Raw genomic sequence first — 109,293 nt, forward strand, 5'->3', positions numbered from 1 at the left:
TGCATGCCCATCATTTGGGAAAGGCTGAATAAATTATGGTCATTGAAAGTAATGTAATCTATTTTTCTATTAAAAATGATGAACAGGCTAATTTTAGAAAGACCTGGAAAGATTTTCATGAACTGATGCTGAGCAAAATAAGCAGAACCAGGAAAACATTGTACACAGCAAGAGCAAGATTGTGTATTGATCAGCTATGACAGACTTGTTTTTTTTTTTCCTCAGTGGTTCAGTAATTCAAGGTAATCCTAATGAACTTTGGATGGAGAATATCATCCATATCCAGAGAGAGAATTGTAGAGACTGAATATAAATCAGCACATACTAATGTGCCGTTTTTTTTTTCTTTTTCTTCTGTTTTTTTTTTCACTCGTGATTTTTTTCCCTTTTGTTCTGATTTTTCTCTCCCAACATGATTCATAAAGAAATATGTTAAAAATGAATGTACACAGGGCAGCTAGGTGGCACAGTGGATAGAGCACCAGCTTTGAAGTTAGAAGGACCTGAGTTCAAATCTGACCTCAGACTCTTAACACTTCCTAGCTTTGTGACCCTGGGCAAGTCACTTAACCCCAAAGGCCTCAGCAAAAAAATTTTAAAAAATGAATGTACATATCCAAACAAATATATGTTTTTTCATAAGTAACTGGGAGAAATAATTTTAAAAAATAAAATATACAAATTTTTAAAAAATTAATTTTCAACAAGATAGATAATACCTCCACACAATATAAAACCCTCTTAAGTAACTAAAGAAAATAAGGTATATGAAAGAACCAGTCAATGAAATCCATCCCAGTTTATACTTCGGTAAAGAAGATATACATTTCAAATTTCAGTTGCAGTGATTTTGATTCTGCATTTTTGAGGCTATGACTCAGCCTCACCTTCACTCAAAACCTCTTAACCAGGAAATACATTGAATTTGTACAGTTTTATGAGGGAAATGAAAAGATCTAGAGATGGGGAGAAATGAGAAACTCTAAAGGATAAAGTTATCTAGAGAGTATGGGACTTCCATACTAAGTTCTCCATACCTGAGCTATCATTGAGGTTACTTAACTCAGATGGTTAAGGAAAAACTAATGGTAGTGAAATCATTATATGATCATATTGAGATAAAGGGAACTCAAAAGTTATATATTTCATACCCAAGGGAAATATGAAGTTCAGGTCCTAAAAGTAGGGAAGAGCAACAAAATTTTTTTGTGAAATACCTAACTTCCTAAAAGGTAAACTTGCAAAGACACTCATGACAAAAGAAGTAAACTTCAGGAGAAAAACTAGCAAAACACCAGATGTAAAGGAAAATATAATTCAGGCACAAAAGGCAATCTCAAAACACGGATGATACAGTAATAATAAAGCAATGCCTTATAGAACTAGACAAATACTGTAACAACAAAATTCATTTTGAACAACACAGTAAAAAACTCACAAAGGAAAAAAAAACCTAAAAAATAAATGTGACAGGTAAATATCAGGTTTTAAATTAGATTACAAAGCAACAGTCATCAACAATTATTTAGCACTGAACAAAACAGAAACACAATAAACAGACAAGATCTTCAAGTAAACAAACACAGTAGGGTCCAGTGAATTCAAGAACACAAACTATATCTGCTTCAAAGAAATCTTGCTCAGAAATCTAGAAAGTGATTCAATAGAAAGCAGCTTTGGAGAAGTATCTGAAATCATTTACAGCAATAGTGTCAAATGACAAGCATTTACAACTTCAAATGGATATATAAAATGTAAATAAAATAGTTAAAAGAATTCAAAATAATATGTTGGAAATGGAATGAAGAAGAAAGTCACAATGTTTGAAAGGATAAAAAAAAATCAGGTGACAATCCTAGATGCCACATTTTAAGAGAATTTAGATGATCAACCTCTTTGTAGTTAATTAGGGAGTCTAAAAACAGTAGGACAGATTGAAAATATTTTCCACATTATATGGTCTTTTTTTACCCTCACCTTTGTCCATCCCTTCTCCAACAGAGGAATGAAACTGAATTTCTTATCTATTGGGAACAATGCCTCTTCAACTTTAATAGTTTCATGACCACAGATAGTTTTTACTTCTCCTGGAGCTAATTTAATTACTTCATGTGGCCTGCAACTAAGTGATTAGAGGGCTGACTCAGGAAGAGAAAACCTAGGGGAAATAATTGGATAAATTTTAATGGAATAAATTTCTTCATTAAAACAAATTATCTTTATAGTTAGGGCTTCTTAATCCTTTTGAGAGGCTGGAATACATGGACCAATTGGGATGCTAAAAAGATAAGATGAATCTAAAGGTCCTGAGACCATCCCAGTTCATTTTATGTGAAAACTGGGGAAAATCAAAACAAATCAACAACAACAACAAAAACCAATGTCTGATTATTGTTTAATAATATTTATTGGCTGATCAAGCTCACAAGCATTCTATACTAGGTGCCCCATTATCTGAAAGAAATAGATTCTGACAGTAAAAGTGTCTCATGCTGCTTTTGAAGTCCCAGTTCCTCTAAGTGGCGTGTCCCCCCTGGCATTCCCCAACTATTTAGAGGGTCTTCAGTACTACCAAGAACTATTAACTATTACTGTCCTCTTTACAGCCACTGTCCTGAAGACAGGGATGGGAAGGAGAAGATCTTGAAATTCAGGGACCATTTGAAAGGTGAAGGACAAGGAATTAGAAAAGTTGCTGCCCACAGGAGGGCGGGGCTCTATTAGAAAGGCTGAGCAGCCTGCATCAGCTGTTGTTTCATACTCAGCAGAGAAGAGCTGACTTCTTTTGATTACCAGCTGGATGGCTGCATCTCTCAGTCCCCAGACCCAAGCTCCTGTCAAGCGACCACAGCAGAGAGAAAGAAAGAGAGGGAACAGTGGGGAAAGAGACCCAGAAGGAGAAAAAATCTAAACCAGTGTCTTCCCAAGCTAGATTTATTCATTTGGAAGTGGCTAACTATTATCCAGAATATTATAGCAAGTAAGTGCTTTATCTCTTACTCTTTCAGTTCTGAATGGGAAGAATTTTCAGGATTGAATGTGGGTAAAAATGAATAAGATGAAATCTTGAGAGGCACAAATATTAGCATTTTTTGTAGAAAGGATTTAGCAAATTTAGCTGATTACAAGTCTAATGTAAGTAAATAGTTTGATGGGGCAGGAAAAAACACTAATTCAATAGAATAGAACAGAATAATATAAAAAACACAATAATTCAATATTAGACTACATCAAGAGAAGCAGAATTTGAATTCATTTGGAGTTTTGTCTTCAGTTCTGGCATCACTATATTTTAAGATGTCATTGATAAATTGAATCCATGTAATGAAAGAAACCTCTTCCGATTTTAGTGGAATTTTGCTCTATTATTTGTACCCATTAAAGATAATGCAATACAGTTATGTTATGAAATAGTATTCTAGGGGAAACATGCTTCCTTTATGGGATGGAAACACAAATCATAGTAATGATATTATGGGCAAAATTCCAATTGAGAGAGCCATCATCATCCAGAGAGAGAACTTATGGGGACTATATATGGATCACAATGCAGTATTTTCCCTTTTTATTGTTGTTGTTTGCTTGGGTTTTTTTTTTTTTCTTTCTCATTTTTTCACTTTTAATCTGATTTTTATTTTTCAGAATTATAAATAGGGAAATATGTTTAGAAGAATTGTACATGTTTAACTTATGTTGAATTACTTGGTGTCTAGGGGAGTGGGGGGGAGAAAGGAAGGAGAAAAATTTGGAACACAAGTTTTTGCAAGAGGGAATGATGTGGGGCAGCTAGACAATGCAGTGGATAGAGCACCAGTCCTGAGGTCAGGAGAACCTGAGTTCAAATCTGGACTCTAATACTTAACACTTACTAGCTGTGCAACCCTGGCCACATCACTTAACCCCAATTGCCTCAGCAACAACAACAAAAAAATAAATAAATAAATAAAGTTTAATGATGAAAATTATCTTTGCATGTATTTTGAAAAATAAAAAAACTATTATAAAAAAGAGACTATGAGCAAACAGAAGAACCCAAACATAGAAAAAGATGAAATGCTGACTTAACAGGTTTGGAGAAAGTATTGGGATCATTCTAAATTTTTTTATGTTCCATGTACCCACAGAACTAATGATTTCTAGAAAGAACTATATAGATATCCTATATCTCATCAATAGCAGCTTCATTTGGACTGAATGTGAAATAATTTTTGTATACAGTCCTTTAAAGATAATTTTCTGAAGTGAGCTAGGAAACACAGTCTGATTCCTTGGTAAAAATTTCCAGGGGGGAACAGAACACTGAAGCTAGAAAAAAAAATTGGCCCCAAAACAACATGAGTGGGAGTCTCAGCCACAGCGGCATTGTAAAGTAATCATTAAGTTTCAAATAGATGAGTCCTAGATAAGGCATAGGTGTAAGCCAGAAATAGAAAAAATGAAGGAATAATGATCCAGAAAGAGTTCCAAGCTACTGGTCCAGAAATAGAAATGGGTCAAAAATTAGAGGAAAGTTTCTAGAGTGAGAAAGCTTAGAAAAAATTCTCTGGTGAAAATCCCCATGCCTTTTTAAACTTCACTGGTTTTGAAGAATCCTAAACTTAGAATTAAATGAGACTGTAAATTTCAATCCCTTCATTTTACAGATGTGGAAAATTGAAACTCAGGGAAGATAAGTGACTAACCCAAATGGGTTATTAGATATAAGTGGGAAACTTATATGGTATGTACTATACCATATACACTGGTATAAGTGGGAAATGGTATAAGTGGGAAACATCAGAAGCGGAATCTTTTGATGACAAGAGTCAGAACCCTTTCCACTGTATCACTTACCTCCTTTATCCTATTAATCAATCAACAAACATTTATTATGTGTTTAGTAATGAAATAGACAATGTGCTAGTTGATGAAAAGACAAAAACAAAGGATGAAAAAAATACTCTCATTTGTTTTAATGTTAAAACTTTCTCCCTGGTCGTTTGTAGTTTTCCTAGTTGTTTGTTGTTGTTATTGTTGTTGTTAAGTAATCTGGGAGTGTGTGTGCGTGTGTGTGTGTGTGTGTGTGTGTGTGAATCGTGTCTAGAGCAGTAGTTTTCTAGGAGATTTCTGGCGGGAGATTAAAAGTAAAAATATCCCTTAGGGTTAGAATGTGAAAGTTCATTGGTAGAAGCTGTTTTCAGTTCCCTAGAATGTGTCTAGAAAAGCTAGGTGGGTGCTGGACAGTGTGCTGAGCCTGGAGTCAGGAAAACTCATCTCCCCGAGTTCAAATATGACTTAAGTCAATTCTTTCAGATTCTTTCATCTGTTTTTATCTCTAGCTCACAGTTGTGCCTGACTTAGGGCTTATTCATTTGGAACTTAATGACTAGCTTACATTGAAGCTATGAATGACCCTTCCACTCATGTTGTTCTTGGACTGATTTTTTTTCTGGTTTCAGTGTTCTGATCTTTTTGGGGTAGGTGTGGGGGGGGGGAACTCTCAACAAGGAATCATACTGAAAGTGTTTCCTAGCTCACTTTGGTAAATTCTCTTTAAAGAATTGTACCCCCCAAAAAGAATTGTACAAAAACAGCTTCAAATTCAGTCTAAGTGAAGGTGTTATTGATGATTGTCCAGGTAGTCCTCTATCATTTACTAACTGTGTGACCCTGGATTGGTTACTTAATTTGTTTGCCTCAATTCCATATCTGAAATGTGAACTGAAGAAAGAAGTGGCAAATCACTCAGTATCTTTAGCAATAAAAAGATCATGAAGAGTCAGATATAACTGTAAAATAAGAAAAGGATAATCATACTGGGAAAACTTTATATAGATTCATATGAGAATTTGATGAAGTCATTGTCTATGTTTAATGGAGAGAAATTAATATTTGGAAGTAGCCAGTTAACTATCTTAAAATATTTGAGGGTATATAGTCAGACATAAATATGAGCTTAAATAAGTGTCTTTCTAAAGGACAGAACTATGTTAGTGAAAATCATCTGGAGCTAATTGTTAACTTGGGAGAAAAATACCATGATGTTGTTTTTCAATCATGTTGGATTCTTCATGAACCTTTTTGTGCTTTTGGTTTGCTATTTCCTTCTCTACTTCACTTTACAGATGAGGAAACTGAGGCAAAAAGTATTAAATGACTTTTCCAGGATCACACAATTAATATGATCTGAGGTCATATTTGATCTCATGAAGATGAGCCTTCCTGACTTCACACCTGCCACACTATCCATAGACAATTGTCCCATAGTGTGGTGGTTAAAAAAAATTTGGATTGTGAGTCAGAAAGACCTGGTTTCAAGTTCTGATCCATCTCTCCTCACTATGTGACATATAAATTATTTACCCTCTTAATTCCCTAGGCTATTCTCTAAATTTTCTGGTTTTATGTGAAATCCTAAGCACCCACCACTCTTGTCCAGAAGAAAAGATCCAATAAAAAAGAACAATCTATAGAATTCTCTCAAAAGGGAATGTATTGTCTTTTAAGATGTGAATCCCTTATCAGTGGAGGTGGTCAAACAGATATTGTTGAATCACCCATTCAGATTTCTGTGAGTAGTTGGAGTAAATGGCTTCAAAGAGCCCTTCCAAACAAAGAGCTAACATTTGCTAGATGGTCTGCAAATTTCTTTTTGATATTATCATTTCTAAATGGTAAGAACAAAAGACCTAAGTTAGAAGGAGTCTTAAAGATCACCTAGTTCAGTGGCATCATTTTGTAATTGAGGAAAGCGCAGAAGATTTGATGACCTGTTATAGGTTACACATGCAATACGTTAGAGATTAGAATTTTAACCAATGCTCCAGTGCCTCCAGTTCCAATTTTGCTTTGTTACAATATGAAGAACTAGAAAGATCTTATTTCAGCCTGAAAATGTTTTCCATATTTCCATATTCTGATTGATGGAAAATTGTTGGCCAACAATTGATTTTTTACTTTGATAAGTACTTTGGAGTTCACCCACAGTGATATGGATGATATGAATGATGAACTACCAAAGAGTACTTAAAAGGATTAGTAAGACAGGTATCAGGATAACCAAGAGAAAGTAGTACCAGATAACAGAGAATATAGAATAAAACTGAAGATTGAGAAAAAAATCAATGGCTTTGGACATTTAGGATCTCTTACTTTAGAAGAGAGCAGATTTAAATAGAATGATGAAGTCCAAACTCAGAGTGCAAAGGCTTGAAGATAAAACAAGGGGAAGACATGAGAAGAGAAAAGGAGAGTCAGATTTTTCTAATTGTTTGGCTTAAAAAAATGAGGAAAGATATGGAAAATAGCTTGTGGCAATCACAGCATCAATTGAGGTTTTTGTTTTTGTTTGTTTTAAGAGTGGGAAAGAACTGATATGCTTATGTAGACAGAAGCAAATAAGTTAGTAGTCAGGGAGAGATTATGGTTAGAAAGAGAAAAGGGATATTTAGAAAGATTTGCCAAATGAAATGGGGGAGAACAAGACTTAGGATATAATTATAGAGTTTAGCTTTTGCAAGACAGGTCAATAAAAGACTTGAGTAAAAGAGGAGAGAAAAGGGATGACATTAAAAATTTTTGAGATGAAAAGTTCAAGAGAAGAAGTAGCTCATAGTAAATACTTTCTCAGTATTTTGACTAAGAATATGGGAAAATCTTGGGGTATGATATATGAGAGGAACTATTGAACAGCTTTTATATGGGGTCCTAAGGAACAATGATTAAGGAGAAGTAAAATGATTGTCTTGAAGCAATGAAGATCCTTTTGAAATTTTGAGAGTCAGTGTGGTACAGCAGAACTAGAAAGGATATTCAAGGAAAAATAAGTTACATAATAAACACTATTTTAAAACACCATTTTACTTCCACTACCAATTAATATCTTTCTGGAAGGAACTTAAAAGTTTTAAATGAACTTTATATTTGACTATTTCCTCAAACAGTCTAAAAGTTAAAATAGTTAAAATAGTTTTTCCATTGTTCTTCTGAATTTAGAAAAGTTCCTTTTCCCTTTTTTTTCTATCTCATAGAACTTCTATGAGATTTTGCTAGAACTTCTAACAAATGTGATTTTATAATATTTTCACCAATTTCATCAATCATTATTGACATTATATTGCCCAATCCTGATTTTTCTTATTACATGTTCTCCCTGAATTACAATTTATGGGCCTTATCATATGTCTTACAAATGAATTATCACTTGGGTACTACCCATAAAACTTTCCCTCCCCTTTAGACTTCCCAAGGCATTAACATTCTTTGTGAATTTAGAGATATCCTCCTCAATGATAGTTACTTCATCTATGAAATAAATGAATTGAATGAGATAATCTCTAAGTTCTCATTTAGTTCTAGAATGCTTATAAGTCTATTTCAATACATCCGCGATGTCATCAATGTGGGTGAATAGCACTCACACTTTATCTCCAATGATGAAAATTTTCATCCCTCATCATCTTCTTCAACTCTTGGCCTCTTACAAATTCTCCATAAACTTTCCATTCAATGTAGGTTTTCTTCTACACGTTGAATCAATGTCAATCCAACACATTGGCTATTCACTGATCTTTACTTATTTTCCATCCTATATTATGCTTCTCTTGAACATAAAATTGTTAAATCAAATTTATAGTATGATTTAATCAGTACTTTTGATATTTTTGACGATCCACCATGTAAGAGGAAGTGTAATAGTTACAAGGTCAGCCTTCAGACCCAGGTTCAAGTCTTATCTCAGACATATACTGCTTATGGTGCCTTGGACAAGGCATTCTCAGTGTTGTAGTTAGTTCTCTAAGCCTATAAGGTACAAGGAAGGTATCTACCTTCATAGCTAATGGTAGTTTTCTTTTCTAGGAGTTCCTTAAAAACAGATAAATCAAAGATGCAAAATAACACACACACACACACACACACACACACACTTACCACATCCATATCAAGAGAAACATACAGGCAATGTATGTGTATGTGTGTGTGTGTGTATATATATATATATATGTGTGTGTGTGTGTGTGTGTGTGTGTGTGTATGCATACATACATGATACTAACTGTATCCTATATTTTGATATCTGAATTACAGCTGTCTCTGTTACTATCATATCTTCTACTAGACATTAAACTAGATGAGAACATTAACTGATTTCCACATAATCTCTGTACCTCTCCAACACTTGTCATAGTTTTCTAATAAGTGAATGCTCAATGATGTAGATTTATACATATATAACATATGTATATGCATATACATATTCAGATTTGTTGGTGTAATGGTTAACAGTATTAAACTCTATCAAAAGAAATGGTTCTCTGGAAATGGGGAAGTATGTATTGGGAAATGTAGTTGATGTAAAAGCAATATTCTCAGTAATTTATTTTAAGTAGCAGGTGACTTATGTAAAAAGTTTCATAGAATCATATCTTTATAGGTGTAATGAATTCTAAAGGTCAGTACAACCCCTTTAGTTTGTGGATGAGTCAGTTATTCAAAGTGACATGGATTAAAAGTGTCTGATAGATTTTTGTCAGTTCCTCCAACTCCTCATCTGGGGCTCTTTTTTGGTAGTATCTACTCTTTGATGACATTGGATAATCGCTATCCCATAATCTTTTTGTTTCTCTTCCAAGCACCCCAGGAAGACTTTGTTTTTGTTTTTATTTCAGTCATTTTTCAGTGTGTGTGACCTCATTTGAAGTTTTCCTGATAGGGATACTGAAATGGTTTGCCATTTCTCTCTCCAGTTCATTTTACCAATGAGGAAAGTAAGGCAAACATGTTTAAGTAACTTCCCAGGGTTTGAATAAGTATCTGAGATCAGATTTCAATTCAGGAAAATGAATCTTTCTGACTCCACTTAAGACATTCTAACCATTGTGCCACCTAATAGCCCTAATAAACTAGCTTGGAATAAACTGGTTGATTTTCTATGCATTGTCACCTCCTATTGACTCAAATCAGAGTTTTTATCTTCTTTGGCCCACTATGAAACTGAAAAATGTATTTATTTTTTCAGTCTCTCAGATCCATGAAGAAGTGTTATGTAGTGTTCTCTTCTTTTGTATAATATGATCGTTCTTTGGGAGCAGGTTTCTTGGGGAGGTTTCTGGAGGCAGCCTTAGTGTCAGTTTAGATCAATAATCACCTCAAAGACAGCCAGGAGTTAAAATCCAATCTTTTATTGTCTCTTCCAAAATAGCCTGGTAAGCTTTCCTTGGTTCTGAGAGCTCTTGTTGCTAGTCCTTTGCCTCTGCCTCTGCCAACTTCAGCCTCTCCTCTTCCAAATCCTTCATTTTGCCCAACTGCAGTCTCTGGCTTTTCAATCTCCCCACTGACTCTCCCTGAGCCTGAGAGCTTCTTATATATGATCTCTTAAAGGTGTGAACCCAAAGGTTGACTCCTTTTCTGAGAGAATGGAATTGTGGGAGATGTAAACTTGAATATCTCCCAACTTGTGAACTCCAATGTGTGAGCCAGTGTATAAACTCTCTTAAAGGTGTAAACATTGTTTCTATCAATTCTAGTGACTTAACACCTTGTAAAGATTAACTCTAATGTGTAAACCAATAAGCATTGTTTCTATCAATTCCATTGAGTTAACACTAGGATTCTAACAGTGTTATCTTTAGGAAAAGCAATAATGAGAGATAACCAAAGAGTTAAAAATCTATTACAATGCTTCCTCTCATAATAACTTTCTCTCTCTCTTGCTTTTTTTCATTTTACTTCCCCCTCCCCCAATTACATAGTTTCATGAAGTTGTCCATAGATGCTGAATGTGGCCCTTGGAAAAGATTTATCTATATTTCTAAGAAAAAAATCAATCTCAGAACATGTGGTGAAATCTGCAGCCCACTCCCCTTAACTTCCATAGGATGTGGTAGGGATTCTGGAAGAAAAATTAGAGATTGGAGGAGGGGATACCAGACTAGGGTCATTACCAGAAGAGAACAAGTCTGTGTCTGAAAGGAAGGGGAACTATAAGAAGTAGCCCTGGGGATTTGCCCCAACCTCCCCCACTCTGAGATACTAGTTCAGATATACCTTACAGAACCCCAGATGGAGTACAGTGAGAAGGGAATAAAGGAGTGTTAGACAATTCAAGGCAGCAGTTAAGGAATAGAAAGAGAGGGAAATTCCAAGCTGATGGGGTCTCAAGAGAGCTCTTTTGGTCCCTGGCTGTGTGACAGTTGTTTTGTAAGAAGCAAAAGGAACATTCTTTTCTCTCTTTCTTCATTCCCAGCCTGTCTGTTTCTAGAATCTGTCTGCTTGACCTGCTTTGAATGCCATTCTACTGAGGCCATTTATTCTGCAGCTGGTGTTTACATGCATTGATATGGTTTGATCAGAGCCTGCTAGTATCCAACATGTAAGCAATCAGAAGTATGTTTAATACTGCATTTTAATGTCTGAATTATAATTTCTGTTGCTATCATAAATCCTATTAAACCTTAAGTTAGATAAGAGTAGGGAATGACTGCCATACATATTCTATACCTTCCAAACATTCAGACAACTCTCCTCTGAGGGAATTGAAGAGATTATAGAAGAGAGTGGTACTAGGATTTGGTTGAACCATAAGGATTCCATCTTGTGACTCAATTCTGGAGTTAGTTCCTCTTTCTATTCAATTATGGCTCTAGTACAATATCTGTTTTGTAAGAAAACTATTCAATTATGGGAATTGTGAGAAAACTTTATTGTATTCTTTGACCAATACCTGCATGTCTGGAAATCTGGATCTCCTCTATTTCTTGCTTAGACACCTTTAACTAAAGACCTGCAATATGCTGGTCAAAAATCCAGTCACATCTGAAAATTAATGAAAAGAGTTTTCTCACAATCAAACATCATCACAAACAAGTCACAAGTATCATTTGAAGACCAGCTCCAAGTGGCCCAATCACATGTTGTTCCCAATGCTCCTTTGTTAACAGATGCCTGGGGGTAGTGGGACACCTCTTATTCTGATTCTAGGGAATTGTACCTGTTAGTGCTTCTCCTCCCCACTTGGAAAGTCCTTAATCTTTCCTCCAATTAGAAATAAGATTGCCTAAAATTGTATATTGGTTAATCATTTGCTTTAATTAATTGGTCTTATTTGAAAAGTGGTTTTGATGCATAAAAGTATCACCCCCAGTATTCTGTGTCCAACATGAAAACTGTCCCAGTATTCTGTGCCCAATGTCAAAGCTGAGAAAATTTACTGGTCCCCATTTGTTAGACAATTGGCATGCATTGGTTAATAAATTAATGTGCTTGAAGTTCAAATTTTTCTTTCCTCATGTAATGCCAGAGAAACTGAGGCAAGATAGAGATTAGAGAGTTTTTAATATTTTATTAATTGTAGAGTATAATTGACTGGACAGAACTCTTGTCTCAAAGTAGCCAATGGTGAATGTAAGTTCTCAATGACATATATACCCACATGGCTCAGCTACAGGGGTAGACCAAGGTAGGGGCAGAGTCAAAACACTGAGAGTAGCAAGTTTCAGGACCCTAAATTTGGTTCTAGCAGGATGGGGGAAAACTGGAAGCCAGAGTCAGGTAGTGCCATAAATTCTTGAGGGCAGAAGGAGTTAGGAGCCAGGAAGTCTGATCTCCCCTTCATCTTGAGTCTCACATTGACAATTTATAACCTTAGAGCAAATGGTCCTCATTAAAAAAGGGCAAAGGGCAAAGATGTTTATAGCAGCCCTTTTTGTAGTGGCAAGGAACTGGAAAACTGAGTGGATGCCCATAGTTGGTAAGTGGCTAAATAAGTTATGGTATATGAATGTTATGGAACATTATTGTTCTATAAGAAATGATCAGCATGATGATTTTAGAGAAGCTAGGAGAGACTTATATGAACTGATGCTGAGTAAAGTGAGTAGAACCTGAAGAACATTGTACACAGAAGCAGCAAGATTATATGCTGATCAATTCTGACAGATGTGGCTCTTTTAACAGTGAGGTGATTCAGGCCAGTTCCAATGGTCTTTTGATGAAAAGAGCCACCTGTACCCAGGGAGAGGACTGTGAGAATTGAGTATGGATCACAGCATAGTATTTTCACTTTTTTTATTGTACTTTGCTTGCAATTTGTTTTCTTTCTCATTTTTTTTCTCTTTTTGATGTGATTTTTCTTGAGCAGCATGATATGTTTAACATTTATGGGATTGCTTGCCATTTAGAGGAGGAGGGTAAGAGAGGGAGGGAAAAAAATTGAAACACAAGGATTTGCAAGGGTGAATGTTGAAAATTATTTATGAATATGTTTTGAAAATAAAAAGCTTTTAAAAAGGAAAAAAAATAATATATTGTATTAGGGCTTGGGAGTTTATTTTGTGATACTGGAGGAGTGAATGTTCTTTGTCTCTCCCCAGCTTATTAAATTTGCCAGAAACAGAACATATAAATAATCACATGTAAAATCTTAATGGGATTCATTGGAAAAATGAATTTTAAAAATTATCTTATCTATATCTAATTACGGCTCCAAAGCACAGACATGTAAGTTTCTTCAATTTTTCCTAGTGCTTCTGCAATGCTATCATAGATCTATAAATAAGGTCTCATCCCTCATAGGTGTGCTAAATAAGTGATCTCCATACCATCTATCCAAATTATCTATTTCTATCAAAAGTATTTTGCCAGCTAGGTGGCATTGAAACTAGAGTGTTCAGCCTGTAATGAAGAAAACAAAAATTCCTGAGATTAAATCATTCTTCAGATTAGTAATAATTATGTGACTCTGGGCAAGTTACTTAACCTTATTGGTCCTAGTTTCCTCATCTGTAAAATGATCTGGAGAAGGAAATGGTAAACCACTTCAATATTTTTGCCAAGAAAACCCCAAATGGAATCACAAAGAGGTGGATGTGACTGAAAAAATGAATAAACAACAATTTCTACCAGAAAAAAGTTTGAACTTTTCCCTTCAATATCAATATGCTTACTTATAAATTACATATAGTACAATATTAATATTTTTCCTCATTACAAAATGAATGCAAATAGATTTATAAATAATATATTTTTTTGTTTTTTCTAAACAGATTTTTTTGGAGTTATTGTTATTGAGTAGGCCTCATTATTTTTGCAACACTTGCATCGACACTTTGTAACTCAATAATTCAAAAGATTGGTCCCAGATTCATTGCTGATAAACCAGATGTCTGATGGGAATGGACTTATAGTCAGCCAAATTTGCCCATGAGGGGGATAAAATCACTCTGTCAGCATGTTGATGACAATTCCATCCTACTGAGATCCAGGTGTTTCTGATATTACTTGGGATTGGCAAAAAATAGTGAAATAAATATATAAACAGATATCTGGAGAAATATATACTTTATTAAAATTATATATACTTATACATATATGGTATGTGTGTATCTTTGTGTATACACATATACTCTTTTATTCTTGATACAGCTGAGATAATAGAGGAAGATCTTAGGTCGATGCTCTGCTGACTATGCTCAGCCAACTTCACTGTGAGGGCTGAATCATTCTGTCACTGCTATTTACATATTTCTGAACTTGTCCACTCACACACATCCTCTTGATGGGTTCTAGTGGCAGTCAGAAAGTTGTGGAAATCCCCTTTTGAACAGAGGTACAGATTTTTTTGTGAAAGAATTCATAAACCTGAAGAGTTTTAGGTGGCAAAAATGGAAGTTTATTTTTTGGATGAGAAGTCAGCTTTGCTAGAAAAACTGACCCTGATTTCTCAGATCAAAAAGGGACACAATTTCAGAGTGATAATTTTACAGATTAAAGGAAACACAATTTCACCACCACCACCACCCCCGGTCACTCTCACTCACTTGCCTTATTATTACTATTACTTTTAAATTCTTTTATTCTGCCTTATTGGCTCAGGGACTGAAATAGCCATCTTTGGGGATTTATTCATTCCTAGTATTTTCTGAAACACACTGCCCAAAGAAGGAATTGTGACTTTAGGCAATTCATTTCAAACAGCATTTGCATTCAATTGAATTGAATTGAAATGATTTCCTGTAACCATCCCTTCATTCCTAGCCCTTAGGTCTGAGACCAGAATAGAGCTTTGTTTTTTTTCTCTAGGTTTTTGTTGTTGTTGTTGTTGGTTTTGTATTTTGTTTTGTTTTGTTTTGTTTTTGTTTGTTTTTTTATGGCTCCTGCTTCCAGGCAAAAACAGTAGAGCCTTTGATAAGTGGATTGTAGCTTCCTTTAAAGTTTTTGCCCACTGGTATAGTTTGTATTTGAAGACAGAGATTTCAGAAACCATAGATGTTGGAAGAGAAAGCTGTACAAATTGAAATAGTGTACAAACATCCTAAAGTTGGGGACATGGCTATATTTATTTATCTGTTTGTTTGTTTTGTTTATTTTCATATATACTTATATATATTTTCTAATAGCAACATGTTAATATTTTCACATTCAAAAAGGATACATAGCATTTTCATATATAAAAATACTAACTAGCAAACACATCTTTACATGCAGTAGGTCCCAAAAGTCTTAGTTCAGTTTTATGCTCAGAGATTAAAGTTGTCCTGAAAGTTATAAGAAACATTCTACATGAAGGAATATGTTGTGGGAACCAGAAATCAATATTAAGTGTTAAGTTGTGCAAACTAAATGGTAAAAACATTCTACTGTAATAGTAGTAGTAGTGATGTGGGAAAGATTCCTTTCTAGATTCCCACCCCCTCCTAGTTAATGTAATTACCCTTTAACTCACAAATCTTGCTTCCTTTTTATTCCAATAGAAGATCCGGACCTGTCCAAGCCCCACTTGGATCTGAGCCAACTTTGGGGTTACACCCAAAAGCCCCTCTAGCTAAATCTCCTATTATAACAGGGACACGCTGGGAACCCCCTCTTTGCAGAGATTCCAAACATGCTAGCCATGTGAGGACCCTCTGTCCACTGGACCCTCTGTCTGGTGCACTCCTTAACTCTACCTTCACCTATCTCCTTACTTCCAAACCCAATAATAAATCTCTTTTATCAATCTAGCTCTCGGGCCAATAAATGCCTTTATTGGGGACTTGCACCGCTATTAGACCTCATTTACCTCCGTATCCTTGTGCCAAACCCAGGGGAATTGCAGGGGAGTTCCATTTGACTCCCTGTACCCAGAACCTGCCACTAGACCTTAACTAAATCCTAATTTCATTTAGGTACCCCAAATCTAGACCTCAACAGTAGTAGCTGTTGTTGTTGTTGTAGCAGTAACAGCAGCAACAGCAGCAGCAATAGCAGCAGTTGGAGTAAGAGTTGATATAGTAGCAGTAGAAGTAGTAGCAGCATTTTTACTAGGAGTGGTGGTACTATGAATTCCCTATGTGGAAATTCTCTCCACTAATGATGAGTTGATTATCAATTCTTCTGTGACATAGCCTTAGTGGGTTAACTGAGGACAGTTTAATAAGTTGCCATTCCCCTGATTTAACTAATGTGTTTAGGATTTGAGAAGAGGCAGGACTTGAACCCACATTCTTCCAAATTCCTAGGACATATGTGCTACTGGTCAATTATTATTCACATGTGTGAATAGAATTAATGGTCACTTAAAAAGGGAAGGATTAACTGATAAAAGATATTCTTCAGCTCCATTGTTTTCTGTACTATATCAAGCAAACAGGAAGAAGTCCCAATGGCCTTAGTGTTGCTTCTTTATTGTAAATTTACATGAACACATCAAAAGGAGAGCTGGGGAAAATACAGTGATACTCAACACCAGAGGCACCTAATCTGATTATAACATCATTGTTTTAGAACTGGAAAGACCTTTAGAAGGCATTAAATTTAGCTCATTTCATTTTACAAAATGAGTTGAGACACAGAACGTCTAGGATGCATTTTAGCAAATTTCTGAAATAGGTTTCAAATCTAAGTCTTCAAAGCTCTAGTTCTAATGTTTTCTCTACTACCCCATACTATTCCATATTCTACAAAGTATCAAGCTTTTCAATATTGGATCTTGTTATCTTTTACATATTGATTCTTTTTGACCAGGCATTGTTTGGAGGACAGAATATGCTAACTTTCATTGTAAAGCCAGAGAAACTGAGGCAAGATAGAGATTAGAGAGTATTTAATAATTTATTTAAAAGGGAGAGATTTACTGGGACTAAATGGATCCATGGTTTGGTCCCAGGGCTGAATGAGACTATAGTCTCCAAGAATCCAGCAAACAATGTGAGTTCTCAATGGCTTATATACAAGTGGCTCAGCCTCAGGGGATAGACTGAGGCAGGGATGGAGTCAGGGTGTTGAGAGCAGGAAAGGGACTCTGACAGGATGGGGTAAGCCACCGGAGAGGGGGGATGACATAATAGGGCGAGGCATCCCAGAGATGGGGAGCGACATCTTGACAAGACGGTATCTGACATTCCGGTAGGTTGGGATGGGGAGAGACATTCTGATATTCTAAAATATAAGATCTTTTATCCTTATCAAATATTCTGATGAAGAGGGAGGAGTGGTTTTGCAGGATTGAGCAGAACAATTATAAACTGAGGCAGAACAATTAGGGAAACAGGATAATTAGGGAAACTGAAATCAGGACAATAAAAGAGAACTGTGGCATAACATCATAAGCTTTTTGGTAACCCTATTCCTAAATTTATTAATTGAGAAGGGAGTAAAGGATAATGAATCTAATAGATATACTTGAACTATAAATCTAAAAAATGTGATCCCTATCTCTGAGCTCCAAATTGCATAAAAAATCTCTGATCAGAAATATGATTTGATCTCAAGTTTATCTGTTTATTAAGGATAGCTGCTGTATCATTGACTCCATAATTGGAGTTTGTTGCTATTTATTATTTTGTCTGTATCATTGTATTGTTTATGTGACCAAAGTATAAGGTTTGTGCTTGAAAAACTTTAGCTCCATAGATACTAAGGAGTCCACTGAATTTCCAAAATTCTATTTCTTCAAGTCATATTATGTAAATCAAATTTAATTTCCATGAGTTACAACTGGTAAAAATGACTTAAAATTTTAACTCACACATCTTCAGACATATTTCTTACTTTGAGATATAAAGATCTAATGTTGATTTAAGACCATTTAGAGTTTTTTAATGTCTTCAAAAATAGGTAGCTTCACAATGTTTTCAAATGATCATATAAATACATGTATTATGTTTTAAATGGATTAAATAAGCTAAGAACACCATATAATAAAATTATATTTTTGCTTTTGTGACTAGGAAGTCACCAAGCAAGATTTGTGATTTGTGTGATACCTGAATAATAATAACAAATTTATATAGTGCTTACTATGTACCAGATGCTCTACTAAGTGCTTTATAAATATAATATTTTATCTTCAAAATAAATCATGGAGGGAAATTTTATTATTATCTCCATTTTATAGTTAAGAAACAGATGAACAATATTAAGTGATTTGTCAAAGATCACCCAGCTAGTAAATATTTCAAGCTAGATTTGAACTTAGATGTTCCTACAGCCAAATCAGTGCTCTATTGGCTAACCTATCTAGCTGCCTTAGGTTTAAAATAATTATTCAAACAAATGTTTCTGTGTTCCATGTATGTCTAAAAATATGCATTAATACACTTGAAACAGCTCTCGTCCAACAGGCTCTTTTTTTATGGGATGTGTATTATCTAAAGGAATTTCAAAATATTTTCACACATCTTGTACAATAATTTAATTCATCATATAGTGTTCTATATAGAGTTCTGCTTTGATGGCTATTACTATATAAGCTGCAAAGGCTTTAAATACATGACTCACAACATACAAGCCTATTTTCAGCTTAGTCAAATTTAAAGATAAGAATCATCATCATCACCAATTATATTGGCTGTGATGTGACAAATTTTCTTAGTCATAGGAAGTCATAAATACTCATGCCTGCATTGCTGGAAAAGCATAAATTGAACCAAAACATTTATGAAGCCCTGAAGAAAAGAGGAAATTAACAAAGACAGGTTTGTTTGGGTTTTTTTATTTTTTTGTTTATTTGTTTTCTAAATCTTGCTAAGAGTAGCCTATTTACCTAAGTAATAGATGTTTCCCAAAGAGTTACTTTTAAAATATAGAGTTGGAAAAAGAGTTCTTAAACTTTGTGTCATGGAGCTAGTTAGCAGTCAGGCAAAACTGATGGATCCTTTCTCGGAATAATGTTTTTAAAAGCCAAAAGTAAAATGTGTATCATTTCAACAGAACTCAGTGATTAATGAAATTAAATATGTATAATTTTTCCTTGTGCAAGTTCATAGACCCCTTAAAATGTTATCCATCAGCTCCAGGTTAAGAACCACTACATTAGATATTGGAAGCAGAGTAAAATAAATCACAGTGAGAAGATCTGTGTTTAAATGCTACTTTTTGATGCTTACTACCTATATAACCTTAGACAAAATACTTTATATCCTAATTTTCCTATCTATGCATTAAGTTGGAGAAGATCAGGGATTGTTAATAAACTTATTTTAAAATAATTGGATTCCTATATAATTTATTTTACATATTTTAAAAATTGATTTTGAGAAGAGGTCAATAGAGTTCACTAGGTTGCCTAAGGACATTAAAAAAAAAAATTGGTTATGAACAATTGGCCAAGATAAACTTTTAGGTCTCTTCAGCTTTACTCTGGAAATTTTTGTCCTAAAATTTGTATGATATCACCATCTTGTGGTGAATATGGATAACAGACCTTTCCAATCCAACTAATCAAAAAGAAAGCCCCCCCCCCAAAAAAAAAAAAATAATAATACTTACTACTTTTCTCTCATAACTGAAATTGTGCTGTTCAGGGAATCCTCAATTTGATTTTTGGAAGTTCAAACTTCTCAGACCCTGTAAGTAAATTATAAAAAATCAGGTTGCATGCAGATAAGCATACCAAAATACGTAAAAAGTTATTTTAGAAAACTTAAACTTGTATGCAATATATTTAAACCAAGTTCTCACTCCTACAGTGATTAAAAATCAAATGTTTTTGTCACTGGATTTAAACTGCAAAGGAGTAATTAAAGGGATTAAGATATGCTGTAGTTTTGTTGTCAATGATACATGATTTGAAGTGAAATATGATTTATTTGAGGTCAAAGAAGTTAAGAAGAGTGTCATGGTATTGTGTTATAATGGAAATAATAGGGCTCCATATAGATCCAGTGAGACTTTGATTGAATACTGCTGTAGATTTTTACTAACAGTGTGATCATAGTGTAAAATGTTGGGTTCTATGCCCTTGATGGATCGTTCCAGTCTAAATCTCTGACTCTTAGAAAAACAGCTCCGGCATATTACCATTTATAAGACTTTGGAGAAAAAAAAAATTTTGCCTTCTTAATTGAAAAATAATGGTGTTACTCTAAGTGATCATTAAAGATTGCTCCAATTCCAAATCTTTAAGATGGTTTAAAAAATTGGTGATAAAAGGAAAATGGTGAAGAGAATAACAATAATAACAGTGAAGAGATATAAAAAGGCATGCAAAGAAAATAACCTCCAGAGTTGGGACTGAAAAGAGAATTTTGCATTTAATTTTTTAAAGGAGGAAATATGGTAAAAATCAAGGCCTCTTATCTTTCAAGTTAATATAGTTGTTTAAAGGTGAGAATAAGGACCTTCTTAAAAAACACAAAAAGACTTCACCTGATTAATACCCAGCTGCCTGGGTGACCTAACAGCAGTACCCTTTGTTACTTTTAGGCATTCAGTAGAGGAAAGGAAAAGTTTGAGCTACTTAGTGTTTTGGGATATTTGCTTCCAAAAGCATTTTATTGCTTTGAACTTTGAATATCTCCTTCCTCTTTGCTCTGGGGAGTTTTGCTAACATTTTGAACAGCACTTTGTTTCCTCAATAAAAATGTTTCCTTCAAATTAAAACATTTCTCAATGTTTCCAGATGACTGCTTTTTCCAGATGACTGCTTGATAAAAGAGTTGGTTCACGTTGATACATTTCTGACCATCATGAAATAAGTTACTTTTTTTATTAATACAAGATGCTATAAATTAGGTCCAAGATAAGCATATCACCCTCCTACCTTTTGAAGTTAGAATGAGATGAGTGAAGAAAAAAGCATGAACATCGGTATATCAGAATGCACAAAATTGGTTAGCAAGCATTTATTTGAATGGTTATATGTTTGCCAGGCTTACTTTATGAACTTAAAAAGAAGAAGAAAGAAAAAAAAAATAAAATTTGTTCCCTGATTTAAGTCTGTAATCTGGTCAAAATTTCACCCTCGCCATGAACATGACATTGTTTTCTTCCTAAAGTAAGTAAATGCAATTTTCTCTCCCCAATTTATAACAGCCTTATTACTTTCTTTGCCCTTAGAAAAGTTTACCTTGTGCCAGGCATCCACCACAATGTTCAACTAACATTCCTAAAACTTAGGTTTAAACTTGGTAATGCTCTCCTTAAAAAGCTCCCTGTTAAGGATAAAATTGACACTCTTCTATTTGACTTTTCAAGCCTTTGGTATTCTGGTCCCAACCTATCTTTCCAGGTTCTATGTTTTAATCAAATTATATGTGTTGGTGTTCCTCTAAAATAACTTACCATCTCCCACATCCATACCTTTGCATGGGCCCACATCTACCATGCCATTATTATGAAGCATTGTCTTTTTTCCTCTGCCTCATGAAATCCTAAGTAGAGCTTATTTTACTTCCTACATTAAACCTTATCTAAGCATTCAATTAATAGTAGTAATACGATAGTATTATTAGTAATAGTAGTAATTCAGCAATTCAGCTCAGTTACCTCGCATTTGCTATGTATACCTATTTTTTCTATTTCATAAAATAAACCATTTGAAGGTAGAAACAGTATTGGTTTGATTTTTGATGCCTAGTGACTAGCACATAATAAATATTTTAAAATGCCTACTAATAGATTTTTAAAAATATTATAGAGATTATTTGAAGATTATGCAACATAAAAAACATTTATGTTGTTAATATTCCACCATAAAAAAATTTTAGATTACTTCTATGGATTTCACTTTCATAGCCTAACCTTCTCTGGTGCTGATCATAACCTACACATGTTAACTCTATGTTTTTCTTTAGTCTTTTTTGTTTATTTCTCTTTTAAATATTTTCTTTATCTTCTCTTCAGTCCTTCACAGAGTATTCAGGGAAGGTTCTGGAACTTTTCCTCAGGTTATATTATTAGAATATTCATGCAACATTTGAATTTTTTATCTGTTACGTCTTTTGCTTACTATATCATTACCTTCTCTTTTTAAATGATTATCTTTATTCTTGATACTTACGTTTAAATTTTTATTTAAAATAGGTGTTTGATAGTACTATCTAGTTTAAATATAAATAACATTTTTGAGAGAGAATAATTAGTTTAGGTAACTTGTTTAAGGTTACTTACATTCACATAGTTTTCTTTCGACTCCTTCTATGGTCTTTTGTGCTTTCCTTAAAATCATTAAAATTTCAAAACAAATTGAATTTTTTTTCCTAATTATAATAAACATAGTAATCCAAAGATCTCTATAATCTTAGGAAAATCTTCTAACATCTCTGTAATCCTGGAGAAATCTTTTTGAATTTTCTTAGTTTTCATTAATATAACAAAGTCGCTAGATTACAATTTCTTTCTTTATTTGATTTATCTCCTTCTAAGCCATTATTTGGCTCATGTCCTATTTCTACAACTTGGGAGTGGTATATTATCAGAATCTTTGTTTTTTCTTTCATTCTTCTTATGAGGAAATTAAAATATCTCTCCTATGGACAATGGTTTATTTTTAAGATCCCAACTAATCTCTGAGAGTAGTTTATAAGCTGGAAAATTAATCAATCTTTCAACATATGATATGGAGAAATTTTCAATCAATTTGCAAATTTGTGCCTTTTTCTGAATACCAACTTCTCCCAGCAAACTAGCATTTGCTTGACAGTGAATTTGGGTATTACCTCATTGTTTCTATTAGAGATCTTCTCAGCTGAACCTATCATTAGTTGAAAGGATTTCTTGAGGTCTGAGCTGAATGATTTAAAAGTTATGAGTATATGTATTTTCTCCATTCTGAGACTCCAACACATAAGTTGTCAATAAATTTGGCTCTGATTCAAAAATCAGTAACAGTATTGTATTACTTAAGGATCATTTCTGGTGGATTGTCAGCTAAATTCTGATATATATGTTGATATATGATATGTCAAAATATGTTATGATTTTTTAATGTGTGTTGAGGTATCAGTTCTTAACATGTTCTTTAGTGTGCAATTAACATGCTTGAGTTGTGAGTTTCTTTGGGGATAGAAATATGTCAATCATAATTCTTTTATATTCTTATATTTCCCTAAGTAACTTATTGTCAACATTTCTACCTTTATCAGAGTAATTTCTATTATGGAATTTATACACTGAGAATTACTTCTACCACTGTACTTAGCAATAATGGTTGATTTTTGGTTGGATATGCTTGCACATACTTAGTAAAATGATAAATTGCTACTAAGATATAATTGATATTTTTCTGATCTTCTTCAGTTATTAAAAGTCAATCAATGTAGATAAATTCCATAGTTTTGCTAGATTTTATATTCTGTAAATAAGTATGATGAGATAATATCACCTTTCCATGAACACTTCATAAACAAGTTGTATATGCAAGAATTACATATGGTATCATATTAGGCTCATTATCAGCTCCAGTACACTCTTTCCATATATCTGTATCCTTTCTTTCATCTTCCAGCCTGTATGTCTGGAAATCATGAATCCAAATGAACCTCACTATAGGTCTTCCAAAACCTCAATTCTCTAATTCTAAAATGATGCTCCATGATCTCCATAATCCATAAAGATCTTCCTAATCCTTCTTGGGACTCACCAACCTAGGACACCTTGTTATATAGATCTTATAAATAAATACTGGTTTAAACCTTTTGGAACTTGAGTTTCTAAAATGAAGCTGAAATATTACATTTTTTTGCTACTATACTTTTGGGAAGACATTAAAAGAGACATATACAGAGGAAAACTCATATATTTGCTTATGATACATTTGGTAATTTCACATAAGGATATCAATTTCATTATTTTTATCTATTGCTATATTTAACTTTTGAGGAATAAGAATAATCAATGAAGAAAATTTAGCAGAAGCCATATCATGGTGCAATGAACAGCATATTGGATTATTAGGATCAGGATTTAGTTCCTAAATTTCACATTCTTTATCTGGGTGATCCTGGTTGACAACAACTTGGGTCTCAATTTACTCTTTAGTCTAATGAGGCAATGGTACTAGATAATTTCTAAGGTCCCTTCTAGCAATATGTGTGGATATGTGTTTGTAATCCTGTGACATATTGATTAGTTTATCAGTGTTGAGGGAATTTATGTGCATATTTTCCTATGCATCCAGATATGTGCCACTTTGTTTTTCTATGTATCCAGATGTTACCGTTTACTTTGTTACTAAGCAAATTATTCAACTTTTGTAGAGAATTGTTACCAAGTTACATCACGATAGCTTTCATTTGTCTTTGTTTTGCTGTGTGACAATATGTTAATCTCACATGATACAGCATAAGATCTCTACAAAAGATACTTTGACCTTCTGTGACATAACATTTCCTACATGAATGTTTCCCACTTTACCCCATCAAATAGCAAAGGCTATTTAATAATGTTACTCATTGATGGCTAATCTTTTAATTGTGGGAAGAAAACTGTGCTAATAATATTGGAATGTTGTTTTGACTCATTCAAAAAGAATGAAAGAAAGAAAGAAAGAGGGAAAAGCAGCTATTCAGAAATGTGAAAAGAACCAGATGGGAAAAACAGCAAAAAAATCAAATTGACATTTTCGCTTGCCTTGACAGAAGGAGCTTAGTTGTAAATGAGGCAGATAGTAGTAGAAGAGAATATCAGAAGAAAAATTCTGAATGCATGTGAATCACAAATGCATTTTTTAAATTATTATTATTAAAGTTACAAAGCATATGCATGAGTAATTTTTCCAACATTGACTCTTACATTACCTTTTATTCCAAATTTTCCCCTCCTTCCCTTCACCCTCTCTCCTAGCCAGCAGGTAGTCCAATACATGTTAAATATATTGTAATACATGATAGATCCAATATATGTTTATATATATATAGTTATCTTGTTGCACAAGAAAGATCAGATCAAGAAGGAAGAAAAAGAAAAACTGAGAATAAAAACAAAATGCAAGCAAATAACAAGAGAGAGAGGGAGACTGCTATGTTGTATTCCACACTCTGTTCCCATGGTTCTTTCTCTGGGTGTAGATGGCTCTCTTCATCACTGCACAAGTAGAACTGGTCTGAATCATATCAATATTGAAAAGAGCCACTTATATCAGAATTGATTATCTTATAATCTTGTTATTGCCATGTACAATGATTTCCGGGTCTAGTCATTTCACTTAGCATCAGTTCATGTAGTCTATGATTTACTATTTTACCCATTCATTTTTTAGGATGAGATTATTTACTTTCCAATTTCTTTTTGGCCTATTTCCCCTGGGCTCTTTATTGAATGTAATTTTTATTGCATTGGGATCTGGAAAAAAAATGCATTTTCTATTTCTGTCTTTCTGCATTTGATTTTGAAGTCTGTATGTCCTAATATATGATCAATTTTTATATAGGTTCCATGAACTGCCAAAAAGAAAGTGTACTCCTTTCTGTCTTCATTCAATTTTCTCCAAAGATCTATCATATCTAGCTTTTCTAGTACTCTATTTATCTCTTTAGCATCTTTCTTATTTATTTTGTGGTTTGATTTATCTAGTTCTGAGAGAGCAAAGTTGTGATCTCTCACTATTGTAGTTTTGCTGTATATTTCTTCTTGCAATTCTCTTAACTTCTTGTTTAAGAATTTAGATGCTACAGCACTTGGAGCTTATATGTTTAATATTGATATTGCTTCTTTGTATATGGTACCCTTTAGCAAGGTATAGTTTCCTTCCTTATCTCTTTTAATTAGTTCAATTTTTGCTTTTGCTTGAACTGAGATCAGGATGACTACCCCTGTTGTTTTTTTGTTTGTTTGTTTTACTTCACCTGAAGCATATTAGATTCTGCTCCAGCCTTTTACCTTTACTTTGGGTGTATTGCTCTTCTTTAAATGTGTTTCTTATTAAAAAAAAAAAAAAAAAAACATATTGTAGGATTCTGGCTTTTAATCAAGTCTGCTACCCACTTATGTTTTATGAGAGAGTTCACCCCATTCACATTTACAGTTAAAACTACTAAATCTGCCATCTTATTAACCCCAAATTATACTTTTCCCTTTTGTTTTCCCCTTTCTCCCCTCCCCAGTATTTTACTTATGAGCACAATTGCCTCAAGCAGCCTTTCCCCTTGAGAGACCCTACCCCTTTCTTATAGTTTTCCCCCACTATTTCTCTTCTCCCTTCTATTTAGCCTATCCTTTATCTTTTCCCCTTTCCCCTCCTACTTTTCTATAAGATGAGGGGCCAAATCTGATGAGAGTAAGATAAACCCAATATTCATCACTCTTCTTTCTTTCCCTCAATTATATTTTCTTTGCCTCTTCCTGAGATGCAGTTTCCCTCATTTTATCTCCACTTTCCCTTTTTTTCTGTTACAATTCCCTTTATAGCTCTAGTTTCTTTTTTATATTATAACAGTAAAATCAGATTATATATGTACTCTCAATGTATACCCATAACAGAAATATAGTTCTCAATAGTTTTTTTTTTTTCTTTTTACCTTTTTATGCTTCTCTTGAGTTCTATATTTGGAGATCAAATTTTTTGTTTAGCTCTGGTCTTTTGATCAAAAATAAATGGAATTCATCAGTTTCATTGAATGTCCATCTTCTTCCCCAATAGAAAATGCTCAGTTTAGCAGGGTAAGTTATTCTTGGCTGCATTCCAAGTTCATTTGCCTTTCAGAATATTAGGTTCAAAATATCAGATTGCCCTTCAGTTCTTTAAAGTGAATCTGCAAGATCCTGAATAATCCTTTTTGTGGCTCCTCAGTATTTGAATTGTTTCTTTCTGACTGTTTGTAATAGTTTTCCTTAGTTCAATAGTTCTGAAATTTAGCCAGGGTATGCCTTGGGGGTTTAATTTTGGGGTCTCTTTCAGATGTTCAGGCAATTCTCTCAATGGTCATTTTACCTTCTGATTCTATGTAATCCAGGCAGTTCTGTTTAATGATTTCCTGAAAGATAGTGTCTAGGCTCTTTTTTTCATATGTATTTTAGGAAGTCCAATAATCCTTAGAATGTCTCTCCTAGATCTATTTTCCAGGTTGGTTATTTTTCCAATTAGGTATTTTACATTTTTTCCTATTTTTTTCCCATTTTTTTGGTTTTGTTTGACTGATTCTTTTGTCTCATTGAGTCATTCATTTCCATTTGTTCAGTTGTGAATTTTAGTGAATTGTTTTCTTCATTTGCTTTTTTAACTTCTTTTTGTATTTGTATAATTGAATTTTTAAATAAGTTGTTCTGTGGATTTTTTTATCCATTTCACAAGTTCTGATTTTTAAAGAGTTATTTTCTTTTTCTGTTTCACAAATCTGTTTTTCTGGGAGTTGTTTTCTTTTTTCCATTTTGTCAAATCTATCTTTTAATGAGTTATATAGTTTTTTCCATTTCACTAAGTCTATTTTATGGTGAATTTTCTTCAGATAGTTTCTTTTTTTTTAATTTAATAGCCTTTTATTTACAGGTTATATGCATGGATAACTTTACAGCGTTAACAATTGCCAAACCTCTTGTTCCAATTTTTCACCTCTTACCCCCCACCCCCTCCCCTAGATGGCAGGATGACCAGTAGATGTTAAATACATTAAAATATAAATTAGAAACACAATAAGTATACATGACCAAAACATTATTTTGCTGTATAAAAAGAATCAGACTCCTTCAGATAGTTTGTATGTTGTGTTTTTCAAACCCTTTTATAGATTTTTCATTTCCTTTCCCCAATTTTCTTCTAGCTCTCTTTTAAGATCCTTTTAATTTCTTCTAGAAGAGCCTTGAGTGGCGGGGACCAGGTTATATCACCTTGGGGGCCTTATCTGGATACCATCTGCCTTTAGTCTCCTCAGAGTTTGAAATCTGAAAAACCTTTTGCCATAAAAGCTATCTATTTTCAGAATCTGCTTTACTTTTTTACTTATTTAAAAAAAAAATTTTTGGGGGGGGGGCGCAGAGGAGAGTTTCCAAGTAGGCACAGCTGTGCTGGGTCAGTGCTGATTCACTCCTGGTGCTGGGTGGGCGTGGCCAGATCCCATGAGATTCTAGCATTTCAGGGTTCACTATTGATCTTTTGTGTTTTTGTTGGATATTTTATAACTTCTCTGTTGATCTACTGTCTTTCAACCAGGGCAGAGTGGCCAATACTGCTGTAGATTCCTGTAGATTATTCCCTGTAGATTCTCTGCCATGTGAAGTCTGCTCCCCGGGGGAGTCAACAAAATGTGGACTCAGCAATGCCCCTGGACTCTGTGCTGTCTGCACTAGGGTTTGTACTTAGCCATTTGTGCTTAGCTGCCTCCCTCCCATTTTTGCTTGAAACAGACCTTTTCTGGTCTGAGACCTTTTCTGGTCTGTTCCTCCCCCATAGATTCTCCACCACATGGAGTCTGCACTGACTGTGGAGACTGCACCACTTCAGAACTCTGTGCTGTTTGTGCTGGTGTTTGTACTAAGCTGTGTGCTGGCTGCTTCCTTCCCATTTCCAATTGAGATGGCATTTTCTGGCAATCTTCAAAATTATCTTCAGCTGATAATTTGTTGCATTCCCAATATTTGTGGGTTCTACTAGTCCAGAGCTAATTCAGAGGATGGATTTTGTAATTGGTATGAGGGATGTACAAAAGGTCAGAGAAACATGTGTTGTCTCCACCATCTTGGCTCCAGCCCTAAAGTCCATCACAAATGCATTTGATTAAATGATGAAAGTGCTTTTCAACTAATAGAAGGGAGAAGATACAATCTGTATCCATTGGCTTAACTGAGCACAGTGCTTACTTAAAAAATGCAATGAGGAAATTCTAAATTATAGTAGCAGACTATTTTTCAATTATTTTGATTATATACATATACAGAAAACAGTTTATGGCCCTTTTATAAGCTTTTGGTTGGCAGGAAGGTAAAAGGAAAAGGAGTTTCCAAACAGGTTAACTAGAGATAGAGAATGAAAGAAAATGGGACCATTTTACAAATATAACACATTGATTAAGAAAAAACTTTAGGAGAGAGTCTTTTTTCCCATTAGGATTTAAAGTCTTTGAAGGTAGGTTTGTTTATATGTATGTATATAGTATTAGAAAAGGCTAGATTTTCAGATAAATTATTAGTATTATTTTTGAAAATATTTTATTTTTGTGCAAGAAAGATTTGAAATCTGTTGAATCTAGAGTATCCTACTCTGAAATTAGAGTAAGGATAGAAATGTTGGTATTTTGAATGTCTATAAATTAAAGGACCTGAAATTTTGCAATCTTAATCTTATTCTAAAAATTAACATGAGACACTGAAAATAATGGGACCTTTGTAGTTAGTGAGTTTATAGTATTATAGTAATCAGAGTTTCATAAGTTTCTCTTATAAATGGAAAGATCTTCCAAGTGCTCTTGTTTTACTTATTTATATTATTTATTTTTAAAATTTATTTATTTATTTGTTCATTTCAAGTCCAAGAACGTTACAGGGCCTACTCAATGAACTCCATCACTCAAAAGACTGCCATATCTATCTGATAATCACAGCCACATAGAGCAAACATGTCTATTTTCTTGTTTGCTAAGCAGTTGAGTAGCCAACCTATAGAGCTCATTAATTTTTATACATATCTTGCACAGAAAATGCAGATCAACAGTATTTTAGGGCCAAAAATTGAACAGGATAACTAGAAGACTATGAATTTAGAAGAACTAAATTGTCTTTGGAGAATTACACAATGACCTCAAATGTTTTCCTGAAACAAAGCTCCATTTTTAACACTATTATACTTCCAGTAATGATATTTGGCTGTGAGGCATGGCATACTTCAGTCCCAAAATAGTCAAAGATTGAGAGTCACCCAAAGGGCAATGAGGAGATGTGCACATTTCAGGCACAAACACACCACAGCATATCAAAAACATAAAATTGCATGGAAAAAACATTGCATTGAACCAATTTTAAATAATAAATGAAAAAATTTAAACACTTTTCTTGCTTACTTCTTGCAGAAGTAAATTAGAATACATTCATCTCCCTGGAAGTTGATACATTTTTGTCAACAATGACAACATAAGGAGGAGCCTTATGAAGCCCATGTAGCAGATGGGCCTATTAGCTAATTGTTTTGTTTAATATCTTATTAATACCTTTTGAGTTTTTTTAATCTATGAAATAAAACAAACATTTCCATAACATAGTATAATGAAAACATGATTTCACCTGAAACTACATATCTATATCTTGCTAATTCTTTTAAACATACAACAAAATAATTATATAAATTTCTTTTTTCCCATTTTTCTTTCTGATGCTCCCCCACCATATGCCTAAGAGATGATCAGCATTAGACACATATATAAATGTGTGTGTGAAATTATTCAAAAATACTTCTATTTATCAGTTCTTTCTTTGGTTTCAGATGGCAACTTTCTTCATATGTCCTTAGATTTAATATGGGTATTTATAATAGTCAAAATAACTTTTTCATTCAAAGTCCTCCTTAAAACAATATTGACATTATTGTGTACAATTCTTGGTTTTGCTCATTTTACTCTTCATTATTCTGTGAAAGTTTTTCCATGTTTTTCTAAGACCATTGAACTCATTATTTCTTATAATACAGTAGTATTCCATCACAATCATATACTACAACTTGTTCAGCCATTCCCTAATTGATGAACATCCCTAAAATTTGTAGTTCATTATCACTAAGAAAAGAGGTGTTGTAAAGACTATTGAAAACTTAGGTTATTTTCCTTTTCCCCTAATTATCTTTCAAAGTAAATCTAGTAGTCTTATTCCTGGGTCAAAGAGTATAGACAATTTAATAACTGTCTTTTGGTGTAATTTCCATTGTTCTCCAAAATGGTTGGATCCGTTCACAGTTAACCCAGAAATGTTTTTATACAAATATATAACAAATCCTTTTATACAAATAATTTCAGATTTAAATAATTGGATAAATATTAATTGTCCATGCATAGGCAGGGCCAATATAATTTTAAAAATCACAACTTTGCCCAAACTAATTTGTGTATTCATTGTCATCCCAATTAAATTATTAAAAAAAAAAATACTGAATTCCAAAAACTAATAATAGAATTAATTGGAAAAACAAAAAGTAAAAAAATATCAAAGCAAATAATGGGGGGAAATGTAAAAGAAAATAATTTACTAATACCAGATATTAAATTATATTATAAGGTAATGTCAAAACTACCTATTATTGGCTGAGAAATGTAAAGGCATATCAATGGAATAGACTATACATATAATTTATGGCAGAAAATAAGAACAATAATATTGTATTTAATAAATATAAAGATTTGAGGAAAAGAATTTTTATTTGGGAAAAAATTGTTGGGAAAACTGGAAAGGAATATGGCAAAACTTGGTACAGACCAATATGCTATGCCATTTACCTGGATAAGGTCAAAATAAATATTACAAGAAAATTAGAAGATAAAAAAATGTTACTTATCAGATTTATGAATAATTTATAAACAAGAGATAGAGATTTAAGTTAGATGTAAAATGAATAGCTTTTATTACATCAAATTAAAAAGGTTTTGTATACCCTCCCTCAAAATAATAACACAAATATAATCAACATTAGAAGGAAAATACAAAATTGAATGGAGGAAGATTTTATAGACAGTTTCTCGGAAAAATGTCTCATTTGAAATATATAAAGAACTTTGGGGAATCTACTAAATTATAAATGGTCAAAGGATATGAACAGACAGTTTTACAATAAAAAAATTATAATCATATAAAAAAATGCTCTAAATTATTTATTGGAGAAATGCTAATTAATAATTTTGTTTTATATATTATAGTCATACCCTGAAATAATAATCTTCCTTCACTGAACTTGTCTTAGTAACAAAGAAAATCAGTGTAAAAGTGACCCATCAAATCTCAATTTCTGATAATTTGTGCAGTAATCTATATGTCATGATCCCCTTTCTTTCTACAAAAAAGGGAAATGCATTGCATTGCCTATTCTCTGATAACAAAACTGATCAATGGGCCATTTATTCTTTAAGAAGTATTTAAATATTGCTAAGTTATATGAACAGAATCAGTAGATTATTGTACAAGGCAACAAGATTATACAACAATCCCCTCCCCTTCTGTCCCTTCCCCTCCCCTCCCCTGATGAATATGGCTCTCTTCAACAATGACATGATTCAGACCGGTTCCAATGAACTTGTGATAAAGAGAGCCATCTACAACCAGAGAGAGGAGTGTAGGAATTGAGTGTAGTTCGCAACATAGCATTTTCACTCTTTTTGTTGTTGTTTGCTTGCATTTTATTTTCTTTCTCATTTTTTTTCCTGTTTGATCTGATTTTTCTTGTACAGCAAGATAGTTGTGTAAATGTGTATGCACATTTTTGATTTAGTATATACTTCTACTATGTGTAACATATATTGGATTATTTGTCATCAAGAGGAAAGGGGGGAAGGTAAGAGAAAACAGTAATACAAAGTTTGCAAGGGTTAATGTTGAAAAATTATCCATGCACATGTTTCGAAAATAAAAGGATTTAATTTTTAAAAAGCCTTAATAAAAATTATTTAATAAAATAATAAATTTAATAAAAATAATAATAATAAAAATTTTATTTAAAAAAATTTTAAAGTATTTAAGTCTCAATTATAACAGAGCTAAAATGTTGCATTTAGGAAGAACACTCCCTAAATGATAAAACTTAAGTATTTAAAATTAGCAAAAATTTAAGCTCAGATTTTAAGTAATCTTTCGTCAGCATGTTAGCGAGAGGTTTTGTTCAAACAAGAAACTAGATGGTCACTAAGGTACCTTCTTAACCCTATAGAAGACTGTGATTTGAGAGTATATTTTAGAACTAACTTATCTAGGTGATTTCATAAAGATACACTTCTGCTTGTAATGAGATGTTCTAAGTAAAATAATATATATAAAGTTTCTGGTCCTAATAAATGCTTATTCACATCCCCCACGGGGAGCATTTTAAGCATTCTTTTATAAACAAAGTGATTAGTTAATATTATCTGTCCCGATTTTTCTTTTCAAGATGAGTTCCCTCTTATTTTCTGTAATAAAGAGACTTGACATTGCAAGACAATATTGTACAAGAATTTGATGGGAATCCTAGAATATATTTGAAGAATTTTTTTGTAAACTATTATGGGATGCAGCAGATAAGAATACTGATTTCATCTCAAATATCTATTAGCTTTATAACTTTGGAAAATTCACTTAACCTCTCTATGTCTCATTTTTCCTCATTTTAAAAATGGATATAATAACAGCATCTACTTCACAGAATTGTTGTGAAGATCAAATAAGGTAACATATCAAGTAACTTGCAAAACATAAAGATCTAATAAAAGGCAGTGAGGATGATAATGACAACTGGGAGATGTCTTTGTCTTGCCTTGTTACGTGTGTTGGTAGTGAAATTGATTGATTCTATCTGGCAGACACTATTTAGCTTATTACAGAATTACCATTTTGGTACCCCCACATTTGAGAATTCCAAAAGAAAATAGTGTTGTTTTTTCAATCAACAACATAGAATATTGTACCATGAATCTGCTTAATTCTGGAAGTTGTTTTAAATCCCTTTTGTGCATATATGGTATATATATTTAAAATAAAACCTTTTATTTTGTTTATATTAATTATTGCTATTATATATAGGTAAAAGTCTCCATTCTCTGTTTCTAATGGAGTCAATATTTAGGAAATTATGTATCTCTTGCTACTTTGGATCTAGAATAATGAATTTAGGGCTACTCAGTGATTCAAATGCTTAGAATTCTATCTTATTCATATCTTTGTTATGGATTAATCATTTTATTTTTTTAATCCTGTTTTTGTTGAACAATAAGAGACAATGTAAATAATTGATAGGAAAAAAAACAACTTTTGAACCTTGATGACCTGGGGTCAAGTCCCTCCTTTCTCACATCCTGGTTTTATGGCCATGCACAAATCATTTAACTTCATAGTGCCTTAAGCAATTTTCTACTGTTATACCTTTCAAAGACAATGTGCCTTGCACTGGTTGAAGGAGTTTCCTCCTCAGGGAATTCCCTACACCACTCAAATCACAGGTTCAGTACCTAGTTGTATTTTAGAATAGGTTTTCCACCCCTACCCTCTCCTTTCTCCCTAAATACCCCCCACCAACCACAAACACTCTTTATAAGTCCTAATATGATTTTGTAAAGTATGCATTCAATTTAATCTGGACTGGCATAAAGAAAGTAATATTGAATGGCATCTTACCATCCATGTTTTCAAGTATTCTTTTTTTTAATATAATAATTTTTATTGACAGAACCCATGCCAGGGTAATTTTTTGTACAACATTATCCCTTGCACTCACTTCTGTTCCAATTTTTCCCTCCCCCCCCCCCCCAGATGGCAAGCATTCTATTTGGAATATGTCATAGTATATCCTAGATACAATATTTGCAGAACCAAACAGTTTTCTTTTTTCAGGGGAGAATTGGATTCAGAAGGTAAAAATTTGGGAAGAAAAAAAAAATGCAACAGTTTACATTATTCCCAGTGTTTTCTTTGGGTTTCTTCTTCCATCATTGATCAACTGAAATAATTAGGTCTCTTTTTCAAAGAAATTCACTTCCGTCGAATACATCTTCATACAGTATGTTGTTGATGTATATAATGATCTCTTTGGTTCTCTCATTCATAGCATCATTTCATTAATTCTTTCAACCCTTTCTGTATTCATCCTGCTGGTCATTTTTGAACAAAAATTTCCATAACATTCATATACCACAATTTAAACCTTCTAATTGGGCATCCATTCATTTTCAGTTTCAGCCACTACAAACGGGCTGAAAAACATTTGGCACATACAGGTCCCCTTTCCTTCTTTAATATCCCTTGGGGTATAAGCCCAAATGCCTCTGGGTCAAAGGGGTATGCACAGTTTGATAACTTTTGGGCATAATTCGTTGCTCTTCAGAAGGTTGGTTTTTAAACTCCCCAACAATGTATCAGTGTCCCAGTTTTCCCCATCCCTTAACAAACTATTATTTTTTCCTGTCATCTTAGCCAACCTGAGGGTTGTGATGGTATCTCGGTTGTCTTAATTTGCATTTCTCTAATTAATAGTGATTTGGGCCTCTTTCTTGGTAATGTTTTTTCTCATCTGAAAATTTCTGTTCTATCCACCATTTTCAATTAGAATAACTTGGTTTCTTAAATTAGAGTCAGTTCTCTATATTTTTTAAAAATGAGGGCTTTATCAGAACCTTTAACTTAAAAGTTTTTTCCCCATTTTCTTCCCTTCAATCTTGTTTGCATTAGTTTTGTTTGACCTTTTTTAATTTGATGTAATCTATTTTTGATCAATAATGGTCTCTAGTTCGTCGGTCAAATTTCTTTCCTCCACAAGTCAGGATAAACTATCCTATGTTCCTCCAATTTATTTATAATCGTTTCTTTATGTCTATATCATGGACTCATTTTGATCTTATCTTGGTATAACTTGGTATACTTGGTATATACTTGGTATACTAAGTATACTTAAGTATACTTAACTTGGTGTTAAGTGTGGATCCATGCCTAATTTCTGCCATACTAATTTCCAGTTATCCCAGCAGTTTTTGTCAAATAATGAGTTCTTATCCCAAAGTTGGATCTTTGGTTTTCAAAACTAGATTGCTAAGTTGCTATTCTTCTTGTAACCTAACCTGTTCCACTGATCAACTAATCTATTTCTTAAATCAAATGGTTTTGGTGACTCTTTTATAATATAGTTTTAGGGTCAGGTACACTAGGCCACCCATTTTTTTTTTTTTCATTAATCTTTTGATTCTTGACCTTTTATTTTTTTTTGTTATTTTTATTTTTTTTCTAGATGTTAAAATTTTTCTTGAATCGTTGGCATAGCATTAAATAAATAGATTGTTTGGGAATATTGTCATCTTTATTATATTAAACAAACCTATCAGGAGCATTAATATTTTCAATTTTTTAAGTCAAATTTATTTTGGAAAGTTTTTTGTAATTTTCTCATATAATTCCACTTTCCTTTGGTAGATAGATTCCCAAATTTTTATGCTGTCGACAGTTATTCTAATGGAATTTCTTTTGTATCTCTTGCTGTTGGTTTTTTGGTATATATAAAATGTTGAGGTTTATGGGTATATATTTATAACCTCAACTTTGATAAAGTTATGGATTATTTCTAATAGCTTTTAGTAGTCTCTGGGGTTCTTAAAAGTATACCATCATATCATCTGCAAAGGTGATAGTTTGGTTTCCTCATTTCTATTCGTTCCTTTTAATCTCTTTCTCAACTCCTATTTTGGGCCCTTTTTCTTAAATATTGAATAATAATGGTGACAGTGGGCAACCTTGCTTCACCAGATCTTACTGGGGAAAGGTTCAAATTTTCCCCATAGCTATGATCACTGATGGTTTTAAATATTCCCACTATTTTTAAAGAAAAATCCTTTTTCTATCTCTCAAGTTTTTTATTGGAATGGATGTTGGATTTTATCAAATGCTTTTCTGCATCTATTGGATGATCATATGGTTTTTGTTGTTTGCTTTTGTATGATCAATTATTTAATAGTTTTCCTAATATTGAACCAGCCCCATTCCTAGTATAAACACTTGGTCATGATTATCCTGGGAATGATTTTTTTAATCTTTTGCTAATATTTTATTTAAGATTTTGCTCCAAAGTATTATTAATCAGGAAATAAATTAGACAACTCTAAAATACCCTACATCTTCAGATTGGCTAAGATGACAGGAAAAATAATGATGATTGTTGGAGGGGATGTTGGGGAAAACTGGGACAATGATGCATTTTGGTGGAGTTTGAACGATAAATTCGGATAGTTTGGAACTATGCTCAAAAGTTATCAAACTGCATACCCCTTTGATAATTTACTACGGGTTTATATCCCAAAGGATTATAAAAGGGAAAGGGACCTGTATGTGAATTTTGGCAGCCCTGTTTGTATTAAAAGAAAATAAGGATGAATAATTGGAGAAGGTTGGGAAATTGTGGTATATGATTTTGGAATATTTTGTTCTTAAAAACCAACAGAGATTTCAGAAAACCTTAAAGACTTAGGCGTGCTGGGTAAACGACGGACCAGGAATCATTATAGCTTCAACAAACTATATGATGGCCCAGTTCTGATGGGCTGGCCATCCTCAACGAATCAATAAATCATTTCCAATGGAGCAGTAATGAACTGAACCAGCCAGAGAAAAACTCTGGGGTACTAAAAATATTACATTAATTAATCTTAATTTTTTACCTCATTTTGATTTCCTTACAACTAATTGACAATTTTCAAGTCTGATTCTTTTTGTACAGCAAAATAACGTTTAGTCATGTATATTGTGTATCTAATTTATATTTTAATATATTTAACATCTACTGTTCCCCATTGGGGATAAATTTATAGGTAAAAATGGAACAAGAGGTTTGGTAATTTTAATCTGTAAAATTACCCATGCATATAACCTTAAATAAAAGGCTATTAAATAAAAAAAAAAAAAAAAAAAAAAAAAAAAAGGTCTTGAAACATTAATAAAGACTCTACAAAATAAAAAAAAAAAGATTTTAGCATCGATATTCATTAGGGAGATTGGTCTATAATTTTCTTTCTGTTTTTAGCCTACCTGGTTTTGGTATCAGTACCATGTCTGTGTCTTAAAAGGAGTTTGGTAGGACTCCTTCAATCCCATTTTTTTCAAATGTTTATATAACATTGGGGTTAATTTTCTTTAAATTTTGGTAAATTCCATTAAATCCATCTGGTCCTGGGGATTTTTCTTAGGGAGTTAGTTAATAGCTTTTTTCTATTTCTTTTCTAAGATGGGACTGTTTTGGATATTTTTCCTTCCTCTGTTAATCTGGGCAAGCTATATTTTTGAAGGTATTCTTCCATTTCATTTAAGTTTTAATTTATTTTCATAAAAGTTGGGCAAAGTAATTCCTAATTTTTTAATTTCCTTTTATGGGAGTTCTCCCTTTTCATTTTAAGACTAACAATTTGATTTTCCTCTTTCCTTTTTAATCAGATTTACTATGGTTTGTCTATTTTTTTGGTTTTCATAGAACCAACTCTTAATTTATTAATTAATTCAATGTTTTTTTTTTTTCAATTTTATTGATCTCTCCTTTTATTTTAAATTTCAAGTTTATGTTTAACTGGGTTTTTTTGTCTAGCATTTTTAGTTCAAGAATTAGTTATTCTCTTTCTCTATTTTCAAGTAGGCCTCTGAATATAAATTTCCCCTTAACCGCTTTGGTGTCCCCATTTTGGTATGATGTCTCATTATTGTCATTTTTCTTGGGTGGTTATTAATTATGTCTATGATTTCTTTTCCCCAAATCATTCTTTTTAGTTATTTAGTTTCCAATTATTTTTGGTCTACTTTCCCCTCTTTTTGTTGGTGTAATTTTTTGCATCGTGGTCTGAAAAGGATCATTTCTTTTCTCCTTACTGCATTTGGTTTGGGGTTTTTTTGTCCTAATATATTCTTTTTGTAAAAGGTTCCATGAACTTGAAAAAGAAAGTGTCTCCTTTCTGTCTCCATTTCATTTTTTCAGTGTTCTATTTACCTCTTTGCTTCTTTTTTATTTATTTGTGGTTTGATTTATCTAATTCTGGGAGTGCAAGGTTGAGATCTCCCACTATTATAGTTTTGCTATCTATTTCTTCTTGAAGCTCTCTTAATTTCTCTTTTAAGAATTTAGAAGCTACACCACTTGGTGCATATATGTTTAATATTAATATTGCTTCATTATCTATGCTACCATGTTTTCAAGTATTAATAAATAAAACAGAGGCAAGTACAAAATCCTAAGGCACATCACTAAAGACTTCTTACCAAGTTGACATTGAACCATTATTTCTGAAACTAATCATTCAACTAGCCCTAAAAATTGAACAAAAATAATTCCATAAGACATGAATTAAAATTGAAGAAAATAAATAATGAAAAAGTAGATGCTTACAAATGATTTGATATGATTATTCAACTAATTTCTTGTCAATAGCTTTCAAAAATTGAAGTACTTCAACTTTATTAGACTAAATGACAAATTACACAATTAATTGAAAGTAAGATTTCTCACCAGTGATAATCTTGTTTTTTTTTTGCTGAATTTTTTTTAGGGAATATATGTTATTTATGTACTTTCTTTAGCTTTGTAAAATAAATCAACTTTAATTACCAAAGAAATAATAGCAATATAAAACACAATAAACAGACAAGGAGATAACAAGACTTAATCTGGTTACAATCTGGGAAGACTTTCTGGAAGTGGTTAATTGAAATGAATTTTAAAGGGAACTGGATCCATGGATGTGTATTAATAGAAGTGAATAGAAGGGAATGAGCAAAAGAATACATTTTCTGTGAAATCTAGCTGGCACCTCATGGGACTATTAATTTCAAAGGTAAAAGGGATCCCAAAAATCCAATCTTTTCACAGTCCTGGTAAGAAAATAAAGATCTAAGGAAGCTAGGAGACTTCCTGAGGAGGTTTAAGGCTCTTACTCAAGGTCTCATAATTTGCATCAGAAATAAGAGGTGAACCATTCCAGGGGTTCTCAAACTATGCCCGCGGGCCAGATGCAGCAGCTGAAGACGTTTATTCCCCTCACCCAGGGCTATGAAGTTTCTTTATTTAAAGGCCCACAAAACAAAGTTTTTGTTTTTACTATAGTCCGGCCCTCCACCAGTCTGAGGGACAGTGAACTGGCCCCCTATTTAAAAAGTTTGAGGACCTCTGCCTAAGTTCCCTGAGAGCAGAAACTGTCTTTTGTCCTTTGCATGTTAGGTGCTTAGCACAATGCCTGCTGTTTAATAAATGTTTATTGATTGACTAGTTATTGAATCCAGGTCCAGGCTCCTCCAGAGCCAATGTTAATTATTTGAGAATGATTATTCTCACATCTTTTGAAACATTGAACAACTTTGGTCCTGGTCTTTTCTCTCTCATTCTTTCATTCCATCAATGGCCATTTGACACAGAAGTCAAGGTATCCTTTGCCAGCACAGTAAATTTAAAATTAATTATATATGGATAGATAAATATTCCTTTATTGAAGCATTAAAGAACACTGAATGATTACTGATTCTGACAAAGTTTGTACCTAATTGGAGAGATAAGAATCTGAATCAACGATTATAAAGCAATCTCTAAATAAGAGGGGAAATGAGGATTCTCTCTCTCTCTCTCTCTCTTTCTCTCTCTCCCTCTCTGTATATATATATATATATATATATATATATATATATAAGTGTTAAGCTTTTGGCTGACAAAGTAATATTATTTTCTGTAGGGGTTTTTGGATATGTATTCAAATATACAAGTATATTCAAATAAAAATTCTGATTAAATATTTGATAATTTGAGTTCTGTGGTCAGAACTGAAAACAAATGAACTTCTCGATATACTCCCTTCATCTCACAAATGATTTTGTTTCTACTGTTTTTCTTGTATGTGTGTGTGTGTGTGTGTGTGATTTTTTTTTTTTTTTTTAGGGCTCTTTAAAAATCTAAAAGAGATTTAAAACTGATCAAATAAAAAGATGGCGAGACCCAACAACTTCACCTACTTCACCAGAAAATCTCTTATTTTTGCTGAAGAATGCACTGCTACCAGGAAAAGGGAGGGGGAGGAAGAAGGAGTAGAGCCAAATAATGACTTGGAAGCTGGTAAACAGCTACCATTTTTTTATGGCAATATTCCTACAAGCATGATGTCAGAGCCCCTGGAAGACCTGGACCCATACTACCTGGATAAAAATGTGAGCATTTTTTATAGGCATGGAGAATGGTTCTATTTTAGAACCTCATTCTACAAATGAAAAGATTTTTACCAGAACATAAAAAGGCTTGCTGAATATAAAAAGACAGTAAAATTTTAAATGTTGAACTCTCAAGGTTATCTTCTTACATTTAATTCAAGTTGATTCTGTCACTGACATCTTGGTTATTTTACTTTTTGAGTAATAAATAAATATGACATAATTCCCAACAGAATGCAGATTTCAGGGGACAGGGACTGTTTAATTTTTGACTTTTTGTCCCTAGTCCATAATATAATACCTAATATATATATATATGTATCATATTTGTGCATATTCAGTAATTATATGATGTGTTGATCTAATACCAATGACCGACCACTTATCAATCAACCAATCAGCATGAATTTATTGAGTGTCTACTCTGTGTAAACAATGCCAAGTATTCTAAGGCATTTTTTTAAAAAATGGACATGACTTCTGCCATTAAGGAACTTTGTGAATAACTTAAAACTGTACTAAGAAAGAGGATTAGAACACAAGTTAGTATTCCATGATGTGACAATATGAAATTTTATATAGTATTTTAAATTTTGATAGAACATTTTATGTACACTATTTAAATGTACTGAAATTCATGAAAACTCTTTGAGTTTTTATTTAAGTTATTATGATTTGGTCACACCAAAATATTGAATCGTTGCAATTTCAAAAAAAGCAAACCTTGTATACACAGATATTTGCATGAAAAAAAATCTCTATTTATAATTTGAGCTTTAATTTTTTTTAAGCCTTAATGCAAAACTTAGATTTATTCCTATGGGATTTTGTCATATTTGATTTAATTCACTGTTTAATCTTGTTGAGATGTTTCTTGGATCAGGATATTATCATCTGGTAAATTAACTCATTTAGTTTTACATCATCTGATAATTTTAGAAAACACAGACCTTTCACTTCAAGTATTTAGGTGTGGTATGTTTAGATCAGAGCTCTCTTCTGGGCTCTATGAAATTTTTATCTGTCAATCTCATTTTCCTCATCTATTGAGATGATTAGATGTTCTCTACTACTTCTAATTTTTTATAATGCTATATTTGCACAGTCATAAAATTATAAGAAATACATATATAACTAGAAAACATATATTAAACATACTCTATACACACAAGTGCAACACACATATATAATGTGTGATTATTGTATGACATTTATAAGTATGTATGCCATGATATATGTGGCATATATGTAATATTATTTACATATGAAATATATCATTTATATAAATATATATTATTTATCCTGAATGAGTAATGTGAATCAATAACAATGAAAGTAAATTAAATAGCTATTAAGTAAGAATGCTATCTTTTCACTGTATTCTTATTTCCTCTTGCAGACTTTCATTGTATTGAATAAAAGGAAAACAATTTTTCGATTCAACGCCTCCCCTGCTTTGTACATTTTAACTCCTTTCCATATGATTAGAAGAATATCTATAAAGATTTTGGTAAACTGATATCCTTTTCCAGTGATTCGTCAAATATTATATTCTTAAAAGCAAAGTGAAGCCAAAGGAATGCAATTGTTTCAGCCTTCATATCTGACTTTTGTTCCTTTCTCCACTTGAAAAGAATCTCTGATATTAGTCCATTGATTTCCTTTTAATTACGTGTGAAAAAAGCATACTTATTTGGAGAATAATCATAGTAGTAGTCTTCATTTGAAAATAATATTTCAAATATTTGTTTCATTTTGCAAAACTTCACAAAGTAGGGGAAATAGCTTTGTTTAAGTAATTTGACAATCATTGTATAGTGAGAAGTTGTATATTATCAACATTTTGATAACTGTCTTGATCACATACATAGAAAATTCCTAACATGATTTATCATCTTATATTCCTTGACCCTCACCTACTTCATTCAACATGATCCTTATGGGCACTTTCCTGTTCAACTGTATTTTTCTGACAAACCTTAACCCTCCAGACTGGATATTTTATTTTGAGTAAGTTAACAAAATAACTTTAAAATAGATTTTAATGAGAATGTGTATTTTTCCATATTGACTCAAAAGCCCACTGATTTCTGTATCCATTTTGTGTAGTTTTCTTTCTGTGGGGGATATAGCTATAATCATCCTCTCTTGGCCAATTCTAGCATTGGGACTATATTGGGTCTATATTTTTTTTAAAATATAGGCAAATATCAAGAAAGCATTAGACTCTCCTACAGCTTTTTTGGGAAAGGGAATTCCTAAGAAATTTCTCTTTGCCCCTTGTTCTTAAATTATTGGTAACAGTTAGCCAATATTTGACTGGCTTAGCAGGTATTTCATCTTAGAAACTGTTTGGCTATTGATAATGTTATGCATCTTTACCAACTTTTTTTTTTCAAGTAATGATTTTGGAAACCCTTATGATAGCATCCAAGGCATTTCTCTCTTTAAAAGCCCTAATGCTGAAGTTCCATGACCTTTTCCTTGGGTTACAAGATGGATTTATTCGAATCTTTGCTTAGGAGCAAGAATATGGCTAATGTCTAGAAGAGTCATTTAAAAATTCTGCCTCTGATCTTATGTGGTATACAAATTTACCAACAGTTTTCAGATTTCTTTTATGACTATTGATGTGTCATTCTTCCATCTAATATACTTGTGGATACTTGTCTTCAGGTTATCTTTCATTGGATTATATACTTTTGAGATCCTTATAAAAATCCTTGCAAGAGGCTTCTGTATAGGACCATTTACACTGCTTCGTGATCCCTGGAACTGGTTTTATATCCATATTCTTGCCTATGCGTAAGTATTTTCAGGTATTTTTCTTAAAATTGAAAACCAATAACATTTTTGCAAACAAATATTTTGCTAAGACAATTTGAACCTAAAGGATATTTTGGGAATTACATTCATTGGTATTTGAATCTGGAATTGTATATATTATAGATTTCTTTTAATGAACAACAAGTATACATATTTGTTATGACCTTTACATGCTCAAAATTTGGTTATCAGTTAGGAGTGTTTGATTTTATTTCCATTTTAAAGCTAGGGGAAGTCATGTACAAATGATATTGTGCTTTGTCCAAGTTGACCTAAAAATAGATAGAAATTAATTTAGGATCAACTATGAAAGATTTGCTTCTTCTCAGTGATTCAGTGTTCCAAAGCAATTCCAATAGTTAAATTCCAATAATTAAATATGTACAGAAAATGCCATCTGTAATCAGAAAAAGAAAGAAATAAGGAGACTAAATGTAAATCAACACATGCTATATTCATTTCATTTTTCTGTTTTTTTTTCTTTCCCATATTTTTTCCCTTTTGCTTTGATTTTTCCCTCCCAATATCATTCATAAAGCCATGTGTGTTAAAAATAAAATTTTAAAAAGTAAATAGAAAAAAGAAATTAATATAAGAATTGGAACAGAACCCTTGATGATTAGACAGACAAATGTTCCTTTTACTAGCTTACATTCCTTTCAAATGTCTTAAAATAAGGACTAAGTCATCTAACAAAAAGTCTTTAGATCCTTATCTTAAATCTTCTTTTAACTATGTATTTGATGGGTTTTAAATCACTCAATCAACAAACATGTATTAATATGTCTATTCTCTTGCAGGTACTATAAACAATGAGACCACAAAGACAAAAATAAAACAGTACCTATCCTAAAGGGGTTTATATTCTAGCTAGGGATATTTAGCAAATTCTTTCCTTTTTTGCCTATTAATTAAAATATTTATTAATGATGTTTTTAGTGGAGATATGTCTCCAGGGTTTCTTGTCAAAATATTTACTTCTGTAACAAAATCTCTTAATGTATCTATTTGATAAAAAAAAAATAGAGAGTGTTCATTTTTCTAAATATATTTGTCCAAAATAAAGTAGGAAATGTGGACTCTCCTAGTTCTGAGTATATTTTCACAGACAATATTGCTTCCTCTAGATTATAGCATCTCATAATTAATTTTATTAGCTTATAGAATTTGTAGTTGTAAGGAACTTTAAAGTTCATCAGGTTCACCCCTCTCATTTCACAGATGAGGAAAGTGAACTTCAGAGAATCGGTTACTTGTCCAAAATTATACAGATAGTAAATGAAACAGAATTTGAACTTGGTGTCTAACTAGAAACCCAGTTTTATGCACTATGTCACATGGTCATTTGAAAATGTCAAATTAATCTTAATTGTGTACTATGTGGTTTAATTACTAAACTAAATTATGCCTAAAGATAGTGGAAGATGAGAGGGAAACATCTGATAAATGAAAAGAAAAATAGAAAAATGTGATAGTTCTCCACAAGTATTTGATGGATTCTCCTAGAAAAAAAAAAAGAATAAGACGGATTAAATTTATATATTTGATAACAAATTTGATTCATGCCAGAAAGAACAAGGGGATACATACTAATAGTCATATGAAGGCATGTGTATCACTGTTCCAGTGGTTTCCCTCTAAGGTTTTATCACTATTAATCAGAGATGGCACCAGGAATTCTTGTTTCATTGGACAAGTTGATCTCTGAAATCCTTTCCAGTTTTTGTATTGTTGAATTCTTTCTCTTAAAATCATTTTCTTATTGATAAAAAGATTCCTGCTACATATAGAAAGTAATATCTGAGTATCATTTTTCCGAAGTTAAAAAAAGCATTAAAAACTGATAATGTCCTTAGATTTTTCTGGAATCTGTCTAAATTTTTTAATAATTTTAATTTAACTCTACAGGTATTTGAGCATGTTTGTAAACCTAGAAAGTATTCCAGCTCTTGGAATTTTCTCATTGCTAAGAATTTTGAAAGCTATTTCTCTAACCACAGGTAAACATGATTTGCATAATCTTTAGAATCATTGCCCTTCCACTCTTGTGGATATTTGGGATAGAGGTGGGAGTTGGAAAGAATTTAGTATGGTTGTATATGAACTTTGTGATTATAGTTATCTAATAGTACATATGTAAACCAAAACAATGTTTTGATATTGAGAAATTTTAGAATTGTTTTGCTCCTAGGGTCCCAGATTTGGATTTAAAAGAAACAAGTGTTCAAGAGAATATTTTTCTATGTGTATTGTGACCCAGGATCCTTTATACAAGCACCACTACATGTTAACATGGAGCTCTTGGCAACTTTAGCCTTTTAATGAAAACTACTTATCTTATGGACATCTAAGTGGGGCAGTAGAAAAAGCACTAGGAAAAAAAAGAAAAAAAGAAAAAAAAAGAAAAAAGAAAAAGCACTAGGCCTGGTGACAAGAAGATTCATCTTCCTTAGTTCAAATATGGACACAAGCTCTGTGATTCTGAGCAAGTCATTGAACCCTGTTTTCCTGTTTCCTTATGGATAAAATGAATTGGAGAAAGAAATAGCAAACCACTCTAGCATCCTTGCCAAGAAAACCCCAAATGTAGTCACAAAGATATGGGCATAACTAAATAACAACAAGAACAGGGTTACTTTTGCCATATGATTCTTGGTTCAATGTATTACATATGTTTTGCAACAAAAAATGTAATAATATATTGTCAGATGTTTCATTTCATTGTTGCGATGTTGCTTCCCACCCCCCTCCCCCTTCTCTTCAGGTACAAGGATTATCATCGGAACCCTGACTCGGTCAGCAAAGATGTTTTGTCATATGGTGATCCTAACTATGTTTTGTTTGAGTGTTTTTGCTGTCATGGGGATGCAGCTATTCATGGGCAGCTTGAAGCATAAATGTTTACCATGGCCTCAAGAAGAAGGAAATATGACTGAAATTATGTTAGACAATGAAAGTAAGCATCATAACTCCAAAAGTGTGCTCCAAAAATGGGCTTTAAATCACTCAGTCCACAAACTTGCATTAATATGGCAATCAACAAACATGTTTTGGTATCTATTCTGTTCCACACGTTCTACATACTGAGATCACAAAAACAAAAATAAAACAGTAACTGTCCTGAAGGAGCTTACATTCTTACATTCTAACCAGGGATATTTAGCAAGCTCTTCTCTTTTTTGCCTATTAAATGAAATATTTTTAAGGTTGTTTTTGGAAAGTTATTTCTATTAAAATCACTTTATTGATAAGAGATTTCTGTTATATATAAAAGGTACTATCATTGGTCTTAGCTTTGCTCTTTTGGACAAATCCAAACAAGGATAATCTTTCTTTTACTTAATCTGTAATTATTTTCTTATTAAGGAAATTCATTAAGTTACCAGTTATTTATAAATGAGAGTAAACATGTCTGAAAGTGGTAGACAATACATGGCTTACCATGTGACTTTCTCTGCTCAGTAAAATCCAGTGGCTCCCAATCACCTCATGGATCAAATAAAAAATACTCTGTTTAGCATTCAAAGCCCTTCATCACCTGCCTCCCCACCTATTTAGTCTTCTTCCTTTCACCTTTCCATGTACTCCACCATGGAGTCACATTGACCTCTTTGCTATTTCTAAAACCTAACACTCCATCTCCTAACTCTGAGTATATCCATTGGTTGTCTTCCATGCATGGAGTGGTTTCCCTTCTTATCTCTTCCTCCTACTTTTTATATTATTGTGGGTCCTCTAAGAGATTATCTCCAATTTATGTTATATATATATAGCTTGTTTGGACATAACTCTACATAACATGTTGTCTATCCCCTTAAAGTGTACACTCCTTGAAAGCAGGGATGACTTTTCGCCCTTTTTGGATCTCCAGCACTTAGTATAGTTCCTGGCACAAAGTAGGTACTTAATAAATGTTTATTAGCTGTGAAGTAGTCACTATGAAATAGTAGAAAGAGCAGTGGATTTGGGGGCCTTAAATTGATATCATACTTGTGACCTTGAACCTGTCCCATAAACTCTCTAGGCTTCATTTTTTTTCATCTGCACTATGTGAGATTTGGACTAGGTGATCTCTTATGTTTCTTCCATATTTAAATCTATGATTTTACAAATATAAGAAATATAGGGAAAGGCAAATGTCACCCAGTATGCAATTTTGCATGATACATGATAGAGCTATCCTGGTCTTGTAAAATCTGGTGTTATGTTGAAAGTTTAATAAATTTTCTCATTCATATTTTCAGGATTTGACAGTTTTCTTCTGGAAAGAGAAATGAATGTTTTCCTTTGTGGCAACAGTACATTTGCTGGGTAAGAAGTCTTGGTTTGTATTGTGTTGTGTTTTTCTCCATAGGTTGCATCAGATAAGATATCAATGTACCAACAAATATTCAGTGAGAAGTTATCATATGCAAGGAATCTAGAGATGCAAAGGGATTTAAAATAATATCCCTGTGACCCAAGTTTATATAATCCTTTAAAGTTTGTAAAGCTCTGTCTTCAGAATGAATATGTTATTTCACATTGTTCAAATGTTCTCATTCCCATGTTATAGATAAATAATGAGGCTGAGAGGATAAATCCCCCTTTACAAGTAGTAGCAAAATCTAAAAGAATGAAGGGTCCTTTTAATCCATTAGGTTCATTCTGTATAAATAAGAACCTGCTGTCTCCTCAACTTACTCAAGTAGGCTAGCCTTTACTTAAAGAAAGGGTTCTATTACACATCTTGGAGGAGCTGAGTCAACTTTCAGATATCTGAGTGTGAATAAAAGGCATAAAAATCATCCTAATGAAAGGATAGTCTTGGAATTGGTTTTTTTTGGCAGAAATTACTTGAAATATGATATAAATTAGCCTTTTTCCTACCACTTTAGTTGGGAAATATTCAGTTCAGCAAGTGTCCACCATGCACCATACACTAGTAAATTTTGTAGGGCATAAAAAGATGATTATGATATATCTCTGCACACAATGAATTTATCCAATGATAAGAAGTAGAGCAGGATTTTGTTACCTAAGTTTGTTATAGAAGAAGGAGGAGGGAAAGCAGAAGGAAGAGGAAGAAGAAAGAGAAAGAGGAGGAAGGAAGAGGAAGAAGAGAAGAAGGAGAGGAAAGAGGAGAAAAAGGAAGAAGAAGAAGGAGGAGGAGGAGGAGGAGGGAGGAGGAGGAGGAGGAGGAGGAGGAGGAGGAGGAGGAGGGAGGAGGAGGAGGAGGAGGAGGAGGAGGAGGAGGGAGGAGGAGGAGGAGGGAGGAGGAGGGAGGGAGGAGGAGAGGAGGAGGAGGAGGAGGAGGGAGGAGGAGGAAGGAGGAGGAAGGAGGAGGAAGGAGGAGGAAAGGAGGAGGAGGAAGGAGGAGGAGGAAGGAGGAGGAAGGAGGAGAAAGGAGGAGGAAGGAGGAGAAAGGAGGAGGAAGGAGGAGAAAGGAGGAGGAGAGGAAGGAGGAGGAGGAGGAGGAGGAAGGAGGAGGAGAAGGAGGAGGAAGGAGGAGGAAGGAGGAGGAGGAGGAGGAGGAGGAAGGAGGAGGAAGGAGGAGGAGGAGGAGGAGGAAGGAGGAGGAAGGAGGAGAAAGAGGAGGAGGAGGAGGAGGAAGGAGGAGGAGGAGGAGGAGAAGAAGGAGAAGAAGAAGAAGGAGAAGGAGAAGGAGAAGGAGGACAAGGAGAAGGAGAAGGAGAAGGAGAAGGAGATGATCATCATGATGATAATATGATGACTGCTAGGCCCTTATAAAAGACATAGGTTGATTCTGACTTGCTATATAAGGAAAAGTAAAATGCTTAGCATTCTGTTTCATATTTGGGTGAGAGTAAATTAGTTTAAAACTTGGTATTCATTACTTGTTCCTTAAACAGATTAAAAAATAAACTGAAATCAATTAATTCTTTCTCTTTTTATATGTAGTCAATGTCCAGAAGGATACCTATGTGTGAAAAATGGTGTAAATCCTGATTACGGCTACACAAATTTTGATAATTTTGGATGGGCTTTCTTGTCTCTCTTCAGATTAATGACCTTGGATTTTTGGGAAAGCCTTTACCAACAGGTGAGAATGAGCAATGTAAATTTAGATGGTAATACTAGTTAAACACAAATGGGTTGTTGCTTCCAAAAAAGACTGAGAAATATATAACCAGAGAACTAATGAAATGTCCAAATTTACTTTATCAAAAGGATTTATTTTATAGTAAATGATGTCTACTCACATTTACTTTGAATTGCACAAATTATAAAGCTTTTCCTCAAAACTTTATGAGTTAGATTATACCACATTGCTGGATCTATTTTGCAAAAAGAAGAAACTAAGGCTGAAAGGACCTTGTTCAAAGTCACTTTCTTGTACGTATACCAGAGTTTCTAATCTTCACACTATCCTGCTTCCCCTTCAACACCACTTTTGTTTCAAATTAGTCTCAGACAGGCATGAAACCCTATAGGGCAATGCATGGATGAGAGTTTGTTCCTAGGTGCCAATTTGGCTCTGCCACTTATATCATTTTCTGCAGGGTTTCTCAGAAAAAAAAAAAAAGATACTTAGTCTTGCACTTCGTTCAATTGCTTCCACTCTGCTCATGGGATAACCTGTTTGCCCATTGAAGCTTGAGTCTGTCACTGTCTAGGATAAATCACATAGAGCTATGATGACTATATTGGAACAAGCCAACAGGAAATAGAATTTGTTGTAGGAACCAGACCATGAATCAAAATTAGATTAAACTGGAAATTAAGATGAAATTCCCCTATCATAATGAAAACAAAGAGATTTGGTTCCACTCCAAGACAACTTTGTACATGTTTTCTTTGAGTGGTTGCTTGCTAGAACATCTTGTTAAGTTATATTCATTTGACTGCTTCACTTGAACTTTTTCTTCATGAGCAATAATGTTGATCAATGGGAGAATAAGAGTGAATTTAAGTGGGAAAAAATGATTTCCTTGTAGTTTTGCTATTTGGAAGCTTCTTACAGCTAATTTACTACATCGTAATAAACCACGTGGATGTTTAAATTGTCTGTGAGTACCTTTTTATTAATTCAAATTAAAAAGTTTTCCAATATCTATGTGGGAGATCAGGCTAGTAAGCAGCGTAGGAACATAAAAAAGCCCTCTTTCTGGGTCCTTGAACCTGATCAGTTTAAATCAGTTTCTAGCCTCGACATCTTTATCAAAAGTTTGGAAATCAAGTGAGTTTCTTCTGAAAGCTCACTGGTCAGTGATACTTATTATTTTACATTACCTTGAAGCTTACAACATTCTGTGGAAATTTGGCTTTTCAATTTCTCATTGCTGCTTAGCGTTTCTGAAGAATTTAATTTTAATAGTTCATTTTGTTTCTCACATGGTTCTTAGCTTTTGAGATAGAAGAGTCCTTTGGCACTATCTAGTATAATTGTCTCATTTCCCAAATAGGGAAACTAAGGCTTAGAGGGGTGACATGACCTGCCCAAGAAGAACAGATAGAGATTTGACCTCAGGTGCTCTAAATCCAAGTACCTCACTGCATATGATATTTTTTAATATATAACTCAGGTTTTCAAAGGTCATATTACATGAGATTAATTAAACTCTATTTCCTCTAGCAAATTCTTAACCATGATATTAAAATTAAGAAAGAATAAAAGTAATAGTAATAGCTAGTCTTTATATAGCACTTTAAGTTTGAAAAACTTTACAAAACTTTACAAATATGATTTCATTTGATCTTCACTCACAGTAACCCTGGGAATTGGGCACTATTATTTTTATTTTGCTCATGCAAAGTAACTGATAGAAATTAAATGGCTTGCTCAGGGTCACACAAATAGTAAGTATCTCAGGATACACTTGACCTGAGGTCTCCCTGATTCCAGGGTGAGGGATCTACTTACTGAAGCACATAACTGCATAATGACAGATTTCATAATTTTTTTGGTCTTAAAACATTAAAAAAAATGTTTTTCTTTGTTTCTCTTTCTTTCCCATTTAGACCCTACGAGCTGTTGGAAAGACCTATGTAATATTTTTTGTAATTGTCATTTTCTTTTGCTCCTTTTATCTGGTAACCTTGAAAATGGCCGTAGTTGCCATGGGTTATGAAAAACAGAATCGGGCAACCATTAGAGCAGCAAAGCGAAGACAGGTGAAATATCAAGCCATGTTATACCAACGTGAAAGAGAGCAAGAAGCCATTCAGGTATTGTCATTGTGACTTAAAAATACTTAATAGAAATAAAGAACTCAAATGCAACTCCAGAGACCTGACTGTTTAGCATCCTGATTCCAAATTATTGTTCTATCATCACTTCATTCTAAGTTAACTTATACCTATTTTTTTATTTGAAATATACTAAAAAGAGCTGTAATAGTTTTGCAACAATAGTACAATTAACTTTTTTGTATTAGGGAACATGATGGATTAAAAGGAATCAAAATGCCCAGGGGCTTCAATCTCAATATAAAATCCTTTGCCACTCAGTGTCACATCTAGCTAATCTAGTTCTCCTCTAAGCTTAGAACCTCGCTACTGAGGATGACCATTGGGTTCTACTTAGTCACTTCTACTTTTAAATTTCTGTAATATACTACAATACATAGATACCATTGGTCTGAAATACCAAATTTATTTAGTCAGAAAATTCATTTACATTTTATTGATCGAACTTAATAATGAGCTATTTTGAAAATGTATAGATAATTTTCAACTAGTTATGTGTATATTATATATATATATATATCATTTAAAGCTTTATTTCTTGTTTTTATGTGGCAGATAGCTAAGGAAAGATACTTTTCTGTCTTACAAATTAGACTTAAAATTAAAGTGAAAATGCTTTTATAATACAACAGTTGCATACTAAAATATAATAAAAATCTAAAACATTTATTACATTAGGGATAAGAGCAATATCTACTTCTTAGTCTTTCCTAGTGAAGAAAAAAACACAATAGTTCTCTTTGTATATACAGCCTGAATTTGAGCTACAAATTAAGTATGTATTGAATTGACTTACAACATATTACCTTGCTGATTGTGAGGGTTTTTTAAGAGGAAATTTCTTGATGTTGTGAAAAAAGGCATAATTAAACTCTGGTCTAACAGGCAATGTCAGCTTTTGGAACAGATGAAAAGAAAAATATTGGCAAAGATCAAAGTTACTCTGAAACATCCAATGGGATTTCAGATCTTACTGATGAGAGGATAGAGCAAAGGAAGAAAGAAAACCAGGCTGATCGAGAGGAAAAGGAAATTGATGCAAAATTGCATCAATTTGAATCAGAAGACTACATCAGAAGAAAATTTTCTCATCGTATTAAAAATTCTCAGAAAAAAATGCATGAAAAAGAGTCATTTACACAGGAGGTAACAATTTTTCTTAAATGATCAGATAAGCAAATGTTTAAGGACAACCAGTCCTAATCACATAGTCTTTTCGTTTTATGGGAAGGGGATATAGTTATATGTGGGAGAGGGAAAGGAGGGGTAACTTTGTGGAGAAAAGATAAATATATGTCTTTTTCCTTGGATCCGGTGTTTTTGCAATGAATCTGTGATTTTAAAAAGTCCAGACTCTGCATTGTACTTCAAAAGTGACAAATATTTTAAAACAAATTTACTTTTTGAATATATATAAAAATGAATCATGGATATTGAAGTTATTTAAGAATGTTTTAAACTATGTTAATTTGTGAAATGTGATGAAATGACAGGAAACATGATGGATGGATAATTGTTATTGTTTTATGAATTGATATTTTATTATCATGTTATTTGACTACAACAGAGGAATCAGAGGGATTCACATGCAGCTAAATGAATGGTATAAAGAATACAAATAATGTCTTTGTTAGAATTAATCTCCATGATTTCATCATGTCTTCTCTCAAATCCAACTTTCACATCATTGTTTATAATCCAATATCAACAACAATTAGTTATCATTTTCATAGTGCTTAAAAGTTTACAAAATCCTTTTCAAATATTATGTTATTTTATCCTCACAACAAACATAGGAAATAGGTACTATTATTATCCCCATTTTACCTTTGAATAAACTGAGATTAACAGAGGCTCTGACTGGGCCAGAGTCGCATAGCTAACAAGAATCTTAGAGCACATGTAAGCTCAGAGTTTCCTAACTCTGGATCCAATATGTTATCTAATTGCCTATTAGTGAAAAGAATACTGGATTTGGGAGTATAAAGACCTGAGTGAATATCCTTAATCCATCAATTACTACTGTCTATATATTCTTAGTATTCTTAGTATTAGTCTATACATTCTTATATTCAAGTGTCTTCACTTGTCTCTGGTTGTTTCCTTCTTTTAAAACAAGTTGGGTTCCACTAGATAGTATGTAAGCAGCAAATTATCTATCTCTGTACCAGCAAAAAAACCCAACAACAAAAATACTTTTGTTCTACCATTACACTGTATACTGTATTTGCTTTTAAATCTAGATATGACTTTTTAATAGTGTAAAGGCAAAATTTAGTCATCTGTTCAATGGATCTCACATAATTGTGTTATTAATAGAAGCTCATATTTTATATGAATTTAGGATATACACTTAATTCATCCCATCCCCGTGAGGTAGGCAGTTTGGTATCTCCATTATATAAATTGGATAGAAAACTATATAGAGGATTAATTAATTTGTTCTTGGCAAAATATATATCTAGCAAATATCAGAGTTGGGATTTAAAGAGATCTTTCTGTTTGACATTAGGTCCTTTTCATCATTAAACCCTACTGTTTTTCTTAATTACTCAGGCATGAATATTAAATTATTTTCTGATTATACATGAAACTATGAATAATTTTCTACATAAATTAGAAATACATAAATCATGTATTAAGTACTAACTATATCAACCACTATACTAATTACAGTGAATTTGTCACAAATAAAAGATAAATAAAAGAATATCACTCCTTGGCCTCAAAGAGCTGATATCCATATAAAGTAAGATAGCATAGAAAAGGAAAGCAAAGGTGTAAGTGAAGGTGAGGACATAAGAAAGCTGCGAGCAAAGCTAAGAAACAGTGCAGAGATTCAGGAGGCGAGACAGGTAAGAGATGAGTATGGTTGTCATGGATGATAACTCAAGTGGACGGTCCAAAAAAGGATTACTAATGAGAAAGAAAAAAAGAACAAAGGCAGTTTTATCTTGTGAAGGAAAGTGATTTGGAGGTAGAAAAATAATACAAGGACTCAGGAACTGAATTGGGTAAGGATTAATAGTGCCTTTGCACAGACTATGTCATTTGCCTAAAATGATCACCCTCCTTATCTTGCCTGTTGGAATCTCTGGCTTACTTCAAGACTCAAGAAGTTGATACCTCAAACATTAGTTTGTTTCCTGATTTTCCTCCTTCAAAGTTAGTACTTTCCCTTGTTTACTTTTTCTATATTTTTGTATTGACTTCATCTGTGCACATAGTCCTAGTAAAATGTAAACATTGAGCACAATAATGTTCACATTTTTAAAGAAAGATTGTCATTTCATTGATATGGGAAACACTCCATGAGGAAGTTACTTCTGTCAATACAAGCAAATCACATTGTAAGACATTTGTCATTTTAGAGAGTCATCTATGGATTTTAGAAGGTTAAATAATTTGCCAAAAGTTTCACAGTCAATATGTGTTAAAGATGGAATTTAAACCTAAGGCCTCCTGGAGATTCTGAGACCAACTGTCTTTTCACAGTGTCACTGGTCACCTACCATTAATGCAGTTCTAAACTAAAACTAATGTCCTTGAGGATAAACAAATGGTTTTTGTTGTTGTTGTTTGTATGGGTTTTTTGACTGTCTCCCCAGTAGCTAGCATGCTTAATAATTGGATTGTCACTTTCCAGATAAAATGTCAGCTATGCAAATGTATGCAAGGATGATAAAGATGCTAAGACTCTAGTTTTAGACTCTGTATTTATTAGGACAAGAAATCTGAACTTCATGAAAATGTTAATTTTGGCAGGAAACATGACCATCCATTTAGACCCAGATGCTGAAGATTTGTAAACTAAGATAACTTTTTGAAGAAAGCAGACTAAGGTTGTTTTAACCCAAAAGCTTGCTTTTTCTACCCTGACATACAACTGACCCATTATTGATGTTGTTTGTTGTTTACTCATTTTCAGTCATCTCTAAGGTTTTCTTATCACAGATAATAGAGTGATTTGTCATATCCTTCTACAGCTCATTTTACAGATGAGGAATCCAAGGGAAACAGTTAAGTGACATGTAACATGACTAGTGAACTAGTAAATGTCTGAGGCTGGATTTGAACTCAAGTCTACTTGACTCCAGCCTGGACACTCTAGCTATGGTGCCACCTATCCAGATATGGCCTACTTGAAAAGGAAATGTTTAGGAAGACTTAAACCTTTGTTGCAATTATGTAAATTTATGCTTTGTCCTGTAATTGTACCTCATTCTGCCTCTGATCTGACCCTTTCCCGCTGCCTTGCTGGCTTGAGCCCAAGTCTACCAGATGGGATTTCTAACACTGTTTACGTACTGTTGTCTCATTACTATCTTTATCCAAATCAAAATGTGAAATGCAAAACATGTTCAAAAGCTAAAATACTGAAGGAAATCAGGGAAGTTGTCTGAGCATGGATGAAAGCACAAAGATACAGGGAAGGAAGATCAATTGTCAGGCTTGAACTCTGAAACCTATGTGGAGGATAATTTGTAGTGGGTAATAACTTTGAAATAGGGAAAACAATTAGAGGTTGTTTAAGTATTCTAGATTAAAGTATTGGAACCAAAGTGTTAGTCTTGTGAGTAAAAAGGAAACTAAAGCAAGATGTGTTGTGGAAGTAGAAAGCATTGAGTTTATCTAGTAAACCAGAGCTTGAGGAGTCATAGATGCATCAAGATATCAGACTGATGAGGAGAATAGAAATTATCTCACAAGTAATAGGTAAACTCAGAAGAGGGGAAAGTTTTAGGGAGGAAAAGATAATGAGCTAAGATGAATGAAAAACCTGAGAAACAGATTTCTGACTAATTTATTAATTAGACTGGCTGATTATCAATAAATTTGTGCAATGATTTTTCTCACTAACAATAATAGCATGGAGATACTGAGTGCTGTAAATACCTTCTGCTGCCACTAACAGGTGAAATCAACTTTGATTGATGAAGTATTAATGAAAGGATAGACATTTGAATGAGGAAGTGGCTTAAAAGTCTTCAATTCCTCTTGCTGAGAACTTGACAATCATGAGACTTGGCCATTTCCAGCAATCCAAATAGAGGAATCCAGCCCTATAGGGACCACTCTGGTTGGCTTTTGCCCTCATGAGCTTTATCATCTTAAATTCAAAGCAATGGTATAAGGGCATAAGTTTAATGATTTGGGGCTATATTAGATTCTGTTCATATTCTGAACAGAAATGAAGTCTCCAACTTTGATGGGATCCCATCTAAGATCAGGAGCATGTTCCTAGAGCATTTGGGCAATCTCAACTATCAGTCTTGTCCTTCAGATACTGACCTTTAGGGGATGAGCCCTGATTCGGAAAATAAGAAAAACTGCATCCCAATTTAAAAACTGAATATTAACATAGTAGAAAAAAGATTACTTCTCTCAGTTCTGTTTAAACATATTGAATTTGAGATGACTACTGGGTCACTAACTGAAATAACTAATAGACAATTGGCAGAAATAAAATTTAGGAGAGAGACTAGGTTTGGATATATAGACCTATAAGCCATTTCCATAAAAATGATCATTGCACTGGTGGAAGCTGAGGATAAAATGAAATAAGAAAAAGAGAGAAAATAGAATATGGGCTAGAAAAGAGCTCAGATATACTCTTTTTTTATTGGAATAACTTTATTATTTAATACACATTTGTTTATAAATCATGTTGGGAGAGAAAAATCAGAATAAAAGGGAAAACCCATAGGAGAGATAAAAAAATAGAAAAAAGTGATGAACATAGTATATGTTGATTTACAATTTGTCTACTTAGTTCTTTTACCAGATATAGATGGCATTTTCTGTCCAAAGCCTATTGGAATTGCTTTGAATTACTGAAACATTGAGAAGAACCAAGCCTTTCCCAGTTGATCATCACACATCCTAGCTGTAATTGTGTACAATATATTCCTGGTACTGCTTGTTTCACTCAGCATCAGTTCATGTAAATCTTTCTAGGCCTTCCTCATAGAAAGGCTTGCTCATCATGTTTATAGAACAATAATATCCCATTACCTTCATGTACCATACCTTGTTCAGTCATTTCCCAATAGATGGGCATCCATTCCTTTTCCAATTCTTTGCTACCAAAAAAAAAAAAAAAAAAGCTGCCAAAAGTATTTTTGCACAGGTGGGTCCTTTTCCCTCTTTTATGATTTTCTTGGGATACAAACCCAGTAATTACGCTGCAAAGTGTAAGTCAAAGGGTATGCATAATTTTATAGCATATATATTGGGCATAATTACAGATTATGGCTGGACCATTTTACACCACCACCAACATTTCATTAATGTCCTAGTTTTCCCACATCCCCTCCAATATTTATCATTATCTTTTCCTATCATTTTAGCCAATCTGAGAGGTGTGAAGTGGAACTCCAGAGTTGTTTTAAATTGCATTTCTCTAATCAATAGTGATTTAGAACATTTTTTCATGTAACTATAAATGGCTTTAATTTCTTCATCCTAAAATTGCTTTTTCTTATCCTTTACCCATTTATCAGTGGGGGGATGACTTGTATTCTTACAAATTTGACACAATTCTTTATGTTTTAGAAATGAGACCTTTATCAGAAATATTGCTGTAAAGATTTTTTCCCAGCTTTGTACTTCCATTTTAATCTTGTTTCTGTTCATTTTGTTTGTGCACAATTCACTTATCCCTATTTGCCCCAGTTTCATTTATTTTTTCCCCTCATCTCATTTCTCAATCTGGAGAAGGAAATGGCAAACATTTCTGGTATCTTCATCAAGAAAGCCCCAAATGGGATGATGAAGAATCACAACTGAAAAGACTCAGCATTAGGAAGACTCAAACTTTTTTTTAATGTAATCAAAGTTGTCCATTTTGTCTTTCATAATATTCTCTAGTTTTACTTGGGTCACAAATTCCTCCTTTCTCCAAAGATCTGATAGGCAATTATCCCTTGTTTTGCTAATTTGTTTATGATATCATCCTTTATACCCAAATCATGTATCCATTTTGGCCTTATTTTGGTACAAAACGTGAGATGTAGGTCTGTGCTGTTTCTTACATATTATTTTCCAGTTTTCTCAGCAATTTTTGTCAAATACTGAGCTCTTATTCCAGAAGCTTGAGTTTGGGGGTTTATCAAATACTAGATTGCTATAGGCCTTGATTATTGTGTCATGTGTATTTTATCTAATCCACTGATCTACCACTTTATTTCTTAGCCAGTGCCAAGTGATTTTGATGACTACTGCTTTACGATTTAGGTTTGATACTGTTTACCCACTATCCTGTATATTTTTTTTCATTAATTCCCTTGGTATTCTTGACTTTTTGTTCTTTCAGATGTATTTTGTTGTTCTTTTTTCTAGTTCTATAAAATAATGTTTTGGCAGTTAGATTGGTTTGGCACAATTAATTTAGATAGAATTGGAATTATTATATCATTCCTTCATTGCCTAGTTTAATTCTTTTATTTATTTTTCTTTTCTCACCTCTTAATGTTTCTTTCTTTGATGTTATCCCATCAGGGACTAATCACACCATGCCCTCAGTCCATGTGATGGCTCCCTCTGTCTGCCCCAGTAACAGATACATTTCTCAAGAATTACAGATATTGTTTTCATAACTAGGGATGTAAACAGCTTAACCTTTAAATACATATTTTTCCCCATTTACCTTTTTATGGTTCTCTTACATCGTGTGTTTATTGATTAAATTTTATGTTTAGTTCTCTTTTTTTCATTAGAAATGATTGAAAATCTCTTTCCTCATTGAAGCTCCTCTTCTCTTCTGAAAGATGATGCTGAGTCTTTCTGGATAGTTAATTCTTGGTTGTAATCCCAGGTCCAATACCTTCTGGAATATGGTATTCCAGATCCTCTGATCCCTTATTGTAGAAACTGCAATGTCTTTAGTAATTCTGACTGTTGCTCCTTGATATCTGAATTGTTTTTGGTTGCTAGCTTGTAGTATTTTTTCCTTTAAGTTATAGTTCTAGACAATTCTCAGATGAAGAAATTGAAACTATTTCTAGTCATATGAAAAGATGCTCCAAGTCATTATTAATCAGAGAAATGCAGATTAAAACAACTCTAAGATACCACTACACACCTGTCAGATTGGCTAAGATGACAGGAAAAAATAATGATGATTGTTGGAGGGGATGTGGGAAAACTGGGACATTGATACATTGTTGGTGGAGCTGTGAACGAATCCAACCATTCTGGAGAGCAATCTGGAATTATGCCCAAAAAGTTATCAAACTGTGCATACCCTTTGATCCAGCAGTGTTTCTACTGGGCTTATACCCCAAGGAGATACTAAAGAAGGGAAAGGGACCAGTGTGTGCCAAAATGTTTGTGGCAGCCCTGCTTGTAGTGGCTAGAAACTGGAAACTGAATGGATGCCATCAGTTGGAGAATGGCTGAATAAATTGTGGTATATGAATATTATGGAATATTATTGTTCTGTAAGAAATGACCAACAGGATGATTTCAGAAAGGCCTGGAGAGACTTACATGAACTGATGCTGAGTGAAATGAGCAGGACCAGGAGATCATTATATACTTCACCAACAATACTATATGATGACCAGTTCTGATGGACCTGGCCATCCTCCGCAATGAGATCAACTAAGTCATTTCCAATGGAGCAGTAATGAACTGAACCAGCTATGCCCAGAGAAAGAACTCTGGGTGATGACTAAGAACCAGTACATTGAATTCCCAATCCCTATATTTATGCCCACCTGCATTTTTGATTTCCTTCACAAGCTAATTGTACAATATTTCAGAGTCTGATTCTTTTTATACAGCAAAATAACGATTTGGTCATGTATACTTATTGTGTATCTAATTTATATTTTAATATATTTAACATCTACTGGTCATCCTGCCATCTGGAGGAGGGGGTGGGAGGTAAGAGGGGAAAAATTGGAACAAGAGGTTTGGCAATTGTTAATGCTGTAAAGTTACCCATACATATAACCTGTAAATAAAAGGCTATTAAATAAAAAAAAAAGTTATAGTTCTAGAGCAATGGTTCTCAAAGTCTGGTCCAGAGAATCCTGGGAATCTCTGAAATACTTTCAGAGAGTCTACAAATTCATAATAAGCTTTTATTTTTAATGTGATCAATATCTATAACTATAAACCACATAAAGAAAAACTCTTTGGACAGATCCTCAATCATTTTTAATAGGATAAAGATATTGAGAACAAAAGTTTGAGGACCACTGTTGGAGTCTTGCAACAGTGTTCCTTAGGGTTTTCCATGTTGGATCTCTTTCCAGAGGTGATAGATGAATTCTTTCAATGAATATTTTCCCCTCTGTTTCTGGAATATTGAATATTATGGCAGTTTTCCTTAATGACCTCTGTAAAATGCTATCCAAGCTCTTTTTTTTATTCATGGCTTTCAGGTAAAATTAAATTGTCTCTTCTGGATCTATTGTCCAAATTGACTGTTTTGCTAATTAGGCGTTTCACATTTTCTTCTCCTTTTTCATTATTTTTAATTTGTTTGACTGTTTCTTGCTGTCTCACAAAGTTACCAGCTTCCAATTGCCCTGTTAGTTTTTACTTTGTGATTTTTTTCAGTTATCTTTTGTATCTCTTTTTCCATTTTGGTTTAATCTATTGTTTAAAGAGTTGTTTTCTTCAAACAATTTTTTTCCTTTTTTTTCTAAACTGCTGACTTTCTCATGCATATCTTTCATTTCCTTTCTCATTTTCTGCCTCTCTTACTTGTCTTTTGGAGTCTTTTAGAAGCATTTCCAAGAAACCTCTTTGGACTTAAGACCAAGTTATATCATTCTTAGAGATTTCTTCTGTGGACATTCCGTCCTCATCTGAGATTGTGTTTTGATCTTCCCTCTCACCATGGCAGCTTCCTATATTCAAGGTTCTTTTCTGTTTCTTATTCATTTTCTTTCTATATGTCCTCTTTTTTTTTTACTTTTAATGTTGAAATCTGCTCCTGGGGTAAAGGGGGCACTGTCCCAAGATTCCTGTGCAACTCTGAGACTCGGCTTTGAGAACAGAATCCCTTGTGTTTGTAGGAGGTTGCTTTGCCTGCTCTGTTCAAGAAATAGCCTGGTTTCCTAGAATTTACCTTCTGAGCTGGGACTGAAAGCTCCAGGTCTTAGTTGTTGATTTGCTGTGATTAAGACCCTTCCCAAAGTCTGTTTGACCTGCCTGAACACTCTTTTCATCCCAAGGAGACTGACCTTTCTCAAAGTTTTTCCAGTCTGTCTGGAACTGGAGAGAGGTTTCATTCCATCAGACTCAGAGGCTTGGTTTCATATAGTTTTTGAGGGAAACTGGGAGAACTCAAGCAGCTTTGTGGCTTTGCCATCTTAGCTCCACCCCTAGAACTATCCTTACAGTTAAAGGGGAAGATTTAAGTCATAATCTAGGAAAGGAGAATGAGAAAGTTTGGTTAGACTGGTAAGAGGAAAACCAAGAAATTTCACTGTCAGCAAAACCTAGAGAAGAGAGAATATACAGAAAGAGGAGGCCAGTGCCAAATACAACAAAAGATAGTTAAAGAATGACTATTAGGTTTGATATTTAAGACAACATGAATAACTTGGAGAGAACAGTTTCAGTTAGCCATTGGGATTGAAAGACAAATTGGAGGAGAGGAAGAGTAGTGATAGGAGAGGAAGTGAAGGAATGGAGTATAAATTGCTTTGACTGGAGGAAAAGAGGAGAGTTACAGAATAAGTTAAAAATTGTAGTAATATATTTTTAAATATGGAGAAAACTTTGTAATGTTTGTAGGTAACACAAGAGGAAGAAATATAGATCGTGAAAATTGGAAGATTAGAAAAAAGAGATGATGATCAATGCCCCAGACTGATTTTAAGATTTCACTCCATATTAATTTCTTGGATTTCTAGCTGACTTTTCTAGATTAGACCAAAAATTATCATAAAGTGCTCTTTATTTATTGGGAAGAAGCCAGTGTGAATGTTTCAACTTCATTTTTTTTTTTAAATAGAGAAACACTATGCAAGTTGACAAGAAGGAAAGACAAATAAATACTTGCCATTCTGTAGATATTCTGGAAGATCCCACTGTTAGAAAAAGAATAACGAGCAGAACCAATATATTACACAGCATGAAAGGTATGTTATACCTTTTCCTCCTTAATTCCAACTGAATTATGACCTACTTTAAAAAAAATAACATGAGAGACTTAGAATGGGCTTGAGAAAAGTAATTTGTTTCATGACAATTTTATCTTTAGAAAGTATCACCAAAGAAGGTCATGGAACCATCTACTCTACTTATGTCCATACTTTGGGGACTTAAGACAAAGACTGTATGAGAAAACCTCTCCAAGGTGTTATGAAATTTTCACATATAAGCCACCAGTTTTATCATAGGAGAATAAGATGGTATTATCTCATGAAGTTGAAAACTCTAATAAAATTCTCTTTTTAAAGAAATCATTAATTCTCATATCTGCTGTTTTTCAGTTTAATCTTTCTCACATTTACCTTCCTCAGTATTTAGTCTCTTTAGAATGAAAATATATGTATTTTCTTGAGTTTTAATCTTGTATGTATGTATATGTGTGGAATATATTGTATATTTATTTGTAGTTTTCCATTCCATTTGCAAAATTTAAAGCCCCAGGACTGACTTATAGTTATCTTAGAAAAAACTAAGAAGTTTAAATTTTATTCATTCATTTGGAATTCAAAAGAAATAAAATAACTGAATTTCTTTATATTTTATATTATTTCTCCCCAGAATTTGACAAGTGCAGGCCAAGAAATTGGTGGAAGAGATTTGCTAAAATGTTTCTGATCTGGAATTGCTGTCCACTTTGGCTAAAATGCAAAGATTTTGTCCATAGCATTGTCATGGATCCATTTTTTGACTTGGCCATTGTTATTTGTGTCATTATGAACCTAATATTTTTAGCCATGGATCACTACCCAATGACTGAAGAGTTTCTTTATGTCCTTTTTGTGGGACACCAGGTAAGTCTGATACTTAATGCTTCATGACTTTTCCCTAAAACGTTCTTCTCTATAGTATCAAATAATCAGATAAACAAAACCTTTCACATGGGGCAGCTAGTTTCTAAGCAAAATGAATAAAATATGTGTCAAAACCACTTGAAAGATCATCATTTTAATTTCTTTATATTTCATTTTGATTTATTTTTTACAAATTACTTGAAAATGGATGTCATTTCATAGATTGTCTAGAACAATGAAAATAAATTTGTGACAAAAGAGGAAAGCATAATTTGGAAATTCCAACCTGAGTTGGAATTAATGTGTTCCCCATTTTTAACAGTCAACTATTTGCTACTTAAATGAGCCATCTTTAGAGTTGTATCTAAAGAAATGTAAGATAAATGGATGATGCCATGACTTTTTACAGTAGTTGTATTGGGATCATGTTTACAATTATCTTTAATTAGTATTGACTTTTAAGCACCTTTATAAGAACACTTGTGAGTAAATAGTTAATCCTGTGCAAATTTAAATGTGTATTTAAGGTACAAAGAAATAAAATTATGGGGCAGCTAGTTGGCATAGCCAATAGAGCACCAGACTTGAACCCAGGAGGACTTCAGTTCAAATCTGGCCTCAGACACTTACTTCTTGGCTGTGTGATCCTGAGCAAGTCACTTAATTCCTATTGCCTGAGCAAAAAAAAAAAAAAAAAAAATCAAAAAGAAATTTTAAATGCCAACTAAACTATTCAGAGACTAAATCTTGTCAGGAAAGGAAAGTGCTATTTTTGGTCAGTTTTCAACTCTTTCTTGATCACACAATATGGATGCATGTATGGCAATCAATGAAAATACAAAATTTTCAAAATCCTATTTCAGAATGTGGAGAAAATAAGAACTTTAATAAAATAAGCAATTTCTCAGAAGTCAGGGTTGTACTACAAAATAGTCTTCTACATTGATCATGTTAAAAAAAAAAAGATATCATTTTACACTCTTTATCAGGAGTTGGGTAGCATGTTTCATTATCAATCCTATTTAAATGTAATTGAATGTTAGAATAAACAGAATTCCTAATGTTTGTCTCTACTATATTATCTTTGTATGAATTGTTCTCTGCTCAATTACTTCACATTAGTTCATATAAGTCTACCCAAGTATTTTTCTAAAAACATCCAATTCATTATATTGTATTATCTTACATCAGAGTAGTATATATTACAATTATATGCCATAACTTCTTGAGTGATCTTCCAATTGATGTGCATCCCCTTGGTTTCCAATCCTTTACCACTACAAAAAGAGTTGCTCTAAATATTTTTGTAATTGTGAATCCTTTTCTTTTTTTTCTTCAATCTCTTTGTAATGTAGATATAGTAATTATTTTCTGAGTCAAAGGGTATGCATAGATTTTATAGTCTTTGGGAATGGTTCCAAAGTGATCTCTAGAACAAAGGTTAGATTAATTCACAACTCCACCAGCCACACGTTAGAATATTGGCTTAACCTACTCATAAGCAATTACTATTTCTCCAATTACTTTAATCTAATTATTTGTAGGGGAAATGTTTTCAATTGTGTTTATATAGTTCCTGTGTGTGTGTTGACAGATGCCCCTCCTAGTATTTTATACTTTCAGAGCTTATTTGAAATGAAATTCCTCTTTCTATCTCTTCCTGTATAGTTTTGTTGGTAATATATTAAAGTGCTGATGACTTTTGTGGGTTTATTTTACATCCAGAATTTTTTCTGAAGTTATTCATTGTTTCCACCACTTTTTTTAATTCTCTATGATTTTTAAGTATACCATTATATCATCTACAAAGAGTGATAATTTTGATTCCTTGTTACCTTTTCTTATTCCTTCAATGTCTTTTTCTTGTCACTGCTGTAACTAGCCTTTAGGATATAATTATGAATAATAATAGTCATAAAGGACATTCTGACTTTGCCATTGACCCTATTGGAAAGGCTTCTAATTAATCCTCACTATAGATAATTCTTCCTCTTGGTTTTAGATAGACTGTATCTTAAGAAAATTTCTCTTTCTTCTCATGCTCATATGTTAACAAGAATTCTTTGTAGTTTGTCCATAACTTTTTCAGCATATATTGAAATAATCATGATTTTGTACTTTTTATTAATATGGTCTATTATGCTGAGAGTTTTCCTAATTTTTTTTCATTTTGTTGTTGTGGTTATTGTTGATGGTTGTGATGAGGCATTTGAGATTAAGTGACTTACCCAGGACCACACAGCTAAGAAGAATTAAGTGTCTGCAGTCAGATTTAAACCCAAATCCTCCTGACTCCAGGGCTGGTGGTCTATCCACTGCATCATCTAGCTGCCTTAGTTTTCCTAATTTTAAGTCAACCCTGCATTCCTACTACAAAGCCAGCAGATCCTATTCTATGATCTTTGTGACATACTACTGTCATCTCCTTGCTAATATTTTATTTAAAACTTTTGCTTCAATATTTTTGAGGGAAATTGATCTGCAATTTTCTTTTTGTTTTTTTTTTTTTTTTTGCTCTTCCTGATTTAGGTGTTAAAAAGCGTGTTTCTTAGACTAGTTGATCAGTAGAATAGGTTAGGTTCACAGGAAAAAATAGTCAATAACTATAGCAATTTAGTGTTCAACAAACCCAAAGACCCAGCTTTGGGGTTAAGAATTCACTATTTGACAAAAACTTCTGGGAAAATTAGTATGACAGAAACTAGGCATTGAACTACATTTAATACCATATACCAAGACAAGATCAAAATGGGTTCATGATCTAGACACAAAGAATGATATAAATAAATTAGAAAAACATAGGTTAGTTTACCTCTCAGACCTGTGGAGGAGGAAGGAATTTATGACCAAAGAACTAGAGATCATTATTGATCACAAAATAGATAATTTTGATTATATTAAGTTTAAAAGTTTTTGTATAAAACAAAACCAATGCAGACAAGATTAGAAGAGAAACAATAAACTGGGAAAACATTTTTTACATTCAAAGGTTCTGATAAAGACTTCATTTCCAAAATACATAGAAAATTGACTCAAATTTATAATAGTTTCTCCAATTGATAAATGTTCAAAGGACATGAACAGACAATTTTCACATGAAATTGAAACTATTTCTAGTCATATGAAAAGGTGCTCCAAATCACTATTGATCAGAGAAATGCAAATTAAGACAACTCCGAGATACCACTACACACGTGTCAGATTGGCTAAGATGAGAGGAAAAGATAATGAAGAATGTTGGAGGGGATGTGGGAAAACTAGGACACTGATGCATTGTTGCTGGAACTGTGAATGGATCCAACCATTCTGGAAAGCAATTTGGAACTATGCTCAAAATGTTATCAAACTGTGCATAACCTTTGACCCAGTATTGTTACTATTGGGCTTATATCCCAAAGAGATCTCAAAGGCACATGTGCGAAAATGTTTGTGGCAAGTCTCTTTGTAGTGGCCAGAAACTTGAAACTGAGTGGATGCCCATCAATTGAAGAATGGCTGAATAAATTATGGTATATGAATGTTACAGAACATTCTTGTTCTATAAGAAATGACCAATTGCATGATTTCAGAGAGGCCTGGAGAGACTTACATGAACTGATGCTGAGTGAAATGAGCAGAACCAGGAGATCATTATACACAGCAAAAACAAGACTATACGATGTTCAACTCTGATGGATGTTGCCCTCTTCATCAATGAATGATTCAAACCAGTTCCAATTGTTTAGTAATGAAGAGAGCCATCTACTCCCAGAGAGAGGACTATGGGAAATGAGTGTGTACACAACATAGCATTTTCATTCTTTCTGTTATTGTTGCTTGCATTTTTGTTTTCTTCTCAGGTTTTTTTTTTCTTTCTAGATCCAATTTTTCTTGAGCAGCAAGATAACTCTATAAATATATATACATATATTGGATTTAACATATATTTTAACATATTTAACATGTATTGGACTACCTGCCATCTAGGGGAGCAGATGGGGGGAAGGAGAAAATTTGAAACAATAAGTTTTGCAAGGGTCAATGTTGAAAAATTACCCATGCATATGTTCTGTAAATAAAAAGCTATAATAATTTTTTTTAAATCATATTGGTGTCATAAAAGGATTTGTTGGGATTCTTTTCTTTCCTAATTTTTCAAGTTTTGTTGACTCCATTTGGGGTTTCTTGGTAAACATATTGGAGTAGTTGTTATTTCCTTCTCCAGCTCATTTTATAGATAAGGAGACTGAAAAAAATGAGTCAAGTGACTTGCTCAGGGTCACATATCTAGTAAGTGTCTGAAGCTGGATTTGAACTCCAGGAGTTTAGGCTTCCTGACTTCAGGTCCAGTGTTGTGCCCACTGTATCATGTAGATACCCCAAATATTATTAATTGTTGTTTAAATGTCTATTAGAATTTACTTGTTTGTATATACATATATAAGTATGTATACATGTCCAGATACACAGATATTCTCCCATAGCTCATTTATGGCTTTTTCAATTTCCTTTTCTCGGATAGCATTACTTAAATCTTTTAGTTACCCTTCTATTTCTAGGCAATTTACATTTTTGCAAAAATTAATTCATTTCATTTAGATTTTTAGTTTTATTGACTTGTAATTAGGTAAAATTGCTCCTAATAATTGCTTTAATTTCATTTTCACTGATGATGCATTCAGCCTTTTCAATTTGGATGCTGGTAATTTTTTTTTTCTTTTTTTAAAAAAATGAAATTAACCAATGCTTTTTTGTTGTTCCACCCCCCCCCCCCCCCATAAACCAGTGCCTAGTTTAATTGGTTTATTTTTTTTTTTGCTTCCTCTTTTGTCAATCTGTTTAAAATTTTCAGTAAATCTATTTTGGAATTTAATTGATTTTTTTTCTTGATAATAACAATTGATAATTGTTTTTCTCTTGCATAAGCAATTCATTGTTCTGATTTTTCTATTTTTTATTTTATGTAAACTTTTAAGGATATAAAATTTTCCCCAAGTACTATTCTAGTTAAATCCTACAAGTTTGGTTTGTCGTCTCATTATTGTTATTTTTTTTCCATGAAACTATTGTTTCCATGCTCTGTTTTTTTTAATTCTTGTTATCATTAGATTATTTAGTTTCCAATTGTTTTAGCCTATACTTTGAAGGTTATTTATTAAATGTAAATATTATATTATTGAGATCCACAAAATATATATTTAATAATCCTACTTTTCTGCATTTATTTGTGAAGTTTTGCTCTAATGCATGATTAGTTTGTATAAAGATGCCTTCTATAGCTGAGAAAAATATGTATTGCTTTCTATTCCTACAGGCATCTATCATATATAATTTTTCTGAAATTCAATTTATCTCCCTAAATTCTTTCTTACTAACTTTATGATTAAATTTATGTAGCTCTGGAAGGGATGAATTCAAGTTTCCTCCTAATACATTTTTTACTATTTCCTCCTCAATTTCATTTGTTATGCTTCAAAAAAATTGGATGCTATATCATTTGGTTCATACATGGTTAATATTGAAATTACCTTATTGTCTATGGTACCATTTAGAAAAACAAATGTAGTTTCCATGTATTTCTCTTTTAATTAGGTATATTTCGCTTTCTCTGAGATCATTGTTGTAACTTATATCTGTAACAGATACTGCTCTAGCTCCTTATCTTTACTGTGTCTTTCTGTTTTGACTGTATTTTTTTTTCAAACAGCAAATTGTTGGTATGATTTATAATCCATTTTGCTTTCCAGGGGTTAGTACATCCCATTCACATTCACAGTTATCATTACTCACTTTGTATTTCCTATCTAAACAATTTTCTTCTGTTTTCCTTCTCTTTTTTTTCACTCTGTCCCTCCTTAAAAGACTATTTTGCTTCTTATCGCTGTCTCCTTTAATTTGCTCATCTTCTTATCAACTCTTCCTTTTAACCTACTCTATATTTTCTCTTACTTCTCCATAATGTCCTTTGGGTAATATGAATTTCTATGCCCAAATGAATGACTTTATAATATATTCTTCCCTTCTTGAACCACTACAGATGATCATGAGATTGAAAAATTGCTCATTGCATCTTTATTCCCCCCACCCTTTATCAAAATTCTTCCTTGAATGCCTATTTTATGTGAAATAATTTTCCCATTTTTAATTGTCCTTCCACCTTTTCTCAGTATATGCTTGTTTCTTAGTATTCTATTTTTTATTTTGTGATTGTCTAACATGATCAACTCATATCCACATTTCCATCTTAGTAGACTCTTTCTAACAACCTTAAGGTTAATTAAGTTCTTGGAGGTTACAAGTATCATTTTCCCATTTGATAATGTAAACAGTTTAATCTTATTAAATTTCCCATGATTCTATATGGTTCTGGTCTTTTTATCAGGAGTGCCTGAAAGTACTGTATTTCATTAATTGTCCATTTTTTTCTCTGTAACATAAAAGTATAATTTTACTCAGTTTTTTTTTTTTTTTTGGATGGGTTAGTCTTGTATTGCCTTCTCAAATATCATATTCTAAACCTTCTTCTCCTTTAAGATGATTACTGCTAAATCTTGTGTGATCCCAACTGTGACTTCACAAGTATTTGAATTGTTTCTTTCTTGCTACTTTCAGTAGTATTTTCAGTTGCTACTTTCCTTGTTCTAGTAGCTCTGGAATTTGTTTATAGTATTTCTGGAACTTTTCATTTTAAGATCTTTAAAATTTTGTGATCAATGGATTCTTTTAATTTCACTTAAGCCCTCCAGTTCTAGAATATCAGGGCAATTTTACTCTATAATATCTCAAAATATGATGTCTACACTTTTTTTCTGATCATGAGTTTTAGGTAATGCAATAATTCTTAAATTATCTCTACTCAATCTCTTTTCCAGATTGATTGTTTTCCCCATGAGGTAGTTTGCTTTTTCTATTTTCTTTTCATTTTGATCTGGTTTTATGGTTTCTTAATATCTCATGGCATTATTAGCATCCACTTGTCTAATTCTAATTTTTAAGAAATTATTTTCTTCAGTGATGTTCTGCATCTTTTGTCATTTTGTTATTTGTTTTTAAGGAGCTAATTTTTCTTTTTTTAATTTATTTTATTTCCCCTGTTATATTCAAAACAAATTTTTTACATTTGTTTTTGAAATTATCCCCCAATTCCCTCCCCATTAAGAAATCACATGTGAAGTTATGTAAAACATTTCTATAAAAATCAAGTTGTAAAAGAAATAGATCACCCATCTAAATGAAAATAAAAACCCTCAAGAAAAATTAAATTACAAAAAAAAGAGATGGAGAAAGAATGCTTTAATTTGTATTCAGACACAATCAGTTCCTTCTCTGGGTATGGATAGGATTTTTCATCATAAATCCTTCAGAGTAATTATGGGTGATTATACTACTGAGAATAACAAACTCTTTTATAGCTCATCATCCCAGAACATTGCTATTACTTTGTATACAGTACATTTCACGTTGTTCATTTTGGACTTTCCAGGATTTTTTTTCCTGAGAGCATCCTGCTCATTAGTTTCCAGAGAACAATAATATTCCATCACAAACACATCCCACAATTTCTTGAGTCATTCACCAACTGATAAGCACCCCCTCAATTTGCAATGTTTTTGTCCTGACAAGTGAGTTTCTATAAATACTTTTGTACATATATGTAATTTTCTTTTTTTTTTCTTTTTCTCTGAGTTTCTTTTGTTATTCATGCCTGGTAATAGTGTTGTTAGGTCAAAAGATATGCATGAATTTATAACCCTTTGAGTACAGCTCATATATTTTGATCATTTATCAATTAGGGCATGGCTCTTACTTTTTACAAATTTGACTCCGTTCCCTCTATCTTTGAGAAATGAGGCTTTATCAGAGAAACTTGATTTGAATTTTTTTTTCAATTACTATTGTAAATTTTATTTCCCCCCATTTATTCTTTCCTTTCATCCTGTTCCTCCTCATAAGTGTTTTGGTACTAACCACTTCCTCCTCCAATATGCCCTCTTTTTTATTGTCCTCCCCCCTCCTTCCCCTATGCCATTCCTCTCCTATTTTCCTGCAGGATAAGATAGACTTCTGTCCCCTATTGAGTATATACATTATTTCCTATTTGAGGCAGTTCTGATGATAGTAAGGTTCATTTACACACCCTCTCCTCCCCCTTTTCTCCTCCACTTTAAAAGCATTTTCTTACCTTTTTTATAGTAAATAATTTACACTATTCTGCTTTTCTTCCTTTCTTCCAGTACATTCTTCTTCCCTTAATTTCATCATTAAAAAAATATGTTATCCCTTAATATTCAACTCAAGCTGTGCCCTCTATATATACTCCTTCTAATTGCCATAGTAATAAGAAAGTTCTAATGGGTTACAAGTATCATCTTCATGTGGGAATGTAAACAGATAAAACTTATTAAGTCCTTATGATATCATATTCCTAATTAACTCCTTCTGCTTCTCCAGAGACCTATATTTGAAAATCAAATTTTCCATTCATCTCTGGTCTTTTCATCAGCGATGCTAGAAAAGCCTTTATTTCATGGAATGAACACTTTTTCCTCTGAAGAATTCTTCTCAGTTTTTCTGAGTAGGTGATTCTTGGTTGCAATCCTGGCTCCTTTGTTCTCTGGAATATTATATTCCAAGTCCTCTGATCCTTTAATGTAGAAGCTGCTAAAACTTGTATTCTTCTGACTGTGGCTCTGTTATACTTGAATTTTTTTTCTGGATGCTTGCAATATTTTCTCCTTAATTTGATAATTCTGGAATTTAGCTACTGTATTCCTTGGAGTTTTAATTTTGGGATCTCTTTCAGGAGGTGATTGGTGGATTCTTTCAAATTCTTACAAATTCTATTTTACCCTCTAGTTCTAGAATATCAGGACATTTTTCCTTGATAATTTCTTGAAAGATAATGTCCAGGCTATTTTATCATGACTTCCAGGTAGACCAATAATTTTTATGTTATCTCTCCTGAATCTCTTTTCTAGGTCAGTTATTTTTCCAATGAGATATATCACTTTTTTTTTCTTTTTCTGCTTTATTGTATCTTGATTTCTTATAAAGTCATTAGCTTCCATTTGCTCAATTCTAATTTTTAAGGAGTTATTTTCCTCAGTGAACTTTTGTACCTCTTTTCCCAGTTGGCCAATGTCTCTTTTTAAAACATTCTTCTCCTCATTAGCTTTTTGGGTTTCCTTTTGCATCGCTCTCATTCTTTCCCTAATTTTTCCTCTATTTCTCTTACTTGATTTTCAAAGTCCCTTTTGAGCTCTTCTATGTTCTGAGCCCAGTTCTTATTTTTCTTAGAGGTTGTGGATATAGGAGCTTTGATTTGTTATTATGTTCTGAGTGTGTGTTTTGATGTTCCTTGTCGCCATAATAACTTTCAATGTCAGAAACTTTTTCTATTGTCTGCTCATTACTTGACTTTTAATTCTTTGTTAAAGTCGGGCTCTTTTTCCCGGGTGGAGGGTACACTGTCCCAAACTTCCGGGGTTTTGTGCAATTGTTTTCAGAGATCCTTCTAGGGATCTGACCACAAGCACTGTTTTCTGCTCTGAAACTATTAAGTGTCTTTGCCCCACTATAGTTGGAAAATTTAGTGTGCTAGCTCAGCCTGGACCTAGGACTGTGCTGATGGGGCCTGTACTGGGACTAAATATTATTCTTCCACCCTAGTACTACAGAACTACTCCACTGACCTTCCAAGACCTCCCTGGAATCCCCAAACTGAGAGGTCTAGAAGCCTCCAGTCCTACTGTTGGTTCAGAGCTTGCTTCCATGGCCTTGTGGTCTACGCCAGTGCCAGGGTTGGGGCTGGGGTTAGGACTGGTATGGCAAGCTGGGCTCTTACCCTGGTTCCACAGACTTTTTCTTCGGACCTTCCATGTCCTCTTTGTACTCTCTGAAGCTACTAATACTGCTGCTGATTTAGAAGTGTGAGAAGAGGCTAGCCCCAGCCTGAGGCCAAGGCCGGGCCAGTGCAGGGGCTAGAGGTGAGGCCAGGGCTGGATTGCACTGGGATTGCAGGACTCCCACTCTGGTGTCTCAGACCTTTTCTGTGGACCTTCTAAGTTACCTACAGCTAGAAAATGTTCTACTCCATCTTTTGAGGTGTTCTGATGCTCTGAAATTTATTTAGAATTATTATTTAAAGGAATTTGGAGTGGTTTGGGGGAGAGGTTGGGTGAGTTCCTGCCTTTACTATCTTGGCTCTACCTCAAGAAGAGTTATTTTCTTTAATATTTGTATATCTCTTTCACCAAGCTATTGATTTTCTTTTCATAATTTTCTTGCATTACTCTTCCTTTTTTTACCCATTTCTTTATACCACTTTCATTTGATTAAATTTTGTTGTATTCTTCTTAGTTTTTTTCTTTAGCTGTTCTAGGAATTCCTATTGGTCTAATGTTTCGTCTGTTTTCGTAACTTTTAAATTTGAGACTTTGCTTGGACATATTTTCTTGCCATTGTTTTCTTTTGAGTTTGTATTTTAACTTTGCTTGTCACCATAATAGCTTTTTATGGTGAAGTTATTTTTGGTTGTTTTGTCCTTTTTCCAGCCTAGTTCTTGACTTTGAACTCTATGTCAGAGTTGAACTCTGCTCACCTAAGTTGAAGGGTGGAGGGGTCCCTGTCTCAAGTTTCATAATTTTCTGGAGACCCATAAATGGTCTGTGCTTCCCACGGGGTATGATCCCAGAAGAGGCGTATTCAGTCCTCTCCTGTTGTGCACTTTGGTCCTTATGCAGTTAGTTAAGGCATGAAAAAATGCCTTGTCCCAACCTTTAGTTGATTATCTTATGTGTTACTTTAAAGTTGTTTAGAAGGGAATATTAGGAATATTTAATTATAAATTCTCCCTTTACTCACTCCTCTTGGCTCCTGAGCTTCAATTTTTGTACTTTGATGTGAAAGTCCTGAATTAATTGTGTATTTCATGTCAGAGTTTCAGTAGTCTTACCTTGACTGTCACTATGTTACTCGTCTACTCATCCTTTTTCTCTTCTAATAAATCATTAGGCAGCTTGTCAACTGATTCTTTGTTGCTCAAAGAATATTCAGACTAGGAGAGACAAATGTCTTAAAATGCCATCACTTATTCCTATAGTTCTTATTTTATTCTCAGCCAAAATGACTTTTACTTGTGTATTTCAAAATCTATCATCCAATATGAGCTCATTGCAGAAAAATTGGCATCAGATGCTATGATCTATTTCTTCTAAAATAATCAATGATGATAATAAATCATATTTGCAAAGTACTTTATAGTTTACAACTTGCTTTCACATATGTCATCTTACTTGATCCAGGTAAGATCCCTATACGGCAAGTTGGACCTGGAGTATTATTCCCCATTTTATAAAAGAAGAAATCAAGGCTCAGATAGATTGTGATTCAACCAGTTACAATGTATGTGAAAAAAATGAAAACAAGCTTTTTTTTTCTCATTCTTAGTAAGAAATGGATACAAGTTTAAATTCATTTTACATAATTTGTAGTATTGTTCAATCATTTTTCAATTATATCCAATTCTTCATGACTTATTTTAGGTTTTCTCAGCAAAAATAGTAGATTGTTTTGCCATACCTTTCTCCAGCTTATTTTATAGATAAGGATCTGAGTCAGACAGGGTTTGATGACTTGAGACATCTAAAAAAGATACAGTTCAATTGCTTGTTAACTTTACATATATATATATATATATATATACACATAAATATATACACATAATTGCAATGAGAAGATAGGTGGTACACTTGATATGGTACCAGTCTTGAAGTTTAGAAGAACTAACTTCAAATCTAACTTAGATATTTATTATCTCTGTAATTCTAGACATATCAATTAATCTTGTTTACTTTACTTTCCTCTTTTGTCAAATGATCTAGCAAAGGAAATGGCAAACCACTTCAGTATCTTTGCCAAACAAAACAAAACAAAACAAAACAAATGGGATCGCAAAGAGGCAGACATGACTGAAACATCAAACTAACAACAAAACATATTTGTAGGTCTTTTATTCTTAAATATTTTTTTCTTTATTTAGGTATTCACTGGAATTTATGTATTGGAAATGATTTTGAAAATTATTGCATTGCATCCATATAATTATTTCCAAGAGAAGTGGAATATATTTGATACTTTTATTGTGATCCTTGCTTTAGGGGAACTTGTAATTACTTCCTTTTGGATAACAGATACAATACATATTTCCCTTTTACAATTTCTCTTCTTACTCAGAGGGGTAAGTATACATGAAACAGCTTTCTATTATACATGTACAAAACTGATTATCACTTCTAGGAATATTATGGGAAATGACAGGTCATGGACATAGGAAGAAGAACTAGGATATAGTTAGTTTCAGACATCAGAGGGGAAAATAGAGATAGAATCAGGACAGGCCCACTTGCCTTTCAAAAGACCATGTTCAAGGTGGACCAAAGATCTGTAATAAAATAAAACATCTAGAGTTTATAGATATGTAGAAATTAAAATAAGCAATTGTATATGTCATAACTAAGAGATGAGTCATAATGTAATGCTTAATCCCTGAAAATGCTAAAAAACTATGATGATCCTTGAGAATATATAAAATAGTCATACAAGATAAGAGCATAGCCCAGATTTGAACTTGAAAAGAAGTCATAAAAGATTTATGATATATAAGTTGAAGGGAATATTCACAATGATCAGATAATATTTTTTGAAACCTCAAAAAGAATATTAAGAAACCATAAAAGATCAAGGACTATATAACTTCCTATTTCTGAGCATCTTTAATAAACTTTAATTTCCAAATTAATGTTTGGTGAACATTAATTCCTCAATGGCCTAACTTTTCTGCCTGTGTTTGAGTTTTCATAATTGATATAATGATAACAATTTCTGTCTAAATCAAGTTACTCAAAGCACTAAGAAAAGTAAGAGAGGTTTGGGGTTTTTTTGGTTTGTTTTTTATAAATAGCAAACAAAAGGGAATTAGAGATTCAGGTTTTTTAGGTAGGTTGTATTTATCAAACCAAGATCTTAGTTTTACCAAAGTTTTAGCATTTTCATTAATAACTATTCTGAAGACCATTGCCTACTAATTATAAAACTATAATTATAGCTAGCATAAAAATGTGGTTTCTTCCTCTTTATTTTTAGCTCCGTGTTTTCAAATTGACAAAATATTGGCCAATGATGAAAATGATGCTCAAGATCATTGGGTACTCTGTGAAAACTCTTAGAAGCTTGACATTGGTGTTGGTCATCACAATTTTTATTTTTGCGGTGGTTGGCCTGCAGTTCTTTGGTCACAGTTACCAAAACAATGCCTGCAAGATTGATATTGACTGTTTACTTCCACGTTGGCATATGCATCATATCTTCAACTCCTTTCTTATTGTGGTCCGGGTACTGTACGGAGAATGGATAGAGACCATGTGGGACTGTATGGAGGTGGCAGGGCAATCCATGTGCCTTGTTTTTTACATGGGGATTATTATCATTGGAAACTTATTAGTAAGTACTCTGAAGATTTAAAATATTAATTAAGAATACAGTTATTGTATGAAATGAATTGTAATAAATTAGTGTTAATGAGATTTAGATGAACTGTGAAGTATAATTTTAATGTTGAGATATAGTTATTATTTTTAGTTCTAGTATTAGAATCACACTCAATTCAAGATAATTTTCATTACTTTCATTGAAGGTAATGAGGGAGAACACATTTCTGTGATGAGGAATAGATTGTGAAAAGAAGTGAACTTAAAAGATAAATGTCTAGTTTGAAGAGCAAATATTGGGACAGATTTTTTGGAATATAGGGAAAAAAATGGATAAGGCAAGTATAGGCCAGAATACAGAATATTTTAAAACCCAAGCTAGTTTGTATTTTACCCTAGAAACAATAGAGGAAAAAAATGAGTTTTTTCCAAGTTGTGGGAATGATCTGTCTCATAGAATGACTTAGGCAGCTTCAGGATAAGGGCCACAGGATTATTGTCATATGAGTGGAGAAATATGATGAAAATGCCAGAGATACTGGAGAATAACATCTATAAAACTTGGGAACTATTAGATTTGAAAAGTAAGGTAAAGAATCAATAATGATTTATATGGATAATTTGGGTGAATAAAAAAGTAGTAATGATCCAAAAAGAAATAATGAAATATGGAAGTTAAATATATTTGTCAGGAAAGATAGGTTTTTTCACTCATGTTGAGCTTAGGATGCCAATAGAGGGTCCAAGTAGCAGTATCTAGTAGGCAGTTGGTAATGCAAGCTTCAATTTGGCACTTGAACTCACAGTGAGTATGAGATAATTAAGAAACATCCAAAATGAGAGTCCAGGTCAAAACTTTGAGTGAAACTAATATTTAATTCATTGGAATTGATTGATGAACCAACAAAATAGACTCAGAAAAATTTAGAATGGAAAACCATGAAAGAATACTTTCATAGAAACCATAAGGTGAATGAGGATCTTGGAAGATGAGAACAGAGTGGGTGATTACAGTGTTAAGACTTTCAGAGAGTCCAGTAATGAGGATTGGGAAGGGTAGGGAGAGGGGGGAGTCATTAAATTTAGTAGTTAAGCAATCATTCATTGCAATCAAGAGAAAAGATTGTTGTGATGATGTTAAAATCTAGATTTCAATGAATTTGTGTAAGTGAAATAATAAGTAGAGGTAACTTTTCCTAGGAGTGTAGTCACAGAAGGTAGATTATATTCAAGATCATTAGTTATGAAGCTGATACTGTGGTAATGTCTCACTGGTGTGTAAGACAGTTTCACACTACCTTTGATAGAAAAGTTGTCATGAGACTTCCAGAGAGAAAATTATTTCGACTTCTGTTCACTAGTAAGGAGATTCTAATTTTACTTGTTCTTTGACCCATAAAATTTGTTGTTGTTGTTTTTTTGAACTGGTGATATTGAACTAAAAGTAAAAGTTGTATTTTTACACTCTCCTTTTTTTTTCTTTTCCTATTTAGGTACTTATCTTGTTTGTAGCTTTATTGAGCTCATTTATTTCAGAAAATTCTGCAGTGAGTGATGTGAAAGCAGATTCACAAAATCTCTATCTTGCAATGGCAAGGATTATAAAGGGCATCCAATATATGAAACGAATCTTATTTGACCTCATTGCAGAAATTTTTACTAAGAAACAAACTACTTCAAAAGAGACCAAAAGAGTAGAAAATCTAAGTATGGAGAAAAAGAATGATACATCCAGTCAGTCACTTAACAAAATAAGCAACGATCAAGATTTCCAGAATGGAAAACAGGGAACCATAGCCTCTGGTAGCAGCATGGAGAAATACGTGAAGGACAATAGTTCTTCTCAGTCATCAATTCTCAATCCTAATCTTCCAATGACTGCACCAATTGCTCTTACAGAATTTGATTCTGAAAATGTAAACACCAAAGAGTTTAGCAATGAATTCAATGTTGATGACAGTAATGAGGTAAGCTATTTTATATACTTAAAATAATAATATATGCTACATAATATAATATAGAATATGTATAATATATACATATGCTTATAATAATAACATATATGATATTATTGTGGCACTTAATATAGAAGCAATGGGTTAGTTTGGTAGTTCCCAACCTTGTCTAGGATGAGATCTTCAACATCAGAAAATTTCATGTTATCCCCTTCTATCTGATAGTAGTAGCATTGTGTTGTTATTATCTATGTGTTGAAAAGTACATGACAGTATGCTAGTATATATTCAGCAAAACGTTAAATGTATTATTATTTTGATAATAATTTGTCAATAATCGTTTCCTGAATTACCCATTCTATACTAAGGACTAATTCTCTCTCATATAGTTATGTTCTAGGAGGAAATACTCTTTGGTTTTTTTTCTTCCCTAATTTTTCATCCAATAAGTTTCTTTATCTATAGTTTAGGCCCATAGCAGTGTTCTGAGCTTCCTGACCACTCTTTTCTCCTTATTCTCCTAACCCAGGGCTTAGATCTAAATTTGAGTTCCATATGCTCTTAGTTTATTCTTATTCTCTCAAAATACCTCTTGATACCTATACTCAAAGAATAAAAGGAAAAAGTTAACATTATCTTATTTTAAAGTCTCTTAGAGGTCATGGCTTCATAGTTTCTTAGCTTATTTTAATCTTATGATTACTGGGCGACAACTATGGTAGAGTTTTCATAATTTTGAGCAAAGAAGAAGGGACATTATTCTCATCTACAATAAAATGAACATCTTCTTGGATATAATCAGATTCCTAGAAATGCAAAATCATAAAATGAGTGTGAATTCAATTTTAGAATAAGCATGTTATATAGCTCATTGAAAGTCTCAACCAATTTCCAAATTAACAGGACTCTCCCCATGGAAATCCAAAATATTTATTTAATAAAAGACACAGAAAGACAAGAAAATATTATCCAGAAATCAAACACAATACATAGACTAAGATATATGAATGAAGTTGCTTTAAAAGGGAATGAAAATATGGCTTTTCTAGTAAAATAAGAATATCAGTATAAACTTCCCTTATTTTTGTCTCTCTTCCTATTGTAAATACTTAAGTATTTATAAACATTACTAAATACTTTTGATAATGAGTTTATAGTACAAATGCTATTCATTTCCATTCTTTGCTTTTTATAGCTGTTCTTGAGATCCTTGTTTTTTTTTTTTTTGTTCCTCCAAATAAATATTTCTTTTAATATTTTTCTGCCTCTATAATGTGCCTCTTTAGTCATTTCATTATTAAAGCACAATATATATTGAGTAATTTGACTAATATCACATTGCTTTTACTGGCATGACCAAGATATAACTCAATATTTGTCTAGTAATTTATTTCATTCTCCATTTCTTAAAGGAGAGTTTTACAATAAAACCAAATACATATTGTATGTTCCTTGATAAGTCATCACCTATACATCGTATGCATTTTATTGTTATTTTGAATGGTAATTACCTTATTATTTTTTCCTGTATTTTGTTATTGATATATCGACATTTTGTTTATTTCTCTGGGATTTTTTTAACAGTCTATCATATTATTAGGTTATATGGATAATTTTATCTCTTCCTATGTGTGTAGATTTATCTTTTATTGCTAATGTTAGGATTTCTAAAATTGTGTAAGGAAAATAAGGAAAAGGGACATCCTTGTTTTTTACTCCTATACTTATCCAGAAAGTTTCTAATGTTTCCCCATTACATATATTGCTAGCTTTTGATATGACATATATACATGTTTTCATATGTATACCTGTTACCAAAAATACATAAACATAGATACTTGTATCTATCAACTTTTAAATCATTAGGATCATAAAAATTAGATCAAGAGCTAACAGGAATATCAGAAGCTCTCTAGTCTAATGTTCTTCACTTTATAAATGAAGAAATTGAGACTCAGGGAATTTAAATGGTGTGCCAATGCAACATATATAGAAATACTTTATGTGAGATTTGAAAATAGGTTTTCTGCCTCCCAAACCAAGATTGCTTTTTATGACAATACTACCAATTATCATGTTTAAACTTTGTAGAATTATTGAGATAATATTTCATGAAGTGATTAGCATAGTGCTTGATACATTTTAGACAATAAATGTTTGCCCCATTCCCTTCACTTTTTAGCATGTGTTGTACATTGTCAAAGATTTTTATTCCTGCATCTATTCAAATGAAGTTGTTTGGGAATTTCTTGTTTTTATCATTGATATGATAAATTCTATTACTTTTATCCAAATGCTATGACAACCTTGCACCTCTACAATAAATCCAATTTGGTTTTAATGATTATTTTTTGTACATTGTATGATAGTTTTCTAGAATACACAATCATTTTCTAATTTGTATCACACATAAGTGTATGTTTCATCATTCTCTACTTCCCTGACTACCTTATAAATATCTTGTGATCATATTCCCTAGATTTATTTATTCTTGTAATTTTTCTACATATGTACATATATTTATATGAAATACAATAAACATTCATAAATGTTTAATATAACTGAATTGCTATTTAGATTTTTTTCTATTTGCAGTACAAGGTTCCCTCACAAGTGGGTTAGCCCCTTCTTAGGGCTCTTTTTTAAGGCAATTTAAGGGCATGTTTTTCAGTCAGCATCTACTCATAATCTTAATTCATGAGCCTACATCAAGGTTTCTGTTATTAGATAAACCAGAAAACATACTAGTTCAAAGTAAAGACATGTATTTATATAGAAAAGGAAAAAAGTGATGACACAGAAATCCCCACCTTATGAAAGAGTACTCTCTTCCAAGAGTTTCCACATTACCCATCCCAAAGGGCGCATGCATGGCAAAAAAAACGGGAGAAGGCAACTTATACCCTTAGTGATATCTCCCAACTGCAACTTTTTTCAACTTCCATCACTAACACTGAATAGAATTCCTTGGGGTGAAATAAATTGTCTCTAGGACTCCTGTGATTGTATCTGGGGCTGCTACCCTCAAAATTTAGTCTTCCGTTTAATTTAGAGTACCCAAAAATCTTGTCAGCTCTTTTGTGCTCAGACTGTGCAAATATTTTGCTAGATCAAGACTGAAAAGAGATCAAGTATAACCACTGCCTTTTTTTTAATTATCCTGCCAGGAATGAAGTCATTTTTTCCACTATTTATTATACTAATTTTGATGAATAAAAGTTCCTGATTTTGAATTCAATTAATGTATTTTAAAAATGCTCTTCAATAAAACTATAATAAGAACATTAGTTCCTATTTATAAAGTGATGGTTAAGATTTTCAAAATGTTTTACATGCCTTATCTCATTTGATTCTAACATTAATCTTGTGAGGTCATTAAAATTTTATTATTATTTTATAGACAAGGAACTGAGAAAGAAAAAGTACAGTTGAGTTTTAGGACCTCTGAGATAATAAAGATCTGACACAGGATTTGAACTTAGGTCTTTCAGACTCCAAATCTGTTTATACACTGTCACAACTTACAGCAAAGTAGAATGTTTGGAAACAAGAATCCCATACAGATACAGTTTTTCATTACTTAACTTTAATGTGTACCTCTATATTTTTATAACACAACATTGTTATTGATTTTCCAGGTGTCTTGCTTTTGAATATCATTTAATTTAATATTTAGTCATTGAATTTATCATTTGAGGTTAAAACTTTCTTTTTGGGTTGGGATGTATAGAAATTCGGCCAAACTATCTCTCCTGAAGACAGCATGGTTCCAATTCTTGGCCTTCAGGAAGAACAAAATGTGGCTGAACATGTGAAATCAAAGGAACCAGAACCCTGTTTTTCAGATAGTAAGTGAAAATTTGATAACTGTGTTTTGTGATCTTTTGCTATTATTTTGAGTTTTTTTCAATGATTAACATTATTTGAAATATGATTTTATTTAAAACATGCCTTACTGTTCCAGCACCATAGCTATATACATTATACACTGGGGCAAATTAATAATAATTGATTGTTATAATTATTATGACTAGAATATGCATAGTGCTCTATACTTTATAAAACAATTTACATCTGTTAGTCCACTTGATCCTCATAACAAACCTTTAAAATAAATGCTATTATTATCCCTATTTCATTGTTGAAGAAACTGAGGGATGGATAGTTTCAGTTGTTTGCCAAGGTTAAACAGATAAGTGTTTTAGACAAATTTAAACTACTCTTATAATTTCCCTACTCTAACTTCTCTATTTATCTACTGTTCTGCCTAGCAGATGATTCCTTCTTTTTTGGATACTGATGCTTCTAATGCAGTGTTTGGATAGCAGATGCTGCACAGACTATTTCTGCATAATTACTTTGCATTGTTTTCCTTAGATATCCTTACTTGGATCCCTCTTTTGATTTTTAGCATGAGAGTAACATACCCAAATGTAGTTTAAAGGTGATTGTGAAAAATAAAGGAGCCAATTGAAACAAGCAAGAACTTTCCAATTATTATCCTGCTGTTCTAACTACTGAGCCAGCCAGTCATATATTGGAGCTATAATTATGAATACTATGTATAAGACAGGTTTATTTGTTTGGTGGTGGTAATGGAAGTTGTTTGTTGTTTTTGTTGTTGTTTTTTTCTTGACACTAATTTTTGCTAGGTTGCAGGCAAATGTTCCCTTTCTGTGGAGCCAGCAAAAAGTCTAAGGTAGGAAAGATATGGTGGAACCTGAGGAAAACTTGCTACTGGATAGTAAAACATCATTGGTTTGAAATGTTCATGCTTCTTATCATCTTGCTCAGTTGTGCTACTCTGGTAAGTGAAATAGAAAGTGAGCATGATACTAATGGAGTAATTTTCTTTTAAAATCTACCTTAATGAAAAAATGATAATGGCACATCATCCTCTCAAAAAATTAATTATGATTCTAACTAGAGCATCATCATAGCAAGGCTTTATCTTTTTTTTTTTCCTTAACAAGGAAACTCATCTTATTCTTGTGATAAAGGGATATGGACTAAATAATTGGATGAATTCAGGTCTGCAACATGAGATCCTTAGTAGAGTATCCCAAATATCTGTGTTTAGCCCAGTGCTGTTTAATATTTTTATTCATTATTGGAAAAGATGCCATGCATATAAAAGGGGGAGATAACACAATGGATGTCACATTTAGTAGCTAAATAATCTACTGACAAGACAAAGCACTGAGAAGACAAAGGGGTATGTTTAATAAAATGCAACCTGATAGGATTAAATGTAAAGTGTATACTTTAATCCAAAAAATCAATTTGCTAAATAAAAAAAAAAATAAAGAAGCATGTTTAGGTAACAGTTTGTGTGGGGTGGGGACAAGGGAAGCTCTAGGAGTTTTATTGTACTGAAAGGTCAATATGAGTTTCTAATATTCTTCGGTAGCCAAAAAATTACACTTGCACTACAATAAGAAATCATGGCTTCCAGGAACAGGGAAGTCATAGTGCCTTGCATTCCTTTCCTTATTAGATTTTATTTGGAATATTATGTTCAGGTATAGGTATAATCATATTCAATAAGTACATTATTAGCTTAAATAGCATTTAGGAAAGGACAGCCAAGATGATTGAAAGCATTTATTCCCTATCATATGAGGGAGAGAAGAATTAATGCTATTTAATCTGGAGGAGTGGAGGAGGAGATGATAAAGTGCATTGAGTGCCCAGTCTGACGTCAGAAGACTCATCTTCCTGAGTTCAAATCTGGCCTCAGACTCTGGGCAAGTCACTTAACCTTCTTTAAGTCACTAACACTTCTTCATTTATAAAATGATTTGGAGAAGAAAATGGCAACCCACTCCACTATCTTGCCAAGAAAATCTCAGATGGGTTCACAACTGAAACAACTCAGAAATAGCAAGGTGACATGAAAGCTGCTCTCAAGTAGTTAAGGACTGTCTTAAAGAAGAGGAATTATATTTATTCTATATAGCTCAACAGGCAAAACTAGGAACTTGCCCAGTTTTATGAGATCATAGATTTATAGCCAAAGGAACTACATAGTCCATGTAGTCAACCTCTCTTATTTTACGGATACAGAAACTAAGGGTCAGAGATGCCTGAGTTCATACAAGAAATAGATGATTTTGAGTTCAGGTTGAATTCAAATCTTCATTCTCTAAAGACAGTGTTCTTTCCACTGCTTTATTTATTTCATAATTATATCCTTTTAAGTACCCTATAATTCACCCAAATTGGCTGACCAAACATTTGAGTTTCCATGTCTTTCTATAAGCTCCCTAAAGCATCCTAGATTGTTCTTCCTTGTCTTAAGCTGCCACAATGACTCATTGTGGATATTATTGTCTATTCAATGCTTCTTCTCTTCCCCCTGTTTGACAGGAGTCTTTCCCTCCTCAAATCAGCTTTTATTTATTTATTTGTGAACAACAGATCATAAATTCATATATTAAGAGCTAGATGGGATATTAAAGACATGACATCTAATCCAGTATCTTCATTTTACAAATGAACCTGAGGACCAAAAAGGATAAAATATTTGCCCTCATTTATATAGAGAGTAAATAACTGGGTTAAGATCTGATCCCAAATTTTGAAATATGTTTTATTCTCCTAGTAAAACATAGAAAACCTCTGAAGGGCAGAAAATTTGTTTTTGTTTTCCTATTCCCAGGGCTTAGTTATTCAGGGCAAATAGGTACAAGATTACTGGCTGAAGGATTATCTTGAATTCTTGAGCTGGAGACAACAAAATGATTGATTGATCCCATGGTCTTTTAAGCTCATTACCACCATGTAGTAAACAAAAATTCTTAATTGTTTTCTACTGTACTAACAACCATGCATGTCAAATCATTGAAATTTTTATTGTATTTTATTTTGTTGTTTCACAGACTTTTGAAGATATTAACTTTCAAAAGAGAAAGACCATCATGATTATACTTGAATATGCTGACAAGATTTTCACTTACCTGTTCATTTTGGAGATGCTTCTCAAATGGATGGCATGTGGTTGTAAAACATATTTCAGTAATCCCTGGTGCTGGCTAGAATTCTTGGTTGTTAATGTATGTATCTTTTTTGTTGTTATTATTTAATATTTTATTTTTTCCCAATTACATATAAAACATTTTAAACATTTTTCAGATAAGTGAAAAACTGATAACTATTTTATGATCTTTTGCTATTATTTTGAGATTTTTTCAATGATTAACATTATTTGAAATAAATTTTTAATTTAAAACATGTATTATTATTCCAGTACCATAGCTATAAATATTTTACCCTGGGGCCAATTAATAAAAATTAATAGTAGTAATTATTATGACTAAAATATGCATGATGCTCTATAGTTTATAAAACAATTTATATTACCCCATTTGATCCTTATAACAAACCTTTAAAATAGCTGCTATTATGATTCCCATTTCACTGCTGAAAAAACTGAGGGATGGATAGGTTTAACTGGTTGCCAAGGTCACACAGATATGTGTTTAAGGCAGATGTTATATGTTTTGTGTAAGCTCTGGAATTTTAATGACAAAAACCTTCGGGTTCATTAATTCAACATTATTCTTAACTTTGTTGAATAAATTACCCTTGGTCGTTACCCCAGCTCTTTTGCTCTATGAAATCTAATATTCCAAGTCTTAAGATCTGCCAGTGGGGCACCCTGCCAAGTCTTATATAATTTTTTTTAACACTCCATGATATTTTCGCTGTTGTTGTTTCTTCTAATATTTTCTCCTTAATAAAAGAGCTTTGAAACTTGGCTATGATATTCCTATAAATTTTCTTACTGGGGTCCCTTTCAGATGGTAATTGGTAGATTTTTTTTTTCTATTTCTACTTTGCTTAGTTGTTCTAGAACTTCAAAGCAATTTTCCTTAATAATGTTTGTTCAATTATTTTTTAATCATAATATTCAGGTAATCTGACCATTCTTATATTTTTTCTCCTCAATCTTTTCCAGATCAGTTGTTTTTCTGATGAGATGTTTTACTTTCTCTTCTATTTTTTCATTCTTTTGATTTTGTTTTATGATTTCTTGATTTCTTAAGAGTATCATTACCTTCCTCTTAAGTCTGTGATTCTCTATTTCTAGTTGGTTAACTTTCTTTTAATAACTTTATTGATTTTCTTGGATTGCTCTTATTTTTTCTAATTTTTCCTTAATCTCTCTCATTTGATTTTTAAACTGCTTTTTAAGTTCTCCAAAGCACTCTTTTTGTGCTTGGGACCATTTGGCATTTCTCACTGAAAAAGGAGTAGGTTATTTTTAACTCCATTACTTTCCTCTGAATATGAACCCAGATTTTCTCTATTTCCACAGTAACTCTCTATGGTTAGGTTCTTTCTCTTTTGCTTAGTCATTTTTATTTGTTTTGTTTTTAACTGCTATTACAGTAATCAAGTTGTAGTCTTGAGATATGGGAGAGGATGTCCCAAGCCTCAGGTTCTTCTTACTGTTATTTTCTGAGTCTGTCTCAGAGCCAAATCTTGGGTTCTTCTTTCAACTCCTAAAACCACAGTTATGGACCCAACAAATTGTCCCATAAATAATCTTGCTCCCTGTGTTGCCTATAAATGACAGCTGACTTTCTGCCTCAGCACTGAAACCAGAGATTCTATTCTCCTGCAAATGCCCACAACCAACAGGGTCCCAAACTTTTATTACTGCACACACCAGGTATGTGCTAGTTCCTTTTCTTCAGCAGTCATAACCTGGACCTGTCTGATCAATACAGCTATACTTAATGTACCTCCACAGAGAAAGGCTCTACAATATTTTCCTACTTAGCTGTCAGATCCCCACCCTGTCTAGGAGATGAAAGTTTCTAAGGTGAAAGCAATCTCTCAATCCTTCTAGATTCATTTATTTATCTAGGGTTTTGTTTGTTTGTTTGTTTGTTTGTTTTTGGACTAGACAAAAAGGGAGATTTTTTGCCTCAATTGCAACCTAGCCTTAATCACTGAATGGGTGCAACTTCAGTCATGTTGAAGATCTTAGTTTAAAAACGCCAAGATCTCCCATTTCATCCCATTTCCAGTTGTCTTGATCTATATCTTTCCACTGGACCCAGATGTTCTGAAGGGGGAAGTAAAACAGGTGACCTTGCATAGCCCTCCTCCACTTAAATCTAATTAATTTTCATGACACAACTTCACTGCTTAGAGAAGGGTAAACAACAATCTCTCAATCTAGATGCTCCCAAGACTGGTTATTTATTGATTCAGCAGAATTGGCCTGGAAATTGCCATTATTTTAGGAGGAGAGAGACTTTTCTTTATGTTTATTTCTGCTGCTCTGAGATAATGTTCTGATTTATTTTTTATGAAGGAAATTTGGAGATACAAAAGTTATCTGACCTACATAGCCATCTTCCCATAATCATGTCCCCCATTCTTTAATTTTTGAAGACAAATTATTCCTCTAAGAAACTGATATTCTTTCCAAGGTCTCTTAATTGCCAATTCAGTAATCTTTTCTCAGTTCCTATTTTCTATGACCTTTCAAAAAATACTAAACATTACTCCTTTTTGAAACTTTGTTCCATGGTTTCCCGGACACTACACTATCCCTATTTCCTTTTTAATTTTCTGGTTGTTCCTTTCCTTTTATTGAGGTGTGAGAAATGAGGGTTGAGAGATTTCCTGACAGCAATAGGTCCTCTTGCTGGTGTCACAGGCTTTTCAAAAGAATTTGCAATCCCAAGTGGTGAGGTTTGTGGCAAAAATGTGGGCAAAAAAATTCTGAGAAAACAACTTTCTCAATAGGCAAAATACTGTTAGGATTTTTTGCAAAGGTTTGGGCAGACAGTCTTTGATTAAATTGGGTTTTTTTTTGGCCCGAAGCTAGGGATGAATTTGAGGACAATAAAGGATGGTGATTATGTTCCAGGCCAAGATCTACAATTTAATTGTAGATGGAAATCACTATGAGAGTTTTCCCTATGAATAGGAGGGTGAGGCTGGGAGGGTTTGAGACCCAAGACCAGCCTTTCCTCAAAGATCAAAGGGGATACAGTTTACATCACTTTTTCTTATTGACCATACTTCTCTCCTCACAAGATAACATATCATTTACTCTTTGGTTCTTTTGTTCTTTGTTCTTACCATTCACATCCTTGAAAACATAATTCATCTTCACGGTTGTACAATGTTCACTTCCCTACCTAACACTCTAATCTGACCTTTGTTTTGAACTGAAGTATCACACAGAGCTTGTTTTGTCCATTTGTAGACCCCATTTCTACCTTACACCCACTGTGCAGAAAATAGAATTTAACAGCTTTCTTCCAAGCATTGCTACTTCTATATTTCTCCTGCTCATCCAAGTTCAAAAACTTGGAGTCATGCTCATATTGTTTTGTTTTCTATTACTTCATGGCCAGTATTAGCCTACTTTTCTCTAATCTTCCTTCTTAAAATTTTTTGGTGTTTGTCCCATTTTCACCTTACTCTAGAAGCTTCTTCCCTAAAATCTGTACTTTTGCAATAGCCTTTTAACTGGTTTTCTGTTTCTACTATCTCTTCACTCCTGTCTATCCATGATACAATAGTCTTTAATACATTGCCTTTCAAGGGTTAATCTTCTCAAAACTCTTCAATGGACTCTCTATTGTCTAAAGGAAAGGTCTTTTATCCTATTATTCAGAGCTCTTCCCTTATCTGTTTGGTATTGACTTCTCCAGTCTTTTCTACCACTAACTCTCTCCTCTCACCAAATTAATCAAATTATTTATTGTTGTCCCAATATACCACACACATTCCTGCCCCCAACCTTATGGATACCATTATCCTTATTTCATACATTTCTGCCCGTCTATGAGGATCCTTTTCAAATAAAATTCTTTTGTAACATGCAATTTTTCTTCCCTTTTCTGAATATTTATTAAGCTTATCTTCTATATAATTTATCTGCCACTTAGCATATGCTGTTTTTTTATGGCATTGGGCATATGCCCAATGACCAGGCTATAAGCTCCATAAAAGTCAAAGATGAGATTTTTTTTAGTGCTCTTCCAGCTTTAAATCTATGATCCTGAGAATCCAGCCAAAAGACTCGCATATATAATATGCTTGTAAAATGATTATTTTTAGAAGTGTCATATTTTGTTATATTATCAAATTATGTCATATTTTGCTTAGATTTTCATTGGTATGTCTATGAATGTTATCACTCACATGGTTGACTTCCTGCAACAATACTCAAAGTTTCATTTTGACTATTATTACAATGTTGTGTTAACTTTAAAAAAATGGCATAACTTAACCATTGATTAATTTTTTTAAAGTTGTAAAAATCAATTTAATCTGTTTAGTTTAACAAATAATATCTGCTATCACCATTATTTATTTTCACTTTTATCAACTTAATTCCTTTTGATAAAATATGAAAGGACTCTTCCTAGTTATTAATTTCTGGTGATTATAGTGTTTACTTGAATTGTATTCTTAACTTCTTAATAATAGCTTTTTTCTTTTTTTTACAGATAAATGTGATATTTTGTTTATTTGTTTTTCGTACAGGTCTGTTTTATTAATTTACTAACCAGTTATTTAGGATATGCAGTATTTCCTTTTCTGAAATCCCTCCGGTCACTAAGAATTTTATCTGCATTTGAAAGAGTAAGGGTAAGAAAAATAACTTACAATAATCTATTCATAGCCCAAAAAAGTACACAAAACCAGTCTTTCTAGAAGTGATAGATTCAATCAATAAACCTTCATTAAGTACCTATTATGTACTTAGAGTATAAAGCACTTGAGAAAGAAAGACAAAAAATAGTGCCTGTCTTGGAAGAGCTCACATTCCGATATAGAAAATAACATTTAAACAAAAATGTATGAACAAGCTATGTACAGCATAAATAGGAAATGAACAATGGAAGGGAGTGCTAGAATTAAGAGGAACTGGGAAAGCCTTTCTATAGAAGGTAAAGGCAAATTGTATCCTACTTTCTGCATACTTAGGACTAATACACCCAGTCTCTTGTTTACTGCTTAACCAAAGGGTTAATATAATAATTTTTGTTATTGAAATTTCATGTTTTTTTTCTTTTCATTAGACATGGTCTAATTGGTCAAAAGAAGGATCTGATCTCTTAAGGAGGTATCTGAAAATTAAGAAGAAATTCTGGTTTTGCGATTCAATCCATTAACAAGAATTTATTAACTGCTAAATGCCAAGAATTATACCAAGTGATAGGGAAACAAAAACAGTTTGGTTTGGTTTGTTTCAGTGAAAAAGGCTCTCTTTCCCAGAAATATTTGGTCTGAAAATTAAAACTGATCAATTAAATATTTTCTTCTACATATAATCTATTTTATATTTATATTTATATATATAATCTACATATATCTATTTTGGCCAAATTTTTCACTGAACTGACCAATATAGATTTTTTCTGCTCATCATATAGTCTAGGATGTTTAAGTGAATCAGTCATCAGCTTATATGTACTTGTAGTAGTGAAATTTACTATGATTACAACAAAGAAACTTAAAATTTTAAATTCAGGTAACATGATAATGAAGTAAATTTTTTCAAGTTCAAAATGAGATGAATGATTATGTTAACATCTAAAAACAAGATAAGAGTAAATAATAACTAAATAAGGTAGAATTAATAGAGTAATGCATGGCATTACTACTAGGTGGGTTGAAAATAAATAACACAATAAATTTCTAAAGATTTCACCTTTTGTGAATGATTTTGTCTTTTGCTTATATAAATTATATATAAACATAAAAATATAAGTTAGGTTATTAAGACTTTGGAACCTTTTAGGTCTTTTTAAAAATTTGTTGTTGTTAGCCTGCAAAATGGGGTTATTAAATTTTTGTGTTTATTGCATATATCTTAAATTCTTAAAGGACTGTGATTTAGCTAGTACAAATGCTAGCAGTTCTTAGATCCCAAGTTCAGTCCTACATATTCTCTAAATGTAAGACTATGTTTATATGTTACAATGAACTGCAGGAAATAAATAATTCATGCTGTGAGAAGATGAAAAATGTTACCAAACTACAAATCTTATGTATCTTTAGTTTACTGTATGGGTCTAATGTTACAATTTCTAAGATTTTTTAGGTTTCCTAATAAATTAGATTTCATATATTTTTCTTCTTTTTTTAAAATACAAAGATTTAATGGCTGCATCTTGCCAATAAGTTTTCTTCTCTTTTTTTTTTTATTTAAATGTTTCATCAATATCATCTTAAAATTTGGCTTATTTACTCAATATCTAGAATTTTTTAAGTCTAAAAGATTGGCCTTACTATTTCTGACAATACAGTTGACATTAATAATTTTCAAATAATCAAATTCAAGAGTTATTTAGTATTTTTTCATAAGTTGTATTTCTGTTCTTTTATTTCTTTTCTAGGTAGTTGTAACTACATTAGTAAGAGAAATTCCATCCATCCTGAAAGTACTTCTTGTCTGCCTTACCTTTTGGCTAATTTTTAGCATTATTGGAGTAAATCTGTTTGCTGGCAAGTTCTCAGAATGTGTTAATACTACAGATTTTTCAAGGTTTCCTGAAACTATTGTCCAAAATAAGTCTGAATGTGAGATGCTTATGTACACTAGCAAAGATATAATACTTGAAAAAATTAATGAAGATGTGCAGTGGAAAAATGCAAAAATGAACTTTGATAATGTTGGAAATGGTTATTTTTCTCTTTTTCAAGTGGTAAGTTACTCAGAGTTTTGAAATTTTATATATTCTATAATGATTGAATGAATAAAAAGCAAAGCATCCATTTTCTGTGTTTAGTTTTATATATACTTCTAGCTAAACATGAAATCAAAAATATTTGATAAATTATTTCATGAAATTTTTATGAGTCACATGGAAAAATGAGATTTTTATGATAAAAAAGTTTGGTATATTTACATAAGATTGTATGTCCATACCCTAAGTATATATCTTTTCATAGATCCAACCTGCAGTAACCTTGGTGACTTCAGTGAAGCAACCTTTTTTATTTAAAAAAGGGGGTTTAGAATTATAATTTCATTGACGTATATAATTTTGGTATAGAAAATCCTTTCACTAATGCAGAAGAGTAACTTTTCCAAATTTAACAGTATTATGATAGGTTACACAGTTATGTGATAGACACATAGCTTGAGTCAGGTCTTTGTAACACCAAAAGTAGTTCTTTATCAAATAGTGTAGGCTGTTGTCTTATTCAACATTTTATTTTTAACTAACTACTTAGTAAAAGATATAGCGTGCATACTTATATTTGTGGAATAACAAAAACTAGTAAAGATAGCTGATATGTCTAAAGATAGAATCAATATTCAAAAACATGAATACATGTCTACAATTATGGAACAAAATAAAGAAAATTAAATCTTTTAGAAGAATAAAAGCACAACTATAGGACAAGGGATAACCTAACATCAAGTGAGCTCATTTAAAAAACCAGCATATTTTAGTTGGATATACACTTAACAAGAACTATCAGTGTGATATATAAAATACCACATAATCTTAAAAATATACAAACTACTAATAATTATTGGTAATGTCCTAAAATTAAAGTAATAATTTAATTACTGATCAAGACCATATCATAAATATTGTTTCCAGTTCAGAATGGCACATTTTGAGAAAAATATTAATACCATTGAATAATCCAAATAATGAGAAAATTTTAAGCAATATCATGGGAAACAACTTCTGGCAAATGGATACAAAGCCTGGTTTCTATGGATTTCATAACCCTTTCCCTTCTATCTCTACCCCAAATCTACTCAGTGCAAGATCAAAATAAAATCTTCTTTTTTAATATCATTGAAATTTCAGAGTTATACATACTATAAGACATTTGGTATATACACATTTGTCTGTGAGTGTGATGAAGAGACATCTAAGCAAGGGGCCATATATAGCAAACTGGAAGTTAGGAATATTATATTTACTACTTACTTCATCATGCAGTCTAGTTTTCCTGGCAGATATAGGTAGAAAAGAGTAGGAGAAATGGAAATGAAATGGGGTATCAAAAGAAGGTTATCATTTCATTTGTCTTTTTTATTCAATAGATTTTTTTCTATCTTTAGTCATATAAAAGTACACTAATTATTGAAGAAGAATCTAGCTTATATAATAGTCATAATTCATTAAAAGCTTAGTAAGAATAATCATCAAAGATTCTAATCTCAAGGATGAAGGGTGAAAGATACTTGCAAAACAATATTCTGAGATCATTCCTAAACTCATTAGAGTAGGACTTTCATTGATAAATGAAAATGAAATAAGATCTCCTTTTATTTTTTAAGGAATAAATTTGTAATTGTGGAATCAGAAAAGCAAAACATTTTAGCTTTACTGTGCTCTTCCCAAGAACCTGAAATCATATCATTAGGGAGCCATGGGAATAAAGCTACACTATCAACTGGTGATAAAGTAAAAATAGAGGATTTGGGAAACTTTTGTGAATTATAAATGGAATCTTGTTGATTGCTCAGGTCAAACTGTTAACATATCCCTTTTATCCTAGTGAAGATCTTGCCCTATCAAACCCTAATTTTGAATTGCTTGCATCATTCTCTCACTCTCTCTCTCTCTCTCTCTCTCTTTTTTTTTTTTTTTTTTTTTTTTTTTTTTTTTTTGTATTCCTACTCGTATGCTATTAAACAATGCTGGAGAACATTGTGAAAACCATGTTAACTGGATGTATTATAACTGTAACTTGAACGAGGCAATCACTGCAACCAGGCAATGATTTTATACTTCTCTAATTTTATAATCATTATACTTTTTTAATTGACTCACTATTCCACTCACCACAATGACTTTTCTTAACCCTTTCATTCCTCAAACTTCTATCTGATTCTCCCAGATTCTTCATATTTCAGGAGAGAGAGAGAGAGAGAGAGAGAGAGAGAGAGAGAGAGAGGAGGAAGAGGAGGAAAGGAAGAGAAGGAGGAGGAAGAGGAGGATGGAGAGGAGGGAGGAGGAGGAGGAGAGAGAGAAATTAAGGGAGGGAGATATTGATCACTGAATGATAAAGAATATTTCTTTTTTCATCTCTGTCTCCTGGCTTCTTTGACTTCCTTCAGGTTCCATCTAAAACCCCATGTTCTAGAAGAAGCTAGTTGACTTGACTTTTCATTAAAGTTAACTTCTATCTTGTTCTTAACCATGAGATAAATTTAACAAATGTCATATTTGCAGGCCACATTTAAAGGATGGTTGGAAATCTTGTATTCAGCTGTTGATTCAAGTGATGTAAGTATGAAAAAATTGTATCACTTAATAACAATTAATCACATTCATACAGCATATTATGGTTAACAAAATAATTCTGGAAGAAAGGTAGTGCAATAATTTTTAATCCTATTTTAATAATGAAGAAATAGAGACTCAGAAGTAGTATTTTGGCCAAGGTCACAAAGTTAGGAATCAGCAGAGGCAAGACCAGGGTTTTCTGATCTCAAATTCAGTGCTCTTGGCACTACAACATGCCTGTCTCTCTGCTCTCTAGAGTTAGCTGTCTAAATCAAATAACATAATATTTTAAAATGTGTAGCACAGTGCATGGCACATAGTACATATTTAATAAATGTTTATTGAAGGTTTGATTATTAAGTAGCTATTTAATAAATATTTGTCCCTTTGCCTTTCCTTCCTTTCCCTTCTCAAAGGAAAACTAATAATTCACAAATATATAACACTTTTAAATGTCCAGGGATTTTTTTAGATTGAGACTTTGAGGAAAATGGTATGTTAGCCCTATTTGAAAATAAGCAAAGATAAGGAAACTTAGCATTAGAGAAATAGCATGAATGAGTCCTGGTTGCAGAATAAATCTGTGTTAAATCAGGATACAGACTATAGTTTCCTGATCTAAGCTCATCATCCTTAACCTCTGAGTTGTTCTTAACACTGAGCTGTACTTTTTATATAAAGTAAGAGTTCTTAACCTTATGTGTGCATATCTGTTTGCATATATCTTATCTCTATGTATGCATGTGTGTATGTGTGTGAAAAAGGGAGAGAGAGAGAGAGACAAAAACAGAGAGACAGAGAGAGAGAGGCAGAGAGAGAGAGAATATAGCAAAGTGATTGGCTCCTTCAACAATCTGGCAAAATGTATGAATTCCCTCTCAGAATAATATTTTTAAATAATTGGGGAAAATAAATTTCAAGCAGAGTTTAGTGAAAAAGTTGTTTTTTTTTAAGTTCTTGGACCTTCTAAAAGTTATCACTAGACTTCCAAGGGGTTTGTGGACTCCCGGTTAAAAACCTCTGTTCTAGATTATGATCCTTTAAAAGTAAATCAAAGCAAAATAGTGGCTCCCAGATGATGATGCAAAAATATAATATCCAGGATAAGTATATTCATTTGCTTGTACAAAATGAAAGATTCTACCTAGTCATTGTCAATAAATTACTAACATTTCCTAATTTTACAGGTAGAGGGCCAGCCTAAGTATAACAGCAAACCCTACATGCATCTATACTTTGTCAACTTCATCATCTTTGGAGTATTCTTTCCACTGGTCCTCTTCATTGGTGTTATCATTGATCATTTCAAACAACAAAAAAAGATAAGTATTCTTGTCTTCATTATATAATGATTGGGCTTTATCAACATTAGCAAAGGAGATAGATTGTATAAGTACCATTTTAAAGAGGAATATCAACTAAAGAATTCAATCTTTGACTTTGAGTAGTTTTTATTTTATGTGAGACAACACTACATGTACATAAATTAGTATAATATAAGGAATAAAATAATGGAGCTTAAAAAAAAAGATCCAAAGTTCTTTGGGAAGGTGTGACAAAAGAGCGATCACTTGAATATCTGCAAGAGCAGAAGCAGTTTCATTGAAGAGGTAGCATCTCATCTAAACCTTAAAAGAAAAGATAAATGCTTAAAATGAAGACTTTGAAGAATTCACCTTGTTCTTTTTAAACATTGGATCTTTGTCCATTTGCAGCCCTGTGGCATCTTTCACATTCATAATTGATCAACAGTCTCCAGCACTAATTCAGTTCTCTTGTCCATAAAGACTCTCAATATCTTGTTGTAATTGATGCAATTGATGATGGAACTGATCCTGAACCTAAGGATAGATGCTTGTTGAGAACAGCTAAATAGTGATATCTTATAATTTCCTCCTAAGGGTTGGATTTGAATTCTATACCAATTTTTGTTGTTGCTATTTTAACATATAATCTGAAAATCATTATTTTACATAGAGGAATTAGAAACCAATTAGAAGATGAATGGTTCTGCAATCCCTCTGAAAAATCAGTGAAACCAAGTGAAAATAGGAAGGATAATTTTTTTAAATAGCAAAATCTACAGAGATTTTATAAGTCTTAAAGAATTAAAAGGCCCACATTTAATGATTTTATGGGTCACTGAAGACTTTTGAATGAAGTATTAGTTGAATGTTGAGGGGGAAAAAGACAGATGACAATAGCTTTGCCATCTTTGAAAACAGTTTGGTCAGAATGCAGAAACTTTTATACAAGCCCTAAATTTCAAAACAAAATTAAATTATATAGTTTCTTCATTTATAAAATGAATTGGAAGAGGATATGGCAAATTCTCCAGTATCTTTGCCAAGAAAACACCAAAAGGGGTCACAAGGAGTTGGACACAACTGAAATGACTGAACAACAACAAAATGTCTAAGTCACATATAGGTAAACCTAGAACCAGGACAATGAATCTTATCATCACTGAGCTACATAGTCTATTCAATTGATGTATTTGCTTATGTACATAGAGTGGTATACAGAGAGCCTATAGAGGTTTTATTTACTGCTACAATTCACATTATTAAGTTCAATTTTAAAAGGGTCAAATTCCACACAGTATTGTGGTTCTAAAAATTTGTGTTAATGGTTTGGAGAAAACTAGTGGTAAATATGATTTTAAATATTTTCTTTTTTTTTTTTTTTTTTACATTAGAGGTCACTCAACCTTTATGACAGAGAAGCAGAATAAATACTACAATTCAATGAAACAGTTAAGGTATAAGAAACCAATACCTCGCCCAGGGGTAAGCAAAATTTCTATCACTTACACAGATTTTCAAAAGATCCTTTTTATTACATCTGTTAAAAGTATTTCTTTTTCAAAATATGTTTCTTTTTATTTCTCAGCAAATATAAATCCTTTTATTTTAAAATAGAAATTATTGGGATGTCACGATATCCTTTATTTACCTCTTTTTACTATATGTAGTAATGATGATATAATAATTTATGTCTAAAATTCTTACCCAGGACTATGTTGTCATTTACCATCTTGCATTATATACAAATTTCATATATATATATATATATGTATATATACTCCTACTATATATATAGTATATATATATAGTATATATACTAGTATATATATGTATATATATTCCAATATTTGTCTGATTCCTTTTACCATATCTAGTTGATTGAAATAACTCTTTGCCCTTAAATAGGTAGTTTCTGAAATTGCTATAATTAGACATATTTATTAATAAGAAGACAATTATCCTGTGATAAACCATTCTGAACTTATCAGAACTAGGCTTTGGATGGCATTTTGTCAGTGAGCTGATATTTAAAGCCTTTCAACTTGGGAAAATCTAGTAAAACTTCTATTATGCTGGCTTAGTATGGAACAACACAGAATAACTACCACCTGATAAGATATCAATTGGTTCATTAGACAAGCAGATGAAATGATGTACTGAATACATCCTTTTCCAAGAATCACCATTCATTCAACACCTTTATTGAGCTCCTTGAATTTTTGGATTTAGAGATGTGTAGTTCATTAAATTCACCTCTTTAATTTTACAGATGAAGAAAAAATGAAAACAAAAGAAATTAAGTGATTTGAAAATCACAATGATACAATTATGAAGTGTCAGAACTGGGAATGGGACATCTCTTCATTTCAAGACTAATGTTCTCTCTACTAGAATCATAGGATCTTGGATTGAGAGTTGGAAAAAGTGATGTTAGATACTGTCTTGTTCACCTGCCTCACTTTACATATGAGGAAACTTATGGCCAGAGAGGTGTTAGTGATTTGTCCAAGATCATGTGAAGAGTGTGTGGCAGTTAAAATTCAAATTAAAGTCTTCTGACTCAACAAACACTCTTTCCACTGTACCAACTATACTCACTAATCTAGTTCTACCTTTCTTCAGATATTTAAAAAGAGTCACAAAGATTTACATTTTAATAATCTCAGGTCCTCTAGTGGGACCTTGTATGTCATAATCAGGACACACTTTCAATTCTTCATTGTGCTCCTTTGTTAGCTGTGGTTTTCCAAGGCCTTTCCTAAAATACCACTTACAGACCTGAATACATTATTCTAGAGTTGGTTTCTACAGGGCCAAGTATACAGAAATACCTTGTTGATTCTGAGCTGTATATTCTATCAATGCAACCCAGTTCTGATTAAATTTCTCCAGGGACCACATTATACATTGTTAAATTAATGAGTTTGCAATCCTCTAAAACTTTCAAGTCCTATTTTATTACTGTCTTTTCTTCTAGTCTATAAAAAATAACACTTGAATTTTTAAAAATGAAGTATAGGATGCTATATCTACTCTATTAAAGGTGTTCTTTTGAGTAATAACTTAGACTTCTTGGATAAGTCTATTATAGAGTCTAATCCCAACTATTTTATGAAAGATCTCAATCAGTCAGGGCAAGTCAAACTTCTCTGTTTCCCACAAAATCAAGATGCAATTTAACCCTTGACTTTGCTGGCCTTGCTATTCATGTTCCTCCCAAGATTTCAGAAGGGTTGTTTATTTACCAGAGAAGAAAATGACTACATGTTTTGTCTCATTCACTGTTAATTGCAGATTTATATTGCCCCTGGAAAATCTCAATAAAATATGTACATGTACAAATGATTTCAATATAAACATTTTAAGGAAATTGATATTAAAAAAAAACTTTCTAGCCAATCAAAAAATGCAAATACAAGGTTTTTTTTCCTAAGCTCAAGGTATTTCTTGAACTTCATTCTGTTTTTTAAAGTAATAGTTAATGGAACTACAGAATTGTGAGTGTGATGATACCTCAGAGAAAACCTAATAGATCTCTCACATTTTACAGATGAAATAACTGAGTCTGGGATAGGTTAGGTGAGAATTGAGAAACTAGAGAACAGTGAATCCCTGAAAACTTTTGCAATTTGTTCAAAGAATAGTTAATTCATAGATGATGACTCAATGTAAGTTTACAATGAGAGCTTAGAGTCATATCACTTTTCTGACTCATAGATAGAAAGGAATATTTAACAAAGGTACAAGACCCAGTGACCAGGAAACATTATTCAAAAAACCATAATTTAGCCTGCAAGCAATAGACTACAGAAAGTAGTCCTACTTAATGAACCAGAAAGCTTAGTGATTAAAACAAGGTCTCTACTTTTGAAGGCCTTGTCTAGCTCATACATTCAAAGGATCTGAAAATTTGTTCTTTTTGGTAAGGGAAAAAATAACAGGGGAGAAATTACTGATTTTTTTCCAAGAAAGTTTTTTTGTTTTAACTTAATCGATGGCTGAACATATCGAGCACATCTCAACATTATGTTCTAGAACAATGTGTTCTAGCCATAAAGCAAGCTTTAGGGTTTAAACTAACAAAGCATGGCAGATCTCACTCACTATGAGAAAAAAAAGACAGCATCTCAGGTAGAAACTATAACTGAAGCAAAGAGTAAGAATCAGAAAGAAGCTGCATAACCTGATACCATGTAAAGTTGTACCTGGAAAAAATATCAGAAACCAAAGAATGTGGGAACCAGAAATAAACAATAACCTACCTAGTAGAGACTACATACAACACAAAATCAGTAGGGACCAAGTTTAATGATGGTATCACAGTGATATAAGGAGAAAATATCACCAATTCTTTTATTTTGGAATATATAGTTGCTCCTCTATGTCTTCCCCAGCTACATATGTCTCCTGTTTGTGGACTCATCCATGTGTTGATTTGAAAATATTTGTTCCCTATGTTTTTACTTTACCGTGTTTACTTTTTAGATCTGTTTTGTGAGACAATATGAATACATAGGTTTATGAAGAGATGTTTTATTATAACTTCTTACTCTTCTATTTTACGAAATGCCTTTGATTTACTAACTATGACATTAATAAGAGGTTATGAGATAGAGTTTAGAGTAGATATCTCTTCCCAGAGGATGCCAAAGTTGGAACATTCATCTCTGAGGGATCCATATATAAGTATCGAGGTTCCTAGAGGTGCTACATCTATATTTTGTCCATAAGAATAGTAGAAAGAACTTTGTCACATGTCTCTTTATTATGTCTAGACATTCTCCTGATCTGTAATTCTGATAATTCTATCCAAAAAAATAGCATTAGTCTGACATGACTTGTTCTTGGACAAACAAGATAATAGCTTTTAATAATCATAACTTTCCTTTCTAAGTGCTTGAAAATGTACATTTAACAATGTATTTTGAAATTATGACAGGAAAAAAAGTTGAATTTTATTGACTGAGAAAGTAGATTTTATGAGTCTAATGATTTTTTAAATATCATTTGCAACACTCTTATACATTTCACAATCTTTTCATTATTATAGAATAAATTCCAAGGATATATATTTGACCTTGTAACAAAAGACGCTTTTGAGATAACCATCCTAGTACTTATCTGTTTCAATATGATTATCATGATGGTGGAAACAGATACAGAGAGTGTCCATAAGGCTGGGATTTTATACTGCATCAATCTAGTGTTCATTGGCCTGTTTGCTGGAGAATGTCTGCTGAAGCTCATCGGCCTCCGCCATCACTATTTTACTATAGGCTGGAACATCTTTGATTTTGTGGTGGTCCATATATCAATTGCAGGTAAGGATGTTTCTTTTCAAGTATCCATACCGATCTGAAATCTAGGAGGCAAGAGCTTTTACATTTACTAATCTAAAACCTATCTTTTGAGAAACATTCAGTTTTATAGGATGAGGAAGCTATTTTTATTTTTATCACCAGTTCAAATGTGCCCTCAAAAACTTATTAGTTGTGTGACTCTGGACAAATCTCTTTTTGATGAAGAAAGATAAAGGGTACCAAAAAAAGAAACAAACAAAGAAATCAGTGAAGGCCACGCTCACTCTAAAGCCATAGGCAAGGAGAACAGCTGTCATTATGGAGATAGAGAGGCAATATAACACTGGACATTCTCATGCACTGCCTCCCTTGAAAGCATTTAACAACATCAGATTGAACATTGAAGCATTTCATCTGAGCCACTTGCCTTGTCATATTTGGGGCAAATTTTTACAGCAAAATCATCTTAAGAATTTCATCCATGAGACTTGAGCAAGACCAAAGACTTAGAAAATTTTACCCACAGTTGATACAGGATTCTATTACTTCTCATTGAATGATTATGATGGGACCATTCAAATAACTTGAGCTTTAATATTAATAATTATAAAGAACATTTTTTTTATTCTAAAAAAATGCAGAAATTTGACTAAATTTCCATTTTCCATAATCCATGGGAAAAAGATGTCAGGGTTTAGTGAACTCAAAACTTAATATTAGTCATCAGTACAAAGTTGGGAGTTTTGCATTCATAATAAAGGAAACATAGTCCTGCTATATCCCACCTTGGTTATGCCACAATTGGTGTATTGTGTTCTACTTTAGATACTACATTTTAAGAATATAAACAAGTCAGAGAATAACCAGCATCTAGAGATCACAGAGTCACTTAAAAGAACCAATATGGATTGAAAATATGATAATACTTTTCAGATATATAAAGGGATATGTCTATCAGTCAGTCAACATGTATTTATTAAGCACTTACTATATACAAGATACTATCCTGAACTCTGAGGATATCCCAAAAAGGGGTTTGATTTGGTTTGGTTTTTTAAGTAGTCCATGCTCTGAATAAGCTCACAGTTTAATGAGGGAGAGAACATGGAAACAAGGATATCTCAAAAATTAACTATGACAGAATACATTGGAGAAAGCAAATAAAAAAGAAGGAGCTAGCAATAAGAGGCATCAGAAAGGTTTCTTGTAGAAGCTGGGATTTTAGCTGGCACTTGCAAGAACTCAGGAAAACTTGGAGTTAAGAGATGGGGAGGGTTAAAGTTCTAGTCATAGGGGACAGCCAGTGGAAATGCCCAAATTTGGGGAGCAGAGTGCCTTAATTGAGGAACAAAGAGACAATGTGACTGGATTTCACAATATCTATATGCAATGATGTAAAATACATCTAGAAATGTAGGAAAAGTTTATGAATGTCAAACAGAAGACTTTGTATCTAATCCCAAAGGTGATAGGAATTTTATTGAATGGTCAGACTTGCACATTAAGGAAATGAAATTATTAGCTTATTGGAATATGGATTAGAGTTTGGTGTAGCTTAACAATCCAGGTGTGAGTTAATGAGGACCTAGATCAGGATGGTAGTAGTGTCAGAGAAGGGAATGGAACATATATAACAGATAGGTAAGATAAGTAGAATTGACATAATTTTTCAACAGATTGGATATGGGAAATCAGAGAAAATGAGAAGTTGAGAGCCTGGTTGACAGAAAATAGCAACAATATTAACAATAATAGAAATGTTAAGAAGAGGAGAGAGTTTAAGAGGATAATAATGACCTTAATTTCATTAAGTTTAAGATGCCATAAATACATTCGATTGAAACTCACTAATATGAAGTTAGACAAGTGAAGGGTGAAGGGTGAGTAGTTCTGGTCTTGGACAACCAATAAGAAGTTTCTATTCACCAAATATCTTAGACCTTTACAGTAATAATATCAATATGAAATCAATTCACCACAGAAGTATGTCAAGCTAACATAACATAGAAGATTGAGGGCTAGACTCAGTCAGAAAACATGAATTAAAGTTTGCGTCTGATAGTTTACTTGTGGGATCATAAACAAATCACGATCTATAAATGCTTTAGTCATCTATTTTTGTGATATTATAAATTAAAAGTAGGTTGCCAATCTAGATTGATGGAGGAATTCATACACTGAGAATTCTCCCCATAGGTAAAATAGCTCTAATATCTAGATTAAAAATAATTCAATTCACTAACATTCAGGAATTACCTAATAATAGCGCTGCCAATTATTTTATAATCTTGGTGCTTTTTGAACTATAGTTACTATTTTTGTTATATATGGAATAACTTTATGTTGTAATCTGCAATTCAGTAAAATTATTTGGAGTGAGTAACTCTGGAGAGGAAAGTTAAACTATGAGTTTAATCTAAGGAGGCAAATGTAGATGGTAAAGAAATTTCCAAAATCTAAGAACTTCATTCAGTATCTTATCTTCTGCCCAGGCTGTCCATTAAGCTTCAAAATATAAATGGAATTTATTTACTAAATAGTGGATAAAGAAGGGATTCCCTACCGTGAATCAAGCACATCCCTTACCTTTCCCACTAGCTCTCAATTTCCATGCCTAACACTATTAGTATGGGTGAGGTTCTAAGGAGGAGGGAGCAGTCAAGTTGTGATCCTCTCACTGTTGTAGTTCCCAGAGGGATCAACCACTCAAATCTGCAATTTGTAAATTCACAGTATATTTAAATATTTTCCCTTTTATGTTTTTCCTTCCCAAAGTTACCCTACTAAGTCATTGGCATACATATTTCCTGACCTATGGCCAAATGCAAGCAATCCGTCTCATGAGGTGTGGAAGAGTCCTGAATTTCATTAAAGAAACCAAGGGCATAGGAACACTGATCTCTGCAATGATGTTGTCCTTGCCTGCTTTGTTGAACATTGTGTTTCTGTTCTTTTTGGTCATGATTATCTATGCTATCATTGGAGTGTCCCAATTTGCCTATGTTAAAAAAGATGCTGGAATTAATGATATGTTCAATTTTGAAACCTTTGGCAATAGCATTTTTTGCCTTTTCCAAATCACCACATTTGCTGGCTGGGATGGTTTAATAGCACCAATTCTTAACACAAGACCACCAGATTGTGACCCTGAGAAGCTTCACCCAGGAATTTCTTTGAAAGGAGATTGTGGAAGTCCCATTTTTGGAATTTTCTATTTTGTGAGTTTTCTTATCATATCTTTTCTGCTGCTTGTAAACATGTTCATTGTTGTTATTCTTGAGATTATCAATGCTGTGACCGAAGAAAATGCTAAATCCCTGAGTGAAGAAGCCTTTGACAATTTCTATGAGGTTTGGCAAAAATTTGATCCTGACACAACTCATTTCATAGACTACAGTCAGCTCTCTAATTTTGTTGCTTCATTGGATCCTCCTCTTCATGTACCCAACAAAAGCCAGCTCATGGCCATGGATCTGCCTGTAGCAAGAGGTGATAGAGTTTTCTGTCCTGATGTTCTCTTTGCTCTTGCAAAACGTGTTGTTGGTGAAAGTGAGGAGTTTGATCATCTCCATTTACCAATACGTGAGCAATTTCTGTCATCATGTCTTTTCCAAATTTCTTATGAACCGGTTACTACTATAAAACAAAAACAAGAGGAGATATCAGTTCCTGTCATTCAGAATGCTTTAGGGGAAAACATATCAGATACTCATAATAAGAAAGATGGAGATAGAGAGGATCCAATTATTAAAGACAACATAATCTTAGATTGAGTGAATGAGAAATGAGAACTCTGCACCAGAGAAAGCCAATGATATAAATCATTCTCCCACTTCAATAATTTCATTGGATAGCATAACAGAACAAAAGAGAGAGAAATATGAAACAGACCAGATAGTAAAGGAAGACAAAGGCAAAGCTGACAGGGAAATGGAAAAGAAGTAGAGATTCTGTTTTGTGAATAGTTGGTTAAAACTTTTAAAAAATGACTAATTTTGAAGACAGGTTTATTTTAGTAAAACCTGTGCCATAACAACTGATTTGATTTTTTGTTTGTTTGTTTGTTTTAACCAACATAAGCTTAAAGTTGTTACTTCTAATAATAATGACAGTTTATTGACTAACTGAAATTTCATATCAAAGCAACTTTGACATAGGAGCATTATTTGCACTGTTTCTCCTGCAAAAGATGAATGACCAAAAAACAACTTAGAAAGATGAATTAAGGAAAACAAAATCATTTTTTTTTTCATTTCATAAAACATAGGAGTAGAATGTTTCACATTTGTCTGTGGTGTTCTCTTCTTTTTTATAATATATATGATGGTTCTCTGTGGGAGCAGGTTTCTTGGGGAGGTTTCTGGAGGCAGCCTTAGTTTCAGTTCAACGTAATAATCACCCCAAATGCAGCTAGCTGTTAAAATCCAAACGTTTCCTTGGGCCCAGTTAGCTTTCTTAGAGGCCTCTCTCCCTCCTTGGTTCCAAGAGCTCTTGCAGCTTGTCTTTTAGCTCTTCCAGCTTCTGCCTCTAGCTCAAATCCGACTCATGGCTTCTCAATCTCTAACTGACACTCCCCATTGTTGTTGGTCATTCCTTCTCAAAGAAGATCATGACATCAGGAAGGTGATGCCATGACATGCAAATGAATTGGATTTAAGTGAGGAATTTAAGTGCAAGTTTCCTTCTTCACTCTTCCCCAAAAATACGTTTATTGGAGAAATCTTCTGCTCATAAAACAATGAAAGTAAATGCTTTCACTCAATTCCCTGCAATGCACTAATAAAAGCAGGAAAAACATGTATCAGAACAATGTATTTTTCATAGAAAAGTTTTGACAAGTAAAATGTATTTTATGTTGTATCTGAATTAAAATTTTGTATGCCTTAAAGTCCCATGGGATTTCCCAGATATGTAAGTTGCTGACTTTTAATATTTTAATCATTTATTCTCAAAAGTGCAGAAGTCACTTCCAAAGAATTTGTCCCATTTTGTTGGCTTCTTCTGCCCAATACTCATTAATTGAGTGTGTGTGTGTGTGTGTGTGTGTGTGTGTGTGTGTGACAGATTCTCTTCATAATCTGCTGAAGTCTATGAACTGCCTCTCAGAATGTTTGAAATTCACAAAATAAAAAACTTAGGATTACAAAGGAAATGGATTTTACTGAATTGCATACATGTGTAGGTAAATGCACACACACACACACACACACACACACACACATTCAAAGAACCCAGGTAGGTAAAGAACCAATATGTAACCTGGACATGATATGAGGAATCATATTAAAGCTACATTTTTTTTTTATTAAGACACAAGCATATAATTGAGTAAAAAAAAAATCTCAAATATTTTCTTAACTGTTTTCAATAAAACATAGCACTGCACCTTATTACTCTAAAATACCTAGAATGGTGAGCATAGAGATATATCTAATCCCATCTACAAATATTATTTATCCATCCTTCAACTCTCAGAAGAGCCTATATTTTAACTTTCAGTGAAATGCTTGGTTATTTAGAAATAGATATAAAATATTATGATGCATGTTTGAGCAAACATATGACGGCATACTATTTATCACATTACATATCTACCAGGACAATACAGTGTTAGGTGTATAACACACATGAGCTAGAAATGTCTGTCGATTATGTCATTGGCAAGCTTTCAAAAGTTAACAGATTGTATTCAAAATCCTGCAAGTATCAGCAAATACATATATACATTTGTCTTGTCTAATTATCTTTATCCTTTTCCCCCATTTCCTGGAACAAAAGTGAGAGACATTACGCAAATATAACTCATTTTCTATAATAAAGTGTTATAATCATAGAGGCATTGTGATATATAACATGCTATATAACAACAGTAACTAAATTGGAAACAGAACCTCTTCTCTCTATCCCCATCCCCACCAAAAAAAAAAAAAAAGAAGAAGAAAAGAAAAGAAAAGAAATTACTTAATACTTTTTATACATTTTGTATTCACTTACCTTTTCTATATGTTTCTCTCTAGTAGAATGTAAGCTTCTTGAAAGCAGGGATCTTTTTTTGGCTTTGTTTTAATATTCCCCTATTCCATTCACAGTGCCTGAAATATATTAAATGCTTTATAAGTGCCTTTTGAATTTAATTGATTATGAAAACTATATTTATAATGCAACTATTAAATCATCAAATACTTGCAGCAGTATTTTTCCTCCTAAAGACAAAACCTGATTGCTTAAGTGTTTTAAAAATATTTTCAGCAAGGCTTTGGAAGATATCCTGCATTTAGTAACAAATAGTAAAGGGATTACCTATTTCATACTAAACATTGTTTTACTTGTTAAAGCCAATAGAAACTTTGTATTGAAAAAAATTAACACAATGAGATGTTCTTTAAAATGCATATGTTCTTTAAATGAATAAAAGTTAATTATGCACTATTGAAATATGTGATTAAATTGTCCTTTATTTTCCTTTGCAACTCAATGCCCTATCATTTTTCAGGAATTCTGTCATTTAAATGTATTTCTCCCAGAATACTTATATAAGTATTTAGTTTCATACTTCTGGGGTGTATTAACCTTCAAAGCCTCCCCAAAATTCATTTCTTTCTTTTCTCTTAAATTGCCACTGCCATGGGCTCTGCCCTGTGACTTCCCAGACCAAAATTTCCTTCCTTGGTTAAGATTCTTAATTAAGAAATTTCCTCTAGTAAGACAGAGAATGTTGTTTTATGACTTAAAGTCCTAAAAAGTTGCCTAGGCAGCCAAAAGATAGCAGTAGTTCATAGCCAAAGTGTTTAATAAAATAATCGGAGTAAAAAGAAAAAGTATCAACAAAACCACTCCCCTACTCTATAAATATGGCATTACTAAGAAGAATAGAAAACCCTTGTAGGGATCATATATAGCTGAAGAAACTATGGAATGGAGGTTTCACTTCTATTACTCCAATGTGACTGATTTCTTCTAGTGATGTCTTCATATTCATCTTCCCTAATGCTGCACTTGTAGCCTCTGTTGCAACTGAATGGCTATTGAATGCTGCTCTTCTAGACTGATATCTTCCACTTT

General features: G+C 32.8%; 1 protein-coding gene across 1 annotated transcript; it reads left to right on the top strand.

The window, feature by feature from the left end:
* The first annotated feature begins 2,737 nt into the window (after positions 1-2,737).
* Positions 2,738-106,206, top strand: LOC100933143 (sodium channel protein type 9 subunit alpha-like). The gene is made up of 27 exons (XM_031960533.1): positions 2,738-2,980; positions 11,225-11,350; positions 40,715-40,980; positions 42,380-42,498; positions 42,901-42,990; positions 43,657-43,785; positions 45,715-45,806; positions 46,571-46,762; positions 48,051-48,117; positions 49,708-49,849; positions 51,769-51,975; positions 52,882-53,142; positions 62,972-63,098; positions 63,730-63,962; positions 75,982-76,179; positions 77,085-77,441; positions 78,922-79,395; positions 83,114-83,231; positions 84,036-84,190; positions 86,265-86,438; positions 90,904-91,008; positions 92,763-93,071; positions 95,571-95,624; positions 96,812-96,946; positions 98,318-98,413; positions 101,982-102,252; positions 105,007-106,206. Exons 3-27 carry the CDS (start codon positions 40,762-40,764, stop codon positions 106,002-106,004), a joined length of 5,322 nt encoding a protein of 1,773 aa, XP_031816393.1. The 5' UTR covers positions 2,738-2,980; positions 11,225-11,350; positions 40,715-40,761; the 3' UTR covers positions 106,005-106,206.
* Positions 106,207-109,293: the final 3,087 nt, after the last annotated feature.

The sequence above is a fragment of the Sarcophilus harrisii genome, chromosome 3, assembly GCF_902635505.1.
Source record: "Sarcophilus harrisii chromosome 3, mSarHar1.11, whole genome shotgun sequence".
NCBI lineage: Eukaryota > Metazoa > Chordata > Mammalia > Dasyuromorphia > Dasyuridae > Sarcophilus > Sarcophilus harrisii.

Excerpts from the sequence above, each read along its gene's own strand:
- LOC100933143 (XM_031960533.1), top strand. The coding sequence starts at position 40,762 with ATGGCGAGACCCAACAACTTCACCTACTTCACCAGAAAATCTCTTATT. Across the intron at positions 79,396-83,113 it reads ATGTTGATGACAGTAATGAG|AAATTCGGCCAAACTATCTC; the intron begins GTAAGCTATTTT and ends TGGGATGTATAG. Across the intron at positions 86,439-90,903 it reads TAGAATTCTTGGTTGTTAAT|GTCTGTTTTATTAATTTACT; the intron begins GTATGTATCTTT and ends TTTTTCGTACAG.